General features: G+C 40.1%; 7 protein-coding genes across 12 annotated transcripts in view; 3 read left to right on the forward strand and 4 right to left on the reverse strand.

The window, feature by feature from the left end:
- Positions 1–1487: 1487 nt before the first annotated feature.
- LOC121654731 (glycerophosphodiester phosphodiesterase domain-containing protein 5-like) lies at positions 1488–28512 on the reverse strand. 5 transcript variants are annotated; one of them, XR_006012994.1, is made up of 18 exons: positions 28441–28512; positions 28192–28262; positions 22585–22791; positions 20090–20193; positions 19271–19364; positions 17448–17507; positions 17241–17339; positions 17075–17168; positions 14715–14860; positions 13963–14045; positions 12214–12364; positions 11229–11453; positions 6306–6463; positions 6056–6203; positions 3966–4048; positions 3793–3872; positions 3534–3697; positions 1488–2514 (listed from the first exon to the last, which is right to left on the reverse strand). XR_006012994.1 is itself a non-coding variant. In XM_042008987.1 (17 exons), exons 3-17 carry the CDS (start codon positions 22744–22746, stop codon positions 3615–3617), a joined length of 1770 nt encoding a protein of 589 aa, XP_041864921.1. In that variant the 5' UTR covers positions 22747–22791; positions 28192–28262; positions 28441–28512; the 3' UTR covers positions 2909–3614. The 5 variants fall into 5 exon arrangements, 1 of the variants encoding a protein (XP_041864921.1); XR_006012996.1 differs by lacking the exons at positions 28192–28262; positions 28441–28512 and adding an exon at positions 24301–24713 and having other exon boundaries at positions 22585–22814; XR_006012995.1 differs by lacking the exons at positions 28192–28262; positions 28441–28512 and adding an exon at positions 24299–24713.
- Positions 28513–31223: 2711 nt separating this feature from the next.
- On the forward strand, positions 31224–35164 carry LOC121654355 (aquaporin-11-like). The gene is made up of 3 exons (XM_042008450.1): positions 31224–32044; positions 32404–32520; positions 34088–35164. Exons 1-3 carry the CDS (start codon positions 31453–31455, stop codon positions 34192–34194), a joined length of 816 nt encoding a protein of 271 aa, XP_041864384.1. The 5' UTR covers positions 31224–31452; the 3' UTR covers positions 34195–35164.
- A 4053-nt stretch (positions 35165–39217) lies between these two features.
- On the reverse strand, positions 39218–70268 carry rsf1b.1 (remodeling and spacing factor 1b, tandem duplicate 1). Of its 2 annotated transcripts, none has more exons than XM_042007994.1 (16): positions 70112–70268; positions 62318–62409; positions 60490–60582; positions 60126–60331; positions 58823–58938; positions 55503–57793; positions 55144–55425; positions 53064–53168; positions 52892–52971; positions 49588–49642; positions 49391–49503; positions 47224–47291; positions 46847–47060; positions 46562–46767; positions 45935–46114; positions 39218–43206 (listed from the first exon to the last, which is right to left on the reverse strand). In XM_042007994.1, the coding sequence occupies exons 1-16, from the start codon at positions 70263–70265 to the stop codon at positions 42659–42661; spliced, it is 4803 nt and encodes a 1600-aa protein (XP_041863928.1). In that variant the 5' UTR covers positions 70266–70268; the 3' UTR covers positions 39218–42658. The 2 variants fall into 2 exon arrangements, with proteins under 2 accessions (XP_041863928.1, XP_041863927.1); XM_042007993.1 differs by having other exon boundaries at positions 49391–49507; positions 49586–49642.
- Positions 70269–74470: 4202 nt separating this feature from the next.
- LOC121654646 lies at positions 74471–76862 on the reverse strand. The gene has a single exon (XM_042008863.1). It carries the CDS (start codon positions 76860–76862, stop codon positions 74553–74555), a length of 2310 nt encoding a protein of 769 aa, XP_041864797.1. The 3' UTR covers positions 74471–74552.
- Positions 76863–77387: 525 nt separating this feature from the next.
- On the forward strand, positions 77388–78876 carry LOC121653797. Its single transcript, XM_042007456.1, has 2 exons — positions 77388–77586; positions 77829–78876. The coding sequence occupies exon 2, from the start codon at positions 77900–77902 to the stop codon at positions 78575–78577; it is 678 nt and encodes a 225-aa protein (XP_041863390.1). The 5' UTR covers positions 77388–77586; positions 77829–77899; the 3' UTR covers positions 78578–78876.
- A 7203-nt stretch (positions 78877–86079) lies between these two features.
- Positions 86080–135279, reverse strand: LOC121654010 (F-BAR and double SH3 domains protein 2-like). The gene is made up of 20 exons (XM_042007836.1): positions 135072–135279; positions 128865–128962; positions 119494–119539; positions 115657–115730; positions 112949–113093; positions 111154–111287; positions 108989–109043; positions 108783–108911; positions 108574–108696; positions 104010–104105; positions 98668–98784; positions 96721–96816; positions 94570–94722; positions 94264–94398; positions 92554–92637; positions 91686–91869; positions 91379–91602; positions 90239–90449; positions 90090–90154; positions 86080–89128 (listed from the first exon to the last, which is right to left on the reverse strand). The coding sequence occupies exons 1-20, from the start codon at positions 135090–135092 to the stop codon at positions 89045–89047; spliced, it is 2274 nt and encodes a 757-aa protein (XP_041863770.1). The 5' UTR covers positions 135093–135279; the 3' UTR covers positions 86080–89044.
- A 4892-nt stretch (positions 135280–140171) lies between these two features.
- The window catches only part of foxred1 (FAD-dependent oxidoreductase domain containing 1), an 18314-nt gene continuing 14306 nt past the window's right edge, over positions 140172–144179 (forward strand). The window contains exons 1-3 of the mRNA XM_042007837.1: positions 140172–140504; positions 141814–142034; positions 143540–143650. Of these exons, the coding sequence (XP_041863771.1) occupies positions 140348–140504; positions 141814–142034; positions 143540–143650 (489 nt within the window). The 5' untranslated portion in view covers positions 140172–140347. The remainder of the gene's footprint in view (positions 140505–141813; positions 142035–143539; positions 143651–144179) is intronic.

Raw genomic sequence — 144179 nt, forward strand, 5'->3', positions numbered from 1 at the left:
AATCAGAGATTTGATCCAATCTGTTGGTTTCGTGTTCTGTGTCATCATTTTTATAAACTGGTTTTATATGAACGCAGTTATTCTAAATTGGACTAATGTGGATCGTATAATAGATTTGTGTTCATTGGATTATAACTGAATGAATGAACAAACGAACGAACGAATAAATGAATGAACTTTATTGTTATTGCAACAGGTGCAATGAAATTTTTTTCTAGTAAAACCCATCCACGAGTAGACAACAACAACATATAAATTGGACAACAATGAACTGGACTGACTTGAAAGTGACTTTGGACTTTGTTGTGAATTGGCCAGCTATAAATAAAGCTGAACTGAATTGTAAAGCGGAGCAGACGTTCTATCTGCTGACCTCCTAAAACTAAACCCAGCAAACATCTTGAAAGATGTTTTAAATCCAAAAATGCACCCAGAGGAGGTCAGAAAAGGTTAGAGGAGGAATCTTATCAGTCAGAAACCATGAAATACAACAGTAGACTGAAGACAAACAAGTATGTGATCCATCTGTGTCCTTCATCTTATTTAATCCGTGTAGCTCTCCTTTTCATGTCGTCCACTTGCATCGTTAATGGCAGGAAGACAAGTTAGGAAATTAAATTCAGGGTCCCATTATTCCTGCAGGAAAAAATCCTTCTAATATCAAAATTGTGTTTGTTTTGCTTGGAAAATCAAGGTGGGTAAATCTGAATGACATCCTAGAGTAAGAAGCTTATCTGTAAGATCAATTTAAGATTTTAACTTTAACTTTTATATCTGTGCTTTCCACCTCTTAGTTTTGTTGAATTTAAGCTCCTATAAACGATACTCGATAAATGTAAGTCCTGATCTCAAACCGCTGCATCAGATGAAAACCAACTGGATCCGAAACAGAGTCCCAGAAACCTGAAGTCTTCAACACGCTTTTCATTTCAGATCTTATAGTTGTCTCATTTTTTTTAGAAATTCAAACTCAGACACATTTTTAAACACAATCAGACAACCTGGATTTAATGTAGATTCAGTTGGAGAAAATATGTGTAATAATTTGTTTGTTGGTGAAAGTTGCTCCATGTGTGCCACAAAGGTCAAACACCACCTTTGTTCCAGCTGATCTACCGTAGATGATCCACATGTAGCCTGCACATGCTGTAATCAGGTCTTTTTTATTTTCTTTCTAAGTTTCTGTATAATTAGCTTTTATTTTTAATCATGAAGTCCTAATCATGATGTTTTTTGGGCCCTGCATATTTATCTGTGATGTGACCACATGTCTTTATATAGTAATGAATAAATGGCATTTTGCAAAGAAAACACCAAGATTTGCATCTCTTTATAAACCAAGAACCATCCTGCACCGTCAGACACAGACAAATAACTTTTTTTCAACTGTTTTCATCATGACAGTCCTGGGGCCTGTTCCAGAGACTGGGTTATGTTGAAACTGAGTAAGTTGTTGTAGAAAAATAAACATCCAGAGTCTGGAAGAGTGAAGCTTAACAAAGTTTATTATAAAATGACAAAATAAAGCTTGTACAAGGAGAGTCTCAGGAGGCTCTGAGGAGCAAAGACAAAGGAAAGATCTTAAGTACCCCATGTTGTCCATGATGACCTTGAATGTCCAGATAAGACAGTCTGCTTCTCTCACTTCTTTCTCACAACAGCCTGTCAATTTAACAAATGTCCTGTCTTTATGCAACCCAGTGTCTCCCACAAGAACCACACTGTTCCCAGTCCAGGGTCAGATTCCCTCAGGTCACCACTCAGAAAATACATCAATTTTCTGAGTACAAGGCAGAAAAGGCAGGTCAGTATGCTGCCCTTTAGTGCAGGATCACCACCTGTCCTGCTGGTTTTCAACATTTTAATGCAGCAACACACCTGTTTCCAACAGCTTGTTGTCAAGTTCTGCACAAGCCTTTTAATGACCCATTAATAAATGGACTCACTTGTATTGCAGCAGGTAAACATGTAAAATCTGCAAGTCAGTGGTTGTTGGTTTTGCACTTAGCTGCTGAAAGTTGAGTGCTGATTCTTAATCTTTCTTCCTTCGAGTGGCAGCATGTAGATGTTGAACAGCAGTGGCCCCAGGATGGCGCCTTGGGGAACTCTACAGATTATTTTAGTCTGTTCAGATTTGGTTACCTATAGACACAAATAACTGTCTTTTAAATAGGACTCAAACCAGTTAATTGCAGTGCTAGAAAGTTCTACCAGTTTTTCAGCAGGTCTAGTAACATGTTTTGGTCGCATGTGGACACATTTGTGTTTGTGTGATATTACGTTTGAAGGAAATGACAGGAGACAGGAAATTAGACAGAGAGAAGATCATGAAGAAAAAAAAATGTTAGAAATAAATGATTGCTCACAAGTCTCAAATCACGAGGCTGAATCGCATCTCACGTCACTGGAAATGCGACTTAAGTGCGGCTTGAGTCCGAGTCTCAGACTCGAGTCCCCATCTCTGGTTGATTGTCTACAAATAATTGTGTTTCTTTCAGTTCAGCGTCTCCAAAGCTGGAGAAGAAATGGGAGAGAAGAAGAGCAGACTGAAGCCAAACATCATCAAAAAGATATGTTTTTTGTTTTTAAATAAATATCCATAAGACACTAGTATTTTTCTCAAATTTTAATACAACTTTATAAAAACAGTAACATAATCACTGTCCTAGTAGCATAAACACAGTTTTTCTCCTACTTTTCCCATTTAAAAACACTAAGTTTGACCCTTTACCGCTGACAGATGAAAACAACAACACAGAGGTGAGAACGCATCATTTATTAAACACTGAATCAAAGATCAGCCACATGACAGAAATTAGGTCATAAAGGCTTGTCAAAGCTTCCCCTCAAGCCAGCAGATGGAGATTTTATTGAATGAATCAATGCAGTGAGTGAATCTCACAGCAGACGTGTCAAAATGACTCAGTGTTTCACCATCCCCAGTGTTTTGTTCTTACTTTTTCCTCTGCTGATTAAAGTATTTATTTGTGGTATGCAGACATCAAGTTGTACAAGTTGATCATTGACCAAAACACAAAATATGCATTTTGCTAAATTAATAGAAACTCACAAGTTTTAGTAAAACTGGAATTTTTTTCCAAGTGAATTTTTTGCACTTCTGCACAAGAACTAGAAATTTGGCTCACTTATGGAAGAAAAGTTCATTGAACAGAAAATGTGAAAAATATGTTTTAGTATTTATGAATTAGCAGGTTTATTTATTTTTTATTTTTTTTAAATAACAGAAATATATCCTGTTTCTACAGTAAGTCCTAATGAACATACATGTAAAGGCTCAGCTGAAGCCATGAACTCTGGTTTCTGTTTACATAAGAACTTGTGGAGCATTAAACAGAGGAAGAGAAATCAGGTGCAAGCAGATCCAGCTGCAGCAGGAAACACTGAACTTTTAGTCAGGTTAGCCGTTTCCTGCTGTTTCCAGCTTTACCTCTGAACTTATGAGATAAAAGAGCTTGAACGTGTTGAATCTGAGAAGCATCTGGTTTCTGTACAGAAACGTTGCCGTCACATACTCTCATTTAGATAAAATGGTCCGGTTCAGATGGCAGTGTCAATGGCTCAGCGTTGCCAGGTCAGCTCCTCACAGGCTGCAGTTAGTGCTCAGTCACGGTTGCCAGGTTGGCCATCTTCTCCGTTTGCGACTTAGAGCTGGAGACTGACCAGATGTCACTCATCTCTGAGACCAGAACCAGGAAGGTGGATTAATGAAGTATGAATAACACGGTCCTAAAAGTCCAAAACTCCAGTAGCCTTAAAGCTGTGTTAATTTACCTGTTCTGAATTTGCTGTAGGTACCATTGTCCAGAGTCGTTTTACCGTCTGAGCAGAAAGAAAGTCTCCGCTCTCGCCACCTGAAAAGCAAACAGCCGTTTATCTCCAGGCTCCAAAATGAAACTGAGACATCAGGATGCAGCTGTGACTTGTTCTTCAAGTGTTTGATTTACCAGTGAAAGTAGAAGATGATGAGAATGAGCATGAAGGACAGCACATCTGTGAGGATCCACATCAGCTTGTAGGCATCTGGACTCTAAGAGACAAACACATTTAAAGTAGGGATGTAAGCAATCAGTTAGACTTTATTTATACAGCACTTTTCATGCAGTTTTCTTAATCAAAGTTCTGTCACACAGAAATCATCTGACAGTATAAAACTGAACCGAGGACACGCTATCAGTGAAGAAAAACTAGAGATAAGTAAAAATTTTTAAAAAATTGATTCGTTAAAACCAACTAAATTAGGATGAAAATAACTTTTAAAATGAATAAAATATGACAGATAAATTCAAATAAAAATTATGATGAAAGTTAAAATGTGGATTATTTTGGTTTAAAAAACATTTATATTTCCACAAATAAAAGGAAATGAAAGTTGTTGCCTCATGGAAGTCAGTTTCAGCTTTGGAAATAATTAAAAGACACTGTCTTGAAGACAGCATAGAAACCGTGAAAAGCAGTGCACAGTGAAACTGTGAAAGCAGTTCAGATAAATACTCTGAACCAACACCATTAAGAGCTTTAAAAACCAGTGAAACAATCTTTTCTGTGGGAATCCATTCTGAAACTGGCAGGCAGCCAATGTAGAGGCTTTAAAACTGGTGTTATGTGCCCTGTTTCTGGTCTGGTTGAGAACCTGGTAACCTGAGTTCTGGAGAAGCTGCAGGGGGGCAACAGAAAGTAGAGCATAGCAATAATTCTGGATTCTGGAAGTAATAAAAGCTTGTAAAAGAGTCTCTGTATCAGCTTGAGAAAGTATTGTATTCTGGTGATTTTCTCAGTAGAATAAAAACCTGAGCTGTCTTGGTAAAAAATAACAGTAAGAGTCTTTTCTGCTTTAGATTGGTTCAATGTGAAACACTGTCAACTCTAAACTCCTCTCTCTGAGCTTCATGACCTGTAATAAAGCCCCAGTTTTGTTCTAGTTGAGCTGTAAAAGTTTGGTGGAATCCACATTTCAACCCTTAAAACTCTGACCCTTTATTTGCTATTTAAGGTCCACCTGCTACGTTTTTATGTAAAACTGCCTGCAGAAGCTGAAGCTTTTAATCCCAGTCAGCATGTTTTCAGGACAGCCTCAGTTGTCTGATTGTGAGGCTAAAATGATGTAAAATGAATGTATTAATAGATATAGCAGCATAAAGGCTGACCAGAAGAAAAAATTTATTACTCACAGAACTTTGTAGTAATAACACAGATCAACAGTGACCAAATCTTTTCTCATCTGCATCATTCTCTCAAGTCTTCGCTTTCAGGAGAAAAAATATTGGCATTGAAACAAACACACAACAGAAACTACTTACATATTTACACTTTTTCCTTATTTCAGTTATTTCCGCTACTATTTACCTTCTATCCTCACTAAACCAACTCCAACTCGGCTGCTTTTTGGCGCCACTGTGCATAAAAACAATCTTCTTGGCTTTATTCCAGCCATAGAGGAGCATTATTTTTCTTCTTTTCAGACACACATAGAAATTTCTGCCCACTTTGATCTTTGGCTGCTCCTGATTGGACATTACTGTCAATCTAAGCTCTCTGATTGGTGGAAAGTTTGACAGGAAGTGGCTTCATCATCATTTCCAGGTCTAAATAGAGGTCTCTTAGCAACATAGTAGTGACAGTTTTTATGAAGAAAATGCAATAAATAATGGTGTTACCATGGATCATTGTGCATTTACCAGACAGAGCCTCTGAATAAAAACTACATTTAGTGGCTGGATTGTAAACATCCTGGGTGGAATATAAATGCCTGGAAAACTTCCGTAGATCACCTAAAGGGTAAGCCATCCATCACAACAAACCTGAAATCAAACCTTGAGGGACACCAGAATTCATTTTATAACTTGAAGTTTAAATCAAATGATATTAGCATTTAAATCAAAGTTTGGTGTTAGAACAAAGTTAATGGAAACAACCCACATGTTCTATCTAAAGCATGTCTCTTAAACGATTACAGTATCTGGATCGATGTGCTGTCACACCCTGAATTTAAAAAAGAGAGCTGCAGGAAAGCAGCCCAGTTTGCAATCAGACCCACAATGAGGAGCAGAGGGGAGGTCAGGATGCTGAGGAGCTGGGGGGCGTTGGTGGTGACTGAATGGACTCCCGTGCACCAGGCCAGAGAGTAGAGCCACGGCTGGCTGATCACGTACAGGTTGGTGGTCACATTTACTGCAGCATGCTCTCTGAAGTAAAAAAAAAAAAAAAAACAGGGTGGACCTAAGAACTCATCGTGTCTTTATATGAAGATTACAGAGTTTGACATGATGGTTAGTTTAAGAACACACCTGATAAGCTCGATGGACATGGAGGTGTAGTGCAGGTTGAGTTTGACAATGTGGTTACTCTGCAGCTCATCCAGAGGGAGGCGGCTGCCTGACGTCTGCTGGAGCTCAGGATCCGTTTCCTGAACCAGAACGCGCAGATCCGACGGCAGCCACAGCACCTGAAACACAAGCGGTGATGGTCCGTCACATTATCGCTTGCAGTAATGCCCACTTTCATCCATTAGGTTTATCCAACAACCCAACGGTAAACAAAATTTCTTAATAACTCAGCTCAATAAACAAGCTCCTAAATACTCAACTCATGTTTTTTCTCCTATGAAAATAAATTATTTTAATCTCTTTGCTCTTTTATTAAAGAAATAAATATATGAAATGGTCATGTGTACTTAACAATATTTCTTTATTTAACATTTTTTAGATAAAACCTCAAAGGAAATGTAGGAAAGAACTCTTTTAAACATACAAACTGCTGAAACATATTCTACTAGTTGCACAGTGAGATCTAGTCTTCATCTGGTTTCTGAGTCTGTTCCTAAAGAAAAGTTTGAACACTCTTTGCTTTGAGAAAAAATGCATCATACTAGGAAAATGACCTCAGCATCACCAAACATCCAAACTACAGATGGGAAAAAAGTCTCCACTGTGCATTTACTATAGAGGTAAAGACTTCATCTCCTCTGGTGCTTTACCCACCATCAGCTCTGTTTCATCTGAAGAGAAGTTTATTGAAACGTATCTTCAGGCATCATCTTTTGACAGCAGGATGTTTTTTTGAGAAGACAGATGTGATAAATGCTTTATATAATGCTGAATTATTACTCAATTACTTGTTAACACAGATAACTGCCAATCACATGGCAGCATGTAGTCATGTAGACATGGTGAAGATGACTTGCTGAAGTTCAAACTGAAATCAGAATCAGGAAGAAAGGGGATTTAAGTGACTTTGAACATGACATGGTTGTTGGTCTGAGTATTTACTGGGATTCTCACACACAACCATCTCTAGGGTTTATAGAGAATGGTCTGAAGAAGAGAAAATATCCACTGAGCAGCAGTTGTCTGGACCAGACTGCAGCAGAAGACCACACCGGGTGCCTCCTGTCAGGTAAAAACAGGAAACTGAGGCTACAATTCACACAGACTCACCAAAACTTGACAGTAGAAGATGGAGAAACGTTCCTGGTCTGATGAGTCTCCATTTCAGCTCCACATTCAGATGCTAGGCTCAGAATTTGATGGAAACATCATGAAAACATGGATCCATCCTGCCTTGGATCAACGCTTCAGGCTGCTGGTGTAATGGTGTGGGGGATATTTTTTTGGCCCACTTTGGACCCCTTAGTACCAGGTTTCTGACACTATCATGTCAATAAAGAGCAAAATCTCTGAGGAATGTTTTTTCAACATCTTGTTGAATCTATCACACCAAGAAATAAGGCAGTTCTGGAGAAAAAATGAGGTCCAACCTGGTACTTTTAAGGTGAACCTGATAAAGTGATAACGATGCGTGTTAGTTTGGCCAAGATTCAGAAAGTCTTAAACAACCTGAAGAAAGTCATATTTTATGAGAGCCCAGCTAGACAGGCATGACACCTTTCAAAGTCAATGTCACCTTCATTGTTATTCTCAGCTATATGTTTTAAAACATACAGTTGAAACAGAAATTTTTTTCCTCTCCAGCTTGCACTACAAAAAAGAAGAAACAAAACAATATAATCTTAAAATGATATATAAAATAAAAATACTACAAAAAACATACATCCATCTGGGGTTTTAGTCTCTTTCATATCTTCAAAACAAACTTCTTCTTCCCCAAGGCGATATGATATTTTCAAATTAGGCATTGTCTTACAAACCATGATGTTATGTCCCGTTTCAGGGGTATGAGTGGGGCGCAACATAAAAGACAGTCATGGACAGGTGTATAAATAAAACACAACATTTTATTGTGGTGAGTATAAATAAGGGATAAAACAGGAAGTCAAACCTAACCAATTGTTGGGGTTAGAGGAACTGCTGAAAGAAAAGCCAAAATGTTATTAAAACCTTACACAAAATCCGCCGGATTAACCATACAAAGATAAAAAAAAAAAAGAGTGCACATAAACCAGCGAACTTAACTAAATAACAAAAGTGCAGTAGTTCCAATAAACTAAATGAACACAATCACCAAGAAATAGCCTAACCTAGCCCAACACAAACAAAAGTTAAACACCAAGGTTAACGAAAAGACAGAACTCATAGTAAACCGAAGCGCAACTCAAACCTAAACTGCGTGTATAACGAAGGTAAGCCCAAACTAACCAGACTATTTTTATATCCCCAAGGGAAACACGAACAGCCAGGTTTAACCCTGCTGTGAATACGAAATAGTCTAACCTAAAAGGCTACCATTTAGCACAGCAAACACACTGAAGAGCAACGCCACCATAACTCTGCCAGGGTGAGCGGAAGCAGCCTGTGCTGTCTAGCTTCTCCCTCTTGAATGAACTCTGCAGCAGCCCTTTATGTCCGGGACTCCACCAAGCTGCCGTATGATTGGCTGGGCATTGAGCCAATCAGCGGGGTAACACATGAGAATTGGAATAACTATTTTCTTATTATAATCAAACATCATATACCTAGCAAAAAACACATCTCCCATATATACAGGAACCTGTCACTGGACACACCAGATAACACTTTTTATATAAAAAGCAAATGGGAGATGGAGTCCAATATTATAATTGAGGATGATGAATGGGAAACAATATGCACAGGATGCCACAAAGGCATCAGTAGCACTATATGGAGGGAATTCGACTGGAAGATGAAGACAAGATTCTTTAGGACACCCCTAGCGATCTTTAAATTTGTAGACAATACAGCCACAAAATACTGCTGGAGAGGTTGTGGAGAGGTCGGTGACCACTCACGTCTTTTGGGATTGCCCATTAATGCTCCCTTTTTGGAAGGAGGTAAAGATGGCAATAGATGAAGTTTTGGGAATAGATGTTTTATTTACACCAAGACAGTTTCTGCTTGATCTAACCCCCGAAGACATATATACTAGGGATCAGAAGTATTTGTTACACATATTATTAATGACTGCAAGGAAAATGGTGACAATAAAATTGAGGAATCCACGGCCACCTACAGTGGAGCAGTGGAAACAGAAACTGAAGGAAGTGTATGGAATGGAGGCCTTAACTGCTAAATTACAAATGAAATCTGATGTCTTTGTAAAGAAACGGCTGCCTATAACAAGATACTTTTCTAACTGATGGGAGGCCCTCCTTATATCGTACTGTCTATGTATATGTTATCCCATGCCCTGATGTACTTATGTTAAGTTGTTGTCAAAGAATGTCATTGTGTTCTTTTTGTGTTTAATAAAAATATAGTAAAAAAAAAAAAAAAAAAAAGTTATGAACAGAATCGGTGACAAAGGAAAGCTTTGATGGAGTCCAACCCTCATTAGAAATGTTTTTGATTCACTGCCGGCAATGCGGACCAAGCTCTGGCACTGGTCGTACAGGAACCGGACAGCTCTTACAAGGGGGTCCAGCACCTCAGAGAATCCCCCAGAGGAGCCCCCGAGGGACATGGTCAAATGCTTTCTCCAAGTCCACAAAGCACATGTAAACTGGTTGAGCAAACTCCAATGCCCCCTCCAAGACCCTATAGAAGGTGTAGAGCTGGTCCATTGTTCTACAACCAGGATGAAAACCATACTGCTTCTCCTCAATTCGAGGTTCGACTACTCGACGGACCCTCCACTCCAGGACCCCTGAATAGACCTTACCACAGAGGCTGAGGAGTGTGATCCTCCTGTATTTGGGGCATACCCTCCAATCCTCCTTTTTGAAGAGGGGAACCACCATCCCAGTCTGCCAATCCAGGGGAACTGTCCCCGATGTCCACTTGATGCTGCAGTGGCGTGTCAGCCAAGACAGCCCTACATAATCCAGAGCCTTAAGAAACTGGGCGGATCTCATCCACCCCCGGGGCCTTGCCAACAAGGAGCTTTGTAACCACCTCAGCGACCTCTACCCCAGGGATAGGAGAGCCCACGCCAGGGTCCCCCCGACTCTGCTTCCTCATCTGAAGACATGTCGGTGGGATTGAGAAGCATTCCTTCCACCGACCCACAACGTCCCGAGTCCAGATTTCACTGTCATTGCTCAGGTGAGCATTGAAGTCCCCCAGCAGAACGAGGGAGTCCCCAGAAGGAGTGCTCTCCAAAACCCCTTCCAAGGACTCCAAAAAGGGTGGGTACTTTGAACTGCTGTTCGGTGCATAAGCAAAAACAGCAGTCAGAACTATATCTAGCCAGAACCGCTCAACCTTGCACACCAGCTCAGGCTCCTTCCCTGCCAGCCCAGCAGCTCCTAGATGAGAGGCAGGCTACACCCTGGACAGGTCACCACTCCATCGGAGGGCCAACACAGAGACATAAATAACAGCTTCCTCCTAGAGAGGATTTGAAGATGCTAATTAACTTAGCATGCATGTTTCTGGACTGTGGGAGTACCGGGATCAAACCCACGCATGCATGGGGAGAACATGCAAACTCCACACAGAAAGACCCCAGCCAAGGAAGAACCTGTAACCTTCTTGCTGTGAGGCACCCCCTTCTATTCTTTTTCAATTTATTTTATTTTTCCCATTCTATTTTATTCTATTTAACTTTTTTAATTTTTACATTAACTTTAATTTTCACTTTTCTTCACTTTACTTCATTTTATTGTTTTACTTGTTATTTTATTTCATTCTATCTTTATTTTTATTTTATTTTACTTTTTTTACTTTATTTTATTTTTGACAGGTCTTTCATTTTTACAGAAGGTAAATGTCCATGTTTTAGTAAATAAGAACGAATCTGAAGATAACTCTACTTTCATCCTCATCTTCCGTCTGATTGGCTGAGCCGGGCCTCACCTGTGACGAGTTAATGGACGACTCGTTGTGGATGACCTCCAGCGTGCGTTGGATCCAGCTGTCTCTGTACGGGTGGCCTCTGGGTGGACGGTACAGATCGAAGATCACCAGTTTGTGTGTCTGAGCTGCAAGCTGGAGGAAGACCAGCAGGCTGCAGACCGACTGGTTTCCAGCCCGCTGACGTTCCTCTGCTCCCAGAGAGCCAGCTGTACCAAACGGATCGTGCTGGAGGGGAGGACCATCGATACCCAGTTAATGATATGACATAACACAATGCTGACACACTGCTGGACCACTTTCTGTTGTGATGAAGAAGCATTTTGACTGAACAGCTGCCAGTTAGATGATCCGAGTGCAGGTTAACAACCGATACTTTGAGTTAATAATTTAGCTTTGCCTCCATCCTGTGGTTACTCCAACAGTCCTTCTTCTATTGTCTCTCTCAGAAACTCTGATGGACACTTTGGTTGAAGTATGGACTCTTTTTAATCTAATGTACTTTAAACATCAGCTGAACCCTTCAGCTAAAATTAGAAACTATTTTCTCAGGGCTGCATCTTGTGGAAATGTACACCGGCATCCACCCTGCCTGGGTCTTTACACATGATTAATAAATCATTTAAAGGAGCTACGGAGACTTTCTCCGGCAGGAAAGAAATAGAAAGCTTCACAGGACAGAAAACTTGTTAATCATCAATTCACATCTAAAACACAACAACACAAATAAGTTATTAAACCATCTTTTAATAGAAGCTAAATTCTCAGCTTAAGCCAAATCTGTCCTGGCAAACCAGTCAGACCAGTACCATAAAGGGTAACAGGGTCAATCACCTTCTCACTAAGCTAGAAGACCATCATCGTCACGGGAAGCTTCCGAACTCTCTCCTGAGCTACAAAGACTCGTTGATAGAAATGTGTGGGCTGAATTAAAATCTCTTAGTGTGAGTGTTGTGAAATTTGCCCTCTAAAAGTCTCCATCACCCACCGACAGGAACCAGGACCCTGCATTCAGGCTCTCCAGCTCGGTCCAGCTGAACATGGCAGCCGGGGTGTCGGTCCGGTTCGGGAAAACATCGTGGACGTTGGTGGTGCGACGTAGGGTGTGGTCATGCATCAGGAAGGGAACGCCATCCAGACTGTAACCGGGACAGGATAGCAGTGTAACCTCAGCTGAAAGATGCTGCTATAAATGAATTAAGAGTATAAATACATGAAGCTGCTGCTGCTGAAGCCTTAACTTCTGTTATTCCTCACGATTTGTTGGTTAAATTTAGTTACAAACTGAGTCCATGATCATGATGTTAAACATGATCCGAAGTTAAACATGTAGCTTCTATTAAATAAAATCATGATTTGTGGGTGGGACAGTTCAGATCAGGGACAGTAAATCTTGTTTTAGCATCACATGTTTCACAGAAATAAATAAATAAATAAAAATAAAATAAAACTTGCTAGGTGAATCCAATAAATTGATGAAAATAATTTCCACCTAAATCAAATTGTTTAATTTAATAAGAAAGACTTGTGTTAACTGAACTAAATCTTAAATGAACTAAACTAAATTAAACTAATATTCTGGGTCAATGATGTATTTTGGTTGTCGAGTTTATTACTGCGGTTCAGTACAAGTAGATCTGTGAGGGTAAATGAAGATATTAACCAGGATCTGGCTTGATTGTCTTCTTCCATTTAAACTTCTATGATAGGTACCTCATTTAATAGGGTAGTTACAACTACTTTTAAAAATAATAGTTACATGATTCAACAAAATAAAGTGTATTTATTAGGAATGCAGTTTAATCATATTTTTACTGACAGCTGGTGTCAAGTTTGGAAAAATAATTAAAAAAAAATGAGTAAAAACATTAATATTAGGGCAGCTGGAGCGCCAGACAAATATTGTAAAAATAACAGAAAAAAACTAATTGTAAAATTACAGTAAGAATCCATAATAAAATTACAGTCTGTACTATTACGTGGGATCTTTCAGCTGTTTGACGGAAGACGTTTGACGTTCTTGTACTTCATTCGGCTGTGCTGGTCTACCTGTCCTCATCCTGACATCATCAGACTGAGACAGCACCCACTAACATGTCCTACATTCATATAATATCAGTGCAGCATGAACTTTTATCTCAGCTGGCAAAGACCTGAGCTGGAATCTGACGTAGGTCTGACCCATACTGCCCGCCTGTCCTAGACGGTGATGCTGGTCTGTATCGCCTGCTGAGGGACCAGGGCAGGGACATGAGCTACATTTCTGATGAATATACTTAACTATGTTTTGTTGGATCAGAACAATTTATTCATGTAATTGTACCATTTTTAAAAGTAGCTGTAAGTACCCTTTTAAACTGAATACATCATGCTACAAGTTTAAATGGAACAAAAAAATTAAAGTCAGATTCTGGTTAATATGTTTTATTAATACGTGATTTTCATCAACTTATCCTGTTTAACACATAATATTGTTTGATGTAAAAACAACACTTGCTTCTCACCTATGAAGGAGTAGAAGACCAATAAAATAGAAATATCTGGTATTTATCTGAAAGATCTATGAGTGTATTTCATGCTTAACTTGGAACGTGCAGCATGTTTTCTCTGACTGTTTGGATCTTATAAGATTCCTGGCTGTGTTTATTTAGTTTTGTCTGCTTTCATGTGCATTCGGTCTGTATTGTTTTGAGCTCTCTGGGTCATTACACAATGACAGTTCTACACACAGACTGACCTGATGGTGACATCCGTCTCCAGACCATCACTTCCAGCTTCCACCGCCTTCTCAAAAGACATCAGGGTGTTTTCTGGAGCGAGCTACAGAGATGTAGTTACCAGACAATCAGAGCATCCACATGTGGCCCGTGCAGTAGTCGGTACATGTGCAGAAGCCACATGACGTAAATAAGATTTTTAAGGACTCTGAGCTGGAGCAGAGGCATTGTTTTCTGGGTCTAAACAGTACAGACAGGAAGGAAGTGAGCAGAGTTCCTGCACATAGAAAGCCAAGTAGGTCCTGAGAAAAACTCAGCTCTGGGTTTAAATACGATAAAAATAAAGAGAATAAATTTAGAAGCATTAACCTTCAAACAAAATAAATAAAATCCTTAATTTAAATGAATAAATCAATCTTTTTCCAGGGATAGATGTGTTCTGGTTTTAGCTTCTTGGATGTATGAAGATGTTTTTCTGTCTAATGGGACGAATCAAAGATAAATTACTTTTAAATTCATTCAATCTGATCTGACTCATAAGGGAATAAACAAATAAAATAGAAAAATTAAAGACAAAGTTAATTATTTTTACAATGCAGTGGCTCAGTAAGCGTATACTGTACATATTATTATTTATTATTTGTGTTTGTGCGTGTGTTCTTGTTTGATATAACCTGTGTGCTTCTGCTTACTGCACCTGTACTGTTTTAACAAAGCAATTTTCCCAGTGAAGGACTAATAAAGGCGTCTTATTCTTTTTCTTATTCCTCACCATCGGTGCTCCTCTGTGGCCAATGAGCGCCGGTGCAGGGCCCAAGGTCCCTTCCTCTTTGATGCATGGAGAGTACAATCCGAGGGGCACCATGTAGAGGGCAAACAGGGCGGTCAGGAAGACCCCCGTGATCAGGCCCCTCTTTACTGTAATACACAGATTAAGTCAAAAAGAAATTCAGTTGTGCAGTTTTACTCATTTTATGACTTTATAAAGCTTGTAAGTGTTGATGTGATCAGATGAGTCATTTGTTTTAAAAAGAAACTTCTTTTTATTTAAACTAGTTAAAAAGATTTAATCATTTGGACAATCTTGCAACGTATCATCCTTAGCAGCCTATCACATCTCCATTACCGCTCAGCCCCTCTGGCTTCACGGACAAACCTGTAGCAAGATGAACACTTCAGGTTTGGGTCCAGATCAGACTCCACTATAAATTTATTTCAGCTTCTTCTCAGACTCCTCTACTGAGGAACCATTTACCTCCTCTGATGGTTCAGATGCTGTATTCATATAACAAAGGACTGCAGTGCTTTCAGGATCTATGATACTGAGGGCTTCTGCAGCCACGCAGAACCAATCACTAAATTCAGTTAGCTCCAGTTGAGTGTAATTTAAGCCATATATTTTTATTTTGCCACTGAAATCCAGCTTTTGGCAGACTCCTCTGTGGCCAATGATCATCCACGGATGGCACATGGTAAACTTTCTTCCATGTCGCTGCCTTGGTGTGTAGCTGCAGTGAGCATGCCTGTTTCCCTGGCAACCAAGATCGTCACCTGCTCCTCATCAGTAACCAGCAGCAGTATTTAGACCAGCTTGGCTTTCCAGCCATCGCAGGTTGTTGGTTTACGCAGAGGCAACAACACTTTCTGCATTCTGCATGTTGCTCATTTCCTTCAGGCTGTTTAAGATCGTTTGTTTGCTCCTCTCAGAGACACTGACCTGTCTCTCCGCTAGTCTGCCTGCCTTCCTGCCTGCCTTCCTGACTGTCTGACTGCCTGCCTACCTTCCTGCCTATGTATTTGTATCAAGGGGACAAACGTGGCTTAGTGTTGACTATTTAAATGAAAAAAGGAGTTGAAGACTGAATCAAAATATGAGGAAATTGTTGTAAAACCTGTAATATTTCCTCAATAACTTCATTTTTAAACTAAATGCTTGAATATAGTTTGACTTTTTAGAGAAACACCCTTATTTGAAGCCAGTTTTTTAAATAATTATTTTTTATTGAATTAAATGCTTATACAATACGTTTATGGGAAAACAGTTTTTATGCTGTGATGGCCCCTACCGCCCATCCTCACCCCCCATGCATCCTGTATAACCCAAACTGCATAAGATTACAATAATTTACAGGCATCTATATAGTTTGTAAAAAACAAGGAACAACAAAAAACAAAGACAACAAAAGGGGCTACAGGAGGAGGAGCAGTTGTCTTCCAACTGGAAGGTCAGTGGATCGATTCCAGGCTTCCACTGACTACATGTCGAAGTGTCCCTGGGCAAGACACTTAACCCCACGTTGCCTCGCAAGGTGCCTATCGGGATATAAGTGTGTGTGTGAATGGGTGAAATGTAGTGTAAAGCGCTTTGAGGGGTCAAACTGACTGGAAACGTGCTGTATAAGTACAAGTCCCCAAAAGGCTTAAGATTAGCGAAAGCAGCTTTCATGGTGAGCTGGGTATCATGAATATCAGTTATGTGGCAAGGATTTCAGTTGTTCAAGGAAAGACACAACTAGGGCCAAGGACGCAAAATAAAGAAATTGGTCGCTCAGCCATTGATTAGATTTCCAGTGGAATAAAATCCTTCTGCTTGCTAACCGAGTTGAAAATGCTAAAATTTCCCTCCATGTTTACTGTTGAGCTGTTGGCAGTGTACCACTAGTTGGAGCCGTACCGAAAATGGCAGAATTTTTGGCATTTAGTTGTAGATTTGTGGTGAAGGCCTGTGAGAGGGTTTTAAAAACTGTAGATCAGTAATTGGACAAGGAGGAACAAGTGTGTGTGTACATGTGTGTAAGGGTTGCTGGGGCACTATAACACCTGCCACACCTTTTATCCATATTAGGGTAGATTTTAGTGAGTCTACTCCTACATCAGTGGGTACGATCCAATAGCCCACCTGGACTTCTAATTATAAGTGATTTTAAACTTCTTAATCCAAACAAAATACAGAGCATTATAATTTTGCGTTCTAGTCTGTCCAGTACACAGAAGCAAACTCAGATTTAACAAATTTAGTCACCAACCTGCTGCAACTTCAGATTTCACTAACAAAACTGGAATTGTGTAAAAAATGTTTAACTTAACACAACCACAACTTTTAACTGCACAACATCAATCTCTGCTTCTCACCTCGGCTGTTCATGCGAAAGACGTGCAGAGCAACGGGCCAAGCCAGTGACGTCATCAGTAAGACTCCGCCCACGTGTAGGTGAGGGGCTGTCACCTGGTCGGGACATTAAGAAATCAGAGATGGAAATCACAGAGAAGATGAGGGATGAAGAGAGGAGGAGCTCACCTGGAAGGAAAGCAGCAACGTCGTCCATTCTTTACTCCACAGGTCAGACAGGACGGCAGTGGCCACGACGGAGAAGGTCAAACTCACCAAGATCCCGATCTGAGAACATGAAACACGTCCTGCAGTCAGCAGCTCGTCTTACTTATAAGCTGATTTCACAGCAATGGCACATGTGGTGATTTCTTATTGACACTAGGAGGCAGGTACCTTGTGACTCCAGTGTAACTGAAGCTTCTGGCCCTCTGACAGCAAACACACAGCCAGCAGCTGCATGGACACACACACATAAACACAGAGACAAGTCCAACTGGATAAGACATGTTTGATTGTACAAAGTCTCAGATCACTTCTGTGTTCAGAAAATCCACTGAACAGTTTGAGAAATAAACTCACACTTTGTTTGGTACATGTTCACCTGGTAGTTATTAAATTATCTAACCAGCCAATCACATGGCAGCATCTAGTCATGTAGACATGATGAAGACGACTTGCTGAAGTTCAGACTGAGCATCAGAATGAGGAAGAAAGGGGATGTAAGTGACTTTGAGTGTAGCATGGTTGTTAGACTGAGTATTTATTGGGATCTTCACACACAACCATCTCTAGGGTTTACAGAGAATAGTCTGAAGAAGAGAAAATATCCAGTGAGCAGCAGTTGTCTGGACCAGAATGTCTTGTTGATGTCAGAGGTCAGAGGAGAATGGACAGACTGGTTGGAGATGATAGAAAGGCTACAGGAAGTCAGATCAGCACTGGTTCCAACCAAGGTCTGCAGAACAGCATCTCTGAACACACAACACGTCCAACCTTGAAGCAGATGGGCTACAGCAGCAGAAGACCACACCGGGTGCCTCCTGTCGGCTAAGAACAGGAAACTGAGGCTAAAATTCACACAGACTCACCAACACTGGACAACAGAAGATGGAGAAACGTTGCTGGTCTGATGAGTCTCCCTTTCAGCTCCACATTCAGATGCTAGACTCAGAATTTGGTAGAAACATCATGAAAACATGGATCCATCCTGCCTTGGATCAACATCTCTGAAAAATGTTTCCAACAACTTGTTGAATCTATGCCAAGAATTAAGGCAGTTCTGGAGGTGAAATCCGGCACTATTATGGCGTACCTAATAAAGTGGCCAGTGATCATCCATCTTAAGATAAAAAATTTCTCTTCAATGACTTCACATCTGTCAGAGCAGCGTGTTGTGTTTCATGTGTTCATGATGAGCTGTGTGAAACTTTCTGATAAATTAATTTTTTAAACCAAGTGTGCAGACGAGAAGAATGATGCAGAATGTGTTAATCTATCGTAAGAAAAAGATGTGATCTCTGTTGTGTATTGTGCTTTGTGCTGTCACCAAGTGACTCTACTTTGATAATATTGTGGAACATTTTCCTTCGTCAGATCTCAGATGACTCAGATATGTGTCTATTATCCACATGTATAAATTAGTGTCTGCAGAAAAATACCGGATCTTTCCCGGTGCAGTCGGGAAACTGCTCTCTGCAGACTGACCGACCCTCTTACACTGAAAACTTTTTTTGCTTACTTAAAACATACTTAGAACTTAGACTTGATTCTCCAAAAGCAAGCTGCAGCATTTATGACTCTCCACTGTGAAATTTACCGCCTGTTTTTCAAGCTTTGGATTGCTCCTGCTCACATCTGGAACCTCTGAACCTCCAATGAAACCTGGTTTGAAACTTGTAGAAAATACTAATTTTTTTTTTTTTTTTTGGACCCCTCAGCCACTTTAACTGTTTTTATTTAATTTGCTGGCATTTGTTTAAATAACTTTAATTATTTAGCCTTGTTTTACACAAAGAACTTCTTAGAATAAATTAATTTTACTGTTTTATATAATGATCATGTTTTAATTATTAAAAGTTGCTTTTAAAAAGTTGTGTTCTATTTTAATCATAGATTAGTTAGATCATTAAGTCTTTATATAAATTAAAGTATTTATAGTATTTCCACTCATAAAGTAATGAGTTGTGTGGTGACGATGTGTTGTGTTTGAGCCTCACCATGAGCACAGTGACGTAGCTGAAGAATCCTGCAGCGATGACCAGCAGCACCACAGACCAGGGAAACCAGAAGCCCAAGTTCCCAAAGTTAAACCTTCACGCCCAGAGTCCCGTCAGGCCACATGTGAAGACAGAGACAGTAAGTGGTCCACAGAAAACACCAGGACGCAGCTGGAAAATGTTCTGATGGACGTAAAAACACAACTCAAGATGATTCTGAGGTACAGAAAGTTTTTTTTATTTCTCTAAACTGCTTTGGAATCTGTGCTGCTGGAATAATCTGCTGGTCATTTTGGCTAAAATTTTTATTTTTCTCCCCATTTTTTATTGGGTCTGGGTTTGAAGGGTTAAATTGCACCAGTATAGATTTAATCTGACATCCAGAATGTGCAGACAGATGGTTGCAGAGAAAATATGCAGGAAAGCTGTAAGAGACCAGATTTTAAATCTTACGGTATAAGGCGTCCACTTCAAACTCTTTTAAAAAGCTGTTTTTCTATTTGAACAAGATTATTTTATAAAACAGAAAATCTGCTTGTTTTTTCTTAAATTCTTTTTTCTAATTCTAATAATTTTAAATTAACTCATAAATTGTGAAAAACTCTCTTTTGTCAGGTGAATTCTTCCATCTCATCTTAAGACAGAAGTAGCAGGAAAATCCTGGAGTAGAAAATATGCACAAGCACAGCAGAGAGGGAGGGAACTCAGCAGACCTCCACCAGGTTAATGTGTACACAAGTCACGAGTTAGTGTCAAGTTATTACACAAGCAAACAGCGATGTGTTCACTTCTAACCAGAGTAAAGTACGAACGTCTCACCAGTCGAAGTCATTGTAGTCGTTCCCTGCTTGTCCCCAGAAGTATAGGAAGACCAGCGTCAGGCAGAAAGCCACCACCAGCAGAGCAAAGGAGAAGCCCTCCACCTGTCAACAGCAGAGACTAACTATAAAACACACATTTTCTTCACTTTACTGCCCTGTTTGTGTGGAGGGTGGAAGCTGATCATTGACCTCTGACAGATAAAGCTGTTTTATGGTTGAACTAAGTCTTCTCTAACAGTTTATCAGCTCTACGATCCTCTAACGTGAACTCAACGTCAGAAACTGGCAGTTACAGAAAAACTAATGATGAAAAAGCTGAGCACTAATAACTGGAAAATGTAGTCAGTCCAATAAACTGAGATGCATAATTACTCTTTCTTCCTATATTCTGCTGTTTTATTTATTTTCCTGTCATATTTTAAACCTGAATTATTAATTTATTCTTCACCGAGGATTCATTTGCTGTTTTATGCTCAGCATTTGGATGATAAATAACGCTGAGGATGAGAAATGTGTAATAACTGCTGTGTTGACAAATGTATTGATTTATATTAGTGACACAAAACAAAAATTATTTTCTTGTTTTAATACAATAAAATGTAATTGATGTTCCTTTATGGATCAGCTTCAGGTTCTCTGTTTTATTACCACTTCATTAAAGTCCATGGAATTTAGAAAATGTCTACAATTATTAACACACCCACAGCTGTAGGCTGAATGAAGGACTCAGATCTTTTACTAAAATAAAATCTACAATCTATCTATTTTATTTAGCATCTTCCTTCTGCTTTTATTTCATTATTTGTATTTCTTTCATTGATTTCTGCACCCTGCTGTAATGTTTTATGTAAAGCACTTTGAATTGTCTTGTACATGAAATGTGCTGTAAAAATAAACTTGCCTTGCCTTACAATATCTGATCGATAAATCAGGTGAGAAACAGCCAAGCCTGACTGTCAACACAGATTCCTGATAACATTTCTCAGTAGTTTTGGATTCAGAATTCAGCTCTGCTGCCTGTATTCTGGTGTGATTCCCAATATTTAATGGACAGTGCTTGTTTAACTGCTCCGTGTTGCTTTTACATGGTCAGTTTACACACACTGCTCGGAGCAGAAAAATACACTGTAGCAGAGGAAGTCTCTGTGAGACACGTCCTGTTTAGTGGTGAATGTTTCGCTACCAGCTTTAGCAACAAACACCACCCAGCTCTGCTAGTTACAGCAGTCTGTGTCTGCTTCACCACTGCTGGGTAAAGAGAAGGGAGCTAAGCCTAAACTAGCTGCAGCTTCACCCAGGAGGAAGCACCTCTCCTCCACCTCCCAACATCGGTTTGGAGGTGGAAGCAGGAAAGTTTGACAGCTTTTTGGAGTTTTCAACCAATAGTGGAGGAAACAGATCAGACCAGCACTGTTACTAAAACCCTCAGAAATGCTGCTTCAGGAGCAAAAAGACCAGACAGAGAGAGACGCGTTAATTGTGATTAATTAATTACAACAACAACAACAAAAAAAAAAAAGAATTTTTGCATTTAATCACAGTTTAAATTCCAGGACGAGGATCGTTTGCCAATGCACAGTTTCCTGGTACACTGAATACACTGAGTACACACGTCAGAGCTCAGTGAACAGCTTAGCGAATTTCGCGCTATATTTAGCATGTTTTCTGACCCCTTTACCACTCACAATTTCAAATAAGAGCCTAGCAACTTATCTACCGACCTTTTCTAGTGTTACTGGAGACTTTTGAAGACTGACGTGAAAGCACGTAAGGTTTGCTTTTCTCAATGAGATCTGATGCTGCCACAGGCCCCTCCCCCGTCACACAACAGGCTCTGTTCTTACACAGCAGTCCCAGCTGGAGGTTTCCTCTGCTCCACGACCAGCCTGGAAGCAGCAGCTGGCTGATCCCGTCCTGGTTTACTGTCAGATATTGATGCCTATTAATTAAAAATTTGGAGGAAAACATTCAGAAAGTTAAAACGACATGGTTTGGTTTGGTAAATCCTGATCTCTCTTGTGTTTCCACAGCCAACTCAACCCTTACAGGGTGTCACCTGGATATTGATAGATGCATCAGCTATGTAATAGCGTGACGTCATGTGACCGCTCTTGAATTATAACCATAAAAAAACAAAATACAACTAAATCAGTCATTTTTTGTAATCTTTCCGTCCATCTTTTTGCTCCTGAAGCGCAACATTTGGTGCAAACTCCGGCAGAAATAGCTGCTAACCTTTCCTGCTTCTGCCTCCAAACTGTGGTCAGGAGACACAGGAGAAATGATTCCTTTAAAACGGCTGATAGACACGTTGCAGGAGTTGTTGTTTCTACAGACTTAATTTTGATGCGCAGCATGTAGATCATCCTGTTGAACTGGAACAAGTTCATATGAAAACATTCCTTAAAAGAGCCCATATCTACCTCAATAAGTCATGTATGCATAAACGACTAACTGGACCAGATGTGTCCAGGTTGTTGGCAGCTGTCCGACCTTGTTGCAGCAGCAGTCTCCCGGCTGGGTGCCGCTCCTCTCATGGCGTCTCCACCGGCAGCCGTACAGACCGACCAGACACGACACGAAAGGTCGATGCTCGTGACGCCGCAGCAGTTTCACACGAAGACCATGCAGCTGCTGGGACAACGTGGACGGCATGGCTCATACACACTCCAACAAAAACCCCATCCTACTCACACACACCTAAACACAGAAACAGAGAATTCCTGCATTGATATTAGAGCAGCTTCATGCTGGAAACAAGCTCTGGGAATTCACCAGATTATGACACAATTCTGAGTTTTACTTTATTGCAAAAGTTTGGAAAGTTATAACTGAAAATTTCTCCAAATTTGGTATTTCTGTGACTTTTTCCAAAAGAAAAAGTTTTGAAGAATGTAGAGAGAAAAGAGAAGTGCTTCACGCAAAAGTATGAGCATCCGTAATATCTGAGCATCCAAATAATTTTTCAAGGCTTAATATCTTATTTTTCTGCGACTTACTCATGCCCATCCTTACAAAATTTATTATGGAAATGATTCAGAAATTATAAATAAATAAAAAAAATACACAATAATCAGAACCTGTGGGTTCTGAAATACACAATTAGAAGACAATAAAGTGCTTTCAGAAAGCTGCTTTCTCAGGTTGGAATGAAATTAAAAAATGCCAACAATGGAGGCGATTCAGTTAATGTCTCAAACACCAAGAAAGACAACTTAAAGCTTTTGCTTGACTGGAAAAAGTCCTCATTAAGAGGATCAGACTGCAGTGGAGGTGTTCTAAACATTAGAAGAAAGTCCTTAATGCAGCCTCAACATACAACTCAGAGGTTTGTGAACAAACATGGAATGAAATATTAAGCTTTTCGGATACAAGTCCTGAGGATTTGTGAAGTTAAAATGTTGTTTTTTGAAAAACTGAAAATCGATTTTCTTAGTGATTGTGATTTCACAAACTTCCCAAAATCCAATTATTTTGCAGCAGAAAGAAAATATGTGTTTTCATGAAGGAAAAGGGTGGCAAAATATTTCCAGCTGTTATGTAAAGGGGTTAACCGATCATGCTATGGGTTTGTTTTGTAGCCTCTGGCATTGGAACATTTCCCTGATAAAATAAAATCAATAATTCAAAATACCAGCAAATTCTGTAAGTAAATATTTTTATTTGACCATATTATGAGCAATAATTCTGCCACACATTCAGTCCCACCATGAATTACTAAAGAGTTGTAAGCAGAAGATTTTACTGTACCATGACCCTCTTTTCCTAATCAAAAACCTGGGAATAAACCTCTAAAGAACGATGCATGTGAATCTTTTAGCAGAATAAGTGAAAATCCCCTCAGAAATAAACAGAAAGACTGAGTTTATACAAAAGGCTTTAACAAACTGTAACACTTGTCAAATAGTGATTCACATGCCTTCACACAAAATATCATAATTACATAATAAACCTTCTTCTGAACTGCTGCCCACAGCTGGTAAATCCTCAGCTGGATGTTGATGCTTACTGGCTTATAATATAATAATAAAATATAACTTGTGGTAGCACCTGTTGTTGATCATGAAAAAAGTTTTTATGTTAAAAAAAGCAGCAATAAAAATGACTGGATGTGCAAAAGAAGTTGTTTCACACCTAACAATTATTGCTGCCGGGAGAAAAACAAACTCAGTTCAATAATCCATCATGATCATGTTACCCTATACTCACCGGTACGAACAGATCACCGCTCCAGCCTTAGTGACGATGAAGCCAGCTCTCACAGTATCCTCACACTTTTATTATTTAGCCGTAATGTGGCTTCATGGAATCTGTTGGAACCTTCATCAGTCTGCTGTGTCCGATCTTAAACTCCGGGGATTAATTTTTATGTAAAAACCGCGTGATGACATAAAACTGGCATATTTTCATAAGGCAGTCCGCTCCGCTAACACCAAGAACCGGAGCTACGGACACCTGGTCCTCACTGAAACGCCTCCATACCTAAACGGGTTTTAATTTAATCTATAGATTGGTGAGGCTGCTCCTCCTACCTCCACCCGATTAACGGAAAAGAAGTAGCCGCCGTGTGAAGCTCTTTCTCGGTTATCTGTCGGACTGCTGGGCCTGCCGTGTCCTGTCAAGTTAGCTGGAGTTAGGCTAAAATAAGTACCGGAAGTTGTTTTTTCCCCCCACTTTCTTTGTTTACATATTTATTACGAAGCTGTGTTGCATTCAATTTTTTTCTGTATAAAGGAGCTTATTTAAAAAAAACTGTTTAGTTTTTTTTATTTAATGACATAATTTTACAAAGATCTCTGCCATTCACTCACATACAACACATAAAAACTTATTGTATTTTAGTTTAACCTTACAGAAATACATTTTGGCTACACTGGAGTTTTTATTCTTTCACTGTGGAGCTACAATTCAGCTGCAAAATAGGAAATGGCCGCTAGCCAAGATAATTAGCATGTGATTAGTTTTGCCACCAAGCTCTCCAACATGGCGGCAATCAAGGAGTTTGAGGACAGGTCTGACCAAAGTTGCTTGCCTATCTCCACGAAGTAAACAAACTACCATGTACACAACTTTTAGACAAGAGAGTCTCCCAAAATGTCAAAGTCAAATTGAATTAAACTCAACAGGAGGGACATGGTGGAGCTTTCCTGAAGAAAACTAATAGAAACAGCCTGAAGCAGATATAGAGTATGTTATCTAAAACACAGCAACATTTTTCTTCTTTTTTTAAAGTCATTAATTCGGAAAAACCTAATAGATTTGTATTTAATTACTTTTTTATCTTTTTAGTAAAATCATATCTTCAGAAAAACGTCCCTTTTCATGTAAATGCGATACACTTCTGTCATTTATACTGATATTACTGATTGACGACACAACAGCAACCTTTGAGCTGCTTTTGACAGTGAATGAATGGAAGGAATGAATGAATGGTTTATTGTGAGCACACAAAAAAATGAATAACAAAATGTGTATTAGTAATAAAAAAGATCTCAGTTCAGTAGGCTATGTTCAAAAATGAGTAGGAAGAAGTCTAACTTAATCCTGACCATTCAATTTCCTGAGTTTGTGCCAATTAAGCCTCATTGCACATTACAAAAAGGAAACTTTGGCGGAAACTAAAATATTTGTCAATAATATCGCATCATTTGACACTTCGTACAAACTTTTATTTTTAAAAACAAGGCGGAAGTGAAGTGTTATAGATTCTCTTACGCTTTTTAAAATCCTAATGATGCACAGCTCTTTCCTGCATCCCCCACTGCCACCTGTTGCTATGGTGATGCAATCACACCATCAGGTGAGGCCAGGAGGATTTCTACGCTTCCCTTCATCATTATCATCATCCCAAAAGAAAAGAAAGGGAAAAACAAACAAGCAATGACTAAAATTACAAAACAAATTTTTAAGTGTTTCTTTAACACTTTCATATTCACACAAACAAAAGCTACAGAAAATGTTTCTCTGATTCTTTTAATTTCCTTGCAAAAATAATAATTGTTTTCTGGCACATTGTTGGGAAAGTAGTTAATAATATAGTAGCAACAGTTAAACTATCAAAACCTCAAATAGTAATAGGATAACTAACACTTCTGGTATTACAATACAAACCAAGAGGTTGAGATGGCTCAGGCAACTTTTTTACACTAATTTTAAATAACATTTATTATAATCAGTGAACAATTTGCTCTACCAAACAGTACAAAAGGACATGAATGGGTTAAAAGGGTCAAACTGGACATGGACAGGATACACCTACAATTTTCTTTTGTTTAACTTGTCCTGTCCAGTGTCTGGCATGGTGGTGTTATGGATGGATCCCTCAGAGACAAAGGAAAATTAACATAACTTTATTAACAATAGAGCATATGTGTCATCTTATGGACGCAGGCAGCGGGAGGGCTTGCTGGAGATCCAAGGGGTGATAACAGGAGATGAGTAGGGTCCATACAGGGATGAGGGTCAAGGTCTGGCGGGGAATGACTGTGGTGCAGGGATAGATAAAGGCTGGTGAGATAATGGGTGGCAGGTGTGACTGGTTGTCTTAATTGAAATGACTGGATCAGACACAGGTGTGGAGGATCAGGGAACTGCAAGTGGAAGAGTGGCAGGACAGGTTGTGACAGGTGGCAGCAGAATGATGGTCTGGCTGCTGTGTTGTGCCGAACAAATTTGTTTTGCCAGGAGGAACTTTATGGGTATAAGGCTCCTCTTGATAATGTTGTTGTTGTTGAAAAAATGAGAATAGTGAAGAGAAATAAAAAGGAAAGTAGGAAAAAGGTAGAGGAGACAAAAATATACCAGATAGAGGCAACAACCCTTCAATCCAACCTAACACCAGACAACCAACTGCTACACCTGTACAGAAACACAACAGAGAATTTCTTACAGCTTTTACAGGTAAACTAAGCAGACAATCATCAGGAGTTCATAAAAAAATAACCGAGAGCAAGAAAAACCTAAACAAAGTATCTCTTAGTGTATAAACCAACTGTACAACTCCGTGACTGTGTCAGTATGCAGAGGATGAGGAATGAGGAGTAATCAGAGGTGAGTATGACCGTGCAAATGTGACCACGTCTCTGCAGAGGCTAGAGGCAGACTAGGGCAGCCCAGAGACCCAGGTGATCAGCAGCAATCCCAGAGCACGAACCCAAGCCACCCCACTGCGACAACCATCCCGGACCCACCGAGAGTGCAGTAGAGGAAGGCCCCAGCCAGAGCCCAATGCGGCCACGGGACTTTTTCTATCACTGGAAGTAGAAAACGCTTCAATAAATAAATGAATAAATAAATAAATAAAATAAAAAATTAAATTGGCCTCTGTGAACACCACCTTTATCATTTTAATGCTGCATCGGCAGGGTGCCAGAATGACTCCCTCTGGTGATTCTAGGAGGTATTGGAATGTTGGCAGTTTTAGGGTTAAAAATAATTCCTGCATCCAGGCACTGATCCGGATCAGCCCCAAATCTTATCAGTTACTCTTTATTCCATTTCTGAGCTCTCCTGAAAATGTAATCAAAATCGGTCCATTACTTTTGATGTTGCTAACAGACAGACATACAAACCAATGTACGCTGCCGAATATATAACCTCCGCCTTAGTGGTGGTCAGGGGCGGACTGGGGCAAAAAAGTGGCCCAGAATTTAGTATCTGACTGGCCCATTAAGGGGCTGGGGTGGCAGATGGTGGATGGTGGAGGATGGAGGATGGAGACGGATGAGGGAGGCAGATGATGGCGGTGGAAGAAATACATTCACATACAGTATACACGGAAGACAGAAAAATATTAATGTAAACATTATTGAAGAGATAATAACACATCATTTCACCTGAGGCCTTGATTAGAATTAATATATATTTTTAGAAAGTGAAAACAGCGGCCGACACATCCGTCAGGTGGCCAACAATGAGCTACTTAAAGAGAACAAAGAAACAGAGCTGGAGGTTGAGGTGTAGCAGTACCAGTAGTAGTAGCAGAACTCATAGACAGTAATAGACTTATTACAACTAGACAGCAGCTACAGGAAATTGAGAAACAGCCAATTTTTTTCATCTGGCAAAAATACAGCTAGTCAAAAAAACATTATCAACGTTACCATCATGCCACTGGTGCTGAGCGCTGGCTGTGCAGTATTGTCCTCCTCATTGATCTGATTATCTTCACTCTAGATAAGAGAGAAGCACCTTGTTAGTAAAGCACTTAAACAACACTATCAGTGACAAATTAAAACAGTAGAATTTAACAGTTGTACACCATTATGGTGTTAAGTATCATATACATTAGAATTTTTGTTTTATTTATAACTTTAGAAGATTTTTTCTTATGTGTATTTATGTCTTTACCTGGTCAAGTGTGTATAGGCTGCTCTCCTCGCTGACACTTTCCCTCTGTTGAGATGGCGACTCAGCCTGGCAGCCTGGCAGGAGATATGAGCAGAAACATTTGGTTGAAGTTTGAGGAAATTCACATGTAAAAAGCTGTATTAAAATATGTAATATAGCTACAGAAAACTGTGGTTTAACAGAAGTAAACACAGGTAAAAAATGTAATGTACTATGTGATGTTGATTCTCAAGTACACAGTGGTCTCCAAACCAGGTTTACAAAAAGTTAGCCCTACTAACAAAAAGTAAATGCATTTGCATGCAATGTTAAAATCTACTTAAATGTATTGAACATTCTCCTACATCATCGTTTGCTCTCTGTTTCAAACAGGTATATTAAATATAAAATTTTTCAACAATAGAAAAATGTTGAAAGTTTTAACATATTGTCACTCAGAAAAGCACAATTACATGTTCTTAATACTGAATGAGTATAGCTTTAGTTTTATAAAACTAGAACTAATAGGACTATTGTGAAAGAAATTTTGCTGCATATGGTAATCATTCATCTATACTCATATAATAATCACATGTATATTCAGTTTTCTTTATTCATTTATTATTGTTAATCCATTCACTATTACGTTTTCATATTGTGTTCTCATTTTACAGAATACTGAAGTTACAGTTTTCATTGTGTATGTGTGTGTGAGGTCAGACTGACCACTTTCTTCCCAGAGCTCTGATATGGCAGAGTTGAGACCGGTTTTCGCACCTGCTAGATAGCAATAGTTGTTTGGGATATCAGCTTGTTGTGGTATGTGGGCTTTGTCTGAAAATTGGAAGAAAGTGGTGTCACTCAGACTTCTATTCCTCATTTATTATTTTGCTGTTTGACCTTCAGCTGGGGACCAGCTGAATAAAATTGTTTTCTCTGATAAATCCCCAGAGTTTCTCCTGACTGCACGCGAGTCGGGACGACCACTCTCATTACTTGCAAGTAATTCTTTATTCAATACTTCTCCTGTAAATAAACCTTATATACTTTTACTCATTCCAGATTCTTGGTAATTTTTCTACAACACTAAAGACTAATAAAACTAGAGAATAATGGACAAAGAAACATTACACACATTACACTACACATTTCCTCTACACATAGACTGTCTTAATTTATATATTTTCCAACAAAACCTACACAAAAGAATAAAACTGGCATTCAGTATAATGTTGATGAGTTAGCAAAGTTATTAGGATAGCAAAGTAGCATTTAGCTCACTAGATTTAAAGTGTAAAAAAAAGGCTAATGACCACCGACTGGACCTGGTCCACATAATGACGTTTTCACAGCCAAACTATCCTAAATGCCTTGTGTTAAAAGTTAGTAAACTAGACAAATGTCATCATTTTTCTTATCTTTCACGCATATTGATCCCAAGGTTACTGGAGTCATGTCCTGACCAGGCATCAGTAATGTCAGTGGTAATCTGAGAACTTGGGAGCTACAGCCCCTCCAAACTGGGAGAATGGCTCCAACAGTTGCCAGAAATACCATTGAACCTGCATCCAGAAGAGTTCAGTTCCAGGAACAGCCAAACTAATACACAGTACCCTAAAGCCCCAGGTCTCTGATAGCCCCCCCATGTTTCTCTCAGAGGATTCTTTGTCTTTCCTGGCAAGGCTGTTTCTAGTCTATAGGATCAGCAGTTTGTTTTCAGTTTGTCTGGTAAATGCTTATTTAAGCCATGAAAATGTTTATTTCCTCATAGCTTGGTCTATTTTTTGACACACTGCTGATTGTTCTGTTGGATAAGTCGTCAAAATGCATGAGCAAGAACTTTCTTGTCCTGAACTGAGCCTCTGGCCAGTCTGTGCCAGACTTTGTAAGTTTTTTCAAAACAAGTTCAAATATTAAGACACTTAAAATATTCAAATCTATTTCCTGTTTGAACCTTCAAAATAGAATCTGCTTTCTAACAAGCTGTACACAAAATTTAAAGTAAATGAAAAGCTGACTTGTACATTTAGAGACTATCCTGCGGTTTTAAAGCTACAGCCAGAAAAAAATTAGGAAACAGATTCAATATACTCTTGTCCAATAGAGGGAAAAAAACATGCATACCGATTAACTTATTAAAATAGGGTTTGTTGGTATAATATTTAGCTCACACAAAAGACAAATTATGGAAGATTGAAAATTGAATATTTAGTTTTTACTGGATTTATTATTTATTTTTTTTAATGTTTTTTAATTCCACTTTATTGTCACATTTGTACCATTATAAAACATAACTGAAAGAAACCTGATCAAAATCCAAGTGTTGGATTTTCCAGACAACAAGAACTCGGTTGCTTAGTAGATCATGGCTTCCCCCCCTTCTAGATTTTAGTGTTTTCAAAACAACAAACAAATTATATTAACTGTATTTGATAGATGCTGCAAATGTGGGAGATATGGAAAGGAATTTGGTACGGTTGTATTTACTCTAGCTGGATATACTTATGTGCGTGTGAAGTCTTTTCAATGTGTAAAAATAGAAGTTTTTATTCTGTAAAGCACTTCGTACTGCTTTTATGTATAAAAATGTAATATAAATACAAGCTGAATGATTTTTTTTTTTTAAAAAGGCACATCATATAGCAATGACAAATGTGACAAAATGCTTAAATCGTGAAAAAAGAAAGTTAAGAGTTGGCTAAATAGCTAAATAAAATAGTTGTTGCTAGTTATTTAGCTAGCTAACACTAGGTAGAGGCTAAAAACTAGCTGTTGTTGACCGTTAGGTTGTTAGAGTTATGTATGAAGTGTGTAGACACTGAATTGGGACACAGCTTGCGCCTTTACTTCGAAGGCTGAGCAGAACTACTTCCGGTCTCGCAGTGAGCGGTTTGACGCTGTCGCGCGTTGAACAACTGGACTTTGACGCTGACAGGCAGGGAGCAGCAGAACTTAAAGTTGCCTTCATATCAAGAACGATTTGTTCCTTACGGTCAAAGTGCCGCTGTGGGTCCAGAAAGCTGAACCGGGAACATGACTGAGCTGTGGGTTTCCTTGGCTGTTCTGGCCGCCGCGGTGATTCTCTGCGAGGCGACTCGACGAACAGCAGCTCGTCTTTTCCCGGGAGTTTATTGGATTTACCTGCTGGAAGCGGTGTCCACCTTTCAGCTCTGCTGCTGCACGCATGAACTCAAATTGCTGGGAGAAACGACCCGGCTGGATCCGTCGGTCAGCTTAACCCTTACTTTCACCATTACGGTTGTTCACTTATTAACTTTCCGGGAAGCGACGTGTAACCCCGGCTCGGTTCTGGAGAGTGTTTGCCGCGGGACCACCAGCATCAAGGCGGCCGTCGTTCTCATTGCTTGTCACTTCGGAGCAGCGGTCGCAGCGCAGTTTTTCGCAGCCGCAGTGTGGTCGCTTGGTCTGTCCGACGTCCACATCCGACACCAGAGGTTTGGGTTCAGATGCTTCGACCCGTTAGGTGGGACTCTGATGGAGGCTGCAGCCGTGGAGTTGGCCTGCGCGTTCACAGTCCAGGCTGCGGCCATGCACGTCCACAAATTGGAGGAAAAACTCAGAGCTCCCTTTATAGCTGCAGTCGTCACATTACTGGTCTACACAGGTGTGTTCAGGGGGGGTTACAGGTGACCCGGATCACCTTTACGCGCATGAAAAGTTATGCCAGAAAATCTGATGATGCTTCAGGTCTCATTTACGGAAATGGGCAATAATGAGGAATTAAAAGTACTTGTGTTTATTCATGTGATACATGGTTTTAAAAAAAGAAAACTTGCATTTTATTGAATTATTTCAAAAACCAAATCTATTAAAAGTGTTGTAGCAAATTGTTCCATCATAATATTTTAGCAGCTGATGGTGACCTCTACCTAATATTTACCACCTTATTTCATGTTGTCAGTTTGGATTAGATTTAGAAAAAAACCTTTTGCACGTTTGTTTTGCTTCTGCCTTTTTGTGCAGGTGGAAGTATTTCAGGAGCTGTTTTTAACCCAGCCTTGGCCTTCTCCATCCAGTTCCCCTGCAGTGGCCACACTTACCTGGAGTACAGCTTTGTTTACTGGCTGGGACCTGTCTTAGGTAAGAGCCAGCTTTGAGACAGTCGGGCTGCTTTTTTCCCCCTGATTATGCAAAATAAATAAAAAGTGTGTGTTTTAAAAATATTTCAGAATTGAAGCCATAGCAAGTGATAGCAAGATTTCAAAATGGGAGTAAAATTATCTCTCATGCATGCTCCTGTCAGGAACCTCCAGGAGTTACAATAGTCCAGCCTGGAAGTAACAAAAGCTTGCACCAGTTTTTCTACATCAGCTTTGCACGAGTTTAAAGATGCAGTTCATGAGACTTGTTTTATTCTAGTCTTGATCTAGGATAACTCAGAGGCGCCTGTCAACAAGGTGATGCCATCAAGCTTAACTATGAGTCTGGATGAATTGTTACTGAGGTTAAATACATTTTGATAATAGATATTATCAAAATGTTTAAAAAAGTGTATAAAGAGGTGCATATATAAACGATTTGCACAGGGTATATCTGAATTTATTTTAAAATGATGGCCTATTGTACATAAATAGTTGTCACTGTGAAAACCTGTAAAAAATTAAGGAAAAATTTTAAAATGACACATTTTGATATTTTTACATTTCCTCTTGACATCACATCCTTTACTATTTAAAATTTCAAAAGGCAGAAGAACCAGAAGCCGTTAGTGATGTTGAAAAAGTGAAAATGTTAACAAAAAAACTTTAAACTGAAGCAAAAGCTCCTTCGGGTTTTTTTCTGCAGATTTTCCTCTTAGCGAGGAGTTCAGCTTGAAGTGGTCCATTCTGAGGTTGATTCAGGATGGTTATCCTGTTGTAGAAGCCATCGTCTTCATCTTCATCAATTAGCTTGTTGATAACTGAAGAATGCCCTCTGAATAAGATCCGCAGGCTGCATCAGTCCCACAGCATGCCACCTCCACTTTCTTGCTTAATACTTGGAGACATGTTCTCTCTTCATGAAATTCTGCATCGGTTTTGCAAAAAAAGTTGAAAAACTTTCTTCCACAAAGGTCATATTAAGGCCTCGGGATCCCCCCGGCCAAGCTGGCGAATGTGGCCAGAAGAGGGAAGTCTGAGCTTCTCTGCTTAGACAGCTGCCCCCGCGACCCGAACCCGGATAAGTGGTAGAAGATGGATGGATGGATGGATGGTCATATTATGTGCATATGCTGCTGCACAGTGCATCTTAATAATAAATATAAATCTTTCTGAAGGTGTTTTGCTCCGAGCTGAGGATTTTGGTGTGTTTTTCTGGCCTGGTGAAAGTGTCCTTGGTCCTCAACCTGACCTGACATGTCTTGCAGCTTATTTCTGCTGTAGTATTAATAAGTTTATCTTTTTTCTCTTTTGTTGGAGGCAGCTGAGTGTTAGAAAAAATTCAGGGGGGTATTACCTGCTGTTTTCCAAGTCTTGAGTTAGTTTAATTCTGGAATGACAGATTTTTTCCTTTTTATCTATGTTGCAAACAAAATAATTGACACCAAAAGACTGAGAGCAAGCAGTGTGATGACGTGATATCAGGATGGCTGTCTTTCATACTTATGAGCTCATTTTGCCAGGCCATCGGCTACTTGACCTCTCATGTCGTCCATATCTTTCTGCAGGCATGGCGAGCTGCATCCTGCTGTTCGAGAAGATCATCCCTTTCCTTTCTGGGAAGAGCACCATCGTTCTGGATGGTCCCGCTGTCCAGAAACAAAAGACACAGTAGCAGCAGGAGGGAGGCTGTGTTGGTCTTTAAGGTTTACTGTATAAATCAGTTTTATGTAGGACTGTGGGAAAATCAAAATACATAAACCTGCTGCAGAACTTCTGTACTCCAGATGGTGGATCTTTAGGCTGCAGGGCGGTCCAGCATGAACTGACAGGACGAGCTTTATACCGTCTGTTCACCTCCGTGGCTTCAGCTCACTCTGGGTGAGCCAATAATTGAACAATGGGTTGTATACAGAGACTTTTCTTTGATCTGAAAGGTCTGCTGTAGACTGGATCTCAGTCCAGGACGACTCTCTTTAAGATGGATTGAAGAGATATAAATATAGACACAATTTAATAAAGTAAAGCTCAACTAAACTTTTAATTTTCTCACTTTTTGCATGGGGAAATATTAATTATAACAACTGTAATTATCAAAACAGGAAAAAATGTATAACTATTAGGACATTGTACTCATAGGATGAAATCTGTGCGAGTGTTACCATAGCAACGGTTTTACAAAACGTGATGGAAAGCGCTGCCAGTAGACGAGCATCCCGCGGTGTGCCATAAGCAGTGGACAAACTATACAGAGCGATATGTTTATGGACTCTATCATTCTGTCTAGTCCACAAGTATCAATAAAACGTGTTTTTATTTTAATTTATCTACAGTTTGTAGGACATAGTTTACCGTTTCATCAGAGCTCCTGGTGGAAATTAGCTAGCTAACGAGACCAAGGTTTAAAGGCTGCCAGCTTTCCAGGACGATATTCTGTTGCTGGACTTTGTCCAGTTTATTTAACCTTGTCAACATCCAGTGGTTCCAACGAACTGATGCACACAACATATGAATGTGGGGTTTAATGTTTGCCAAGCTTGCCTTTAACAGCCTAGATTTACAGTAAAACTGCTTATACAGTCGTTTTCTCCGTCATTATGCTAGGCTAGTGACCAGAATACTGAAGACATGATTTCTCCATAAATATGCTCAAAGGAAATCTGACCGGTGTTAAACGTAGTCTGAATGTTTATGGTAGTAACAAACAGCAATTTTCTTAATGTATCTGATGAAATAGCTTTAAAAAGAACTGATTACAAGTTGAAGCCTACCGTCTCCATAGCAACTCTGTCCTTCATGTTTACATTATGGTAACTTACTTTTTAACAATTATAGAATGAGTGACCCCTGATTGTTGTGTTTAAATATCAGTGAAACTTTAAAACGTCGTGTTTAAAGTCGTATAAATGTTTAAGCTTTTCGTTCTTTGTCTGCCAGATATTTCGTGATATGAAGACAATCAGAAAGACAACATGGTGTGTCGAGTGTAGCCGAAACATTTCTTCCACAGAATCAGATGTCCGGATGCTGTCAGGAAAACAGTTCAACCAACATTCCTTTAATAAGGAAAATCCAAAAACACAACAGCTTCATCCAAAGAAATACGTGATATTTTTATAAACTTTAAAGCTATTTTTACTTTTTAAAGACCATTTAATCTGCTGTTCAGTTACGGATGAGGTGTTTTCGAAACAGAAAATTATAAATGTTCGGTATGTTTTTAATTCTGTTAACCTGGGCACGTGCGCTACTATGTGCTCGTCTTTTCAGCACACTTCTATTTCTTCTTCTTTTGTTTATCAATGCTGTTTAGATGTATTTTAGATTAATGAACCCATTTCCATTTGTGGAGGTTTAAACTGTCATAAATAATTTACCTGTGACAGTTCTGCTGATAATTCAGTGTTGCTAGTTAAAGATGACTGGTGAAAAATGAGCTTTTTTATGTCCCGCTAGGAAGAACATAACTGACTTTAGATCAAACCTGATGAGTCATGATGACAATGATTCATGTTTCTGAGTGATGACTAAGCACAAATGTGATCAAACTCTTCTGTACTTCTGTCAGCAGACTGTTAATTGTTTTATTACAACAGATTTCTACATTATAATTTTTAAAACATTTGTAATATCTTAATACTGTGATTAAAATAGTATTTTTTAAAAAACACATTTGTATTTGTCATTATAGAGTTCAAGTTCAATTAGTTATGCATATTTTTTTTCTTCTATTTGTTCTCCTGACATATACGTAGTTGGACCCTGAATTAAAAAATCTGAATCTGGAGGTTTTGGAGATTTTGATGTAATTTTTATTTAAAAAAAAAAAAAGTTTAAAATGTTTTCATTAGTCTTTTATTTAAATCTATTTGGATTTTTTATTGTAAATTTTAGATCATAATTTAGATTAAATCTGAAATTTCCATTTAAAATTTTTTATATGTATATGTGTGTGTATATGTATGTATGTATATATATATATATATATATATATATATGTATATATGTATGTGTGTGTATATATAGATGTGTGTGTGTATATATATATATATATATATATATATAATTTAAATAGATTTTTAATTTTTATTTAATTCATTTAGAGATTTTTTTGTTAAATTGGAGCATTTTTCATGAGGTGATAAAAGATGTGGACATAAAAAATGGTTTCATGCACCAACCATTTTTTTAAAAAATAATCAAAATGTTAAAATGAAATCAGATGTGAAAATCCATCGGAATTTCCTCAGTTTTTCGTGTTTATTTTCACAGTAATGAAACAAAAAAAAGGTTCATGATGTGGTGAAGAAACTCAGTGTGAATATAGAAAAAGTTTATGGAAAAATATAGATAAAAAAAATAGATTTTAAGAATAGAAAAAGTAGATTAATAAATTCTTATTATTGATATTTAATAAAGAGTCACAGAAGGCAGGAAATAAACTTTTTTTGGGTGAAGAACTGAAGACTACAAGGTGAGTTGTACCAAGGTCACCCAGCGAAAAACTATTAGATTTGAGTTGAAAGTTTACAAAGGAAAAAAAAATGCAGCACACAAGGTCTGCAGAACAGCATCTCTGAACACACAACACGTCCAACCTTGAAGCAGATGGGCTACAGCAGCAGAAGACCACACCGGGTGCCTCCTGCCAGCTAAGAACAGGAAACTGAGGCTACAATTCACACACACTCACCAACACTGGACAATAGAAGATGGAGAAACGTTGCTGGTCTGATGAGTCTCCATTTCAGCTCCACATTCAGATGCTAGGCTCAGAATTTGGTGGAAACATCATGAAAACATTAATCCATCCTGCCTTGGATCAATGCTTCAGGCTGCTGCTGGTGTAATGGCGTGGGGGATATTTTCTTGGCCCACCCAGCCTGAGTGTTGTTGCTGACCATGTCCATCTCTTTATGACCACAGTGTAGCATCTTCTGATGGCTACTTCCAGCAGGATAATGCACCATGTCACAAAGCTCAGATTATCTTCACCTGGTTTCTAGAACATGACAATGAGTTCACTGGACTTCTTTGGCTACACACACACAAAAAAAAGGTACAAATTTTAGATGTTATTCACATATTTAAGTATGCAAATGCTCATCTTAAACCCATATGAACTCACGTAATAATCCAAATGACATTTAATCTCCATGCTGATGCTTGGATTAGCCCAAAAATAAAAAGCCTGTTAAATCCTGTCTGCCTCTAGAGCCACATGTTACCTGTTACATAACCTGACCTTTGTGCCATCTCTTTCCACTTCTTACACACCAACTTGGTCAAATACTAAACAAGAGCTCCTCTGTTCACCCTTTGTTTCAGATAACATTTAACATATAAACTACATGCAACTATCCACACAGCTAATTAACAGGAAAGTAAGGAGTGTGTTGATCTCATAATGAGCTTGGAAACGTGCAGCATGAATCCCTCACCGGGGTGTTGATGCACACTGACGACCTCCATCGGCAGCAGAGCTGTGCTTTGTTTTTATCTGTTAGAGCATCAGCTTCTTGATACGATTACAGCTAAATAATCTGCAAAGTGTGTCCATTTTTGATAAGCATTAAATGTCATACACCATCCAGTGGAACATGAGCAAAGTTCACAGTCACTATTTATGGCTTTTGTCCCACAATGACCTCCTCATATAACTCCTCCCAACCTTAAAACTCAGTCAACACCTCACAATAAACTTCTTGTAGTGTCTCTAATGAATAGTCAGTTATCTTAACTGTGTTTATTAATAACAAACAGCTTAGGCGCTGGCAGAAAATAGAAAAAAATAAATGGCAATGGGAATTTTCAGAACTACTACTAGTCTAAAATATCACATTGTTTTATGTCTGAGTTGTTTGAAATAATGTAGGAATTCAGATGATCTGTTATTAGATCTTTTCTATTTTACCCACGTATGCTATTTACACTCATCAACTTAGCATGCAGCTAACTGAACATTGCTAACAATTAGCTACAGTGCCTAAAAGCTTTTGAACCACAAACAAAATATTACAATATTTTTAAACATAACTTTGTTAAAGGTGTTAACTTCTTCTTTAAAGCTTTATAATAGTTTAATAAATAATATACAGAGAAACTGCTCATAGAAACAGATTCTAATGTTGTTAGCATGGCTTTGTTGGCATGGCTGTGTTAGCAGGGCTGTGCTAGCATAGCGGTGTTACGAATGACTGAATTAATGTAACATCTGTAAAAACTGTGTTTCTATTAGTATTTAATCACTTTACTATTATAACTGTTATGTTTTTATTTACATAAGATTTTTTTTACTAGTGTCTGGATGGACAAACTAGTGTTAAGTGAAAAACCTCTGAGCTTTGCACCTACAGTCATTCCTGCACTTAAAGCCACTGGATCCACTCATGGATGACATGATTATGTCTGGAAACATTTTGGCCATTGATGGCCACCGATGGCCACCGTCCATTCACAACTGTATTTAAAGTAATTTCTATGCCCACTTTTATCACTAGCTAATTTTTACACACTGTACATTTAAAGTTTTTCTTGAGGGAAGAAATAAACTCATTGAGCTGAGTGAAGTTGCCTCATCAATTTCTCAAATCTAACAAAATTGGTGTCAATGGTTTGTGCTGTTAAAAATAAAAATGCATATGCCATAATTATTATAAATAATGTTTTCAATTCCAAGAAAAGCAACAGAGACCAACTTGTGGCTTAAAACCAGGTTTATTATGACAAATGTACAAGATCCGATCCATAAGAAATAACAGAAAAATTAACAAAAATGTAAGAAGCAGACAAAAAGAAAAGAAAAAAAAAAAAAAAAAAGAATAGCAACAACCAGTCTACTTGGATCTTTACACAGCGGACAGGGTGTCTTTCCTTCCAGATTCATTATGAGGTAAAAAGGAAACTATGTTAACACTTGAGTCATTGGCACAGACTTCCCGTCTTAACCCGTCACTTCTCTCCACTACGCAGGTCTTAACCATGAAAATACAGAATTTGTCCTCCTCATCGCTGAGGAAATATAAACAGGGTCAGACAGGCATTTTCACTCCTTTACTCTGACTCCATTCACAACACTCATCTCTATGACACTTGTATATTTCAGCTTGCTATATTCTGTCCATCTAAAGGCTATACACTGTATACGTTGTGTACACTGAAAGCAGTACATATAAGTTTTTGTCTTGGAAGTCGTGTTTGGCCACAGCCAGTATCAAAACTGTATGATAAATAGAGTGGTTTATCCTCTGAAGACCATGCTGGGAGTAATTTACAAACTATTTTACAAGCAGGCTTCATTTCTTCTCTTACATCAGGTTTCTCACCAAGCTCCTGTAACACACCTCAACACGCTTACTGATGCAGTTTGACTGCAGATCATGAGATATATCCTGTCATGTTTACTTCATAAGTGTCTCAGCACTAATGCAACAGGCCAGGAGATAAACATGCCGTGGATTTCTGAGTTTGTTATAAAAACTGTTGTGCCGAAATCGCTTCCTACAAAAAGAAAACAGTTAAAAACTCATGCAATCCCAAAGAATTGCCCAATATACTTTTTTCCAATGATTACAAAAATGCTTCTAAATATATTACAGCAAAAACTACAGATATACACAAACTGGTTCCAGCAGAGGTCAGTAAAGTCTTTATCCCCCCGTCTACTCGCTCATAAAATACATCCCAGCATTTCACTTCTACAACTTTTTTTGTTTTGTTACACTTTGATTTTCAAGATGTTGATCTGGGTTGAGGTCGAGCCGTTTACTGCAGCTTCCCATGAGCTCAAGGTTATGAAACAAAGGATGTCCAAGAAAGATAAAAAAAATATATATATAAAAGGAAGATATAGGGAAGAAGAAAGACAGGCCTTGTTTGGAGCCGAGTGTTATTTTTGTAAATAAAAGCCAGGGGGGGGGGGGGGGGGGGGGGGCAAAGACACTTTACATGTTTGTTCAAACAAACAACAAATAAAAGGTTTAGATATACAAAAAGTACATAATTATTAAAAACAAAAATCACAAATGTAATATGATGCTGCTAAACTAGAGCTGAAGATTAGGAGGGATGAGAATTTAACTTTGGACTTTCTCCAAATAAACTTTAAAACTGAGACCAGTGCTGATGGCAGCGCACATAAAATCAAATAATTGTACATGTATACAATATACAAAAGCTACTCTATCAAATACAAAAGTTCAATGGGGGGGCACTGACAAACATAGGTTGGTCACATATATACATTCATACCTTCAAACGATGCAACAGGCTGTGTGTATACGGGTGGTGGTTTACAGTGGAAACACTGGGAATAACTTTCCATAACACAGGTGTGTGAAGGATTAGCTTATTATAGAGATTTATCAACCAAAACTTTGACAAATTAAAAAAAACAAACAAAAAAAAACTCTTACATCAAGCCTATTAGCGTCGTACAGACTGAAAACAGCTCAGACATGATTGTGAACTTTTCAAGAGTAAAGACATGGCTTTGTTTTGGCTGAAATACAACATTTAATCCCAATATTATATCATTTTAGTGCTTAAAAAGCCAAATTACAGTCAGTTTTCTTTATTAAATAAGTGAGGACTGAAGGTCCAAAATTAGAAATCAGAGCAAAGTTTCAGGCTGAAAACTCAAATTGAGAAATAACTTTATGTTCTCCATCCTCTCCTTTTACAGTGCAGGAAAACCTGGAAGAACTACAACAACATCTGTGCACCAACATGCACATGAGGTCGGATCAACTGCTACTAAACAGAAATGTAGGATGGATAATAGCGCATTAAAAGGAGGAAATGTGCTGCTCTATTAAGGCTTAAAATATTATATAATGAACCTTTCATGGTAACATTTAAAAGCTTATATAGAAAAACTCCATGAAGCAGCTTCTGCAAGTGGACAAGCTCTAAAAGTGGAGCGAAAAGAGCAACCCGGTTCTGCTTCGTTGGACCGGTTGAGAAGTTTAATCTTGTTAAAATCATTTCAGTCTTTGTGCTAAATGAAGCAGCTGCAGCTTCATGAGACCAGACACGACAGCAGCATCTATCCTCACGCAGCTCGAGAATTTCTTTTTCTAAAACATTCAATTCGTTATTAACCCTTGTAGTTCATTACTTTTTTTTGTCCATTTAGATCATTTTCCCCTCATCTATTGGCTACCATTTTGGATGTTACCCCATATGAGATACTTTTTTTGTGTGTGTAGGAATGAGTTTTTCTTAAGGAATTTTGGAATTCTAGTTTTATTTTTTTTTTAAGGTGAAGACACCAGAAACAAATTTATGCTGCTTTCAGGAAGTGGACAAAAAGGTCCTCTCCTATAAACTGCTGTAAAAACATTACAGATGAATATTTTCCCACCTTTATTGCTCAAATCTCTCTGTCACCTTCAGTCCTCATGAAAACAACCAAATATGTAATTATTCAAATTCTTTTAACCCTTTAAATGCCATTTTGATTACATGTCACTGTTTTTATGAGGACTTATTTTCCATATGAAACCTGTTTGAGAGTTGGGGATTTATTTATTTTTTGCAGATCAGTCTTAAATATACTTAAGACTTAACCTGTAATGTTTTTATATTTGTTTTTAGGAGAGGACTTTTCTGTTCTCCAAGGACCTGAGAGGGTGGTAAATTTTAAATCTGATACTGCAAAAAGACTAAAAATGCTTAAAAATCAATGTTGATACAAATTCTCAGTAGATTTATGTATAGGATGATGATGTTTGAAGACTAAAAACCAATTTACCTCAAAATATGAAGATTTAGTGTCAGGTTTCCAGAAACGTACAAACAGCGGTGGAGCTGGAACAAAACAGACGAAAAAAACAAACGTACTGAAATGACAAGAAGTTCAGAGGAAGGTTTGGCAGTGGAGTCAGACGATGTGAGCGGTTTGAAGGCAAACTGATATGGTGGTGCTCATACTGGTTCAACAGTCCCACAGGGACAGCATTGGACTGGTGACTAGGATCCAGTTCGTACTGTTGAGAATCAAGCTCCAGATGATGTGTAACAAAGAGTGACAAGGAAGTGTTGGCAGGGGAGGGAATAATAAAGTTAAGCAATATAAAAATACAATACCACAAAAAAGAAACAGTACACCATTGTTTTTGTTTTTTTTTGTTTGCTTTTTACAATTGTTCGTTATTGCAGACGTAGTCCACCAGGTCTGTGACTCCCAACAGGTCGTCTTCCTCATCGTCTTGCGCCGCCATGTCCTGGCCAACCAGACCGTTTGGTGCGATGGCAGCGGCTGGTGTGGAGCTGATGTTTTTTGAGGGCTCCAGATGTGGGATGAGGCCTGGAGCGGTGGGGGCAGGCCTGATGAGGCCCTCAAAGCTCTTCACCGTGCTCTGTCCATTAGTGGACTGCAGCTCCGGCAGACTGCAGTCCAACGGGTTTGTTCCCTTTGACTCCTCCTCCCCTGATTTTTTCTCCTTGGGTTTTTCGTCCGGCTCCTCGTCATCATCGTCCGAGTCGATGCGGTTCACCCGTTTACGGATAGGACGATCCTCCTCTGAGGAGTCGTCTGAGGAGTCGGAGTCGTCCTCTTCTGAAGCTCGCCTGCGTTTCAGTGCTAGACGCCGGCGCCGCTGCCGGGAATCTTCTTCAGATGAGTCAGCTCGTCTCTTCAGCCTACGATCTCTCACCTCCTCTTCAGAGTCTCTGGAGAAACTCGCTGGAAAGAGAAAGCAGATTCTTTAGTTGTCTGTAGCTCTACTGTGTCAATACAGCTGCAACAGTGACAGAAAGATTACCTCCACCCTCCTGTTCTCACTCTACAAGTGATGTGGTCTCATGTTTTAATGTTTATTTTTAAGCAGCTGACTCTGGGATATCTGAATCAAACTGGTCCTACTGAATCTAACACACCTAAACACAAGGGCAAAAAACATAAATGTCTTCTGAGAAACCTATTTTATCCCCAAAACAACAATATTTATTGTCACTGCCGTTCATTCACTTTAACAGGAAGGCATCGCTGTCCATGGTGCTGAAAAGCTTCACACCTAAACTAACGCGCTTTTAGTCGGAGATTTTCTGGAAAAAGTCCGACAGTTTGGTCTGAAGTTGCTGTTCACACAAGCACATCCCAGCAGGGAATTTCTGCTGGAGGTGAGCTCTCCTGGCAGAAAATATGTTGGAAGGTGCAGAAGAATGGCTGTTCAGAGCATGCAGGAGGCAGCATGTGATGCAGTTTTTTTCTTTACTACACTCACATGTGCTCACGGACACATCAACAAGTGTTAAAGAACATGTGAGGACACATTCATACGCTGCATCACCCACTGATGATCTGGAGATTTTACTACAGGCTAAGATGGACAATCCTCTGAAAAGACTCAGGACTACAGTGCGACTACGGGGCGATGGTCAAAATAGTTGATAGGGGCAATCTTGTCTTTCTTAAAAACAAAACTACAAAATGACATCATCCCTTCTGGGACTTTACCTCAATCTAAAGTCAACTCTCAATTACCTCAAATACCTCAATTCTTGCTTGTGTTGTTCTTACTCTCAGTAAGTCGCTTTGGATAAAAGCGTCTGCCAAATGACTGAGGAATTGTAGAACAGAAAAGAATAAAGTTCACTAAATAAGCTTTGATACGTGCCTGTAAGACAAGATGCCAGTTCCTGCCGCTGTAAACAGTAAAAGTATACAGTACCTTTGCAACAAAATATCTAAAACTACGAACCACAATTTCTCAACTAGCGGGGAGCTGTGTCTTAATACTGAGATCAAATCCTAGGACATGCCTAACATCCTGGGAAAAAAAGTTTCCCTTTTTGAGTATTTTTTTTCAAAACACTTTTGAAAACATAAATTTAACCATTAGGAGTGGAATAACACAAACAGAAAACGTCATCATTAATGTTTCTGCATATAAATGTGCCTCCTGTATAAAGCAATGACTTGTGAATACTATAAATACATCTGGGCTTTTCCACTGTATCTTTAGCGATGTGCGGAGTTTGTGGGCATCTGCTGTCTTGTGTTCCTAATAGAGAGCAGAATGTATCCCACCAGGAAGCATATCTTTGAGGGGCTGAAATAAATCAGCTGTTCTACCATCTTTGGTCTTTACTGAGTCTGAAGTTTCAAAACCGAACAAAGTGTGAAAGCAAGAAGTAAAACTTTTCTGCTCTATGAGTCGTGTTGTAATTGTTTGTCAAAAAGTTAATGTTCTGCAAGAGTTTGACGCTTTAAGCTGGATTTATACTTCAGCAACGTCCATGCAAGGTCGGTTGCAGCTCTGTGTAGGTCCGCGGATCATCTCATGCAGACCCAACGTGCACCCCTGCTATGCAGCATGGTTATGTGGAAGTACTCTCTTCTGATTGGTCAGTTTGTGATTACATGTTTCCAGATTTCTGGATATTCTTGCTGAATTTTTTTTGCGCGGTGATAAAAAAAAATAATAATAAAAAAAAAAGAATTTCTTTTGTTTGCTTTCATGAGCTCGTAAAAACACTGCACCATGTCGGCCGCCATTGTTGTTCTGAAACAGGAAATGGCTGCCAGAACTGAAGTGAACTATAGAAAGAACTCCGCCCTCTGGCGTTTACCAGCCCCACCTTCAGATTCTGAAGCGAACCTGCAATTCAACGCCATAACCCTGCGCTTTAGTGTGAGAGCACATTTCACCAGCATCAGCTACACCTGCCCTACCAAACACAGACGCTGAAAGAGTATAAATCCAGCTTTACAGTGTTCTCATTTCACTTTTTCCACATTACACCTCCTGACAGCTCATGCAAACTAAGACTAACGAAAAACATGACAAGTTTATAACTTGGACGCCAGTATTTATGAATCTGTCATGTTAGGGTGAAGCCAGAAAGTTTACTCAAAAGTTCCTCTTTAAAAAAAAAGTCTGTTTGCATTCAGATTTGTGTCTGCTTGTATAAGTATCCCCCTCCCAGTTCAACTTACACACCTTCATCAGGCTTTTTCTGTAGATTGCCAGCCAATAGCGTCCCAGATGTGATGCTGACATCACCACCTGCAGGTGTTTTTTTTTCTGTGTGTATGTGTGAAATTACATTACAGAATTAATGGGCTTAAACTGTAAAAATATATTAAAAAAAATATATTTTTAATGGAAGTCAATGAGGCATTTTTGACACGAAGGTCTTCAGAAGAAATATCTAATACTACGTAAACAATACGAATATATCATCCAAATAATTAAGTTCATAAATCTTGGTATGCAGATTAAAAGGCAGTGACAGCATCAAATAAATAGACTGAAATGGAATCTCACGAATTAAATTCCCTTTAATGGGGAGCACTCAGAACCTGGAATTAACTGGGACATAGGAACTGCATAGGAACTGTACTGTACATCGTCACTGAGGTGTTAGGAAATGTAATAATAAGCTGTAACTGTGTGCTTTTAACTGACCGTCGCTTTCTGAGCTTTCCTGGTGGCGTCTGGGTTTCATTTTGGCTCGGTTGGTTTCCGCCTGAGAGCCTTCAGACTCTGACGTCTCACAGTAGTTCACCTGCTTCTTCTGGCTTCGCCGAGACCGCCGTCGACTCATGTCCAGATCGCTGTCGCTGAACTCGCTGGAGCCCTCAGTCACTGAAAACAGAACAGCTGGTTGTAAACGTAAACCCTGTCCGGAGTGCAGCAAAGGTTGACTGATTATAACTATTTGGATAGTGTTTTAGGCCACGTTTAGTAAGATTTATGTTTTTAAATCTGTGTTTTTCATTTATTGTAGCTTTATGGTATGCTCATTAGAACAATCAATAAACAATTAGGCTGATACCTTCTCTTTGAATAACTGTTTTCCTAAAGGCCGAACTGAGGGCTGAATATGGACTGAATGAAAAGGAAGAAAGGGTCTTTGGTTGAGAGCAGCAGATCTCGTGTTATGAGGTGTGAAACTGTTGGAGTGGACATACTGTTTTCTCCACTGTTTAATTAGTGTCACTTGCATTTGTTCATCCTCAGCAGCCTCTGTGGCCAGAAATGTGACAGAAAAAAGGCAAAAACTCAACAAGACACCTTCCACAATCTATGTACCTATTTCATCCTCATCCTCATCAGTCTCATCCTCTTCATCATCTGAGTATCCCCTTGGTCTCCGGCGTTTTCTGGAGCTTTGCCTGCATTTCAGCTTCTTCCTGCTTAGAGAGGAAGAATGACGCCTAACGCTGCCGCTGTCATTTGAGTCCGCCTCAGACTCTGCTTCTGTCTCGTTGTCCGTTGCGACAAACTCTTCCTCCGAGCTGTATCCAAACAGGTTCATGAAGAGTTCAGTAACAGAAGAAATGTCAACATGCCACAGAAAGATGATTCAACCTGTACCTTTCACTGAGGCGAAACTCTTCCTCGCTCTCCTCCTCATCCACCGTGCTGTCGCTGTCCAGATCATTGAGTCGCCGGCGTTTCTTCTTGCGCTGACCGGCATTGCTTCGAGGCACCCGGCCGTTCTCTTTGCCCTCCTCTGCTTGAAGGATAGTAGAGATATCCTTTCCTCTGTGACCTGTGATATTAGCCATGTCTTTACCTCGACCAGCACCTGCATTATTTTAAAAAAACAAACAAACAAACTCATTGTTTCATGAATTATTTCAGATCTTTTCTTTACATCTACAAAACAATTAGAATCCAAACTGCTATCACTGTTTAGTTTTATAGGATTGTTGTGATCTGGACCAGTTCTCCTTCAACTAGTGTCCTACCTCCACCCTCCGCTTCCTTGATGTCTTCCTCAATGGCTTCCTCGATCGCCTCATCAAATTCATCAAATCTGCAAAATTAACCACCAAGACGACAATCCTTAAGAAAAAGACTTTACTGTAATTAAAGCTACAGTTAGTTCAAATGTATGAACAGGAGTGTTTAACTAGTTCCTGATTTTATAAAGTATCTGATGAATGCTCGCTGTAAACCACCGTCTCACATCTGCGTCTAAATGAGCTGCTCTAAGTCATGTCAGAGAGGAAGAAGTGGTTCCAAACAGTGTCATTTTATGAAGAAAGCGCAGTGCTAGCTCTAATTATTTCACCAGCAACACAATGAAACACAACTTTCATGTCTTCTACCAGAAACGCCAGTTTAAACAGTCTAAACCACTGCCGCACCACTAAACCTGCAGCAGAGCAGCTGTGGAGATGTTGAGCGATGAATGGACAGAGAAAGTTCAGAAAGTGAAGCTGACGGACGTTGAAGTTTGAACATGATGACGCAGTAGAACAGAGCCAGATCTGCCGTCTGGAGATACTTTGGCTTTAAAAGTTCGAATGTGGATCAAACAAATACTGTCGTCGCTGCAGGTGGCATCATGATCAATCTGCTGCACCCCCTTAGCCATAAAAGAGCTTTGGAGCACCAAAAATTTACTTATTTTTAAATTATTTATCAACATAAAAGAAATAATAACTGGTGGGAAAAACCTACATATACCAGTTGACTGGTTGTCTAAACAAGCAGCTGCGTCTTAACCTCCTAAACCCTAGAGTTTTTGGAGGAGTAATTCGCCTGAACAGACCTTCCAAAATTAAATCAACAATAACTCTGTAAATTTCAAGTCAATACACATAACCTTGGTCTCAATGGATAGGTAAGACCCTATGGAATATAAATCCAGTGTCACAAACATTGTGAATGTTAATATGCCTGTGCAAATTGTGATAAACCATAGGTAAAAATAAAAAAAATTATCCTCGCCTAATTGTTTTTTTTTTGTACACAGATGAAAACATCATGATAGAAACAATTCTGTGCATAAAGATACCACTGCATGCATTCAGCAACTCCTTGACTACAACTGTACAAAGTTTCATGAGAATAGAACAAAGCTCATAGCTTTTATGCAGGTTTTAGTGTGGGTAGCACCAGGCGGACTCTCCATTTGGCCACTTGGATACCCAAACTGTGCCAAATTGTGCTGTGTCTGTATTTCCTCCAGAGCTTCTAACACGGTGTATTTGTTTTTTTGTAATTTCTTGGACATGTTTATGGCTTTTATCTTTCGTTCTAAATGGATAAAAAGTCAAAATAAAGCAAAGAAATGAACGCTGTCCGATATTCGTTCTTTCCGGTTCACCTACGTACATAACTGCAGCAAAATGGCAATGATGCTCCTTTGTTTACGTGCAAGCATTTATACCTGACAGATAAAGCCCCGTTCAAGTGTAAGATATTGTTGGAAAGCTCATAAGATGTAGAATTTGACCAAACTTTATTTACACTGCCAAGACCCACAACAAGACAACAAAATGGCTGTGAATGGGAGCATATGACATGTTAGCGCATGATGCAGTTTCACGATTACAATGCTGTGAGTTTTGGTCGAAGAACAATGTGGATAGACTGAAAATGACCACAAAAAGCTAAAGAAATAAAAAATATTGCTGTTTGTGAGAATAGCTTTGGGATTGGTGCTGTATTTGGTGATAAACATGCTATCTGATAAGGCTGCTGTGATATACGAAGGTTAGCTTTGTGTTTGTTTTGAGACTGACGTGAGGTGCTTGGCGAATATCTTTTTATGCTTGGTATCATATGAAAGTGCAGCTTTTCTAGTTTTATTTGATACCCAATATGTTTGGGTGGAGTGAACGGATCACGCGTTGTGTTGCATTTTGTTTTGGGTGTTACTCGTTATTGTGGCGCTGTTGTTTGTGGCATACGTATTTTAAAGTTGTTATTAAACAAATACTTTGTTGACTAAATACACTTGAAGAGTTGATTTAGTGGCATTAGGTATTCTTCTTTGAGACACATTATAAATAAAATATCCTTACATCACTAAAGTAACTTTTTTACACACATGAACTTGTGTTTACAGCTGTAGGACCAACAGGTGGGTCCGTCGGGCTTAAGAGGTTAACGTGCATGTCAAACCTGTAGCTGATGGTTTTCTTGGCTCTCGTTGACCTCCGGCCCCAGCTCTTTGTGCGTCTTGGTTCTTTCTTTTCTTTGATGATGACCTCTGGCTTTTCTTCCTCCACCTCCACCTGCGAGGGGTCAGAGTTGGATGTTAGAAGCACTGGCAGGTTGAAGAGTTTAATGTCAGACTGAGCAACCTGGATGTGACTTACAGAGGGTGTGATGATGTTCTCCACACTGATTCCTACATAAATGAGACGTTCTTTCCTGCAGGAGATAAAACACATAGAAGAAATTACAGCTTCATTTTACACTGAAACAATGCACCTTTCACTTTTTGTGGTATATAAAAGATCTGGATTAAAGTGTTAGAGCAGAAAAGGAAGTTTTACATTTAATCATGATTAAACTTCAGCAACACATGCAGAAATAAAACAAGAACAATAAAATATGAGAAAATGTTTTCAAAATTAAAGCAGTCACAAGGCATGTTTACATGTTTTCTCCATTTTTGGGACTGGAAGAGGTTAAACATTGTGTGTGAGTAAAAAATAACCTGGTTACCATCTTTGAACTGCTCAGAGTTACACACATGAACAAAAATGTTGGTTTACAGAAAGAAAAACCCACAAAGATCATTCAAATAAGCTGAACCTGGCTGAAGTAATAATACATAAAAATTTACTGGAAATTAATTCATAGAAAACAGGTGTTGCTTTTGAATTGTGGTTCAACTCGATCATTTAAATAAAAAAACAAACTAATGAAATTGGCCTGGAGAAAATGATGCTTTTAACGTCATATTATGGCCCGACCTTTTAAACCAATCCTTAGACTTCTTTCTTTCTTTCTCGGGTGTTTTCAGAAGTGTGTTTCGGGTCTTTAACCTGTTGGTTGACCCAGCATTCTGAAACTGGCCACACACTCATTGCGTGAAGTGTTTTTACAGCTTATTTTCTTTGGATGCTTCACTTGGTCTCATGTGTCCAAAGGATGTTCTGCCACAAGCTTTGTGGCTCATCATTTATTTACGTTAAAGGGATAGTGCACCCAAAAATGTGTTGTTTTTTTTAGCAGTAAACAACGCAGAATTACTTAATTGTGATGAAAACCGCCTACACAGTTGATAAAATAATTTTTTTATTAAAAAAAAAAAAAAAAAAAAGGCTCATAACGCCCTCAACTGGGTAAAACCAGCTTATGTTTTCCCCCTCACAGCCCCCTAAAATTTTAAAACCCTCACAGCTGTAAAAGTAACAGTGGACTTTACAACCTGCCGCAAGTCTCCACAGCTTTCCAAAGCAGCTGACAGGCCAGCGTAACAGCGCTAACGGCTCAGACTGATACGGTTCAGGACCACCTTGTTCATGTGTAGAGGAGGAAATGTCTTCCACCTCTAAGACCATTCTGTGATGTAGGTGCTTTGTGAATCTCGCTGTGCAGCTTGCCAGTGAGCTGAGCTGCTGTCTGTCAATCATTTCTGCCTGTGTGTCCCGAACCGCCCACTTTCCGCCCCCTGATCACCCCACACTTCCCACCCCAACCCTTGCAGTTCCAGGCATTTTTCAAATTTGCCAGTGGGTGAAGTTATGCAAAAAGTAGGGGGTGTAGTTACACTTTAAGGTAAACTCTGATTTTTATATTATTTTTATATTTACTTTCAAATCCTTGGTCATCATCCATTAAGTTCACTTTGGCTCAAACAGCGACAGGTGATGCACCTCACATTGATGTATGACCTGTCATCTCTTTGGAAGTAGTTCTGGCCTGTTTGGCTGCCATTCACATCATCCGTTTCTTTAATAAAAACTAATTTTATGTAAATAAAACTAACTTTACGTTGTCTGGGAACCATAAAGGAAACATAGACGTAAAATTAATTACTGATAATGTTCATAATCTGTAATCTTGGACCACATATCTGCAGAAAACCGCGTTAATTATATTTGGAGGAAGTTTGGATTTATAGTGCCATACTGGGGAAAACACTGCTCATACTAAACCTGAGGGCACTTTGTACTTTGTATTGACATATCGGAATCTCCATCGGCCTCAAAAAAATCCACACCGGTCGGGCTCTAGTCCTTTTCAAAAATGTGTAAATGTAAAGGTGTAAATATTGGACAAGTCAGAACATGTTTGAAATAAAATCAATTTCCCTCGAGCCCATGTCCAGGGAGGTTGGCTACAGGTCCGAGGACCTTAAATGTCTAATTAATCTGCACAGCTTTGGTCACAGCAACATCCAACTGCTTGGCGATGCCCTTACAGCCTTTTCCTTTAACATGCTTGTCTATGATTTTGTTTCTAATCTCATGAGACAAATTTGTTCTAAGCTCTGTGGTCGACACTCATCATGGTACGTCTACTTTTTGGCGAGCTGCTTATAAGATGACCAAGTCACAATGATCTACTTAAAATAAAAATGCAAACATACAAGTGTATTTTATATTAGTATTATTATTAAGTTTTTTTTATTTCATCTACAATACATATTAGTGTATTTTGCATTACAGCATGAACCCATGTTGCTCATTACAACTCTACATTTTTTGTCCTTACCTTACTCTGAGGACTTGCACTGAGTGACACCAGCCGAGGCTGCACAGTCTGGACAGTAGCGGCTGATAGCCAGCCTCAAGACCGCTTCCAGATGATCATCAGCTTTTGTGGTCAGATGTAAAAAAAAGATGCTGTCTGGGTAACTGGGATTTTACTTCCTTCATCTTTCTCAAGTTGCTTTTTAGAGGGATGTCGATGGCGTAGTTTTTATAAGAAGCCCGAAAATGCCACTCACCATTTCTTCAGAATTGCAGTGGCAGACACACACAAAAGATGACATGGTGAAAAAAGGCCTCCTCCCATTCGGGATGGAAGTGGTAGGTTTTAGGCTTCTGACTTGGTCCAGCTACAGCACTCATTTTATACCTTTTTCTAAAATTTAGATTAAATATACTGGAGGCTAGCTTTGCAACACAGTGGCTTGCTCGAGTTGTGTAGAAGTTTATGCGGTTAAATGCGCATACGTAGGTGGCGACCCGCGTGTAAAAAAGTAATCAGCTGTCAGATGGGCTGCCCTGTATGTCAATCAATGACAAACGTCATAGTTCTCTATGTTTTTCTTTTAATGCCATGTGATTGACTAGTAGATAACGATCGACATATTTGGCACCCCTGGTCTACACCATGATATCAATCAGCACAGCGACGGCTCTTCACTCTTTAAACGGGCGGACTGATTACAAGTTTTAAAACATCTCTAATGCTGACTACCTTACTTTAAAACATCCCTACAGTCAAATTATTCCACATCTTTATGGAGGGATATCATCATTTTGTCCAGGCTAGTTTCATTAGTTTGTTAAGAGTGTCATCAATTTTATCCATGTGTTTACCTTTAGGCTCAGGACAGTGAACCCCCAAACTGGAAAACTACTAACCCAAAAGTAAGACCACTAGAACAACAACTTAATGTCCCATCATCAGCTCAGTTTTAACCAACACATCATTTCTCACCTCCTCTCAGCCCGTTCCTTCTTTTTCAAGGATGCATCGAGGTTTTGGAGCTGCTCCTCTAGTTTGTCGCAGAGCTGCTTCTACAGATGGGATCACGAAAACATTGTCAGCTTCATTCAGAGCTCATTTACTCTCATATTGTTTTACTACTGGTGCTCTCACAGGCACGTACATGCTGGCAGGGTGGGCAGAACCATTCTCCATCAGGGATGATCATGAGGGGAGGCCTGAGACAGGCTGTGTGGTAGCCGTTATCACACGAGTCACACAGTAAGATCTGGAAAACAAAAGCAGATGGCAAACCAATTTAATCACGTCACATATTTCTGTGATTTTTCCCTGTCAGACAAGAAAAAATCTTTAAGAGAGCATTTTGTGTGCTCAAACACAGTTTCTACATTATTTTATAGATACCACATGTCAAATGTTTGGACACACTTTCCCATTGGATTTAATGGGAAACTGTCCAGACTTTTGATTGGTGCTGTAGTTTATAATTGCTTTCAAAACACTTCTATATAAAAAAAATTTAAAAAAAAAAACATGGAAAGAAGCTTCCCAGCAGAGGTCAGTTCATTTGTACCGACTGCTTGATTAATGCAAAGACATCCATTAAAACAAACATTTCTAACATCTCTATGTCCTTCAGAACATTTATAGCTCTGCAATGTCGTGTTTTTTGCTCAAATTCCTCTTTAGAGCCAAAGATCCAGACTTTTCTAATATAAATATTTATTTTTTCTTATACAGAAATATACCCATCTAAGCTGACAATCAGCGTGGCTCAAAATAACTTCTTGTCACCAAACATGCCAGCAACAACTCTGATTTTACCTGGAGTATAGCAAACACAAGCACAATAAACAATGGTTTATTTGATATTTATGTTTTCGTTTTTACAGAAAGCTGGGGAAAAAAAAGTTAAGTCTTTTTCAAATTTTTGTAAAACCCAGCTCGACTGCTTTGTTTATTCAACTATGCAAATAGGCCTGTAATAAGCTCAAAGGTCTTCAAATTTTAATGTGCTGGGTGCCACTGCAGGGCTGTGGACTCAAAAACAGCTAAAAGTAGCTCAACTTAGAGCCCAGACAGCAGCTCATTCATTCCTACATCTTTATAAAAACCAACCTGTACAGACAAAAGACAGCTGGCCTCTTCGTTGTTGAAGCTGTTTCGACCTGAGAAGGCGTATTATGGAAATGAACTTTGCACAGGTACAAACACGCATGCTCGGCTGACCCGGAAGGTAATAAAAGATTTTAAGAGCAGGAAACATATCACAGAGGGAAAGAAAATTAAAAACTTTGATTAATAAAAAACAAAAACAAAAAAAACACACACAACAGTCTACTTTTAATTTTTCCATGTTGCTATTTTGTCACTTTAGGACTTTTTTTTTTTTTCTCATGTTCTCCTCATGCTGCTTCACATCAATTCTGCTGCTCAGTTCTTTTATTGTTTTCTCTTAAATTAAACAAATTAAATCCTACAGTCTCTGGATTTTACACATGAAGTTCAGCTACTCTGGCAGTCTTCTTAGCCCCACCTCCGTCCTCTGACGTAAGCCGTTTTTGCTCTGACCCAGCAGTGGAGGATCCAATGTAGCAACAGATTTCTGGTGCTGGATACCGAGTTTTCTGGGTAGAATCGGAAAGAACTGGTCTTAAGTTTGATTCTGGCTTCAAATCATTTGATGTCAAAACCCCTAAACCCCTGGATGAGGTTCATGAATTTTGACCTCTGCAGCCACCTATCTATGTGGTGCCACCTGAACTGATAGAACTCAGGTCTTCTCCAGAAGCTCAGAAGTAGATAAGAGGCCGACAAAAATTCTTTGCGATACAGCTCCAGAAAAACATGAAAAAGCTGCATCTGCCTCTGGTGAAGCATCAGACTGAGAATATACTGACAAACATCGGCAGAAAACAAGAGCAGCCTCCATCAAACTCACCCCGAGTGTTCGAGCTGCAGCTAGAGGCTGTCCTGGAGAAGATCCGTGGAAAGAAATATATTAATCGCTGTTGCTGAAGCTATTGACACGAGAGACTGATGCGTATTTAAAAATAAAGTTTTAAAAATAGTAAAAAAAAAAAAAAAAAAATGGAATTGGGATAAAACAAAATAAATATTATCTTATATGTTTCCCAGTGAATAAAGCAGTTCTTGTTCTCTTTTGTTTCTTTTTCTCTTTTTTGTAAAACCTTTAGCTTGCTCTTTGTGAACTCAGGTTAGCCGGCGTGTGCGTTACCCACCAGCTCAGGGTGATTTGGAAGACCGCAGTGTTTGCAGGGGTCATCGTTTGGAGGTAGATCGTCATCAGAGGACGTCGATGAGTCTGAACTCCGTCTTTCTCGATTCCGGTTCCGCCTTTTTCTGCTTCGCTCAACCTTGTAGTCCTCATCACTGTCATCCTCTTCCTCGCTCTCCTCCTCCTCAGTGGACACCTCGTCGCTATTGTCGTCTTCATCCTCTGAGTTTTTCTTTTTCCGGCGTGTTCGCGTGTTGGACCACCGAACCCTCCGTCTTTTTCTTCCCTAAAAACAAACAACACTTTGCTGAACATGTTTTGGTTGTAAAATGTTTTAATGAATGAATCAAACATTATCTTTACCTTTGGTTTGGGTTGCCCCTCCTGATCTGCCTTCTTCTCTTTGGGCTTCCTTTGGACCGACTTCATGTCCACCTCTTCCTCCTCCTCCTCTTCCTCCTCCTCCTTCCCTTTCTTGTTGTCCTCCTGTTTCTGAGGCAGTGGAGCCTGCAACTTTTCCGTCTTCTTGTCCTGGATCTCCACGGCCTTCGGGGTTGGTCTAGAGATCCTCGGTGATCTCCGCAGAGATCTCCCGGTGTTGGTGTCGGACTCAGAGTCTCCCCGTCGCTCCTCTCTCTGAAGCTCAACTTTCCTCCGATGCACCTGGGGCTTGTTTTTCCGACGAGGGCTCTCCTCTGGGGGAGCTTCGCCGCCATTTGCTACCTGTGTTTTTGAAGAGTCCTCCTCTTCACTTTTGTCTTCACTGACCTTGTCAGGCGGATCAGCGACTGGCCCCGCGCTCGCCTGTTTTTCAGCTCCTTTTGAAGATTCGGCATCAGATTCTTCCACGTCTGCAGAGGTTTTGCTCCACGTCTGCGCCGGCTTCTCCTCGTTTGCTTCATTGCTTTTCAACGGTGTATCTGTTGTGGAATTTCCTCCATTACTTTTGTCATTTGAAAGATTATTTTTGTCTTTCTCCTTTTCACTTTCCTCAGCAGCATCCGTTATACTTCCTACTGCTGGCTGCTCTGTTGTCGTTTTCTTAGGCTGCTCATCAGACACTTTCTCCCCCTCTTCTTCTGTCCTTTCAGGTTTCTGATCGGATTCTTTAGAGACGTTTGTCTTCTCAACTACACTGAATGGTTTATCTCTCCCAGCACTTGCTTCCTCTGTCCTCTTGTGTTCAGGGTTCATCTCAGCTTTGTCATCCTCTTGTGGTTTTGTCAGATTGTGTTTAACGCCTGTTTCCTCTTCCATCACCGGTCTGCACACAGACAAATTTTTCTTGGCTGCATCATTTATCGTTCCGTCTTCACAGTTGACTTTTTTCTCCACGTTTGTGGGTTTTTCTGTGCTTTCCATGATCTCCTGAATGTTACTGTTTTTTTCAGTGGGTTTACATGATTCTGATTTGTCTTCTTTAACATCAGGATGGTCCAAACGCTCCTCGGTGCTGACGGTTTCTTCCGTTTTGCTGCTGATTGAGGATTCGTCTTTTCTTTTAATGCCACATGGTAACGCAGCAGCATTAGAGTCAACAGATTTCTCAGCAGGGTCTTCGTCTGTGGACTTCGTCGTTTCAACGTCGTCTAGCTTCTCTTTCAGAGCAGAGTGGTCCGATTCCTTAATGTCAGCGTCTGATGTCTCTGATTCTTTATGAGCTTTTGTTTCCTTTTGCTCATCTTTTAGGCTTCCTGTCATCTCTGATTTCTTATTCTGGACTAACTCAGATGTTTCTATCTGTACATGATCTGAAGGTTTTGACTCAGTTTCTTTGGATTTAACTTCATGATTTAAACTTGGGTTGTCAGATCCCTTTACTACAGTCATGCTCGCCGTACGAGACTCTTCCCTATCTGCTGGTTTGGATTCTTCCATTTTCTCATGTTCCTCATGATTTAAGGATTTCTCATCAGCGATATTTACATCTTTACTCAAAGGTCCTTGTGGTGGTGGGGGAGACTCGTGGGTTTCCTTTTCTTCCTGCACATCTCTCGTCTTCACTGAGTCTTCTTGACGTGATGCAGCATCTTTCAGGACCTCCTTCGAGGCTTCCTCATCAGCAACTGGAATGTTTTCTCTGGTGTCCACAGATTTACCTGCAGCGGTTTTATTCGTCGGCTCTTCGTCAGCTTCTTTTGGAGGCTGAAGGTCACCGTTAACGTGATCATTTACTCTCTGACCTTTCTGGGTCTGCTCAGGAGTCCCATCAGCTTTAGAAGCAGATGGATTTTGCACTGTAATGGCCCCGTTTTTTTCAAAGTCTTCACTAAACTTCATCCCTCGTTTTTTCAGGGGGATTTTAGCCTGCTGGTCATTCTTCTGCTGCTGGACCTCCTCAGAACTGTTCTTCTTCACCTCCTCTCCTTTTTCAACCTTTATTGGGACACATGACGTCTCAGAGGATGTTTTCACCTCCATCGGCTCTTCCTTGATGTTTGGGGCTTTGGGGCTGGTGTTTTCTGAGTGGAGCTCTGCCTCGGATTTACCTTCAACGATGCCGTTCAGTGATGATGTGGCCTCAAGGGTTCCTGACTTCAGTTCGTCTTTCTGTGTTGCTTCATTGTTTTCTGACTTTGGTGAGACCGGACAAGCTGCCTTGTTTGAGTCTTTTCTGTCCTCATCTGACGTATCTTCAGTCTTTTTAGCTTCACCTGTAACACATACATGAACAAAACATGCAATAAAAGAAGCACAGAGAGAACCAAATTATAGCCAACACATGAGAGCTCCTGCCATTTTTTAAAATAATAATGAAAAAATAAAACAAATAACACAAACACAAATTTTTGTTCAACTTTACACATCTTGACGAATAAAGGTCGACCATCATGGCTGGTCAGAAATTTTATAAATATGCATCCCATGTCTTACTTTTATGGTTTTATGGTGAAAAACTTGATTCCAGCTCTAAAATCTCTGCTAATGTCTTCTCCTATGACTCTACCTTTGCTTGAAATTAGCCATGAAGGTCCTGTTGGTTTCCATGGAGATGAAGGAGGTTTTATAGTGAAGGATTCACTCCTCCTATTATAGACTATCTTGGACTTCACTTCTGAATCCTCATGGTGTTTCTAAGGTGAATGTGGGGTCTATCCCTGGATTCTTCTAACTCTGATCAGTGATAGAAGTGTCCATCATCATCATCATCAGCCGATGGCTTCCTGAGATATTTACCTGTGTGACACCTCTATTTACCACCTGGAAAACTGCTCAGGTTCACTTTTTTACTTCTACTGTAGCACAGTTCCTCATCAGATTACTTTACTCATTCCTAGATTAATTGAGCTATCATCTGATTTTCGCTGAAAGTAATGTGGTTTTCTTTTAGATAACATTTACATTTTCCACCTTGTTCCAAGTGAATTTACTCTGACACAGTAACATCTATCTTGATTCTGACACTTCTGTAGTAATATCATACATCTCAACTTTCTGTAGAAACCAAGATTAAAAGTACAGCCCTTGTAGTTGTGAAGATATACTTTATTTATTCTGGGTTTGTCATTTCAGACAGGAGGCAGAAAATATCTCTCTTGTAAAGAAAAGTTTAACCTAAAACCCCCTTAATATGTCAACAGTCTCCTGCTCTGCATGATAACTGAGAATCTGTCTTAAAACAAATAAACTAAAAAGAAAAGGTTTAAACAGAACAAAACTGAAGTCGGCATTTTATTTTTTACCTTCTTTTTCTTTGTCCTCTTCACCGTCAGCTTTGCTTTCCTGTTCTTTTTTCAGAAGCTCAGGGTCAATTTGTGTCTTCAACAGAGCAACAACTTCAGCCAAGTCGTTCCTGTCTCTAAAATGAGAAAAGAAATTGATTTTTAAAATGTTCTTTAAAAAACAGGGAATAGGCAGTACCTATGCATATTCAGCACTTCATTGTGCTCCTCCATGTCACCTGATATAATACATAAACCTCATCAGCTTTATTTCTGATTATGAACATGCAGATGTGTAAGAAGGAAGTGTGACCGAAACAAATGCGTCTAACATATGTGTGTTTTGTGTGTAAGATTAGAATCACACACACACACCTCCCCAGATACAGTAATATATAGTGATTCAGAGCAACAGGATGCTTTTTAATGAACTATTTAGTTTTTATTGGTTTATAATGGATGTCAGTGATTTAGTGTTTTTATACAAACACACACCTCTTCTCTCATTCCCTCTCACACACACACACATCATAATGTAGGTGTGTCCACATGTCAGGGCCCATTTATGCTCGACGCAGACTGACGGACAGTTTCGTTCGTCTTCTGCGTCAGTTACACCCGCAATTTGGTTTGTTTTCAGGAAACTTAGCTATCTGTAACTCACCGAAGACGACGGAGCAATACCACCGGAAATCGCAGGGGCAGTGTTTAGCGAACATGCATCCAGCGAAAGGAACAACCCAGAGAAGAAGAGGACCAGGAAGAAAATGACACATAACCGCCACATAAAAAGCACCAGAAGAACAAGACACAGATGAAGAAGTGGAGAGAAACTGCTTCTTCTTTGTGGTTTTCTTCTCCTTTTGGTGTTTTTGGGCGGTGGTAAAAAACATTACGGTGCATCACCGCCACCAACCGGAAACAAAACGCAGAAGTGAACTCTGAACTCGGTACTGCCCACTTGTAGATGAACTGACTTATTACCCATGGAAACGTAAAAGACGCATGTCCATCTTCTGCATATCCATCTTCTGTGTTGAGCATAAATGGACCTTCAGTGTCTGTCTGCAGCCCCTCCCTCACACTCATTTAGGACCTTTGCTGTCGCCAGAGGAGATTCATCTTGGTAAAAATGGCTGCCACACTGGGGTGGGGGCAGAAGCTGCATTGGCACCCATCAAAATTTCTTCGGAAGTTTTCAAGTTATTTTTGTAGTGTTACGACACTCACACACAAATGAGCACATCAGAGGCAACGTGGGGTTTCCCACCCCATAAAATGCACCTGCTTTCACATCACTGTCTGAAAACACCTGTCTGCTTACCTGACAATGCACTTCCACGATGACCCGTCCAAGTCATCCTGCTCCTCCACATAAACACGCACATTATCATCTTGGTCCAGCTGAAACCAGTACATCTGTCCGTCTTTGTCCCGGCCAATCGGCTGCAGGCGCATTTTATCCGGGTCCTCATCGTTGATGGCAGTTTTGAACTTCACGTTTTCATCAAACTGACACTCGCACAAATACTGGAGCAAGAAGAGGCACAAACTGGTTTTTAGAAGCTCCTGGTAAAGCTAACAGTGCAACTAAATTCACACAGCTAAAAAGCCACAATGACAACCTAGATTTGAAACTTTTTTTCCCCCCAAAACTGGATATAACTGCTTTTCTCCAGGCAGCTTACTTTAAGTATCCCCGTCTTGCACTCCATCGACATCTCCTTGTAACCTTTTTCTTCCAGTTCCCATGCCCAGGTTGTGTTGAACTCTTGGCAAACCTGCAAATGAAATAAGAAATGTAGCTCTTATGTAAAACGATCATTTAAATTGATTTTGGACATTAAACAGATTTTTTTAACAGCTTCAAATGAAAGTGGATAAAAAGACCTTCTCCCACTAACATCTTGTTAGCAGGAGAAGGCATCTAGCAGCCGATGCCTAACTCCAGTGACTATAGGGCTGGGTTTAAAAAATAAAAAAAAAAGATTTATTAATTTGAATTGATTCAAATTAAATAGATACAATATCGATAGATCAATTTTTTTATGTGTCCTCTTTTCTGGTAACGTGACTCACCGACACTCGGTGAGATCTTAGCAAATATACACAACTGGTTTCCTGTCGCCTTTGTCCAAAATCAGCTTCTCTTGCCGAGATGATGTCACATTCAGATGTTTGTTTCCACAGTGTGCATTACATTCTACTATAAAGTATTTAGCAAAGTATTACCGCTCACATTAGAAGCCAACGTTAAGACCGCAGGCTCTCATATTAGCAGCTATCGCTACGACTGCGGGCGCCACCACAATGCATAACAGGAAGTGATGTCACGACGCACGTATGTACTTCAAAATAAATCCAACACGGACATCTAAAGTAATATTTCCTCTTACAGCAGGGGTGTCAAACTCCGGTCCTTAAGAGCCGGTATCCTGCAGGTTTTCATTGTTTCCCTGATCTAACACACCTGACTGAAATTGATGGGTTATTGTGAAGAAGCTGAAAAGAAGCTGTTGGATCCATTTGATTTTATTCAGATGAGTTAGATCAGGAAAACAATGACAACCTGCAGGATACCAGCCCCGGAGTTTGACACCCCTGCAAGTTTCCACTTCGTCCTTTTATCAACAGTAAACAATCTGATGCTGATCTGATTTATCTCATTTACATGACAGCATGTCATAAATGCTCTCTGTGTCCATAGTAGGGAGCACACACAAACACACGCGCACATACACAGTGCACGTGTCGGAAAACTCATCAACCAGCTGAAAATCAGACAAAAATATGAGAGTTTTCTAGATTCTCCCACGCAGTGAAGATGGAAGCATCTTGCTCCAGTGAGGAGCACATGGAGTATTTTTCCTGCTCCGGTTTTATGCAGATAGCGTCGCCGTTGCCATGGCAACGCGCACAGCTAAACAAGCTAACTCTACGTCACTGAAGGAATTTCTGAATCGTATTACGTGTTTAAATGGATCCAATATTCTTTGTATGTTTTATTAACATCAACACGTTATCTGAGATCTGAACTTTCATCAGGACATTTAAAAAATTTCACTTCACTTCTGTTGTGTTTTGTTTTGCTCCATCACAGTGTTTGTGGTTGTAAATCTGGGGAAACATCTGTTGTTGGTATTTCAAAAATTAATGTAGATGTGTCAGATCAGATTAATACAGTAATCTGATTACTCCCAGATAACTGATTTTGATTGTCAAGAAATACACTCAGTGTTTTATAAACAGCTATGAGAATGTCTGTAATATTCAAGAAAAATAGGTGGTGTTACACAACTAGCTGTAAATGAGTTGATATCAAATCAAATTTAATGGAAATCCAATCGAAATAGGCGGTTGTGATTCGAATCAGGAGACTGGTGTCGATACCCAGCCCTACCAGTGACTATGCATCGTTTAAAGAAATCTTCATAAAATGTCACATGTTGTGTTTGAAACTTGCTGCACTGTCATGAAGAGGACAAATAAACAACATTATCAATACTGATCATTTACCTTGACTAGATACTTCTCCCATCTGTCTGCTGACACCGACTTGCCGATCTTCCTCAGCAGCTTGACGTGAAGATCAACAAGCAGCTTTGGAACTGAGGAGACATCAAAAAGAACATTTTTACCTTTTTTTTGCAAAAAAAAAAAAAAAAAAATACTGCAGATATGAAGCTTTTTAACTTCAACTAAACCTTAGCACGGACTCCTTTCCTACTGCTAGGAGTGTGGTTACTGTGCTCCTGAAGACACCCTGCAGACCACCACCATAAAGAAATATATCTGGCTTTCCTTCATGCTGTAATGGATCAATTTCTAATGGACTTAACTTTCTAAGAAAAAGACAAAAAAAGTAACTGAAGTTTTTAAATTACCCTAGAAGTAATTTCAACAAAGCAGCACTGACGACATGCTGCTAGCAGCCTTTCAGACTAGAAAAATTGATCAATTCAGTCAATTTCATCAGCAGGTTGGCATCTTCATGTGAGATTTAAAACCTATCACAGGGCTGTATTTGCTCCTGCAGCCTAGAGCAAGAATATATATAATAATATAATAATAATATTATAATTATTAATATAATAATATACTCCAGCTTAATGTTTCCATCACTTATAACCGTAGCTTGAGTTAATAAATACTTGGCCCCTCGTTTATCAACTAAAGTATCATATGAATTAAATTTATCATGTATGTAAGAACAAAAAATATTTTTTTTTCCAAGCATGAGAATAAAATGAAATCATGTAAAATGACAATCAATTTTAAGACTCTTTAGAAATGATACACTGAACAAATGCAGGATGGGAACATAATGTAGATTCCAATTAGTCCTGTCTTTGTTTTGTTGTTGGAATACCATGAATTAATTGTTATGTTACTGTATTATTTGCTTAGTTTTATATTGATGTACTTTGGATTGATACACTCAATATGCATTTATACAATCATAAACAAGAGCAAGAGATGATTATTAGTCAACAATCATCTGAAATGATAAACTGAAATTTAAAAAAAGTTAAATCGCTTGATATCAATCTAATGAAAAGAGAGGAAAAAAAGAAATATTAGATACAGATTATATGTATCTGCAATTAGATGAGGACAGAGCTTCCACCTCTGATCTGTTTGGTAGCAAAGAGAAGAGGGTCAGCATTGGTAAACACCTGGAGACTCGGGCTCTTAAAATCACCGACCAAGTTTGTAACCTTGGAGTGTTGATAGACTCAGACCTGACTTTCAGCAGCCATATCAAAGCTTCACTAAGAAGCTTTTTACCAGCTCAGAAACATCAACAGAATTAAAAGTTTAGTCTCCCAGAAAGACCAAGAGAAACTCATCCATGCATTCATCTCCAGTAGACTGGATTACTGTAATGGTCTTTTAACAGGACTTCCTAAAAAGAGCATTAAACATCTGCAGCTCATCCAAAACGCTGCTGCTAGAGTTTTAACCAGGACTAAGAGATCTGAACACATCACACCAGTTTTGAAATCTTTACACTGGCTTCCAGTCAGTCACAGAATAGATTTTAAAACCCTTCTGATGGTTTACAAATCCCAAAATGCATCTGTGATATGTTCAGAGAATATAAACCTAGCAGAGCTCTTAGATCCAAAGACTCTGGTCAACTAGTCCAGACCAGAGTCTAAACATGGAGAAGCAGCATTTAGCTGTTTTGCTGCAAACAAGTGGAACAAACTTCCAGTGGAGATTAAATTTTCCCCAAATGTAGACATTTTTAAATCCAGGTTAAAAACATTTCTTTTCTCATGCGCCTATGCATTAAATCTGCATGTTAACTTTTTTTTTAACTTATCTTGCTTTTAATCATTTTAATGTAATTTATTATTTTATTGTGATTATGTGTTGATGCCTTTTACTATTTCTAAATATATGTAATGCCTTTGTTGTATGTAAAGCACTTTGAATTGTCCTGTACATGAAATGTGCTATACAAATAAACTGCCTTGCCTTTGTATGTTGTACTTTTATTCTTTGGTTAACCTGGTTGGTTTTAAATCTTTGTAGAAATAAAGGCAACATAACTTCACACTCGCAGCATCACTGCAGACCTTTCCCATTTTTTTTAGCTTCATGTTGGTTTGTTCATGAGAGTATATCTATTTAGCCCAGAGAAAAAGAAAGACAGTCTCCAACGTGGAAGGTATAATCCAGCTCAGTGATGGTCAGGAAACATCTGACCGTCTCCTACCTCACGTCAGTGACCAAAAACTCACTGTGATCTTTACCAGGATGGTTTCTACCCAACTCACAGCAGAGTATGAATCATCTTTAAAAATCTCCAGATCAGTGATAAGTTTTCACCTGTCTGTCACAGGTGTATCTTGTAAGTTTTAAAACTATTTAAGGCACACAGGTATTTACAAAAAGGAACACGATAACAGAGTAATTATTAATTCTACGAGATAAATAATTTGTGTGAGACTTCCTGCTGTGACACCAGCAGAGATTTCACAGTTTCCCTGTTCTACCACTAGATCCTGTGTGTGACTGGTCAGAGCCGGGTCTATTAAAAACATTTTTAAGTAGAAGTACAGGATGGTAAATTCCACAGTTTGCGTGGAAATGTTCACACACACTAAATACACACAAGCATGGTTGATAAACGAGGACCCTGGAATTCATGTAGAATGATTCAACACCTATCTGAACTCCGGACCGGACCAGACCAGACTGATGGATCACAGAAGCTGTTGTAGATTAAATTCTTAAATTCCCATTAATTAATGTGTCATTAATTATTTTGTCTAGAAATTTGAAGAGATCAGTGGGAAATTGATGCTATTTGGGTTGTTATCACATTTCAGAAATTAAAAAATTGCGTACATTTTATTCTTTAGAGCTCTATTACAACTTGCTACTAATTACTGCGGCTCTGCAAACAACAGTCAATAATAATAATAATCTTATATAGTAAATCATAAATAATAAATTTATGTGGCCCTTGCTTAACACTTTTTTTATTAAAGGAAACAGAAATAATTAAAATATCTCCACAGATGTGTCACAACACAGTTATTACCCTTACTGTAAGTTTTTACATTGTTCGACAATGCAGTAACACACACACACACACACATCTCTCATTGCAGACTCCTGCCATGATTTAGACACTTATTTATTTTAAGAATGTGATTAATATTCACTAGTGATGGAGGATAAAGGCTGTTACATACTCCTCAACTCTTTTCTGATTAATTCCCACGACATCCTGCAGATGGCAGATAAGAAATATGTTCTTGTTTAGCATAACAAGCTATAAGGACACACACAGACATGCTTAGGTGTTGGCGTTGATGATGAGATGGTAAATAAACTATTTTAAAACTAAATACAAACACATTCATTTTAGATCCCATCCCTGCTTCCCTTTTTTAAATCAGTTTGTGGCTCCTTATTGGGGAACTTCGGGCTCTCTTAAGAGAGCTGCAGTTAGACCCCTCCGAAAGAAGAGCAATAAGGATGCATCAATCTTTAGCAACTATGGACCCGTGTTCAATCTCCCATTTCTAAGCAAAATTTTAGAGAAAATTGTTTTTAAACAGCTGAATGATTTTATGTCAACTCATCGTATATTTGAAAAATTCCAGTCTGGTTTTAGAGAGCGACCCAGTACAGAGACAGCACTGGTCAAGATTTTAAACAACGTCAGAACCAACATGGACCAAAAGAACTGTGTTGGTTATTTTTTACCTCAGTATGGCCTTTGACACCGTGGAGCACTCCATTCTTTTAAACAGACTCATGGAGATTAGACAGTCAGGCACAGTTTTTAACTGGTTTAAATCCTATCTCCGTGGTTAAGAGTTTTTTTGTATAATTATTGATGATAGGGCTGGGTTAAAAAAAAAAAAAACAACAAAAAAAAAACATTTTATCGATTTGAATCGATTCAAATAAAATAAATCCAATATTGATTCATACAACTTGGTAGATCAATTTTTTTATATGTCCTCTTTTCTGCTAAAGTGACCCTACTGTCACGTGACTTACAGAGGCTCAGCGTGATCTTAACATATATACACACACAACTGGTTTCCTCCTGCGTCGCCTCCATCCAAAATCAGCTTCTCTTGCCGAGATTTCCTATTTCGACGTTTTCATTCACCAAAGTGGACTACGTTCACCTGGAAAGTATTTTGCAGCTTATTACGCTAAGACCGCAGGCTCTCATATTAGCAGCTAATGCTAGGACCGTAGACTCTCATATTAGCAGCTAATGCTAAGACTGCAGGCTCTCATATTAGCAGCTAATGCTAAGACTGCAGGCTCTCATATTAGCAGCTAATGCTAAGACTGCAGGCTCTCATATTAGCAGCTAATGCTAAGACCGCAGGCTCTCATATTAGCAGCTAATGCTAAGACCGCAGGCTCTCATATTAGCAGCTAATGCTAAGACCGCAGGCTCTCATATTAGCAGCTAATGCTAAGACCGCAGGCTCTCATATTAGCAGCTAATGCTAAAACCGCATTTCACCACACACATATCGTAATCCATGTGCATGTGAAATGTTGGACTTGTTAATGTATACATGCACACAGGGGCTTACGACGTGACACAAGAAAATAGAAAAATATTCCATTTTTGTCATTGTCGCATGGAACTACAACCAATGAGCGAGGGCCTTTATTTACTGACCAATGACAGCAGGCTAGACGGTGCAGTGTGCAAACACCTTCAACATGGAAGAATAGATCATTTTAGCTGTGTCTGACTTTCCCACGCTTTACAATACTTCACACAAAGCTTATAGAGATGTAAATAAAAAGGCAGCCGTGGGGAGCCAGGGTGAATTTGTCCGAACGTAGGTTCTGGATTTATCTGGATCAGCCTTGAGGTCCATCAAATGATGAAATTCACAATGCTGTTACCTATTTTGTAGACTCGGATGAACCCAATGTTTTTTTTCTCTTTTGTACAATAAACAGCAAGATTTCTGTCAGTTTGTGCAAAATCTTCTAAATCTTCATCCGTCATACTTTGTCACGGACTGGTTTGAAAATGTTGAAAATTCCCTCCAATATCATAACCAATCAAAATTCTTGAATAAAAGCGATCTCAGGGTGTGATGCACAACAATGCTGGGGTCGCGACTGTTTATCCCGTCCCATGTGTCGTTGGTCGCAGTCGTTACGGAAATGCGCACAGCTGAACAAGCTGAATCTAAGTCACTTTAGGAATTTCTAAGTCGTATTATGGCTTTAAATGGATCCAGTATTCTTTGTATGTTTTATTAACATCAACACAATATCTGAGATCTGAAATTTCATCAGATATTTAAAAAGTTTAACTTGTTTTATGTTGTGTTTTGCTTCATCACAGCATTTGTGGCCGTGAATCTGGGGAAACAATGTATTATTATTTCAGAGATGAATGTAAATGTGTCAGATCAGATTAATACTGTAATCCGATTACTCCGAGATAACTGATTTTGATTGTCAAGAAATGCACTCAGTGTTTTATAAAAACAGTTTTCTGGGAATGTCTGTAATATTCAAGAAAAATAGGTGGTGCTACACAACTAGCTGTAAATAAATTGATATCAAATCAAATTAAATCAAATCGAAATAGGCTGTTGTGGATCGAATCAAATTGATTCAGAAAATTAGTTTAGTCAGAGCGTCAAACCTATGGTGTCCCACAGGGCTCAATTCTGGGCCTGGTGCTTTTAAACATATGCTGCCTCTGGGTGATGTCATCAGAAGACAGCATAAACTTCCACAGCTAAGCTGATGACACACAGCTTTATGTTGCCGTGTCTCCTGATGACACCAAACCAACAGATGCCCTTATTTTTTTTTTTTTTTTACTTATTTTACTTGTCCTGTCCAGGATTGTGGCTTACAGAATGATGGTCTGGCTGCGATGCTGTGCCGAACAAATTTGCTTTGCCAAAGGGAGCTTTATAGGTATAAGGCTCCTCTTGATAATCAGATTTTTTTTTTATTTATTTAACTATATTGTTTGTATGTTAACTGTATGCATGTAAATGTATGTTAACTTGTATGTATGAAGGTATGATCTTACCTAAACCTCACTTTCCCCGTTTGTTACTCAATGAATCAACAGGAATATGCATGCAAGAACTCCTCCTCTCATGCACCCACTAAGTTTGGATGGTTTGTGCCTGTTTATAAGCACTGATAACCCTGCCCTGAATTAAAATTGGTGCATATGGTCGGCGATAGGCGACACGTGGTGTGACGTCATGAAGTTTAATTTGGAAAGTCACGTGACCTGACGCACAGCGAAGCGAGGCACCAAGACGTCTATGACACTTCTGCTTTGAAAGATCGATGCAAAGTCAAGCCATTCGCGTAACATCAAAGCGTAACATCACTAATTATTTTTATTTTTTCCTAATTATTTTTTCTCCACTGGGTTCATTTGATCCTTTTATCTTTAACACCAGTTTTATACAACCATTATAACCACTATATTTTCCTAAAGTTTTTTTCCTACTGCATTATAACATGCCAAAACAAATATAAATGAAATTATTATTATTATAAATTATTATTATTATTATTATTAATTATGATAATAATAATAATAATAATAATAATAATAATAATAATAATAATAATATGAACATTATTGTTGCTGTTATTATTAGGTTTGGCTTTAATATTATACTGTATAACACTACTAACAATATATACTGTTACTACCTGTCAATGTTGATTTTAATGCTCACTGTACATAAACATACACTGGAATGATTCATTGCCTTTTTGACACATTGCACACAATACATGAGTTTTATGAATGAATTATGAATTAACATTACATAAATCGAAAAGATAAAAGAAACGTTTTAGGGTTGTTGCCACCACTTTTGTATTTTTCCCTTTAAAAATATACTAGATTAATCAACAAATCCTATTACCACTGGGTTGTTTAAATACACGAGGTGACAGCACATGGTAATGAGAGGCAAAATTAAAACACAATCAGGAACACTTCAGAAGGGCGCGTGCGCAAATTCACGCAGTCGAAGAAGAAAAGACACCAAGCTAACTACAAAAAGCATGACCACCGGAAGTACAACAATTTTACACACAAAAAAACGCTCTAGGGGATTTATTTGAGAGGGTTTATGTGAGAGATATCTTAAAATAACACACAAATGTATCAATTAACTATTATTTGTGTCATCATTAAGAATAAATACAATATCTATGACAAGGTTTCATTAATAGCAACGTTTAATTTTGAAAGCTCTAGCCGGATTTTCTACACTATTGTGGGTAACTTGGTAGAAGCTGAGCTAACCACCATCGGGCGAAATATTTAACAGTAAATAAAGTGTACAAATTCCAGCCCGTTTCACACACTGACATGTTTGCCCGCAATTAATATAAATGCACAATGAATACACGTTGTGTTATATGAACCATCATGACGTTAACGGACTCACAAACAGTGTTGCCTGTTATGTATGTGTTGTTTTACGAGGAGCAGCAGTAGATAAAGACTGGAAAAATTAAGCTCAATTCAAAAGCTGAAAAGTGGCAGAAAACATCGAATAATTCGGCGTTTTCACACTTTAAATGTCATAATATTTTGCGCAGATGAATTTTCCCATTCGAACGGCAAATCTGAGACACGGTTAGCTTGAATTTAACTAAATGCGAAGGTTAAAAAAAAAAAACACAATAACACACAACCAGCTAACATTAGCACCTAGCACGTTAGCACGGTCCCATTATCATTAATGCAATGGTGAAGCCTCTCCTCCTCCCCTCGAGCAGCTGCATGTTTTTGTGGCATACCTGAGGATGTGTCCTGCAAGTATCTCTCCAGCTGAGGGAAACTGAGCTCCGGTAAGTCCAACAACACTCCGTACCGCTCCAAGAAAGAGCAAATCACGGCGTAATTTGGACACAAACCGGGGGAAGAACTCGCTGTTGCCGCCGAAGCAGCCATCTTTTCCACACCAGTGTCAAGTCAGCCGGAACTAAATGCACGACTTCCGGTGTTAATAAAATAAAGCAGCACCAGATAATCATCAAATATTCTGTCGGTTTTGTTGTTCTTCTTCTTGTTCTTCTTCTTCTTGTTTGTCTTTTTAGAATACACGTTTTTTGTTTTATTTTTTGTTTTGTGTTTTTTTATTATTATTATTTTTTAGATAAGATCAGAAAGCTCTTCACAATGCATGGGTTTTACCAAGTCAAGCAACCCATGAGATTGTACATTAAGTGGAAGGAAGAAGGCTGGGGGTTGGTTAACATCAGAGCCACTTTCTAAGATAAAACAATGAAGATCCAGGAGAACATCAGGATAAGGCATTCACTTAGCAGTTCAGCAGGCATTTGAAACCCAGCATGGAAAAGGATACATGCCATGTATTACCAACAGATTGAAGAAGTAGCTGACATTGATAAGTCCTGTAGAAATTACTTACAATGTCAAGCGCAGTTGTGAATGACGTTGGCTGACACACATTCAAAATTGTTTACATGTGTACTGTCTTCTTCAGTGTAACTTTTGAGGTGTTAATTATTCCAAACGGGCCTCTAGCACCTATCAAACAAAGCCAGCACTGCTGTTTTAAAGCTGAAGGTGTTCTCACTTTACACACACAGAGTTGTTTGTCTATTCAGTCATACCATAGTAGAATAGTGACTCAAATATGGCAGTTGTAATATAGTATGTAATATATATGTAATATATATGGCGTGAAGGCATAAATGGCTCATTCTAGCAAGATGACAGTTCCCTACTAGCCTTCCACTTCTTAGTAATGCGATGGGCAGTTTTAAACCCAGTTTTAGTAGTTTCTGCATCTCCTTAGATGTTTTTTTTTTGCTTGATGCCAATGAATTGACAGAATAAAATAAAACAGAATAAAATCTTTTCCACGACCACAGGATGTGTCTTGCCACATGGTTGTTTAAGAAAGGAGAAGCTGCTCATTGCATCAGTTGGGTTAAATAACTTGCTGCCAGCTTGTAATAATTACACACAGAAATTATCCAATAGGAGGCTCGAACCTATTTACCAAGTAAAATCCAGATGGAAACCTTTTTTTTCTTGGTCAGCAGTGTGTATCACTGAACAGCAGTTTTTACACTTGATGCGTGAAACACTAACCTGATGTGATGCATGATGGTTTAAATTTTAAAGCAATGCATACTGATTAGAAACTTTGACCGACTTGGGTTGGCAAGACAGAGTGTCACCATGTTACATGACCTCATAATCTTGCAGAGAGAGAGGCAGCTGCAGCACTTCTGTGACATCACAGCTCTTCTTTGATTGGTTGAATGCTTCAGTGATGCAGATGATGTGTGATATGTTTTACTGTCAGCTCGTCAGATAGTCCTGGTTATGACAACTTTAAAATTTTGAAAATAGTGGTGGGAAACAAAGTTACACATAAAAAAAACATAATATATTTAAAAAGGACATAAATTAATGGAAATGTGATAGATTTTCTACTTTGACGTTGATGTTTGGGTGTACAAAATTTTACTGTTTAATGTTTTGTGAAATCCACAGAAATAAATAATAATAAAACTCAGTAAAAATTAATCTTATACTAAGAAAAAGTTTAAAAATAAAAAGGTATATATTTAGATTTTACAAGTAAAAGAAACAAAAACTAGTAAGAAAAGATCAATTTTAAAGGTGTTCCTACTGCACCACAGCCATAAATGAATGAATGAAATGAATGAAATGAAATGAAAAATACTTTATTAATCCCAAAGGGAAATTCAATATTGTAGTAGTAGTAATTTTTTTTTTTTTTTTTTTTTTTTAAAGCTGCGGTGCAGGACCCCAGTCACCCAAACAATGGCGATCACCACGGCAACAACCCCCAGACCTAGCAGGCAAAACCCCCTGCATGGAGGATCCCCATGAGGAAAACACTGGAGTTAAAACAAAGATTAAATAACCTCAAGAAACAATAACAACAACTCAGAGCAGCAATAATAAAAATACACATAAAGGACTTCATAAAATAATGTTCTAAAAAAGTAATAAGGTTGAATAAAATTAAAATAAAATAAAGAAAATCAATGTTGCGACATCCCAAAGAGAAAACATGTACAGATTATAAAGTCCTAAAATTGATCCTTGGGGAATCCCACATTTTATTTAATGAATTCCTGAGGAGCAAGTATCCATATTTACAAAAAATTGTCCGCCCAGATAGCAATAAAACCCTTTCAGAGCAGTACCCGAGAGGCCCACTAGACTTATGAGTCTTACTTAATCTGGTGATCTACTGCACTAAGATCCAGTAGAACCAGAACAGAAAGGTTTCTGTGAGTCTGAGTTAAATCTAAGGTCCTTAACCATCTTTAAAAGGGCCGTCTCAGTACTGTGGTTTGTCCTAAAACCAGACTGATATTTTTCTCAAATATTGGGTTAATTCAAAAACTCGTGCAGTAGAATAAAACCAGCGTTTTCTGTCATTTTGCTTAAAAATCGTAAGTTGGATACAAGTCAGTAATTATCAAGAACGTTTGGATCTATATTACTCTTCTTCAGAAGGGGCCTCACCACCGCTGTTGTAAAGGTAGCAGGGAAGACTCCCGTCTCGGAGTAATTTACTATGTTTAAACGCTCAGGCTCAAGAAACCATAAAATGTTTTTAAAAGTGATGTGGGAATCGGATCTAAAAGGCAGGTTGGGGGCTTTAAGTGGGGGAAAACTCGACCAAGCATCTTTGCACCAACCAGGACAAAACTGTCCGGTGTTTTCTTGGGTAAAAGCAGAGGTTCAGGTCTGTTAAGATCAACATTTCGTTGAGATAAAAGACTGGATCTAATACCACTGATCTTTAGGTTAAGAAATTAACCCCGGTTCTCTGAAACATGAGTGAGGTATCTCACTATGGGACACGCCCCCAGACGCTGTCCCCAGAAGCCCTTTTTCATTACGCCAGTCCTGACTGGCACGCAGAGGTCACGTCTGCTCCGTAAGGGAGGGGCTTCCTCCCGCTATAAAAGCTTGACGTGACCATCTCTTTTTAGTCTAGGTAAGCGCACCTCTTCCTCGCTCCAGGCAAGGAGGGTGGTCTGGTGAGATACCTCACTCATGTTTCAGAGAACCGGGGTTAATTTCTTAACCTAAAGTTCTCTTTCAACATTCGTTTCGGTATCTCACTATGGGATATAGAGACTCCCGTATTGCCAGACAGGCTTACCTCGAAGACCCTTTAAGAGTTCACACAGACACGGTGCCCACGCTCAACACTGTGTGAGACAGTGAGGGAGCAGTGACATCCAAATTGTAAAATCTAGCGAAAGTATGCGGTGTCGCCCAGTTGGCGGCCGCACAGATGTCTTCCACAGAAGCGCCCCCAAACAGAGCCCAGGATGCAGCCATCCCACGAGTGGAATGAGCACGCAAGCCTGTAGGGGGTTGTAACCCACTGCTGCCATATGCCATTGCAATGGCGCCCGTAATCCAGTGGGACAATCTCTGCTTAGTGAGGGGCTTCCCCCTGTGGGGTGGGGCCCATGAGACAAACAGCTGCTCAGATTTCCTGAATCCAGCTGTTCTATCCACATAAATGCGTAACGCCCGAACCGGGCAGAGAGCGTGAAGCCGCTCGTGCTCCTGCGACGAGAAAGGCGGCGGGTAGAAGGCCGACAGTTCGATGGGGCGATAACCGGCCCGGGTTGTAGACCTTCGGCACAAACGCAGGGTTAGGCTTAAGCAGAACCCTAGAATTCCCCATCAGAAACTGCATACAGGCTGGGTTAACTGACAATGCCTGGATGTCACCCACACGCTTGGCTGAAACCAACGCAAGCAGCAAAGCCGTCTTAAATGACAACATTTTCAACTCAGCTTGCTGCAGTGGCTCAAAAGGTGGGCGCGACAGCGCATCAAGCACTACAGGTAAATCCCATGGAGCGGTTAGGCTCCTGGAGACTGGGCGGAGACGACGTGCGCCCCTCATAAACTGACAAACGAGCGGGTGCTGGCCCACCGTTTTGTCCCCAAAACCTATATGACACGCCGATATGGCAGCCAGATAGACCTTGACTGTGGAAAAAGCCAAACCTTTATCCAGCAGCTTCTGTAAAAAAGTCAAAACAGTGGGGATGGGGCTCTGAAAAGCCACCACACCTGCTGCCGCACACCAGTCCTCAAACGCACGCCATTTGCCATCATATGCGCTGCGGGTGGAGGAGGATCTGGCGCTTTGAATGGTGTTAATAACGTTCTGTGGGAGCCCGGAGGTGACCAAGTTCAACCTCTCACGGGCCAAGCCCACAAAGCCATGCGCTCCGGGTGAGGGTGGAAAATCTCCCCGCGCGCCTGTGACAGAAGATCTCTGCGTGGAGGTAGAGGCCACGGCTGGCTGCAAAGCAGCTGAAAGATTTCTGCCAGCCAGTGTTTCCCAGGCCACCGGGGTGCTATCAGGATGAGGGAGTGACCCCCCTCCCGCACCCTGGCCAGAGTGGGAATGATCAGCTCCAGCGGAGGAAACGCGTATAGAAGGAGGCGTGGCCATTCGTGCGCTAACGCATCCAAACCCAGTGGAGCGCTCTGATCGGTCAGAGAGTAGAACATTGGGCACTGAGCGTTTTCCCTCGACGCAAAGAGGTCGATCTCTGCTCGGCCATATTTGTCCCATATCAGGGTCACTACCTCGCTGTGGAGTTTCCAATCCTTGTAGCGAGGGTGGCCTCTGGACAGCAGGTCTGCCCCCCGGTTCAAAATGCCCGGCACATGAGTAGCTCTCAGCGATAACAGGCGAGAGCTGCTCCATATTACCAGCCTGTGTGCCAACGTGTGCAGATGACGTGAGCGCAGACCACCTTGTCTGTTGATATACGCCACCACTGTGGTGTTGTCGGTCCTGACCAGAACATGTTGTCCTCTCAGAAGAGGCAAAAAATGTCTCAACGCCAAAGAGACCGCCAGGAGTTCCAGGCAGTTTATGTGAACCGATTGCATCTGCGAACTCCATAAACCGTTCACTGTCCTGCCTTCGTGTGTGGCACCCCATCCTGACATGGAGGCATCCGTAGTGACAACCTTCCTGGTTAACACGGTCCCCATGGGAACGCCCGTGGTCAGGAATGCCGTGCGTTTCCAAGGACGCAGAGCCTGGACGCATGCCAGCGAGATCAGGACGCGGCAGTGACCGTGACGCGTCGGACTCAGTTTGAGTGACGCAACCCATCGCTGGAACGGGCGCATGTGCAGACGGCCGAATGGGATCACCACCAGCGCCGATGCCATCAGCCCAAGCAGTCTCAGACATAGTCTGAATTTCAGCCACGCCCCCCTGCGGAAAAGTGCCAGACAAGCCCGAAGAGCTTTCACCCTTTCCACAGAGAGACGTGCCCGGAACTCGACTGAGTTTAGGGACAAGCCTATGAATGTGATGTCCTGAGTTGGGGACAAAACGCTCTTTTCCCAATTTATTGTGAAGCCCAGAGCAGCCAGGTGTGAAGTTAGCACCCTGATGTGCGCCTGAACCTCCTCCTGAGATTGTGCTGCAAGAAGCCAATCGTCTATGTACGTCGCCAGGCGCAGCCCCCTCTCCCTCAGGGGAGCGATGGCAGCCTCGGCGCATTTTACAAAAACCCGTGGACTTAGAGAAAGACCGAACGGGAGCACCAGGTATTCGTAACATTTCCCTTGGAAGGAAAATCTGAGGTATTTTCTGTGAGGGGGGTAAATAGGGACGTGAAAATAAGCGTCCTTTAAGTCTATGGAGACGAACCAGTCTCCTGGACGTATACACCGTATTAGAGCTGCGTGTGTCAGCATCCTGAACGTGTACTGTCTTAAGTATCTGTTCAGAGCACGCAAATCTAGTATCGGCCGCAGACCCCCGTCCTTTTTCGGGACGAGAAAATATCTCGAATAAAAGCCGCTCTGGCTTTGCTCTGGTGGCACAAGCTGAATTGCGCCCTTGTTCTGCAGGGTGGAGATTTCCTCCTGCAAAACACGAGCCCTGTCTCCCCGGGCCTGCGACTGCAGTATCCCGTTGAAACGGGGTGGGGTGGAGGCAAACTGGAGTCTGTAACCTCTGATTACAGTCTTCATTACCCAGTCCGATGCCCGACACATCCTCCACTGCGGTGCTTTGTCCGCTAATGGGCCGAGTGGCGTTAGATTTGCAGACCCAGAGCGTACCAACACGCTGGGCTGCATTGCAGCAGGGCCTACTCCGCCTGTGACAGAGAGAGAGGCTGCCTGCTGTGGAGCACTGACGCCCTCTTGTGGCGACACGTGCATCAGCCCAGCCACATTCTGTCCCATTATTTTCACTTTTTTTATTGTCCATGTTTTTAATGGCTGCGCCCTCGGCTCGGAGCCTGGCTGCGCGCCGTAACAGAACTTTAATGAACTTATAGGGGAGGAGGGGAAGTGTGTGTTTGGGCACTGGTGTGTGCTCAGGCACTGGTGTGTGGCACCAGGACCCAGCTCTGGCTCCACTGAGCTCTCGGCAGGTCCGGTTCTCCTCCTTTTGGCGTGGCTGTGTGCGGGGCGCTCCGGCACACTCTCTGCACGTCTTATGAACAGTCCTGAACATGTCCGCATTTGCATTAGCGGGGACAGAACGTGTCCTGGAGGGGAGGGGGCAGGCGTCTGGCTGAGCCCGTTTATCCTCCCCAGCAGCTGCGCTCTAGGTAGCGCGCCTCTTCTTCTTGGCGCCCAGAGTGACCGGAGGGGCGGCTGGTTCCCTCGGAGTCACACTGGGGGCAAAGGGCTTCTTTGCCCAAGCGCCCTTGAGTTCCGGCGGTTTCCCATGAGCGCGGTCGCTCGCCTGCGGCTGACGTTTGCTGATGCGGTAAGCTGGCCGAGCTGTCGCTTGAGCGAACGTCTGCCGGGGTGCAGGGGTTGGAGTAGGTGGCACTTTTCTGGGGAGGCACAGCTGCAGTGCTTCACCTTCTCGCTTCTTCTCCTCACAGCGTTTTTGCATCGTGGCCACAGCCGGGCCGAAAAGCCCTTTCGGATCCACGGGCACGTCGAGGAGTTGAGCCTTTTCCTTTTGAGGCAGACTAGACAAATTCAGCCATCGGGCTCTCTCTTGAGCGACCATCAGGGCCATGGCTCGTCCAGAGGCCTGGACAGCGCACCTGTGGAGACGCAGACAGAGGTCTGTCACCACGCACAGTTCTTCCCACAGGTCTGAGGTCGGTGTGGTCGACATGTCCTCCTGTAATTCCGCCTGGTAGGCAAGGAGCAGCGACGACGCATTCAATGCTTTCACCGACAGTGCCACCGATTTATAGCCCTTCTCCGTCATGGATGACTGGAAACAGTCGGCTTTGGACGGCAGGGTGGGGCCCGCCGTAGTCATGGTGGACTTTTGGGTGGGATGGAGGTGGGACGCCAGGAGAGGTTCGACCGGAGGCAGGCGGGAAAAACCTCTTTCATCCATGTCAGCCCAGTCAAGCGCCGACCCTCCCTGGACGGGGTTCTTGGCGGAAAGAGGATTACTCCATGACCGGGTTGCCTCCTCCAGGCATTCCGGAAAGACCGGCAGCAGCTGTTTGGTTGAAGATTTTGCTCTCGGGAGCCTCTTTCCCTCGTAGCGGGACGTGGTGGTCTCCGTCAGGGTTTCAGGCCACTCGATGCCCAGCTTTGCAGCTGCTCTTCTACAAACGTCATGCAGGTCCACCGTTGCAACTGGGTTTGGAGAGCCGCTGCACGTGCCACCCGAGGCCACCGGCTTTGCAGCCGGTGGGACAGAGAAGGGTTCGATATCTCCCTCGTCCTCTTCGGAACCGAGGCTGATAGATTCGTCCCCAGAGTCAGAGTCGACTCCCGCGAAGTCACCGAGCCCCAGAGGGCTGGCTTCCTGCTCGTCAGGGTCGGTTAACGGGGCAACAGCATCTAGCTGGTCGCCCCAGCTGGTGCCCATAGGGATGGTGTTTCCCTGGCCACTCTCAGTCAGCTCCTGTGGTGGTGGGATGGTTACCCCCATCACTGGGTCTGTGGACGACAGGCTAGCTTGGCGTGCTAGCCTGCGCCTTCGAGTCTTGAGAGACAGGCGTGCACAATGCTCACAGCTAGTCGGGGATGCTAACGCGTCCTGGGCATGTTGCAGCCCAAGACACGAAGCACAAGCAGCATGGGTATCTGCCCCGGAAATCTTGCTACCGCATGCGCACGACTTGGGTGGTAGCTTGTCCGTCTCCATGGTGAGGAAAATTCCAAGCTCCGTGTTTGTCAGCTCCGATGGAAAAACGAAGCGATCTGCAGCTAGTATGGCGGCCAGCTGCAGCAGCTACTGTTTGGTGACAGCCTAGCTGGTTTCTCAGATAGCTGCGTAGTATCAGGAAGCGTCCGGCGACCGAGTGGTTAGCTCGCTCTGTGGACAGTAATGCTAGCCCTTTAGCTACACACGCCGTCTGAGAGGTTGCTTCTGGGAGCGAGAAGAGGTGTTAGACTAAAAAGAGATGGTCACGTCAAGCTTTTATAGCGGGAGGAAGCCCCTCCCTTACGGAGCAGACGTGACCTCTGCGTGCCAGTCAGGACTGGCGTAATGAAAAAGGGCTTCTGGGGACAGCGTCTGGGGGCGTGTCCCATAGTGAGATACCGAAACGAATGTTGAAAGAGAACTTATTTCTGAAGTGGTCTGCAAAATCTTCACACACAACGTCTGGTGCAGGCATTGCAGACTTGTTCAAATCAGTGTTTATTTAAATATATCAGTGGTTTCAAAAATAAATTTTGTGTTATTTTGTTAATTGTGATGAGGTTTGAGAAGTAGTTTTCTTGCCTGTTTTACTGAATTAGTGTAGATTTTAGGTGTTCCTTTAAAATTTCATTATGGACTGTTAGTTTTGTTTTCCTCCATTTCTTCTCTGCTCTCCTGCAGCTTCTTTTTAACTCTTTAATTTCCTGGCTTCTCCACAGTGTTCTGGATTTAGTTCTTGATCTTTTTGTTTTAAGTAGAGCTGCTGAGTCAATAGCTGACGTTAGTCTATTGTTAAAATGATTAACATAAAATCACATGATGCAGGTAAAATCTAAGCAGAAGTTTGGCCTAAAATGTTAATGAAATTTCCAGCTACTTCAGAAGTAATATAAATTTTCCTCGGTTCTCACCGGAGCCTCCTGTAGGCTAAAACTGGTGATGTTAAAAATACATAACAGTGGTCACAGTTATGGTCTGTCCCTGCGGCGTTGCCAGACCCCATTAGGCTGTGCAACATGCTGTTTAAAACCCATACTATTTAAAATGTTTAAAAACTCGCTGGCATAGGAATCACCAATGTGAATGTTAAAAGTTAAAAAGTACATGCTGCTTCACTTGCACTTGCATTTGCCAAGGCAACGGTGAGTTTAAACTAAATATTTTATTGGTATTTGAGTTGATATATGGTTTTGACTATGAGAAATCATGTCTGAAATCCGTAAAGATATGATTTATGCGCCACTCTTCTCTGACAGTTGTCAGGAGTCTTCTTGACAGTGAATAGAAAGTAATGTGGCTCCATCTTGTGGTAGTAACAGGTATTGCAATTAAATGCCGTTTATAGGTCAGAACTGGTACTGTATGACCTTTTAACGTCTCTCTTTTTAGCCTGTTAAGATGTAAGAGTGTCTAATACATAAATGTCAACGGGGGAGGGGGAGTTGAACTATTACAAAGTCTGAAAGGGCTGAAGCACAAATACAATATTTCATGAGAAGCCATTGTGTTTTCTTTAACCTGTTTGTTATTGATAATGTGATCATGGCAGCTTTCGCCCGTGGTTCTATTGCTGTCCATGGACGTCAACCACCTGGGTCAATTTGGTTCATCTGACGAGCGCGAGCATTACGATCGATGCAGGAGAAGTATGGGGGTATTTAACTATCTTTTATTAAGAGCGTAATTGTTTGCTTTGAGAGCAAGATTTCTGGTTTTCACGCTCAAATATCATCTTGCTCTCTCTCAAAACTCTCATCTCACACTCAGAAAGTCCCTCTTGCTTTCAAATATATTGTTCTTCCTTTCAAAACTCTGCGCTCAGACTTGGTCTCTTTCCCTCACACTCAGACACATTCTCTGCTGTCAAAACTTCTGCTCTTGGATATTTTTTCCTCTCTCTTGGGTTGCTGAAATAGCTGCCTGTCAAACCTCATCCAGCCAATAGAATACGAGATAAATCGAGAAAATAGTCCTCACCTTCTTCAGGGTGCACTTGTTTCACTTGACACTCTTAGCCCAGATTTTGTTTGAACATAAACTTTTTAGTAGTGACTAATTATCAGTTTATTTTTTGTATAAACAGTGTTTCATTAATAAAGCAAATAAGTTGTTTCTAATAGTTTTCTACATTGTGCAGTGTAAGAATAATCTAGAGTGTGGAGACTTTTTTTTTCTTAAAAATTACTGAGGCTGAATGGATAGCTTCAATATACAGCTGATCAAGGTGGTGAGAAAGTACATAAATATAAACAACACATCCTGGTTTTAATGGAGGTTCATCTTTCTGTTAAAAGGGATTTTTTCCTCTCCACTGTCTTTTCGTGCTGCTCATATTAGAGGAATGACTCCAAGAGATTTGATACACCCCAGGGCCTCTTCCCGGTGGGACGTGCCCGGAACGCCTCACCAGGGAGGTGTCCAGGAGGCATCCTGACCAGATGCCTGAGCCACCTCATCTGGCTTCTCTCAATGCAGAGGAGCAGCAACTCTACTCTGAGTCCCTCCCGGATCACCGAGCTTCTCACCCTATCTCTAAGGAAGATCCCGGCCACCCTGCGGAGAAAACTCATTTCAGCCGCTTGTTTTCTCAGTCTTATTATTTTGGTCACTACCCACAGCTTGTGACCATAGGTGAGTGTAGGAATGTAGATCGGTAAATCGAGAGCTTTTGCCTTTATGCAGAGTCCACATCACTGCAGACGCTACTCCGATCCGCCTGTCGATCTCCCGCTCCATCCTTCCCTCACTTGTGAACAAGACCCCGAGATACTTAAACTCCTCCACTTGGGGCATTCCCGACCCTGAGAAAGTACTCCAACCTTTTCTGGCTGAGGACCATGGTCTCTGATTTGGAGGTGCTGATTCTTATCCCAGTCGCTTCACACTCAGCTGCGAATCGGTCCAGCAAGAGCTGAAGATCACGGCCCGATGAAGCCAACAGAACCATTTCATCCGCAAAGAGCAGAGACCCAATCCTGATGCCACCAAACTGGATCCCCTCAACACCTCACCTGCGCCTAGAAATTCTGTCCATAAAAGTTATGAACAGAATCAGTGACAAAGGGCAGCCTTGGCGGAGTCCAACCTTCACTGGAAATGAATCTGATTTACTGCCGGCAATGCGGGCCAAGCTCTGGCACTGGTTGTACAGGGGCCGGACAGCTCGTACAAGGAGGTATGGCATTTCATACTCCTGGAGCACCCCCCACAGGAGCCACCAGAAAACCACACTGCTCCTCCTCAATCTGAGGTTCGACCCCTGTAGTTGGAGCACACCCTCTGGTCCCCTTTTTTGAACAGGGGCACCACCACCCCAGTGGACCTGGATGTCCATGCGATGCTGCAGAGGCGTGCTAACCAAGACAGCTCTACAGCATCCAGAGCCTTAAGAAAATCCAGATGGATCTCATCCATCCCAGGGCCCCTGCCACCGAGGAGCTTTTAAACCACCTCAGCAACCTTAGCCCCGGAGACAGGGTCCCTCGACTCTGTTTCCTCGTCGGGAGACGTGTCAGTGGAATTGAGGAGGTCTTCGAAGTATTCCCCCCACTAACCCACATCGTTCCGAGTCAAGGTCAGCAGCCCACCATCCTCACTGTACACAGTGTTGATAGAGCACTGCATCCCCCTTCTGAGCCACCGGATGGTCGACCAGAATGTTCTCGAAGCCATCCGGAAGTCATTCTCCATGGCCTCTCCAAACTCCTTCCATGCTCGAGTTTTTGCCTTAGTGACCTTCAAAGCCACATTCCACTTAGCCTGCAGATACCCATCAGCTGCTTCCGGAGTCCCACAGGCCAAAAAGGCTCGATAGGACTTCTTCTTCATCTTGACAGCATCCCCCACTGCTGGTGTCCACCAACGAGTTCGGGGATTACAGCCTTGACAGGCACTGACGACCTTATGGCCACAGCTTTGGTTTCCCACCTCAACAATAGAGGCACGGAACACAGCCCACTCGGACATAATGTCCCCTGCCTCACCCGAGACGTGGGGAAATCTCTGCTGGAGATGGGAGTTGAAACTCTTTCTGACAGGGAACGCTGCCAGACCTTCCCAGCAGACCCTCATACCTTGCTTGGGTCTGTCAGGCCTGACCAGCATACTCCCCCACTGAGCAAACGGACCACCAGGTGGTGATCAGTTGACAGCTCCACCCCTCTCTTCACCCGAGCATCCAAGACATGCGGGCGCAAGTCCGATGATACAACTAAAAAGCTGATCATTGAACTGTGGCCTAGAACAGTGGTTTCCAACCTGGGGGACAAGGGCACAGGGGATCCCTGAGGCTTTGAACGTTAGAGCCATTGTGATTAATGTCCACAAATTATCCCTATTTTAAGAATAATAAAGTAAGGCTGTATGTTATTCATTTAAATTTGGCTTTATCAAAGGACAGAACTCAAACAGAACACATTATTTTTGATGAGAATTTCACTTTTGAAAGCCTAGTGTCCTGGTGCCAAGTGAACATGTGGATACTCCTATGCCTGAACATGGTGCTCGTTATGGACAAATCATGATGAGCACAGAAGTCCAATTACAAAACACCACTCGAAAACAGATCAGGGGGGCCGGTCCTCCCAATCACGCCCCTCCAGGTCTCACTGTCATTGGCCACATGAGCATTTAAGTCCTAATGTACAACGTAAACCCAATGTACAGGCGCCAAGTCAGGGGGCAAAGAGTATGTCCACATCTACTAGGTGCCTCTCACCGGGAGCAATTCCAAGATGGAAGAGGATCCAGCTCTTATAGAGAACAGTGGTCCCAGAGCCCAAGCGTGCATCAAGGTGAGTCCAATTATATCTATCTATAATTATATCAATTATATATTATATTTACCACCTGCGGCCCCTCCTGCAGGTGGTAACGGGAGGGGGGACCCATGTCACCCTTTTGGGCTAAGCCCGACCAGGCCCCATGAGTAAAGGCCATAAAATACATAAAACGCGCATCTGCATGAGATCACCTGCACTGTTTTGAACTATTCAAAACATATGACCTTTTCTAGCACGTGAAAGTTATAGTCGCCGTGAAAACCAAAACAGACCCCATCTTTGTCTACGCAGCTGCATCTGCAGCACAGTGTAAAAAACTATGAGAAAAGTTTCTCATTTCCTACCTGACACCGTGAACAAACATTACACTGTAGCAGAGGCCCTGGACAACATCTTGGAGTCCAACCCAGAGGACGGCGAACACGGCGGTGACACCTCAGATAACTCCGGTGATGTTGAGGACTATTTCCTGGGATCTGACACAATGTCTGCCAGCTCCAGTGACTTCTCTGACAGCAGTGAAGAAGCCACAAATCTGGACCTTGCCTGGAGGTCTGAAGTGGAGAAATCCAGTGGTCACCCACAAATTCCATGGCACTTTAGTGGAATCCTCCCGGCACGAGAATAACCACTGAACCCACCCGCTATGCCGTGGCCCGAGTTGATGAGTCGGTTGACAGCTTCAACTTATTCTTCACTACGGAGCTGACCAGTCTGATAATCAAAGATGCAAACATAAAAATAAAAAAAATACAAAATGCAGACAACAAGCTTGGAAGGAGGATGGTCACCGACTGGAAGAACATTGATTCCACCACCGTGCGTGTCTATGTTGGGTGGTTTGCTCAGCTTGTATGATCTTCAACCCTGGTGAGGTCTACTTGGAATGTGCCAGATAAAGAGCGCTGCAGTTTTAGGCATTACATGCCAATAAAGCCAAAAGTGTGGGTTGCCTGTGGTGCCACAACATCATACTTCTGAAGGGTTGGTCTCTACACTGGCAGATCAGCTGGTGCATCGGCAGGAAAACAAGTATCAGATTGTGTTCAACACAATTTTGAGCAAAGTGATGCAAAATTACTCAGAAACTGTATTTATTTAATGTCACATTGGGCTCTTATGGGTTAAAATCCAGACTGAAACCGGGCATGAGGTCCCTTTGGATTTAAATGTGTAGAAATATCTAGAAATAACCCAATGTTTGTCAGGGTGCATACCTCTTATATATATAGAGACTGTCAAATGTAAGATTTCATTCATCCCAGCAGGTGTCCCTGGCATACTGTTTTCTGCTTGTTGACCCCCATCTCCTGTCCTCACTGCAAACCGGTCCAGGCAGATGACCAACCTTCCTGGTTCTGATGGAGGTTTTCCTTACAGGTGTGGTTCTACTGGAGGTTTTTCTTCCTGGTTGTGATGGAGGTTTTCCTCTCCACTGTCTCCTTGTGCAGCTCAGGATGGAGAATTGAATCAAAGAGAAGATTTGATGCAGTCTCTTGGTTTCCTTAGCTAGGTCATTATTGTTATAAACTGGTCAATATGAACAAAATAATTACAAAATGGACTAACGTGGATGATATAATGGATTTAATTTAATTGGATTATAATTGGACTTGATTGAATCAGACTGTAAAAGTGACTTGAGATTACTTTGTTGTTAATTGATGTTCTACAAATTAAGCTCTATTGAATTGAGATGAATTATTTAAAAAATGTCTTTATTCAGAAAAAAAACAACCTATATTTAAATAAAAGTTGTAGCTAATTTAGTTTGCAGATACAACTTTCTTCTGATTGTTGGCTTTATTTTACATGTCGGGTCATTTGTGTGAACTGGACACACCAGAGGAAAACCTGTTGAAACTGGAGCTATGGCAGCTGTAATTATCTTTTTTTTTTTTTCTTAAAAAGACCATTCTCTCCTTTAAACTTCTCAATAGTAAATATTTTCTCGTTTCATTTCCTGTGATACTGAGTCATGCTCAGAACAAACACCTATAAAAAAATTTCAACCTTTCCTGCCACCTGTATGATGGGATTATTTAACTGGTAAATTAATCTCCCAGCACAATTTGAAGTGGTGAGTTTATCAGGGTTACTCAATCAGTCCTACAAGGGCCACAATCCAGCAGGTTTTCAATATACTCGTGCTTCAACACACCTGAATTAAACAGATCTAACAGCCTTTCAAGTTCTGCACGATGACTCATTAATGTGAGCAATGTGGGTTGAAGCAGGGATGCATGGAAAACCTGCTGATTACAGCCCTTGTGGGACAGAATTGAGTAGCCTTGGTTTAGATTAAGCAACTCCAAGTCTTTGGAGAAAAAGAAACTGGAACGTTGTGATCCTTTTTGGCCACTAGAGGGCAGCAAAACATGTTTTTTTTCATTCACACGCTGAAATTCCCTACAAGTATTTATAGAGCAATACTGAAGCAGTGTTTCACCTAATGAGCTTATTTATTGGCTTTTACTCAGCTTAATGCGCCAGTTTGATCACCAGCTGCAGGTCCACAGATTTACAGTCAGTTATTAATTAAATAAATACACTGTTCTCAAAACTCGGCTGCGTTCACTGAGAAAACAGAACAAAAGTCAAAAGGAGTGAATCGTGGAGTTTGTTTCATTTAAACTATCTTTATTTCACATTTATTTGTACACAATAAATACAGATAAACATCCACCGGTGTGTAAATCTGAAGCTGTAAAACAGGAATTTTCTTACTGAATTTCAGGTTGATCTTATGTGGACTGAGGACCAGTAGCAAATTAACATCTTCTCTAATGGAAAAGAGACTTCAGTCTGACAACGGTCTTTTTCTGTTTTGTTTTTCTTCCATTTTAATACATCAGGGTAAATGCAAACTTCAAAAATAAGTTTGATGTCATTCAGATCTCAGAGAGATCAACGAGAACACAGCAACATGGCTGACATATCTCTTTTCCTCGGAACAAGCTCAACTATGGTTTAATAGGTCTTAATCCTAATTCTAATAACATCAACATAAAAATGAATGAAAAGCTGTGCTATTATTTGTACAGATATCCATCTCCAAGCTTTCTGTAAACTATTGATGTTTTGAAAATAATCCGATCAAAAAGTCAGATCTCAAATCTCGATCTCAAAGACACTACGATGGCTATGTAAGGCTAAATAACACAGGAGCTGATAAAAGAAAAATATTCATACCAATACAGCTGGTAAACAAACTTCAAATAACATCAACAATACTGGAAGGGAATAAAAAGAGATTAAAAAGTGCTTCACTATGACAGTATAGATTTTAAATCAGACAGCTAGCAGCTCAGGATGGTTTCCTCAGACATAAATGTGTTAAAACTGCACATGGCTTCAGTGTAAACTGTCACCAAACCAACACTCACCAGCAACCAATACTGGCTTCATAAAAACATCTCTAAATCTGGATGTTAAAACAAAAACAACAACAAAAAGTTAGACTGTGTGTACGCACTACGTTTCTCCCTTTAATACGGTTTCTCATCATCTGGAGTAAAGAAATCAAACATGAAAAGAAATGTTTAAAAACAAAGAGAAAAACATTATTTTGATCATTTTACTGACAAAAACAATCACAACTAGAAATTGCCACTTTTCCCTTGTTTGTGTAACTGCGTTCAGTTATGAGTGTCGGCGGAGAGGACCAGCCTCGCCCGTGCTGGCGCGTGGATGTAGCGGGGACAAGCACTTTTGGTTGGAGTTGCAGCGATGTGCAGACGGCGTGCGGACAGCGTGTGGACGACGTCCTCCCAGGTGGAAATCTGTTGCATAGAAGTGACCTGAAAAACGTGACCGCTCCAGACGAGATGACGGAGCTGCAGGATGTGGGCGACTTCGTTTCTACATCAGCACTATTATTAACAGCAATCCTGACAGTTTGCTGTTTCTATAAAAAGATCAATATTTGGAATTGATGAAGGAGCAGTTAAAGCAGGAGTTCAGCATTTTGGGAAAGAAGTTAATTTTGTCTTCTACAAGAAAAAAAAAGTATAAAGGCCGGGAGGTGATTAGCTTTAACAGCTGCAGATATAAGCCAGCTGAACACCGACATGGCAACCTAACGGTTACCGCTGGGATCAGACTGCGTGAGAAGCCGCAGTGGGTGATCATCACGACGAAGCCTTTCCAAGTGCTGCAGGGTTTGTTTCTTCTTCTGTTCTTAATGCTAAACACGTGTTTTACGTCTCCTCAGAGGAGCCTGAAGGATAAATTCACCAACGTTCATCTGACACTTTCGGACTCTGACCAGTCGTCGTGTGGACATCGACTCCAGCAGAAATAACAAGTCATCAACAGGAATGCGAGCGTCTACGTCTGGTAAGTCAAAAACGTGTTAATAGAGCATCTCTAAGTCTGTAAACATCATCCGTGCAGTCAGACACTGTCCATATTTTTCTCTACAGGTCCATGACTTCATTTTCCTGGTGTCTGCATGGTTCTGTTCATGTGAAAGCTTAAATGTTTCATGAAAGAATCATGAGTTCAAAAAACTGAACTGTGATCTGGATTTATCCAGACTTGTGTTTGTATGTGTCTCTTTTAACTTAATGAATAATAAATAATCTGCTGCTTAGTTCTGCACTGCAGAGTCGTTGTTTGTACATCATCTCTGCAGTGAATCTAAGTGCTATTTTTCCTGTTCGATGCAACATGAGGTCTTTCATCACAGCTGTTTCTTCAGGCTGGTTTGGTGAATAAAAGCCTTTTGAGTGTTGCTGTGGAGGGACGGTAACCCGGTAGCAGGTTTTACACTGGTAAGCAGGGTTTTGATATATTTTAAGTTTTAAATGCTCCAAAAGAGACATTTCCCTCCATTTACAGCCTCCACCAGTCACCTCCAGGCAGTCAAAAGTACAACAAAGAACAAATTTCCCAAATTGCTGAACTCAGTTAATTATTACTGGAGTATAATATCAGGTTACCTTTATTTTACTGGATTTTTCTGCAGACTGTCATTTAAATTAAAATAGTATTTATTGGGACTGAAAATTATTCTTATCCTAACAGAATATCTAGACGTTGGTCTGGACCAGGGGTCTGCAACCGTTACAATTCAAAGAGCCATTTTTCCCGCAGCCCCACTAAATAAAACTCGTTTAATGACGCAAACGTTACGAAACCTTTTTTAAAAAAGACAAACTTATCATTTTTGATAAATATTTACCAAAGGAAATTTGTTGTTTTTGACTCCCCTCCCCCATTTTTTCTTTCTTTCTTTCTTTTTTTTTTAAGGTTTTAAAATAAAGGAAAACATAAAACTTTTGCAAAAAGCGGTTAGACAGACTTTCTTCTACGGGATGTTTGTGGAAAATGATGGGGAAAAAAAGGCCTCTAGTTTCCAACCTCATGGCAAGAAAAATAGATAAAAGAAAAATATTACTGGTACTTTTAGTGCCATGTTGTGGAAATTCAATGCAATTATTCAATGAAAAAAAGATAAATTGCTAATAACCTGCATCCTGTTATTATATCTATATTTAAAAACATTAGCAGGTTCTTTAGCATTTTTAGCCATGTATTAAGAGCCATTGTGGAGCCGCAGGTTGAAGACCTCTGTTCTGGGCTCTGTAATGGGAGATAAACTTTTGGTAATGAAGTGTAGGAGGCGACAAAATCAGAAAACTGAGTGAAAAATGAAACTAGAAAGGCACGGTTTATCTCCACAACACGTTGACCCTACGAGGTCTGAGTGTAGGGCCTCTCCAGGCGTTTCCTCGGGTTTCCTTTGGGAGTGCGTCTGCAAGTCCCAGCGGGTTTGAACCACGCTGCCGCCTTCACACCAGCGTGATCTCCACCTCTTCTCTCCGCTTCACCTGTCCACGAGGATGCTGCTTTGGAGGTGGAGGAGCAGCTCGTACCTGCAAACATCCATCAGTCAATTTCAAAAGGGGACAAAAATGTCTAAATCAGGGGTGTCAAATAAACGGCCCGTGGGCCAAAACCAGCCTGCCAGAGGGTCCAATCTGGCCCGCAGGATGAATTTGGTAAATGTAAAAATGACATAAAAGATATTAACTATCATTTACTGCTAAAAGTAACTAAGTAAACAAATAAATATGTGTAAAACAATAAATGAAAATAGAGTAAAATAAATAATAAAATGAACAAATACAAATACTGTCAGAGCCTCACTCAGTCTGCCTCTGGATTTTGGATTTCCTGACGGATCGCTCTGAGGCTCTCCTCAGGGCTGCGTGATGAGCTCACTGCTATTCACCCTCTATACTCATGATTGTGCCCCCCTCCACCACGACAACAGCATCACAGCATCATAAAATTTGCAGGCTCATAAAGTGGGTGGGTGTGGGTGGGTGGGTGTGGGGGCGTATCAGGACGAGGTGGAATGTGATGTTTTACATAGAAGTTTTATTTTTGTTGTATTTTTTTTTTTGTTACTATGCACTTTAAGGACTGTACTTTTAATTTTGTTGTTCTCGTACAAAGAAAATACAGACATTCTGATTCCGATATATCTGTATATATGAAATATATATAAATTTAAATGAATAATTAATAAATAAAGATGAATTTAAAAAATATTAAATTTAATAAAACACATAAATGACAAACTAAGGCCAAATAGTGTTGATTTCAGGTTCATAAAATGTTCTTAAAGGATAGTTTATTAGATGTAAATATGAAGATATGAAGATAATGTACTGCTTATACTTATTTATCTAAAACAAAGTTGGAGTTGTCATTGATTATAGGTTACTATGTTATTATGTTATTAGTCAGGTCTAGTTGAGATCAAACTGTGCTGTATCTGAACTAAAAACAGCATGAGTCAGCTAAAATTTAAACTGTTTTGTGACTCACAGGTCGGATGGTTCCGGCGCTGCTCTCTGGGTATTTGGGAGGTTGAGGGGATCCTTGCACCGGGCCTGGAGGGGGGGCAGTGGTAAAGATTACAGTGACTTTACATACAACTTTATGCATCTTCTCTGCAGACGAAGCTGCAAACTTACTGTTGTAAGGGCTCTTTTGTGGAGCCGGAGGTAGCCTGTGGTGTCCGTTGTGATAGGAGGGCGGTCGGCCGATGGGAGAGGCTGTGGCGCTACAGGGACTTGACACAGGAGAGGACACGGTGGGCGTCTGAAGGGGGCTGCTGTGGAGAGGGCCTGGCTGAAAGGGGCTGCAGGGGGAGCGATCGGACTGGGCCGAAGTGGAGGGAGAAGCCTTGAACACAACCAGCAACAAACATGTCAGCCCACTGTGCCTCATCAGGTTTAAAACCCACTGAATCCCACACTGACAGATCTGTTATAAAACTGAAGGGAAAAAACTGGATTTATTAAAAATGTGTACCCACATTACACAACCTTGTAACAACTTTTGAAAATTTTGTTTATTTACAAGTTTGATCTAAAACACCCTCCTCTTCCCGACTGAGCCTGAAGATCCTGTCCTCGAACAACATAAACAGGAATGGTGACGAGGAGACGTTTTGTTAGAGTCCAACATGAGCGTGAACAATCGACGTAGTCCAGAGAATATGGACACAGACTTTGCTTTGGGCTTACAGGCACCTAAATACCAACAACAGCGACTCCGGCCCCCTCACAGAATCCCCAGTGGGACATGGTCCTATGTCTTCTCTAACTCCACCAAATACTTGGCTTGATAAATGGTCAAACTCCCATAAACCCCACAGCAGCTCCACCCTGCTTCTCCTGAATCTGAGTTTACCAATCACCTGGAGCCTCCTTTCCAACAACGTGACGTTAACTTTCACAGGGAGAGAGAAAAGTGTGATGTCCTCTGATGTCTGGAGTGCATGCTCCGGGTTCTCTTTTTACATTTTTTTTAATTTAAGCATTAAAACCAATTTCACAAGTTAGAAGATGGATAGACTGCAAGATGAAGGCAGGAATAAGACACCAAGTACTCCACCAATCAGACATGTTTTAGCTTCACCTAAAAATAAAGGTTTTTTTTAGTTTGGCATTCTCATATTTAGTTGTTCTTCTTGGACTCAAAATAACAGATTAATGGGCTTATAGTGGAATGTCACAACTTCGTCTTTATTTCGTGTAATTCTAAGATTGCAGTTTGTAAACAATATTTCTCAAGAATCAAATGTTGGGGCTTCTTGAGGATCAGAATACCTGTGCACTGCCGAGTTTTTGTCCGTCTCCATTCTCTCCAACTCCGGCGAGGTCCTCCACCAGAACCGCAGGAAAGACGCCGACAACGCCGTTAAACTCCCCCTCCCAGAAGCCGTCGTCCTCGTGGGTCTCTCTGCTCAGGATACGGATGATTGCGCCTTCTGGAAACGACAGCTCATCGTCCGTTTGTCCTGCGTAGTCGTACAAGGCCTTTGCAAATGACACTGTAATAAAAGAGAAAAAGGGTTAGGAACTAACACAAAGCTGGAAACAACAACAGGCTTCCTCCGTTGAAGGTTTTTCTCACCACTCGAGTCTCCATTGACGGAGCCAGTTGGGAGTTCAGACTCGGGTTCTGTGGAGTTGTTGGAGGAATGGGATCGAGCATCTAGCGCGGCCAGAGACTGGAGCATGCTCAGCAAGCTGTTGGTAGAAGGCAGCTGCAAGTATTTCTCTGGGACGTAACCGACCTGTCCACTGCGGTTTCTGGCCTGGAAAAGCAGGAAAAAAAGCTGGTGATGGTGATGACTGGTGAAATCGGCCTGATGGGAGGCAGTAGATGTAGAGGAAGCTATCAGAGCCATAGCTGCGTGAGCCTCCATGACCTCATCAACCCCTAATCTGTGACAAAAAGCTGAATAATCGCTGAATATGTACATCATATAGGCCAGAGGTCACTAACAAGCGGACCGCGGTCCGGATCCGGACCCAGAACCTGTCCCACATGGACCCCGAGTTAAAATATAAAATCTGATCGGGTGCTTTCATTTTAACTGGCGCAACTTTTACAGTCTTTAAGGTAGTGGTCAGGAAACACGTGGACCAATTGCACGTTAGGTAAGCCACCCCACGTGGTGCACTCAGCCAATCAGTGTGTGAGGCTCCCAGCGCAGCGGTAAACTGCAGCTAGATCAAACAAAGCAGGGATAAAGACGACTGCGCCGGAGAAATGCAGCAGAGTTGCTAAATCTGCCTGTTACTTAACTTATTTGTTTTGAAGATGATTTATTTAATATAGACCAGATAACTTATGCAGGGACCATTATGTTAATGCAGCTGATAAAACTTTTATTAAGCAAAAGCAAAAATGTTCATTACAGACTTTATAAACTTTAAGAACCTTTAATGGAATGAAATAATTTAATAAGCGAGTATAAATTACTGAAAGGAAATACCTTAACCCAGTCCTCCATGTCTCCATCATCAATGACTTCCAAGATGTCCTGCTCCTCGATGGTCAGTTCATCTGGCTGAGATGCCTGAAAACAACATCAACAACAAAAAACAGTTAATATGACACTTAAGTACTGGAAGTCATTTCGTTGTACCTGTGTCCTGCACTTGTATAATGACAAATAAAGACTCTTGAACTCTTGAAGTAGCGCCGGGCGATATATCGAGTATACGCGATGTATCCCGAGGCATTTTACATAGATTTATAAAATGTCTTAGGCAGTAATTCTCTGTAGAAATGACGACACTGACGAGGAGACATTCAGCTGTCAGTGTTTCCTGATAGACATGAAGTAGCAGGAAACTCCTCCAGCAGAAAGCAGATATTTCTGTCTGTTTTACAGGTGGTTGATGCGACAGTTTCTAACATGCTCTCTCTTTCTCTCTGTCAAAAAAAAGTCCCCACCTGGATTTAACTAAGCAAACAGGCGAGAGCTTCCCATTGAATAATTACTGCATGGACTATGTTTCAGCTGCAACAAGTTATTTAACTCCACCTGATGCAATGAGCAGCTTCTCATTTCTTAAACAACCATGTGGAAAGACACATCCGTGTTCGTGGATAAGATGTTAGTCTGTTTAAAAAAGGGTCAGATCAGTGGCATCATAGAGAAAACATCTGAGGAGATGCAGAAACTACTAAAACTGGGTTCAGAACTGTCCAACACATTATTAAAAACTGGAATGATAGTGGGTAACCATCGTTTTCCAGGAAGAAATGTGGTCAGAAAACATCCTGAATGATGGTGATCGGTGATCACTTAAACGTTTTGGTAGAATCAGATGGAAGAAAAACAGCAGCAGAACTCAGGACTATGTTTACTAGTGAAACTAAGAACATTTCCACATGAACAATGTGAAGGGAAGGGGTTCCCTTCCAATTTTTTTTAATTGGGAGGGATTAAGAAAAACACTAATCAGTGAGGACAGTCAGAAAAAAAAGGTTCACTTTTCTAGGGAGCATAAAGATTGGACTCTGGAGCAATGGAAGGTCATGTTGTCTGATGAGTCCAGGTTGACCCTGTTCCAGAGTGATGGAGCATCAGGGTAAGAAGTGAGGCAGATGAAGTGATGCAGCCATCATGCCCAGTGCCTACTGTACAAGCCTGTGGGGGCAGTCTATGATCTGAGGTTGCTGCAGCTGGTCAGGTCTAGGTTCAGGTCTAGGTTCAGCAACATTGTGCCCAAATGAGGTCAGCTGACTACCTGAATATACCAAATGAGCCGGTTAATCCATCCTTCCCGATGGCACGGCCATATTCCAAGATGATAGTGCAGGATTCATGGGGCTCAGATTGTGAAAGAGTGGTTCAGGGAACAGGAGATATCATTTTCACACATTAATTGGCCCCCACACAGTCCAGACCTTAACCCCAGTGAGAATCTTTGGGATGTACCGGAGAGGGCTTTGAACAGTGGTCGGACTCTCCCTTCATCAATACAAGATCTTGGTGGAAAATTAATTCAACACTGGATGGAAATAAATCTTGTGACTCTGCAGAAGCTTATTGAAACAATGACAAAGAGAAGCTGCTGGAATCAAAGCTAACAGAGTTTTTTTTTTTTTTTTTTTTGAGATGGACAGTGTAGTTCCACAATATACTTGTCCAGCTTGTTCACTCTCTTTGTGTAAATAAGCTGTCTGCTGTTACCTTGTAGGAGTAAAGCACTTTGCAGGTGAGCGGATAATTTTTCAAGGTGCTTGAGGGGCTGGAGCTGCTGTCGTCCAACACTTCACCGCTGTCCTCCATCTCCTCCTCATCCTCTCGCTCTAAATCTGCTGTTCCCTAAAGAAACAAGATGAGACAGTTTACTCCATCAGGACTGTAATTTAACTCGGGCTGCAGCAGATTTAGAGACTATGTTCACGCTGCTTCCAGCTGTGGCAACATGTAATACACGTTGTTTGTAAACTACAGGTACAGTAATAGTGATGAACAGAGTTTTGAGGATCTTACAGAGAGTGAGGAATCGTTGGTACCGAGGTTGTTCCAGCGTTCGTTCTCCAGCTCCTCCATCACCTGGTTCATGGCGCTCTTCAGCCATGTTTCTACAGCAACTCCTGCCTGCCTGAGCAGGTCCAGACGGGCCTCTGCTTTCACTTTGACCGTCTGCCATTAAAAAGAAGCACAAAAAACTGCATGTTAAAGGAAAATACTTGCATGTGGAGATACGATTGGTTGTCCTTAAAACACAACAAAGGCTGTTTTTATCAAAACAAACACGCTTTAATATTATTTTCCCTTCATGCATTTGTTTAAACAAACTACTGTGTTTACTGGGTTTAAAACTCTGAGGAGGAAAACAAAAAAAAGAGTCTTAGTTTATCTGCAGAAAATCCACCAACGGCTGTTTTCTTTAATAGATGATTTTCCTGGAGTCCAGTCAGATTATTTTTAAAATAAATTTACTTCATAGTATTTGTTTTAATAGTACCTTTCATTAATAAACTCCATATTTATTCTGATTATCAACTATGTCTTTGTGCTTAAAATAAATCTCTGATAGCACAAAAAAAAAGATAAAAAAAAAAACAAAAACAAATAAAAAAATCAGTGGGCACCAATGAGATGGTTGAAAGAAACTTTATCCTGCAGTGGCACCTGTAATGGCCAAACTGCACTTCCTGATGGAGCTGTGACACTGTCTGATCTGGTTCTAATCTGGCTCTGATATGGCTCTCATCCAGTTTGGATATGGGCTGCAAATGGACTTTTTTCTTCACCAGCCAATGTTGCTGGTAGTTTGTAAAATTACAGGCTAATCTGAATTTCCACTAACCAGCTGTTTATTTGAGGAAAATAATCCAGATTATCAATGTGATTAAATGCATTTAATCATACCAATTTCTTTAAATTATTTTTATTGATGGTTTTTGAAAATGCTGAACAAAAACAACTACAACATTCTCTGGATATTCTCTTTTCCAGGAAGGGACAAAGTAACTTACTAACCAGCCACATTATTTACATCGTCCAGCCACCAAATTTTTTTTTTTTTCCCTTTGAACCTCATTTAAGTCTCTCTCCTCATTCAGCTGCACTTTATTCAGACAGGACCTCATGAATGACACTTCAAAGGATAAAGTCAGCACGCAGCCAATGGATGGATGATCCATCATGGAATAGTGTCTAGGTCTGTGCCACTAGACTGTCTGGAGCATCTGTACACCTTCTTTCTTTTACATCATGGTATGATCCCAGTCTTCCTAGCATGTGATTGGCCGTATGGTGTTCCCATCAAAGTAAAATCCTGCCCCTTGCCTGCTGAGCAGCAGCTGTTGAAGATCTGGCTCTCCCTAACGGGAGTCGGCTCATCTCATTTGCTTGAAAGATGCAAACTGACTAATTCATTACCTGCTGAAGTGGCTATTTTTATTTGCACCCACCAAATTGAAATTTGGCGGGTTGGTGGGTGTTAGTTTAGAGCCTTGGAGTTGGTTCAACAAAACTAAAAGCTCCAGTCAGAGTGTCTTTGTCAAGTTTGAGTTTAGGATTTCTTCTTCAGGCTCAGTTTACGTCTCCTATGCTATCCAGTTTTATTTATAAAACACTTTAAAAACTATCACAAAAACACACACAAAAAAGATAAAAGTAATAAAAACAAAACTTAGTCCTTTACTGTTAAAGAAGGTATTTTAGGTTAAAATGTCAACTTCATTTAACAGGAACATTTATTTATTTAAATAACAGACAAAAATCAACACTGAAGGTCAAAGAGGAACACAAGCAGTTAATAATGTTATTTTCTAAATTAACATATTATTTTACCATTTACTAAAGAGGGACATGCAGAATTCCCTGTAATATTTGACTAAATGAAGTGACTGAATATTGTGATAAAGATGATCATGTGAACATGTTATTCTTACGTATAAAGACTACCTTCAATTTTTCAGATGTAATCTAAAAAGGCAAAATAAGCAAAAACCCACGAGCAAGGGACTGAACTTGTGGAAAAGGATTTTCTCTTTACTTCAAACATTTGAAGTCCTAGACCTGTGTAAGAGTCACTGAAGCTTTCTGACCAGCAGGTGGAGTACTGCAGCTGTCTTCAGTGAGCCCAAACTGGCTGACTGTGGAGTCAGAGGAAGGTTTTGAGACGTTTACCTCTGCCCTCCGGAGACTCTGCCTGGCCACCTCCAACTTGGTCTCCATCTCGCTGTTCTGGTCTGAAGGCTCCTGCGTCCCGTACTCCTCCATGGCCTGAAACCAAATCACAAACAACGGTGGTCAAACACGTGGAGTTGATGGACGCTGTCCAACAACATGATGTGAAGGCAGTTTACTGAACATCACTGGAAACGAGTGACTCATTACTCAACACACAGTGTTTGATGACATACTGGAAACACACTGCTGGAGGTGCTGGTAATCACTTATCTCACCTTCATGTGAGGTGGCGGTGATAAACTTTTGACCTTTACGGTGTTGCTTCATCACTTCTGGCTCATCAGAGGTGACTTTATGATATCCAGGTTTATTATTACCAAACTGACGTACACTATTGTTTGACAAGTAAAAGGTCAGGTTTCTGCTTTATAGAAAGATATTCAGATAGATAGATTTAATTTGAGCAAATAAATAAATAATCTGTAAAACAGAACAATACAAAAACAAGACACATAAGAAGTTACTACTAGACAAACAGCAATCTCCAGATGATTTGAGTACTTTTGTGTCTGAAAAGGGAGTAGGGAGAAGTTTTTCACCGGTCACAACCTAACCCCCTTATACCACCATTAGACAGCGAGAAAAAACTAAAACAAACACACTCATATGCATATACACTTCATACAGTTAAACCATAGACCAGTGGTTCCCAATTTGGGGTCAAAAGAAAACACAGGGGGTCACTGAGGCTTTGAATGTTCAGAGCCATCATGAATAATGTCCACACATGGTTAAGAAAAAAAAATAAGGTTATGGGTTAATTTAACTTTAGCTTTATGGAAGGAAAGGGCTCGGCCAGAATACATTATTTGTGGTGAGAATCTCACTTTTGAAAGGATAAAAACCAAGCATGGTTCACAGGTCCTGTTCAGTGCTCCACTGGTCCATGCCACTTGCATCCCAGCCCTGGTCCTAGCCACCAGTACCACACAGCCCTTGCTGACACTGCTCCCGCCTGTCTCTGAGGTCGTCACGTCTACTTTGGTTCCTGTCTCCAAGGGGGTCCCAAGTGGGACACTAGCTCCTGTTAAAGAGGGGTTGCTCCTTCTCCTTAAGTTCCTGCTCCTGAGGGTGGTCCCAGAAAGAGACGCTCCTCCTTTTTCTATGGCTCCGGCTTCTGCCTTCAAGCAGGCCCTGCTGGGCTCACCTCCACCAATTCCGGTTCAAGTACCTGAAATCGCCATTCTTCAGACTTCCTTTGTCATGCCAGAGCTGTCTCAGCTCCTTCGTAACATCCGGTGGATGGCAGGAGGCACATGTAGGTTGTCTGCTTTACTTCCTGTTCCCCTGCTTCTTTTCCTGTAATCAGCCTCTCTGTATGCTCCAGGTTTTCCTTTAGTCATTGCCAGTTCGTTGTGGATGTTTGTGAGTTAGTTGCCAGTTAGTCCTGTTATGTCCTTGGTCTTCTTTGTCTGTCAGAGTAGTCACCTTCTGGAAGTCTTTAGTTGTGTTTCATTTTTTGCCTGGAAATAGATCAATTCCCCATGTGAAGCATGAAGGGGAAGATGGACGAAAGGTGTCTTATGTATTTCGCATGTTGTTGAACTGAATAATTAATAGCCTGAAAACTTTCCCACACAATCCAAGGAAAATGTGACGGTATTTTTTATTTTTCACTTCTTTGTAGACTCCCAACTGACCTCTAAACTCTACTTGAGGCAGCTCTGCAGATTCACATTAAATGTAGTGCGACAGCACTACAGGCTTGTCAGAGGACTTGTTATCTTAAACTTGTTTGGGACATTTTTCATAAACAAATACAGAAGAATGCAAATGAGAAATACTCTGCAGGCCAACTCTGGTACACTTAAAATAAGACTGAGGTTGCATGGGTCAGACTTTCGTGCTGATGAGAGCATCCGTGCAGTTTGATCTGGTCCTCACCCTCTGTGTGTGTATGATGCTCTTGTACTCTCTGGCCACGCGACTTGCCCACTTCCTCGCCTCCTTCTCTAGACTGTGCTCCTCCGCTGTTCCACTCTCTCTTTGTAGCTGCATCACCTTCCACAGACAAAGATAGAAAAAAACATACAATAGGAAAGTTAATATAAGGACGGATGAGGAAAGAATTATTGGTGGTTTTGTTGAAACAAGCCTGAGTTTAGAAGAGCGACTCACTAGAAGGGGCTGTTAAGGTTATATAAGGTTGTTATTCCATCACATGGTACATTATAGCAGCTTTGTTTTTTTTTCTTTTCTGTTTTCTTGTTTGTTTTCTTTTGCAGGCATCACCAGGTAACTGATACAGACATTTTTTTGGGGTTCTACTTCAGCCAACATGCTGATGTTGGAAACAAAGCGCCATCTGCTGCTGTGAGAATCAGGTTGACCCTGATCCAAAAGTTCTGGGCCAGCCGCTAGAACAATGAGCTCAAAGTACTACAACAACAGCAGTTTAAAGTGTTTGGTGGAACTATTTGCAGATACAAACCAGAATACTTAAAAAGTCATTATCATTGTTGGAATGATGTACTGGCCAAAAGACACCCGCTTAGTCCGGTGCCAAATTTCTGAGTCCAAGCTGGGGCTCACTGACAGCTGGGTGAAAAACAAACTGAGCCAATCTTTGTGGGTGATATCAACAATGGAGACGTCATCATCTTCTGCTGATGGTAGAAAAATTACAACTCTTAAGTAAGAATATTTCCTTCAGGGTTGTAAAAAGTCTTAAAACCAGCCGCTGTAGAGTGTAAGCGAGGATGAGGAGACGAACATGCCATGTTTTAAAACACGATTTTCTTCTTTAAGTTTAGAATAAATCCCTAAAATTTGACCTAAGTGGTTTCCATGTGACACCAGCAGTGTGTATGTCAGAACAATGCAGGTTACTTTGTGCTCATCGTTTCACTCTTCTGTCTCTTAAAAGGAGAGGGGGTCACATTATATATATATATATATATATATATATATATATATGTGTGTGTGTGTGTGTGTGTGTGTGTGTGTGTGTGTGTGTGTGTGTGTGTGGAGGGAAAAGGCTGAGGTGGTGGGAGGCCTGGGGTCAGTGCACTCTGATGAGGCCCACTTACAATGCCTCCTTTTCACAGATGGGCTGTTCACAGGCCCCGCCTCCCTTCACGCCCCCCCTCCCAGTTCTGCTCTATTCCTTACCGGGTCCCGCTGTCTGGTGCAAGTGGTATGGGAGGGTGGGAAGTAGGGGCGGGTGGCAGGGAGGGGGAAAGGCTCTCCACCATTAATGTTTTCTTTAGGAACAGGCTGCTGCTTGTTTGACTTCCAATCAAAACAATGGCTGCATTTGCAGTTTGAACAAATTGTCCAGTGTTGTCCAGCGGTGCAGACGGCCAGCAGAGAGGACGAAGGGACCGGCAGCGATGGCAGACTGACTACTTAGGCTACGACCCCCAAACGTTTCATCTATGCACAAGAACCTTCATAAATCACTGGCAGCTGTGCACACTATGGTCATCTCAAAGGCTAATCGTAAAAACTTTTTCGGACTGAAGTTGACATTTATGTTGGTTTTAAAAAGGGCAAAATAATCTGATAAAAGTCCAGTGGTGGAGGGAAAAGAAAACATTAAAGAGACTGCAGACCACAAGGATACACAGGGATTCAAAAACAGGTGTATAAAGGTACAGCGTGGACCTACATTTGTGCTCATTTCTCAAGCTGTAACCTTGTCGGATACATATTTACAGATAAATCTCCCCATTTAGGGGCTGCAGGGAGAGGAAATTTTCATGGGGGAGTTTTAGCCCCAAACAAGCACCAAAATAAATACCAGTTTAACTGATTTAACATAAAATTTAACGTATATCAGATGGAAAACTCCCCACGGACTGACTACATCAAGGGAGGGATGATTTAGTAATTTAGGAAATGAACATGGTTGCATCATCTCATGAGCTGTTTAGCAACATTCATGAAGCAAACAGCACAGTTGGTTCTTTGACTCATCTCAGTGCCTCTTATTCACCTCATTTACACCAGGTCCAACAACGTCAAACTGAACTGAATAACATTACTGCTGAATGACAACACAATACTAGATAAATGCTAATATGTATATGACCCACCCGTAATAAAAGCAGATCAATCAACAGATTATGATGGAAACAAGAAATACGCTGACTAATCAGTGTCACTGTTGCTCTGAGGGAAGACTTCATTTAGATTTCTCTTATGTTACTTAAAAAGTAAATAAAATGTTTAAACATGGCAGGCTAAACTATTCACATACATGTCTCAGTAAAAATATATTAAAACATGAAGTGTTTGCAGGTATAATTTTCCTGTACATCACATCAAAAACTAAGAGTAGCATCATTTCTAGCCTCTAAGACTGATTTACATGTAAGTCATCACACAAAGGGATTCACTTGGCCTCTGTCTGATGCCAAAATAGAATCAAGGTTCAGCAGCAGAATCGCTTAAATCTGGATTTTATTCTCCATCCATCCATATACATTGTCCGTTTATTCCAATGCAGGGTTGAGGAGGATGGAGCTCATCCCAGCCACTCCTGGGTGAGAGGCAGGGTACTCCCTGGACAGCTTACATGGTCGGATTTTATTCTATACAAGTGAACTTATTTTTAAATGAGCAAACCTTTGACACGCCTGGTTTTAAAAGCTTACACACTTCTCTGCATCTCCACAGGCATTCAAGCATGAGAGCAGGAGTGGTTGTAGGTTTGGCTGGCTGCACCCATTCAGGAGGAGATGAGGTGCATGTGGTGCAGCTTACAGGTTATTCACTTGCACTAAATTCTAACTTTCAGCTGTGTTTCAAACCCATGTGTTTATTTCAGTCACGCTGCAGGTCAATGAGCTCAGTCTTCTAACCTTAGTGGAGTTTTCCTTTTCAGTTACTGAAGTTTGTCGACAGCTAAACTAGTAACACTTATAGGTGCTGAGACCAGTATTTTTTGACCTGAGTTGTACTGTAGTTTTTTGTGACTTATTGAGTTTTTGTGCATGAGCTTGGAGGTCTTTGGAGACAGTTTGTTTCTGACAGCCTTGTGTTCAATACAGTTTAAAAGGGAATATCAAAAAGTTCTGAGCCTCACACATTTTTTCTAGTTGCATAATACAATGCACCACACCTGACATCGGACATTCACAAACACTTCAAGGAAGAGACATTTCCCCACCTGAGCTGGCAAAATGGACAAAGCTGAGTATAGAGCGGTGACAAAGTTTCTAGTCCTGGAGGGTGCCAAATTTCTGAGTCCAAGCTGGTGCTCACTGACAGCTGGGTGAAAAACAAACTGAGCCAATCTTTGTGGGTGATATCAACAATGGGGACGTCATCATCTTCTGCTGATGGCAGAAAAATTACAACTCTTAAGTAAGAATATTTCCTCCAGGCTTGTAAAAAGTCTTGAACCAGACGCTGTAGACTATAAACAAGGATGAGGAGACGAACACGCCATGTTTTAAAACACGATTTTCTTCTTTAAGAGATGGGGAGTCTCCCCCTTCTACTGCAGCTATCAAACCCTGGGTAAAGGAATTCCAATGTGGCAGAGAGAGTTTAGCAGATGACCAGGTGGTCAGGAGGGCCAACAATCAGTACGACCACTACCGGCCAGGAAAACATTGACACTCTGCACAAACTAGTGATGGAAAAAAGCCATGAGTTGGAAGAAAAAAAAAAACAGGCTTTTCATATGGATCCAAACACGACATACTTCCCAACAAACTCCACATGTCCAAGACATGTGCAAAATGGGTCCAGAGAATGCTTTTGGATTACATGAAGCTGTTGAGAGTCACCATTAGTGTAGCTTTGTAAGCTCAGTGCAATGCCAACTTGGATGATTTTCATTTTAGGGTTGTAACCTGTGATGAAACCTAAGTTTACCATTATTATCCAGTGAGCAAGCAGGAATCTATGGAATGGAAATATGCCACATATCCAAAAACAATGACATTCAAAGCCACCAGGTCCACCAAGGAGGTTATGGTGAGCATTTTCTTCTATGATTAGATTATGAACGCTCCATTAACAAAGCAAGGTAAGCTGCAGCAAAAGCAGAGATCTCTCTGCAAGCCACATAAGAATTGTCATATCCACACCTTTACAGGTACAGCCAATGCAGCTAATTAGGGAAACGATACAAAGGTTTTGGCTGTATAATATTTTTGCTTCAGAAGGTTTCTAACTGAGCGAAATGACCCAGAACTACGTATCCAAGTGGCCACCATAATAAGAGGAATTTTATAATAATCATCATCTCCTTTAGTACTAAAAATACTGGATCATCTTTTATGAAAGGACATTATTCTGTCCTGCAGTTGCTTTTGAAACTTCATAATATTCATTCATTCATAGTATTAACAATGATTCATGTAACTAATATGAGGACATGTGGGAGCACCCTGTAACATCATCTTTTCCTTTCTCTTTTTTCTTTACTTTTTTTAATTACCACCCTAATAAACCAAATGAAGGACCATTTCATATCTTGTTATATTTACATAATGATTGCATGAAACAGTGATCAGATAGTAGTAGAAGAGGCTTTCTGTGGAATAGTTACACTACTGCAGACCCAGCTCAGTTTAACTCTGGTCAGATAACTATGATTTTCTCAAGGCACCTTTACCAGCCTGACATTTTTTGATTGACAGGTCTATTTACATACTCAATGACTGTTGAACTGTTCCAGCAAGGTCAGAGGAGATGCAGAGTGCAGTAACTCAGGTCAACTGAACTATTGTGAATCTGATCTGACAGCAGCTGCTCGTCCTGCTCTAAACGATGCCCCAGATTTCTAGCAACAGTCCAACAGTCAGTTTTTATTCTCACGCTCCAGAGAACATGAGCAGCCAGAGTTGGCAGGTTAGACGTCCGATAGCTGCAATGTCGGACGTGTACATTAATAACAAAATAGATAAAACCAGAGCAACGCCGAGCAGACCTGCTTTGATAATCACTCGTCATACATGGATTATTTGAGAAGCAATTATAACAAAACTATTTGTTGTGGCCAGAATCAAAACCACATTAACAAGTACCATTGTACAGGTACTTACAGGTATTGTTACAGGTACCAGTCTTTTTCTACAATCAACATCTATATTTTCAAATTCAATTACTGACTGAAATTATTAACAAAACAGTAAGAACGATAACTGTATGATGAAGTTATCAACCACTCACACAGTCATCAGAAGTACTGAAAGCCTTTGATTCTACATTCATTCTAAAACTCAACACTTGATGCATTTAGCAAACAGCCAATAAAAAGCCTGATTTACCGTATCTGAGTCCGTGGGTTGGTACAAGAACTCTGAGGTTTGCTGAAACATGGAGTTCTGTTGTACAAACATCTGCTGGTGAAACTCCTGCAGAACCTGCAGATGTTTGAAAGGGAAAAATAAATACCTGCTTAGGTTTGTGCACAAATGTTGAACAGACCCCACGTGTTCGTTACACATGTATTATAACTGCATCTTTCAGCATGAACGGTGGATGGAGCCTGTGTTGTTACCATAAAACTAAATGATTGACTGATGAATGTCTGCGGTTGTGATGTGAGCTGTTCACACTTTTGACATATTAGTTTTCTACATTTACAGGAACAGCAATGGATATTTAGTGGAGTGGGCCAATTTACTATTTAATCTATTTTAATTGATGCGACAAAATTCAATTGCAATTCGTAAAAGTTCAAAATCAATTATTTTTTATATTAATTAAATGACACGAACACAGCTGTAAAGTGTGGGAAGTACATAAAAGTCGCGCTCACATACTGTAGGGCAGTGGTTCTCAAACTTTTTCTACCGTGCCCCCCTTTGGAGGAATAAAAAAATCACTAAAGTCATCAAAGTCTTCATCTTCATCAAAGTCATCAAGTCATCAAAACATTAGTTTTTCTGATACATTTTCCCAATCCCATGCACCCCCCTGTCATGTTGCTGCGCCCCCCCAATTTGAGAACCACTGCTGTATGGAATATGGAATATATAAGGACATATTAAGGGGACAGACTGGTCTCCTTAATATGTCCTTAACATTTCAGACTGCAATAAGTTAAAATAAAGAGTTTTAAAAATAAAAAAAATAAATAATAATAGTGCCTGCATAATAAAAGCCAAGATACTCGGCTCATAATTTTATGTCAAATAGTACAAATAAGTTTGGTTTGTTTCTTGGTGCTTCTTCATGATATTTTTGTACTATTACTGTGACATTTAATTAATCTAATTAAGCAGAGAATTTAAAACACAGCAGGATTAACATTAGAACACTAAAAACCTACAACTAAATAAAACAAACAAAAAAAACTGAATTAATCTATATAGAAAGAAAGATCAGATAACAGTTTTAACTCATCTATTTATAAAATCTATTTACAGTGCCTTGCACAAGTATTCACCCCCTTGGCCTTTTACCGAATTTGTTACATTGCAACCTCTAATTTGAATATTTTTCACAAATCAGAATTTTATTTGATGGATCTGCACAAAATAGTCCAAGTTTTGAAGTGAAATGAGAAATACAAATACAAAAAAGACATTTCAAAAATAAAAAACTGAAAATTGCCATGTGCATATGTATTCACCCCCTTTGTTATGAAGGCCCTAAAATGCTCTGGTCCAACCAATTACCTTCAGAAGTCACACTATGAGTGAAACAAAGTTCACCTGTGTCCAATCTAAGTGTCACATGATCTATCAGTATATATACACCTCTTCTGAAAGGTCTCAGAGGCTGCAACATCTAATGAAGGGGCGCCGCTAACCAAACACCACTATGAAGACCAAAGAACTCTCCAAACAAGTCAGAGACAGTTGTTGAGAAGTACAAGTCTGGGTTAGGTTATAAAAAAATATCTAAATCTTTGATGATCCCCAGGAGCACCATAAAATCCATCATCATCAAATGGAAAGAACATGGCACCACAACAAACCTGCCAAGAGAGGGCCGCCCACCAAAACTGACAGACCGGGCAAGGAGGGCATTAACCAGAGAGGCAGCCCAGAGACCGAAGGTAACCCTGGAGGAGCTGCAGAGTTCCACAGCAGAGGCTGGAGTATCTGTCCATAGGACCACAATCAGCCGTACACTCCACAGAGCTGGGTTTTATGGAAGGGTGGCCAGAAGAAAGCCATTACTTTCTGCTAAAAATAAGAAGGCACGTTTTGACTTTGCACAAAGGCACGTGGGAGATTGTCAAAATGTATGGAGAAAGGTGCTCTGGTCAGATGAGACTATAATTGAGCTTTTTGGCCATCAAGGAAAACGGTATGTCTGGCGCACACCCAACACATCCCATCACCCCAAGAACACCATCCCCACAGTGAAACATGGTGGTGGCAGCATCATGCTGTGGGGATGTTTTTCAGCAGCAGGCACTGGGAAACTGGTCCGAGTCGAGGCAAAGATGGATGGTGCTAAATACAGAAGTATTCTTGAGCAAAACCTCTACCAATCTGTCAGTGATCTGAGACTAGGACGGAGGTTCACCTTCCAGCAGGACAATGACCCCAAGCATACTGCAAAAGCAACACTTGAGTGGCTTAAGGAGAAAAATGTAAATGTGTTGGAATGGCCTAGTCAAAGTCCAGACCTCAATCCAATTTAGAATCTGTGGTCAGACTTAAAGATTGCTGTTCATAAGCGCAAACCATCAAACCTGAAGGAGCTGGAGCAGTTTTCCCTTGAAGAATGGGCAAAAATCCCAGTGGCAAGATGTGGTAAACTCGTAGAGACTTATCAAAAACAACTTGCAGCTGTGATCGCCGCAAAAGGTGGCTCTACAAAGTACCGACATTGGGGGGGTGAATACATATGCACATGGCAATTTTCAGTTTTTTATTTTTGAAATGTCTTTTTTGTATTTGTATTTCTCATTTCACTTCAAAACTTGGACTATTTTGTGCAGATCCATCAAATAAAATTCTGATTTGTGAAAAATATTCAAATTAGAGGTTGCAATGTAACAAATTCGGTAAAAGGCCAAGGGGGTGAATACTTGTGCAAGGCGCTGTACCAGTTCTGAGAATGTCACTTTTGTAGACCAAAAGATGGGAGGTAAAAATATATATTTGCAATCTATTCTTAAACCACAGATTACAGGACACAAAGAATAAAGCTTCTTTAAAACTTAATTTAGACAAACTAAACGTGGCCTTATGCAGAGAACACATAAGATCTGTGTCTGTGTTGACACAGGAAGCACATGGGCTGAAATGTGAGCTTAGCCAGAAAAACCACTGCACCACCTCTTCCCTCTCTAATGATTTGTTCATATTCTGGCCTGAGCAGAAACTAAATGCCTCTCTGAGTCCATCAAGGCAAGATGACCTGAACAGCCCAGACTGCAAGAACTCAGGAGCATGTAACCGAGCAGCCCAGAGTAACTCAAACCATTTCAATTAATTAGTAGTTGCTGAGGTGGTGAGGTCAGCTGACACACAGAGATTCAGACTAAAATTATAAATTCCTGATTTATTCTGAGCCAAAAACTTTTACAGTACTTTACTGATATGCTGAACTTTCAACTGCACTCAGTTGTACTTACTTTATTTTTTAGATTTTTTCAAACATTTGTAGTCGTTTTAGCTATAATGTAAGCATTCAGTGTGCGAATACACAAACACACGTGCATATATATATATATATATATATATATATATATAACGATTAAACTTTTAATCACAATTAATCGCATGAAATGTTGTAATTAATCGTGATTAATCGCATTGTTACGTGCAAAATGAACTTTTCCTTTAACAGAAGGCCTATTGCTATATGGAAAAAAATGCAGTAAATTTTGGTTTACAAACACTAAATCAGGGGTCTGATTTAGTGTTTGTGGCTCCGGAGCTGCAAGTGGCCCTCTGGACCTTCCATAATGACTCTCAACAGATGGCTAAAAATGCTAAAGAACTAACTAATGTCTTTAAATACATATATAATAACAAATGCAAGTTTTTAGCAATTTTTCAGTTTTTTTCATGGAATAATTGCATTGAATTTCCACAACATAATGACAATAAAAGTACCACTAACATTTTTGTTTTATCTGTTTTCTTGTCATTAGGTTGGAAGCTATGGACTTTTTTTTATTTTTCATCATTTTCTACAAATATCTACATCCCATAGAAGACAGTCTGTCTATCCTCTTTTTGCAAAAGTTTTGTTTTTCTTTATCTTAAAATCTAAAAATAGAAAATATGTGGTTCTTCAACAATGACAAAAAATTTCCTATAGTAGATATAATTTCCCGAGTACAATGTCACATACTTATTATGGTCCGTAACTGTATGCAAATATTGACTTTACGTTCATATGGATCCATTCATACAATATAATTTACAATTGTAACATCTGAAAAATAAACATAATTCTGAAGGCATGGCAGCTTTTATTTTGTTGTGGCGGTGCACCACAATCACTTACATGTAGCGGAAACCCCCATACATAACATCCTTGATTACAAGCCTCAAGTTTTTATCTAACACTCCTACTGCTACTTCCTTTTTATATTTTTAGAAGACACTGGAAGAGAGGTGTCGAGCTCAGGGAGAAGGTTTCCTTTAAACAAACTTTAGATAAAGTTAAGCTGTTTATGGCTCAGTTCAATACCAGTCACAGTCAATCAGACAGGGTTCTCTGCTCATGAGCCTTTGACTCATTTATTTCAAGTTAAATTAACCAATCTGATTTCAATAATCTGCTTTATTTCAAGCATATACTGTAAGCCGGACTGAACTCAGTCTCAGCAGATGCCTGTTAAAGACTCAGGGCTGGCCAGCTGTGTATACACTCATGGATTTGAGGTACTAGATGTTGTGTGGGTTTTAAACTCACCCCATTTGAGCTGTTCAGAAGCTGGTTGAAGGTGTTGTTTACAGTCTGGTACATTTCCAGCTCAGACTGACAAAGTGACGCCAGGTAATCTTTTACCTGCTCGTAGATTCTGCCATCTAAGATCTGCAGACATGAGCAGAAAAGAGGTTTTAGCTTTTGAGTATGTTTATCTTCCTCAGTCCGCCCCACACTGAGACATATGGCATCACCTTGATGCAGTCCATGAGGTCTGTGCTGTAGTAGCGCTGCTGGTGGGCGTTGGCAGCTGCTAGTGTGAGAAGGTAGTCGTTTCTGGCGTGGGTGGCTTTGGAGGTACACTCGCTTCTCTTGGCTTTCAGCTGAAACGAAAAGTTCACGCAGTTCAGTGACTGCAGCGTTTAAATGTGGAGCAGGTGGTCACATGTGGAGAGCCTACCTTAACACTGGCCCTCTGGAGACTGGACCTTGACTGGAAGAGGCTTAACTTGGACCTGACAAGCAAACAACAATAATGAACAACACATTTCAACAAAAAATTTCACTTGCTGAACACTACCATGTGTACACTTCACCAAGTCTCTAATCTGCTGTTTACCAGGATGTGAATAAGGGACAGATCCTGGACCAAAGTCAAACTTCCACTAGCAGACGTTCTCAGCTGAATGTTTGGGTCACATGTTAAATAAGAGAGTCGCAGCACCACAGACTGGATACTGATCAACTGCTAGAGCCTAATCAAAAATACTGACCTTGTGCATGTAAACGCACTGATTCACAAACAAAGAGATCTGAAAGTCTGAATGATGCGTATGTGGGTGTATGGAACCAGCAGACAGAAAAAGCCAGTATCAAAGTTCAAACAAGTGCTGGTCCAGCTGTTAATTCTTACTGGCAAAGTTTTCTTTGCTCTTCTGAGACTTTCCTGATGGGCAGAGAATTATCAGAATTGTGGTGAGTCAAAGTGCCAGCTGTTCATTTCATGCCAGGACAAAGTGTTGATGAGCAGCGTCCTCAAGTCTGCCAACAAGTCTGAGCGCAGGCTATTTTCCCTGAGTATTCATTATTTTCCCCTTTAAGAACACCACTTTAATCCTAATATACCTAACATTTACATTAAAGGTAGGGTAGGAGATGATTCTCAGGAGCATTTTTCACTATATTGCTTAAAATCCCCTTGACACACCAAATGAAGCCAATTAATTAAATGCTCTAACACAAAAATAAAAATATTTAGTCACCTGTAGAACGTACAGGACTGAAAAAAAAAACCAGTATCCAATCATTTTAACCAGCCCGTTCTAAAAGATTGGTTGGCGATATGTCCATCAAACTTAAAATTTTTAATTAGATTAATCACAGCTTAAAAATGACTTAATCATGATTAATTACATTCGCAACTATGTCTGAAATATGTCTTCACTAACAACAGAACGAGCCATTGTTTACAAATAGTTTGTGTTGACTGACCTTCCCTTGGGTAAACGTCAGATGTCCAAGGGTCAGTAAATGCAGCATGTAATGTACTTCTTTATGTTGTTTTGCATATTCTCTACCATGTTCTAGTACATGATGCAGAATTCATCTATCATCATCGCACCACCAGTCTCCATGGTGATGTCTGCCTATGTTAAACAGTCAATATGAATGAAAAACCAAAAGTCCTACAGCAGCATCACCCAAAGTAAACCCTGTTGATAAAATAGATCATTGGCTGTTTGTTTTACACGTTTTTCTTCACTTATTTTAAATTAGACGATCGCTTTAGTTGTAATAATCAGTTCACTATTTAATAAAATCTAGACCTAAAAAAGGTCTCATTTGTGACCCCCTTTTCTTGGTCAGTGCTTCTGCCTGGCCCCCTATCAGAACTTTTTTAGACTCGCCCCTGCATAGCTGAAGTAAAAACCCGGTCTACCACCAGCCAACTACTGTGATAGAGAACTACTGTGCCAAAAACAATACTTTGAGGTGAATATGTGACGGTGTGAACCAAGAACCGCTAGTTTCTTTCTTCTCAGCTCAACGATGAACAAAAGCAACTAAAGAGAAAAGCTGATCAGCTGACCACCAGCAGCCGTTATGATTCACGGAACAACATGAAAGGAGATGGAAGAGGCAGCTGCTGCACAAACAGAGATGACCCGAGATCCTCCAGAGCAGACGCGTTGGTGCAAAATGCAGGAATTACTCCTATTGGCCTTATGTTGCTGGCTTTGTGCTCCTTCAAACTTTTGCTGAGTTTGACTTGCAAGTTCAACTTCAAAGTTGACCTAATATCAAGTCAGACACCAGGAGAATAAGGAAGTCATCTAAAGCAGTACAGCTGATAACTTGGAAAATACAAACATTGTTGTGATGTGCAGTAAAACCCAGTTTATTACTACAGTTATCACCTATTTGTTGTACTGGACAGCCAGTTTAGAGCTGATTAAGTTCCTCTAGCTTTACAAGTCCGGAGATGTACTTCTCATTGCCCAGGACTTTGACAGGAAGCAGTAGAGGCCGAACTGACAGAACACGTCTCTTGATGTCTCTGGTTGTAAACTTTTGGATGACGTGATTTTAATCATATAAAGATAAGAAAAGTAATTTGGGTCATACTTGGCATCAAGCTCAGCCTTCTCTCGGACAGCCTGTGCCATGGTCTCAGCTTCCTGGTACTTCTTCCTAGTCTTAGTCAGCTCCTTCACCGACTCCTGCAGCTCAGCCTGGACAACCGTCAGTTGCTCGATACACTGAGGACCAAGTTGGAGAGAAACAACACTGAACTTTACATTTATGCAAATGATTATTTCTGCAGCACATCATCAGAGAAAAATGCAAATATCTCTGAAAAATAAGCTGAAAAGTGACGTCATGTTTTGTGTTAGGTACAGGAATGATGATGGCAAGTCCTAAAGGCCGAGGGTAAACAAGAGCAGCATTGCAAGCTGAAGGCAGTCCATCAGTGTCCATCAGAAACGAGAGAGTAGAGGTTAAGTTTCTGAGCAGTGACGGGTGGAGTGTCCAGCTCCTGTCCTCGAGGGCCACAATCCTGCAGGTTTTCCATGTTTCACTGCTCTAACACACCTGACTCAAACTAATGAGTCATTATGCAGAACTTCATAGGTTGTTGGATCCATTTAATATGAGTCAGGTGTGTTTACAGAAGGGAAACATTGAAAACCTGCAGGACAGCTGCTCCCGAGGACGGACTTTGGACATTCCTGTTAGACCTTCCTAGCAAGAAACAAGTGGAGCCTGCATGTACGGTCCTCCAAATTGCAAATACTAAGCTGATAGCAGCTGCTAATAATAAAAGCAATTACTGTGGCTTTTGTCCCTAAATATCAGATTATTTCTTACTTAGTTTATCAGCATTATGTTTGTTTACATGAAGTTCTACTAAGGACAAAGAATATATAAATATATTCCATCTGCTTCTGCTTCAGAATCATTAGAAATTTGCCTTAAGAACACTCAGACTCTTTACTCTCTTAGTTTTTAACCCAACTGATAACCAGTGACCAAACCACCATGAAAACATCCATGTTGCAGCTTTTAACATAATTAACATCTTTTAATCTTCTCTTTCCACAATTTAACATTTGGAGGTTGTGCTTGCAGCCAAAGGACTGCATTCACTTCTGTAAAAGAACAGTACCGCTATCTTTGTAATCTTTTTTTAAATGTCAGTGGATCTCAGGTGTCAGGATAAAACTCTGTGTATTTTGTCAGCCATATTATAAAATAAATAAGTGGTAAATCTTGAGAACATCTAGTAAACAAGTAGATCATGATTATGTCCCTCACAGTGTGTCCCTCACACTTGTTTAGTTCTGACAGCAGAAACAGATGACTGTATAAATAAGAAGTACATAATGAATTAGTGGGTGTTAAACTTCCTGTTGGTGTGGAAGAAACAGGAAGTTGTCTGAGTTTTGTCATCTCTGTCTCACTTCATCATTCTATATTTACAGGTGAAAAGCGCCTGTCCAAACCTCTGCATTATTAAATAAAATAAATGTAAATAAGCAGAAAGACCTTTATTAGAAGCAGACGTATTTACATATTTGCATCTATAGATTACATATCTCTCATCTGGATTTTACTGTGATTCTGAATTGCTTGGGCATTTGGTTTAGACTTATCTGCTGTAGCTGCAAGTGCAGTTAAAGACCTCAAGATAAAAAAATTAAACTGCACATCAAGATCATTTTTTCCAAAAATCAGAAATGATGTGGCTAAAGTCCAGAACTAGACACGTCATGCATCATGTTCGGAAGCCTAACTTTTGCCCGTAAACTCTTTTACCCGTAAAGAACAAACACACCCTGATTGCATCAGCGGAGATGTGAATGTTTCTAAAAACAGACGTGACTGAAACCTGATCAGATCTGGTGTCGTCCTGTTTTACCTTCCTGAGCTGCTGCTCCTTCTGCAGTCGTGCTGTCTTGACCGGATCGGCAACCTGGACTTTGTAGTTCTCACAGGCGCTAATTCTGAACTGGGCGGCCTGGACAGTGCCCTCCAAATATGCCCTCCATACACAGTACATGTTCCTTCAACAAGCAAAAACACACACAGGCTTTAACACTGAAACAGTCTTATGAAGAGCAAGTGATTAGTTGTTTAGGTATGGCTGTACAATTAAACAAAAACATTATTATGAATGACTTCATCTTTTTATTCTCTGTGGGGTCATTTTGTGGAAGAAAAGAAGATGAAGTAAATTTCGGGCTTGTCAGGTTGTTATTAGCAGCAGCAACTTTGTCTTTGTGTGTTGGGAAATAAACTGGTTCGTACTAAAAATAGTTTTTATTTGTGTTATGATTTGTCTTCCACCACAAACACTGGTTTAAACAGCCTAGACAATGCAGGGAACGTGGCTCAGCAGGAAACTGTGTGAGGGGGACCTTTTTCACTGCTGCACCAGTAAACATGCAGAAGAACAGCTGTGTTATTGGAGATGCTGAGCAGTAAAAATGGATGGAGAAAAGTGAGCAGACATTGATGTTGAATATGATGACACAGAAAAGGGGAGCCAGATCTGTTGTCAAGAAGATACTTTGATTTTAAAAGGCTGAACTTGGACCTGAAAATGCTGTTGAGCTAAAGCTGTCACAGGAGGCGGCAACATGAGCAATCCGCTGCAAACATGAACCAAGAATGTCTGAAACTAAGATCAGCATCCTCCACATCCACAAGGTACAACAAAAAGATGAAGCACACTTGAGTCAGATGTCACATGTGGAAGTGTTTACTAGTGGTACTGACTACACTAAACACAGCAAGCGGTGGATGCAGATAACCAACGGCATAACAATCCATTGATCTACTGATGACCTGGTTCTGATAAGTTCTGCAGAAAAGACGGATTAAAGGACATGATCAAGACAATGTGGACATTAAAATGTTTGTGCTTCGATAAAATGTACACTCTAATAGTCTAACCCGTGATTTCCACCGGACGCGTGCACAGCACGTTACGGCTCCACTGCTATTCGCGGCCGTTTTAGTCAGAGGTTTGGTTTCCACCGGGCGCACCGCAGCCCGTCCCAGATGCGCATTGTCGCGGCTCTCCGCTAAATTTACGCGCTGGGTCTATTGTTGACGGAGCACACACCCAGAATGGGTCAATTTCTGGAGTTCAGATAGGGGCAGACAGGAAATCAGACATGGGAGCAGTGTAAAAGCTTCTGGTATTTTTCAAAATAAAAGCCGCCGTGCGCTGCTGAACCATGTAAACATTACCGGTCAGGGTTTTTTTTTTTTTTTTTTATCATGGAAGACGAATGTTTATCCTGATGTTTATCCTGGAAGTGGAGAATCACAAAATTCTCCAATTCTCCTGTGATTTCGTGATCTGCTAGGTGGACTGCACTCGCGGGCGTTCCACACCTGACACGCTCCTGCTGTAGGACGGAGGTCGGAACAAAACCGTGGTGCAGCTGTAACGTGGTGCACACGCACCCGGAGGAAATCAGGGGTAATAGTCTATTATAACCAACCTCCTGTAGTAATTCTTCTCTCAGTCACTGGAAAATATGGTTAACACCCAGTCATGCATGAAAAAAAAAGTCAAATCAAGTGAAACTGATATCATAAAATACAACAACTTATAATTTTGGTCATACTGCCCAGCATTACTCCTAACAGACAGGGTCTAATAAAGTTGGTTACCCCTTACTGGTGTCTTCCTAGAGATTCACTAAACTTAAAAGTTTTAGCCATTTATGTTAGGCTGGTACACACAAAGATTGTTTTAACCTGATGAAATTTTTTTGGGTTGTTCAAACCTTTTGAGTTGGATTCGGATAACTTTGATCCAACAAAATGGCATTACTCTGATCCCAACAGAGGGTAGGATTACAAGGTGGATTTCAGGAGGAAACTCTTGAAATCTGACAGGAAAATCTTATAAGACTCCAGTTAATTGGGCGTTTGCATGTACCTAGCCTGACTCGGACAGATTTTCTTAAATGCTGCTAAGATTATCCTATAAAATAATCATGTGGTCTGAGGTATGTTAAAAGCAAATTCGTCACGACAATCGGCTCCGAAACGGGTCGTGGCCAACCATCTCAAGTCTTAAACATGCTCAATATTTACGACCAAAAATCTTCACGTGTGAGGAAAGCCGACGACTCCTGAGTCGTGACTCTGTGGACTGTGATGTGGAACAGAATCTAGCCAATCACATAACGAACTGAGTGGGGAGCAAGGAATGATATAAAGTCCGTGTTCATGCTGTCTCCTGATGGTTATATTTTTCAGTTTGGGATTCTCCTGCTAACAACAGATGTGTGTCCTCTGCCATGCTGTGTGTTATGCTTTCCAGTTGTTGCCATGGTTCTTCATTGTTGTTAGATCACGTTTGATCATGCAAGATTTCTGGCTCAGAGGACTCGATTGGCTTTGGGACAGAATCGTTGTGTGTGTGTTGTGCTGAGATTATTGGAGCAAACCACACACAGTACGATCCAAACTGTTACATGCCTGATTTTTTTATCTTCATGTGTGGGGTCTCTAACAGATAAAAAATCTCTTCAGATTTAGAAAATCCTTATGTGTGTACCAGCCTTTAGTTGAGTCTAGAAACAGCCACCTGAGAAGAGGCTTTACCTGTGATCTTGCTCCTCTGTCACACTCTCTGGCCATTCCCTCTTCAGATACTGATTTGCCAACTTCTGGAGAGCCTGAAAGAGACCAAGCGAGAAACAACTGTGATCATCTCTCACCTGTTACACCAGTCTGCATGTGTATGTGACACAACTGTTGCCCTAAACAACCTTTTCTCGCAGTCAACAGGGAGCTGGAGTATCGAGACATACGAATAAACAGAATAGTGAGAAGTAAAAAAAAAAAACAGACCAATTAAAAGGTATTTTGTGGTTAGTTTATCATTTTGGTTGGTTCAACACTGAATGCACTTATTCACCTGTTAACCACAGCTCAGTCGCCAACCTGACATGAGCTCATTTTGAGAGGAAAAATGTAATTTATCTTCACCACATTCAGCCGTGGAGGCATATCAGGTTCTTCCACCTCAGCCAACAGTGTTTCATCTTTGAAGAAGTAGAACAGCAGGGCAGAAAGAAGAATGTGTTGCGGTGTGTAAGCAAAATACTCCTCTGCTGTGAGCAGACAATGTTATGGAAAGAATGTGAATATTTCTATCACTATGAAACAACTACCAGATAGATTAGGGTTTAAAAAACCCACTACAAATCAAATAAAAACTACAAACATGAAAGAATGTCATCCCTGTGCAGAGTGGAGGATTTAGGCACTAATGAGTTGTATAATAGTGGTTGATTTATGGGGCTTATGAGACAAACTCTTCGCTGGTCAAAAATCACTACGAATGATTGCAATGAAGGTGAGAAGCAACTGTACAGGATACATAATAGTAACATTAATAAAAAAAAGATTAATATTCCATTAATTTAACTTTCATAAATATGGGATGTTCATCTTCTGAACAGACAAATTTTGAAGAACGATGGATGCATTTTATTTTTGGCTTCAGGTAGAATCTACCTTTACAGTTCACATAAAAATTTCTGTTAGTAAAGAAAATATAAAACTCTTTGTTATTTGTGGCAGTGACTTCTGCTTTAGACCCTAGCAAGAGTCGATCAAGGAAATGAGCCCATCTGTCCTTCCCCTGTCCAGAGTAAAAAGATCAGCCCTGTTATGCGGTCCTGAGGCCAGCATAGCCGGGTCTCTGAACCTGCTGGTCTTGGCAATCTTTGTGCTGAAGCTTCAAAGTTACCACAGACTCTGTCATTGTGGGATGAGATAGAGAGAGAATCACTAACTGAGCTGGCCTAGTGGACATGCCAGAATAGTGTGATGGGAACGAGGGCAGGGGAGGAGGAGGAGGGTTGTGAGGACTGCAGAGGAAGAGCAGCACAGAGGAGGACTTTTTCAACCACACCATGTGATTTGAATAGCAATCAGCTAATGGCTAAAGCAGCCTGCAGGTGTAAGAGACCCGGAAAAAAAGGCACATTACAAAAAGAGATCTGCGAAGGGGGGTGTAACTAAAGCAAGCACACTCTGACCCACTTTGACTCAAGCGTTGGCAGAAGGGGTCTAAATGATCCCATAACTGATGGGCAGCACAACCCTGACAACATCTTCCAACCTAATAAGAACAGCAATGCAAACTCGGTGCTCGCTTTCAGAACAACTAATCATAACTGCCATTATTCATCAACTCAGAATTTATTTCCTACAATAAATTAAATATCGTTATTTTCTGAAAAACATGCATGTCAGGATAATTGATCACTCTAAATTCTCCCTAGGAATGAGTGTGAATGGTTGTTTGTCTCTCTCTGTGTTGGTCCTGCGATGGACTGGTGACCTGTGAATGTGTACCCAGCCTCTCACCTGTTAAAAATGCTGGGTTAGGCTCCAGCTTCCCCCTGGCCCTTCATTGGACGGAGCGGTATAGATAATGGATGGAAGGGAACACTGTATATTGTGAGGAAGATGCAGACACCCGCTCACTGAGCAGGCGCTCGTGTATATTGTTACACGCACTCAAACTTCTACACATACCTTGATGCCATTTATTTGTTTTTCATTGTTTTTGTTCATGTATTGATCCACTAAAGATGGATCTTTTTAGTTGGTTAATACACTGATTTAGTTTATTTTCAGTATATGCTTTGGTTTTCCTCTAACCTCTCTCTCTGATGTGATTTTGTAAATCAGCACAATCAAGGAGGCACACCCATGAGTCTTGCTGAAAAGTCTTGCTGGTGTGCTTAATTAGTTTGGCTGGCACTAACCGAGTGGCCGGAGGAGAGGGGGAAGATTGGGAAAGAAGTAGTTTGTTGATAATGTCCTTGTAATTCTTAGCACTAAAAGTAAAAAAATGAAAGTTTTCATTAATTACAGTTTACTGTGGTGCTATTTTATTGGTCCTGTCCACTTGGGATGATAATGTGATGTTTGTGGCCTCTGGACTAAAATGAGTGACACCCCCAGGCTGAAAATTGCAGATTTAAGTATTTCTATTTGTGTGGGTGTGACAGGACTTTGGGTGGAGAAGAAAATCTAGTCCATTTATCATTCAAACACAAACTAAACCACAAGTGCTTCATAATTGACCCATTTGGACTCCAATTATTAGTGCAAGAAGTCTTTGTACCAACTAGCATGAAACTGGACCCAGTCCAGGTCTCTGCCCCCCCTCGACTAACTACGATTTGCTGACTGTGAACAGGTGTGACAGCAAAGTTTATGGTGTTTGCTGCACAAACATCATAAACTTTGCTCCATTCTCACCTTCACACTTCACTGATCTTCATCTTGGTGGACATTTTTAATAACGTCTTTAGAGTAAAACACCTAAAAGAAGTCCCGACTGGAACCATTTTAGCTTCAGACATTTTAGGCCACTACCACATATTCTGACTTAAACAACAATAGTGAACTATGAGTGAAATCTTTTTCTTTAACAGTATAAAAACAAACCACTCTAGTCTATTAAATATTGTATCTTTATATCCAAAATACTGATTTAATAAGCCAAGCAAGTATTATTAAATTAAGTTCAACTAGAAATCAGCAAAGTCACTTTGGACATGCTCCACAGTTTCAAGCTTCGACCCAGAAATCATAGAAGAGACGCATACACATCAGAAAACAAAGCCAGTAACAACAAAAATAACCAGAAGATGATGCATCTTTGTGTAAAAACATTAGGAGAGATCTTGCTCACAAGAATAAGTCATGTATCTCCAGCTAGTGTTGCTCAGGTGATTAACTCATTGTGATGCTCCTAATCTGGCAGAAATCTGTGACTTCAAACAGGCTTAATCCCTAGAACTGTTTCAAACTAGCCCAGTAAATCGTATTTTTTAACCCAAATGTAAACCTGCTATGAAGTTAATGTAAAACCTTATTTAGCAATACCACAGCAGATGTTGGTTTGCTTTCCATTCACTCTCAATCACGATAAACCTCCTGAGCACCAGATGCACATGAGCAAACAGACATGTAAGGTTGCTCTTTAGATAACTACAAACATTGGCCCGGCTCTTTACGGCGCTAGTGGACATTCCTCACAGGGCTGCAAAACAGAACAGAGCCAACGGGGATAGAGGGGGTTTTCAGACTTTCAGCTAGCGTCTCCAGGAAGCTGCGGGCCAAAACAACACAGAGGAGGAAACGAGCCGCTGGATCTCTGGTGGATGCTGTTCCTCTCTCTGTTGTGGTGTTTTTCTGCGGCTGGTTACCACTCAAGAACTATATGACCACATGAGAACGCAAAGATTTCTTGGGTCACATTCTCAACCCCACTCGCACATGGTGTCTTTAGAGAGCTGCATTGTAAAATACAGGCTTATTTTCAGCAACACAAATGACAAGGCAGCGCAGAATGATGTTAGAGAGCAACAGCAGTGGTGTGAAACAGACGATAAAGGGGTCAGATTCACTTACCTGGGCGTAGTCCCTCTCTACAGCCGCCCTCTTTTGGCTAAAAGTCCTGAGGAAAAGAAAGAGACAATGGGATCATGAGGATGAGAAAGTGAGGATGAGACAATATTCCACAAGTGGAAAACTTTCTATGATTCGGATCCATCAGATTGGGGATTGATCAATTAATTAATTAATTAATTAATTCTTATCTATTAAATCATTTTGTTTGTGGTAACCTATATGTGTGTGTTTACTTGCTCCTCCTTCATGATAGGAACAAATACCTAATTAAAGACTTCCTTGAGGGACACCATTCTGCAACTTCAGATGTTTTCCTGCTCCAACACACCTGATTCAAATGAAATGATCTCCTCAAGAGCTTGTTGTCACGTGTCAGGTGTGTTGAAGCAGGAACCACCTTAAAACCTGCAGGACCAGGACTGGACGTCTATGACTAATGGGGTCTTAAAACAAAACATTTTGTTTCCTGTTTCCTGAAGGTAAAATTAAATTAAAACAGTCTATGTCAGGGGTGAGTGGGTTCTTTAAGGATTCTGGTGGGCCTAGTTCTACAGCCTCGGTTGTAGATGTCCTATAAGTGGGGGAGGGGTTCTGATGATCCACACAGCTGAGCAGACCACCCTCCGGATGGCCAGAATATCCTGCTTGGAGCTCGTCCCCATCCACAGGATGATGCTCCCTGTAAGGATACTCTCCACAGAGCAGGGTAAAAGTTCTTGAGTGTCCTGATTGGGAATATGAAGTCCTGCAAATGTGTCAGATGGCAGAGACGCTGACGGGCCTTCTCCACCACGGTGTTGATGTGGGTAGTCCAAGTCAGATCCTCCAAGATGTTAACCCCGAGATATCTGAAGCTGTCCATCCTCTCCACCTGCATCCAGCAGACGGTGAGCGGGGTGTAGCTCCTCTGCTGCTTCCGACTAAAGTCCCCGATCAGGTTTTTGGTTTTGCTGACGTTCAGCTGAAGGTTGTTGAGCTCGCACCAATCCTCTAACTGGCGAATCTCTCTCGTCATCGTAGTAGTAGTAGTTGTAGTAGTAGTTATAGTCGTCTAATATTATTCATATTTTTTCTTATTGTTTATTTTATATAGGGCTCAATAACTGGCTCTTCTCTGTCTGTTGTAGTAGTTAACTCCTCTATTGTAGTTTCTTTTTTTTAAATACGTTTAGGCTGCTGATGGTGATTCAGCCCCAACAGAACCGACCCCAAAGCCCAGACAACAGACTTCTGAGTTTAAATTGTCTCCTTTTCCTCCAGTCCTGGTCCAGAGGAGTTTCCCTATTTCAAAAACAGCTTTTATAAAATGTCCTTTTCGTTTGCATTGAATCAAAAAAGAAGTTTAAATGATGCTGTTTGACATCTTTACTTATAACAGCTACGAATCTTCTCATTCAACTTAAGAAAAAAATCATATTTTCCTTAATGTTAACTTATTTATTTAAAGCACATATCAGATCTTTGATCCAACTGTTCTTGTTTTGAAGAAGGTTTCCTTTAGTCGGTTCCACACATTGGAGCAATTCTTCGAATCAAATCTTCATGTCTTCCTCTATGACTTCTCTTTTGTTTTCACAATCTCTAAACTTATTCTTCTTATGATTTAATTTCCTTTTCCATCCCCACATCTTCTCCTCGGCTGGCTTCTTTTTCCTCTGTTGCTTAATGTGACTGTTTTCTGATGATACAGTCTGACAAAAAGCCGTCACTGAACTGTCTGTCTCAGATTTACCCCGACCACTTCATTTTTATTCCCTTCCCTGTGATCATTTTCCGTGAGATGCTCATGGAAAACTTTGAATTCGACTCACGCTAAAGTTTCACTCCAAACGTTTTCAACAGATGAACATGCTCATCTGGTTTCATAAATACATAAACAGATCTGAAAAAATGTGCTGAGAAATGTGAGATATGACAGCAATTTCAGTCCTGGCCTTTAAACATTTTGGGTTCATTTGTAACAACAGGATAATGACAAGTCAGCTGAGGTTTATGCCCAAGTCTAAGAAAAGTAGAGAGGTCAGTGCCCTGGGAAAAATGTTCTGCAGCAGAATCCTCATTAAGTCATTAAACATGTCAGAACTTGGCTGCCATGCTCCACCCTGACTCTAAACAATCTGGCGTACTTCCGGGGAGCTTCCCCCTCTTCCTCTTCTCTTTATTTCCAAAGCTCTCTCTCTTCCACTAATCTCCGCTCTCACTTCCTGTCATTTTCCCAAGCAGACCTGTTGCTGACAACCTAAAGAAATTTCCAGTTAGCTGAATCATTTCTTGTTCCTGACAAGTGATTTGTGTCCCGGTCGAGTTGAACATTGTTTCTGGTGGAGTGAAGTTACCAAGCTTCCCACGTCAAACAATTTAGAGCAGTCAGAACATCTCTCTGTGACCTTAACTTCCAGCTGTTTGAAGGTCCAGAGCTCTGCCACCAACCACAAACAGGAAGTAGGGAGCCAGGAGGCTGTCAACTCATTCCAACGCCAACACTTAAAACACAACCACGGTCTTTGGCTCATAAACCTTAAAAATGCCTACACATATGAACGCAGAGCTAAAGCAGCCTGAATGTTTCTATAGACAGTGTTTACTGGGACTAATGCTCAAATTTTAACAGTGCGATCTGCTTTGGAGGCTCACAGCTGTGGGAAAGTCTCAGGTCAACAGAAGCAGATTAGGAGGAAGTATTCACCTACAATGTGGAATAAATAACCTGTACAACTATGAGAAATAACATGCTGAATCATGTTGTAGGTGGAAAACACTGGGCGGATTTTAGTGACATGTAATAAACAGGTTTAGCCTTGTAATTAACCACTGCAGGATGCTTTACTGAGCTTACATCAATGTACACATGCCAGATATAACTTTCAGAAGACTATTTTATTAAACATGAACACAGTACAAATCAGCTGAAACACTGTACTGTTTGTTGGCTGCAACTTGAAAGGAAAAATGTTATGTTTTTTTTCTTATAGCCATATTTTGACCTAAAGTTGCCATAACTTGGATTATTGAAAAGCATGACATATTTGCTCCAGATCGGGTCTTTTGTGTCTCCACTGAGATCTCAAGTAGAGAGTACACAAGGAATGTCTTGATTACAGATTTATTTTGTACGAATAATGACATTTAATACACAATTGTGCCAAAACTGATATTAACATTGGAAATACTCACAGATCCTGCCCAAAGTAAGAGTTCGGGATCAGCGAATATTTCTGTCTAAACACCATCCGATACCACAGAAACAGAATTATAATTCTTTTTGCCTGCCCAACCCCACCACACCACACCACACCACACACAGACACACACACAGACACAGGAAGTCACACAATCTTGCGTGATAATTGTTTGGAGTCGGTAGGAGAAACAGCTACACGTGAGTCACTGTTGTGCTAACATTTTGCATTAGCATTATGTTAGCAATTTGGCAGTATTACTCATTAAAAAATCCCACTTGCAAAACAGTAGCATGCCTCATTTGCAAGACTTTAATACCAGTAACCTCACAAAACATCTGGGTTGCCATGACGGGGCCAATGAAAGGAGGGAAAAAACATGAACTCCAGTACTGGTAAAGCTCTGGTCTTTACTTACTTTTTTGTTACATTTACATCAGGTATAGATTAGTTTCGCTCTTACCATCAACATTTCTTACCAAGTATATAATGACTATGGCCACAACCATTCAGTACCAAAGACAAGAGTTTATTTACAATTGTGACTCCTAAAAAAACACACACACACACACATATATATATATATATATATATATATATAATATTATATAATTCAGCAGAAATAAAGAAACAAGACCACACTATATATAAAACAAGAATTATATATATATAAAATTCTTGGTTTAAAGTTTAACTTATGCTAGGCCATTGAATGAATCAAAGTCTATATTAAATATAAGTTATTTAAATGATAAATGTAATAGACCTGTTAATATTATAACACAGGTATAGGATCGGTACTCGGAACATCCCTACATCCCCTTAGGTTGAAAACTGATTCTGGTGAAGTATCAGTCCTGGTTCTGTTGGATCTCAGTGCTGCGTTTGATACTGTAGATCACAGAATCCTGTTGCACAGGCTGGAAAACTGGGTTGGACTTTCTGGAGCGGTTTCTGTCACCAGACGACTGCAGCCCAATAGACTTATTGTGTCAGTGTCTGGAGCAAATAAACACCTGGATGAGGGAGAATTTCCTACAATTAAATGAAGAGAAAACTGAGATTATTCTGTTTGGTAGCAAAGAGAAGAGGGTCAGCATTGGTAAACACCTGGAGACTCGGGCTCTTAAAATTACCAACCAAGTTCGTAACCTTGGAGTGTTGATAGACTCAGATCTGACTTTCAGCAGCCACATCAAAGCTTCACTAAGAAGCTTTTTACCAGCTCAGAAACATCAACAGAATTAAAAGTTTAGTCTCCCAGAAAGACCAAGAGAAACTCATCGATGGATTCATCTCCAGTAGGCTGGATTACTGTAATGGTCTTTTAACAGGACTTCCTAAAAAGAGCATTAAACACCTGCAGCTCATCCAGAACGCTGCTGCTAGAGTTTTAACCAGGACTAAGAGATCTGAACACATCACACCAGTTATAAAATCTTTACACTGGCTTCCAGTCAGTCACAGAATAGATTTTAAAACCCTTCTGATTGTTTACAAATCCCAGAATGGTTTAGGCCCAGAATACATCTGTGATATGTTCAGAGAATTTAAACCTAGCAGAGCTCTTAGATCCAAAGACTCTGGTCAACTAGTCAAGACCAGAGTCCAGACCAGAGTCCAGACTAGAGTCCAGACCAGAGTCCAGACTAGAGTCCAGACCAGAGTCCAGACTAAACATGGAGAAGCAGCATTTAGCTGTTATGCTGCAAACAAGTAGAACAAACTGCCAGTGGAGATTAAACTTTCACCAAATGTAGACATTTTTAAATCCAGGTTAAAAACATTTCTTTTCTCATGCGCCTATGCATGAAATCTGCATGTTAACTCTTTTTTTAACTTATCTTGCTTTTAATCATTTTAAAGTAATTATTTTATTGTGATTACGTGTTGCTGCCTTTTACTATTCTAAATATCTGTAATGTCTTTGTTTTATGTAAAGCACTTGAATTGAATTGTCCTGTACATGAAATGTGCTATACAAATAAACTGCCTTTCCTTACAGAGATATAATTATGCCTATTACCAGGTAATTAATAGAACACTATGAATGTGTAATATTACATAAATGCTCCTTGTCGCTTTTTTTTATGCCAACATAACAAAATAATATAAAAATAAAGTAAATGGTCTGTACTTATATAGCGCTTTTATCCAAAGCGCTTTACATGTACGTCACATTCACCCATTCACACACCCATTCACACACTGATGGCGGAAGCTGCCATGCAAGGCGCTCAACCACGACCCAGCAGGAGCAATTAAGGGTTTGGTGTCTTGCTCAGGGACACTTCGACATGAGCTCTCCGGGCGGGGATCGAACCGACAACCCTTGGGCTACAGGGCGACCACTCTACCCACTGAGCCATGCCGCCTCCAAAGAAGTCTTGCTTCTGGAAACTACACTATGAAAATTCTGTACAAAATAGAAATCAGGAAAAACATCTAGCTAGATATGATGTTCAGCTGTCCTTTAGCAAGAAAAAGCTGCTGTTGGGTACATAAGTAAAGAAATAAAACCACATATCTGGAATTAAATATGGTTTCTTGTGCAGACCACAACACTGAAGAATTTAAAAAAATATAAAAGCATCAACTTCGCGCCGAGTTGATCATCTTTAAAAAGCTAAACTTTCCATCCAAAAAGTTTAAGTTTTTCAGTTTTTCTCATCCTTTTAAGCAACATTAAGTAAACGCTGCTTAACCCGTCATTTTGCACTGTAGGCCCAACCTGAAAACACTTAATGCCAATGTTACACAAGGAAACACTAACATACTTTAACCGAATTTCAAGATTAAATAACATTCAAATGGATGAGTTAGAAAAAAATTCACCCCCCTCACAGTTGTCATGAAGGTAAACTTGACCTATTAATCATTAAACATGTTTATTTCTGCTGTGAAGTTGGTCTTTTAACATGGGAGTCTATGGGGATTTGTTCTGTTTTGGAGCCAGCCCCTAGTGGATGAGGGGTGAACTGCAATTTTTTGCACTTCAACATAGGTTTCTGATGGTGATTCAGACCTTTGTCACCAAGAGAAAAAAAAAAAGTTATAAAATCATCATACGTTAATCCTGTGTCATTAATCCTTATTTCATAAACCCTTTTTTGTCATATATATGTAAAATAATTAACTTTTAATTGTTTTTTTTCTTGCAATATATAATGCAATCATTAAAAAAGGAAACAGTCATTTAAATGGTTAAAATCTTAAAAATAACTTAATATTTGTTAATCTTGAGCATATTTGAAGTTTTTGAGTGATTTATGTTAAAAAAAAAGGAGAAAAAAAATTGATATATTAGGACTTTATTTTGGCCATGAAGGTCACCGTAAGATACTTAATGCATCAACAGATTATAAAAGACACTTTGTACATTAACAAAGCTGGTGGTCATCCTGCAGGTGGTGAAACATATTTAATGCATTCCCTACTTCCTCTGCAACTTTTGTAAGCTGTTTTACAAGCTGGAGAGCCGTCCTCCACAATGACACTTTTTTTTTGTTTGCTTTTTATTTTTATATATAATGAAAACAGATCCATTAAGAATGAATATATCTGTCTGGAAGAAACAACTCTTCCTCTCTCATACTCTCCCACTCCAACACGCCTCTTTTCAGAACAAAAACAAAGCTACACAAGCTGCAACATGCAGATGCTGCCTAACTTTGTTGTTGTTGCACAAGAGCTGCACTGTTCTGCAGACATAATCTTTTATGTAAAGTGACAATATTGAGGATCTATATGATTAATTAATCATGACATTTAACACTGAGATTCATTTTGAAATCAAGTAATCAAAAGGGGTCTGCAGGATAACAGACCGCGTGCACAATAAATACCGGGTGCATGTACAGGATACACATGAGTAAATTAATACCTGCAAGTGAAAACACACATTGTGAGGAGGCACTTCTGCACCGCGAGTAGGGCTGGGTTTAAAAAAATAGATTTATTGATTTTAATCAATTCAAAGAAGAAAATCAAATAAGGATTCATAAAACTTGGAGATCGAATTTTATGTCATTTCCTGTAAAGTGACGCTACTGTTGCGTGACTTAGAGAGGATCGGCGAGATCTTAGCATAGTTACACACAATTGGTTTCCTGTGTCGCCTCCGTCCAAAATCCGCTTCTCTTGCAGCGATGATGTCACATTCAGACGTTTTCATTCACCAGTGTGCATTACATTCACCTGGAAAGTATTTAGCAGCGTATTACTGCTCACATTTGCAGCTAATGCAAAGACTGTGGGCACTCATATCAGCAGCTAATGCTAACAGTGCCGCTGCGTTTCACAACAGGAAGTGATGTCACGACGCTCATATGTACTTGGAAATAAATGCGATATGATCATTTAAATTCACATTTCCTCTAGAACAGGTTTACATTTTATCACTTTATCAAACATTGAACAATCTGATGCTATTTATCTGGTTTACATGACGGCATAGCGTCATGGTCGTCATGGTAACGCGCACAGCAGGAAAAAGAAAATCTGTCATTGAAGGAATAATCTTATTACAGGTTTAAAAGGATCCAGTATTCTTTGTAGTTTTTATTAACATCACACGTTATCTGAGATCTGAACTTTAAGACTATTTAGAGCAACTTCACTGAATGAAACAGTTTCATCAGGACATTTAAAAAGTTTCACTTTTTTCTGTCCTGGGTGGGTTTTTCTTTTTTTTTTTCTGCTTCACTGCATTTCTAGCTGTGGATCTGGGGAAACACTGTATCATTCTGGTATTTCAAAAATGCATGTAGATGTTATTACAGTAATCTAATTACTCCCAGATAAGAGATTTTTACAAAAACAAAAATATATCTGACAACGTCTTTAAAATGCAAGAAAAACAGGTTATGTTACATAACTAGCTGTAAATGAATTGATACTGAATCTAATCAGATTTAATCAAAATCTGTTGAATCGAATTGATTCAGGAAATGAGTGACGATACCCAGCCCTAACTGCGAGGGAATAACACCATATTTGCAAGCAGAGAATCACCCATCAATCCACTGCAGACACAAATGTGGACCAGTATCCTCACGGCGATGACCAACGCACTCTCATTTCTGTCCCTGCAGGCTCGGCTGAATGGTCCTCGCTCGCTCAGCTGCTGGAATTTAGACACTCCGGAGGCGGAGACTGTGGCTCATGTGTCTTATCCTCCGATTGGTCGGTTTCCAGCCAACAACAGAGCTAATGTCAGATAGAACTTTACTAAAGTGTTGTCAACACATTAAAATAAACAATGCTGATATTTGCTAGATGTTTAAAGGGTGATTGCACTGAATTCTTGGGAACCTAGACCACGTTAGACCAGCTCCTGATAAAAAACTACATCTTCAAATCTGGACTGAATGTTTTACAGGACCTACTCAAATCGCCGTCTGTAGGTCCTAGAGACTCACTACATTGAAAACCCATCAACATCACTGATGCTCAGAAAGCAGCAACGTAGAACTTTGCTACACAGAGCTTATTTGTACTTTAGAAAGTAGCCACTGTTACATTTCATTTCCATGATGTCTCTCTTTGTTATTGCTGTCACCACTCGACGGCTTAGCCTGTTTACCTATCGCATCTCTCGCAGTGGTCTGTCCCTCATTTATTGAAACAGGTTGATTTATTGTTGAGTTTGCAAAGGCCTGAGCAACAAAGATAGAAGCAGAAATGTTTGCAGGATCATTCATCTGCTCCTGATGTTTGTACCTCATGATGAAACTTCAGTCTGATATCTGCCGAGCTGGAAAACAGTTGACAGCCGCTCACCAGGGCAGACTTCCTCATCGGCCAACAAACACAGCTCGGATCCGTCTATTTAATGTCAGTCCCTTTCACTCAATATGAGACTTGATATTGAGACAGTCGCATAAACTGCAGCAGGTGTTCATTTTTACGCAACGATTCGTGTCATGAGTTCACACAGCTGTTGTGACTCAAAACCACTAATCCAGCAAATATTTTAGTTTTGGTGGATATACATGATTTTTCTGGATTTCCTGGTGCCTTCAAAGAAGAGAACCTGATGGGAAAGACAGCATTTTATGTCCGGTCTTCTTTCTTCTTTTGGTGTATATTTATTTATTTCAAATATAAAATAAATGTAGCATAATTCTATAAAATGTCAAAGTGGCTGCCCTGCGATGCACCTGGAAGGCAGCACGCCCTCAGTTTGCTCACCTGAGGTCTTCCAGCAGGTCACACTCTGTCTGGTGTTTGATCTGTAACTGGCTCATCTGCTCGGCATGAGTGTGTTTCAGTTCCTGGGTGACCCGGACCTGAGGGGGAACAACATACAGTCGGTAAGATTCAGCCAGGACATCAGGACCAGTCATAACAGGGTAAAGGAAAAATATTGTAGTTCAATTTCTTTACTATTTTTTTTTTATTATTTAAATCCTGTAGTAATAATGAATAAACAAACAAAAAATTAAATAAGTAAATGAATAAATACTTGTCCAAATATATCTACATTTTATAGACAATAACAGAGTAAATAAAATGATAATAACAGGATGACATTTAATAAGTCTTCCTTCTAAGTTTGTGGGGAATGTTTGAATAAACAGGCCTAAAACTTGGGATGCACTAATCCGATACTAGTATCGGTATCTGTGCCAATACTAAAGAAATTTCTAGATCAAGTACCGTGACAATGAGCCTGATCCATAAGCGCAGATCTATTTAGTGTAATTCTATGCATGTGTTCTTTCTGAGGGGCCGTCCCAGTACAACCGCAAAAGTATTTCAGCAAACCACCCTTTCATCCCCACGAAGCCAGGAATTAGCCTCCATGAAACCGACCATGTCTGAAGCCAGGTACCAAAGTGGAAAGGTTTGAGTCCTCTACCGTCTGCGGTATTGTGCGTACAGCAAAGCCGCACAACTCGAGGATATGACGTCAAAGTGATGAACACACATCGATTCCGAATCCACCCTTCCTCAAGTTTTTTATGCTTTGTAGTCAAGTATTTTTTTAAGAAGAAGCTTAACTTCATTAGTTCAAAGAAATGTTTCTCTTTTGCTTCGCAGTGAATCCTCAGCTATCTTCTCTTCTCTGCTTCCAATGTGTATTTCCTGCAACACGCAGTGAGCCTTTATCTGCACATGCGTTGTTTTGCTCTAGCTTTGGAGTGTTACTCTTTAACACCCCCCACAGCCTGTAGTATGTACTACAGCGGTGTCGTGGGGATGTTGAAGTATTTCTCCTAGTTTTCGCCACCATTTTCACACCTGAACCGGCTTCAGTGCCATGTTGACATAGCCTGAGTGACGTCATGCGTAAACGACGCGCCACGCGGAGGCACATTTGTTTTCAAAGTGGAGCGAAAGGATCAGCCATCTGGAACATTTTCACCACTTCAGCCACCAGGGTCAACGGCTACGTGTAAAACCTGTGCAGCGAATGTTCAATGAAGCTGGAAAACTCTGCTGAGCAGGTCACCGACACTGAGCAGGTTGTGTGTGAAAAAGCTCCACAAGTGGGCCTGTCGCGATATGCAATAGGTCAATTAATTAGGAAAGAAATGTTTAAGTCAAAAAAGAAAGATCTCAGTCTTTTCCACACAGTGAGACATTATTTATTAGTTTTCCTCTCTCGTTATCAGAAATCTTATATATATGCAGGGGACAAGGTTTATTTCCTTAAACAGGGAACCCTACAACAAGGACAAACCAAAAGGATCAGACAAGGGCAAACTGAAAACCATGGGGTATGTATACACAGAGGAACAAATTGAGATCAGGTGAAGTGAATCAAAATCAAACCAGGTGAGCTAATGAGCCAGGGACAGAAAACACAGCACATGAGAGAAAAATGAACTAAACATGACAAAAACAAGAAATATAACCAAAATCATGACAGAACTAAAACACAATAAGACCGTGAAACATGACAAGAAGGAGAAACATAGCAACAACCGGAAAACACAACAACCCAGCATGGAAGAGATATACAGGACGAGGGAATGATGGTGGTCTTGGGACTATTAACACGTCACCATCCACGCAGTCACAATTCATGAGTTGTCGGCTTTCCTCAAACATACGAAGATAATGGGTCGTAAATAATGAAGGTTTAATATTTCCAATTCTCGGCTACGGCCCGTGTCGGAGCCAATTATCGGGACAAATCTGCTCGTAACACACCTCAGACCAGGGCTGCACAATTATTCGGATTTTCATTGTGATCATGATTTTGGTGGCCACAGTTAAATTAACCTGATCGTCAACGATATTTACATAAAAAATGCGAGCTCTGCTGCATGCATCTCTGATCACACACGTTCTCAACCAGTAGTCTACCAACCACCAGGGAGTGAACACAAGGCCAAGGCTTCATTAAGCTGATTAAAGGGCACACACCTTTTACAGTCGGCAGCTAGTTGTCATTGTTGCCAACTTAGCGACTTTGTCGCTATATTTAACGAGTTTTCACTCGCCTTTTTTTCTAAAAAGCAACTAGCGACAAATCTAGTGACTTTTTCTGGTGATATTGGAGACTTTTGGAGACTGACAGGAAGAAACGTAATTTACTCTTCAACGAGGACTGGGTGCTGCGTCGACCCCTCACCCGTCCAAAAGCACTCAGAAGAGGCTTGGTCCTCACGCAGCAGGGCTGTGTTCAGAGAGGATCGCCTCTGGTTCATGACCAGGCTGAAAATGAAACGTACAAAGCTGCTGCTGGACGATCCAGTGCTGGCTAACTGTCAGATATTAATGTTTATTAATGAAGAGTGTGGACATAAATATTTAAAAAGTTGTGACATGTTGCAGACTCCTAATTAAAAAAACTGATTACACTTTATAAAATTAAACAAATTGAAAAACAATGAAAATATTGACTAAAGAATTTAATTTTATAATTTTTTTGTTGTTCTAAACATTTTTATGTTGTCTTTTCATCAATTTTTGCCTTTCTCGAGTCATGCCTCTCCACGGTAGCATCCATTACAACTATATGTACTAGTAATGGGATGTTCGGCTCTTGTGGCTCCCGAACGGCTCTTAATTTAGCATCTTTGTTAGCCCCATAACTTACATTAACAGTATTTTTTTTTTTTCATCATTTATCATCTATTCTAATTTAAAGTTTAATTTTTCAATAGAAATTGTTGCCACATAGTTTGTTTATAATTGGTGCAATAAAAATACATGTTTTTCCAAACACAGTGAATAATCATGATTACAATATTGATCAAAATAATCGTGATTATTATTTTGGTCATAATTGTGCAGCCCTACCTCTGACCAAATGATAACTGTACAGGAAAGTCTTATCAGACTCATGATAATTGGGCGTTTGCTATCCTTGGTCGGTAAGAGGCAAAATCGGGACAAAAACAGCCTGATAATCCTTATGTGTGTACCAGGCCTTACTTCTAGTAACCACAAAAAGTAGGAGAGCACTATGTCTGGTGGTCTGAAGCATCCTGTGTAGGTTAATTTAACCCTTAAAACTCCAAGCCATTTAAAGCTTTTAAAGGTCTGCCTTTTTTTCTCTCTCTCTACAAAAAACTACCTGTACCAGCTGAAGCTTCTAATCCCAGTCAGCATGTAGACATTATGTTTCCAGGACAGCCTCTGTTATCAGATTATGAGGCTAAAATGATGTAAAATGAATGTATCAATAGATATAGCAGCATAAAGGCCGACCAGAAGAAGAAAACAGAATTTATTACTAACAGAACTTTATATAAATAACACACAGATCAACAGTGACCAAGCTTTTTCTCATCTGCACATCATTCTCTCAAGTCTTGGCTTTCAGGAGAAAAAATATTGGCATTGAAACAAACACACAACAGAAACTATTTACATATTTATACTTTTTCTTAATTTCCAGTTATTTCTGCTACTATTTACCTTCTATCCTCACTAAACCAACTCCAGCTCAGCTGCTTTTTTGTGCCATCGTGCATCAGAAACGTCTTCTTGGCTTTATTCCAGCCATAGAGGAGCATTATTTTTCTACTTTTCAGACACACATAGAACTTTCTGCTCACTTGTTGATCTTTGGATGCTCCTGATTGGACATTACCATCAATTTAAGCTCTCTGATTGGTGGAAAGTTTGACAGGAAGTGTCTTCATCATCATCTCTAGGTCTAAATAGAGGTCTCTTAGCAACATAGTAGTGATAGTGATCTTTTTATGATGGAAATGTGATAAATATTGGTGTTATCATGGATCATTGTGGATTTACCAGATAGTCTCTGAATAAACACTACATTTAGTGGCTGGATTGTAAACCTCCTGGACAGAATATAAATGCCTGGAAAACTTCTGTAGATCACCTAAATGGTAAGCTATCCATCACAGTTTACCCCACTGAGTTACACACTACCGTTCCTGATAAATGATTGACAACATAAGCGACACCACTCAGGGGCGCCGGAGATCTAGAGGAGTTTTAAGTGTTAACGCATCATATTTATTATCTGACTGCAATAATTTGATTGTACAGAGTTTATATTCACACACACAGATCCTGTCTAGATTTCTGCCAGATGACAAGAAGTCATCAATTCCACATTTATTACTAATGCTGCTATCTTGTCTTATGCAGAATATTTTTAGATTCCAGCTGTTGTTCAGATAACAGATAATAAAAGTAACTTTTTCAGGAAATAAAAAAAATTTATTGTTAGTTAAATTACTGTTTTCTAATCCTTCAAAAACCAGCAACTAAAAACATCCTGCAGACAGAAATTCCACTACAAATAATCATTGTTTTAAACAACTATTTCAAACTAAATAAAGCATTTACTGGACCAAAAAATGCAGCTTTTTACTGAGTACTGAGAACACAAAGCAACCCAAGCAGCAACACGTGGATGCATATAAAACATCTAATTAATGTCTGATTTAAATTGAGCTCAAACCAAAAACAGCAGGTTTCTTTGGACCTGCACCACCAAGTCTAATACTGGATTAATTTAAACAGCACAATTAAGACACAGGGCGAACTTTAAACATCCACTGGTGTTTCATTGATCTTTTTTTTATTAGTTATAAACAAGCTAATAATAACTTTTGAGTGATTCAGAAATGAAAATGAACCATGAATCAGTAGCGTTAACCAGGAAAGAGTTGACGTCTCTGACTGGACTGATATAAATGATATGAGGAGCAGTAACCAGCTGTCATTACCGGTAACTGATGGGACAGACTGGAATTAAATGTTAATAAATAATACAGTTAATAAGAGACACAGTCTAGAAAAACAACCCCAGAAAAACTTGCCTGGTGAAATAAATAAATTACATTAAATTAAACCTGTCACTTATGTGCTTTAAATCTAAATAACTGCAAATTAATCCTTGTTGGTTGCTTCAATTTACCAAACTGTCGGTCATTGGAGGACAAAAAAACTGAGGGAAAAATATTACCTAAAACGACAAAACGGTCCTACAAGGGTTAAAACATATCTATAGTGTAAATCTCTTGTGCACAGGCATGCAAACTAAACAGATTTTTACTTCACTTTCCAATTCAAACGCGTTCATAAAAGACTAATAAACACATGTGCAGCCACCGTTGCTTCTGAATAAAGAGGAATAGTTTCATTAATGTGACTGGATCAACGATGAGATATTTCCCAAACTTACTGGGACACTAATGGTCTGTGCTGCTGGCCCATGTTATTGAAATATGATCCCACATGAACATATTTTCGCACAAGTCTGAGTTTCCTGAGATTTCTGTTTTTATCAGTTATTTATTTGACTAAACACTAAAACTAACAAAAGCTGTAATTCTCTCAGTTATTTTTGGATTTTAAGTACCCCTTTTTGACAACTTCTCCCCCGCATGCTTTCATGAGAGAGAAGAAAAAAATGCTCCAAATTACAACAATCTGCAAACACTAAACAAGAAACATGTCGCAGTTTTGCCTGATTTGACTTTTTCCTAATAAATCAGTTGTGTTTGTCGCGGATATTTTACTATAATTGTTGCTTAGTGGATTATTTGTTAGATTATGTGTAAAAACATCTTAGTAAAGTTATAAGTTGTGTCTTGATTGCATGCGCCGAACCGATGTAGAATTGGGTTGTTATTGCGACATTTCTGTCTTTAACTGGACGGTTTCTCCACTGGAAAGGAAACGGGGGACGTTAACGGGCTATTCTCCCCCAAAAGAGAAGAAAAACTGCGGCTCGTGGGGTGTTTTTTAAACAACTTTTCCCCCCTTTGAAGAGATTTTAAAAATGGCTAAAAACCAATTCGACCTGAGAGACAACAAGCAATGATATATTTGTAGATTCACAGTGGAAGTTCAACGTTTAAAGCAGACGAGAAGCAACAAAGCGTACATTTCCAACCATTAAATATGCACCACTTCGTCGAAGTAACGTTAGCTTCGGTGGCTACAACGGCAAAAACTCACCTTTCTCGGTGGGGGTTGCATCTTTGTTTATTAACATAAAATCGAGACGAACGCCAAAAAAACTGTCTGGAAAAGTTTTGCAAAAGCGAACAAATGATAACGGAAGGATGTAATTTCAGCTTGGGTCAAGCGGCCATGGCGAGTCTAGTGAGTAGTAAGTTGAGTCCCGTTGAAAACAGTGTAGCCCCAGGGAACAGAAAACACAGTCGTCAAGTGTCCGGCAGGAAAACGATCCATTTCCGGTAAATCTATTAATAAAACCGACTCAACTTGTGGCAAAACGCTACTTCCGTTATAAATTTTCGAAATAAAAAGGATGAGCTGTACAAGTGTGTAAAAAAGACAGAAAAGAAAATAACTTTAAAATTGCTTTGTGTAATAAAAACTAAAGGTCAATGACAGAAAAATGTTATATATCATTAGAAACCGTGTTTTTATTGGTATCTAATCAGTTTAGTAAAATAACTTAAAGTTTTATTCTCTAGGAATGAGATCTTTATATGTACTTGATGTTGGTCCAAATAAAAGGCAGCTACCATATTTGTGCCATCATTTTATTATGGTGTCTCTGAATGGACAAACAACTCTCTGTGCTACAGGAGCATTTTTAGGATAAGTCATACCTTAAAAGGCACATGGTAGAAGACAGTACACATGTTCCCAAGTCACTAAAGATCGCTGCTATTAAGCCTCTCCTTAAGAAAAGGACTCTAGACTCCTCTATAATGAACAACTATAGACCTGTCTCTAACCTCTCTTTTATTTCCAAGATTATTGCAAAAGTTGTATTTCACCAGCTTCATGACGTTTTAAATGAAAGTGGAAATCTTGATAAATTTCAGTCCGGCTTCCGACCTCATCACAGCACTGAAACAGCTCTGGTCAAAGTGCTAAATGACATTAGGTTGAATACTGATTCTGGTCAAGTATCAGTCCTGGTTCTGTTGGATCTCAGTGCTGCGTTTGATACTGTAGATCACAGAATCCTGTTGCACAGGCTGGAAAACTGGGTTGGACTTTCTGGAGCGGTCCTTAACTGGTTGAGGTCCTATTTAGAAGGCCGGAGTTATTTTGTTACGATCGGCAGCTATGAATCCGAGCGAGTGGCCATGACTTGTGGAGTCCCCCAGGGGTCAGTCCCTGGACCTCTTCTGTTCAACTTGTATATTCTCCCTTTGGGTAAAAATATTACAGAACTATAGCATTAATTATGAAAGTTATGCTGATGATACACAACTTTATGTGTCTCTGTCACCAGATGACTGCAGTCCAATAGACTTATTGTGTCAGTGTCTGGAGCAAATAAACACCTGGATGAAGGCGAATTTCCTACAATTAAATGAAGACAAAACTGAGATTATTCTGTTTGGTAGCAAAGAGAAGAGGGTCAGCATTGGTAAACACCTGGAGACTCGGGCTCTTAAAATCACCGACCAAGTTCGTAACCTGGGAGTGCTGATAGACTCAGACCTGACTTTCAGCAGCCACATCAAAGCTTCACTAACAAGCTTTTTACCAGCTCAGAAACATCAACAGAATTAAAAGTTTAGTCTCCCAGAAAGACCAAGAGAAACTCATCCATGCATTCATCTCCAGTAGGCTGGATTACTGTAATGGTCTTTTAACAGGACTTCCTAAAAAGAGCATTAAACATCTGCAGCTCATCCAAAACGCTGCTGCTAGAGTTTTAACCAGGACTAAGAGATCTGAACACATCACACCAGTTTTGAAATCTTTACACTGGCTTCCAGTCAGTCACAGAATAGATTTTAAAACCCTTCTGATTGTTTACAAATCCCAGAATGGTTTAGGCCCAGAATACATCTGTGATATGTTCAGAGAATATAAACCTAGCAGAGCTCTTAGATCCAAAGACTCTGGTGAACTAGTCCAGACCAGAGTCCAGACTAAACATGGAGAAGCAGCATTTAGCTGTTATGCTGCAAACAAGTGGAACAAACTGCCAGTGGAGATTAAACTTTCACCAAATGTAGACATATTTAAATCCAGGTTAAAAACATTTCTTTTCTCATGCGCCTATGTATGAAATCTGCACGGTAACTTTTTTAACTTATCTTGCTTTTAATCATTTTAATGTAATTTATTATTTTATTGTGATTATGTGTTGATGCCTTTTACTATTCTAAATATCTGTAATGTCTTTGTTTTATGTAAAGCACTTTGAATTGTCCTGTACATGAAATGTGCTATACAAATAAACTGCCTTGCCTTGCCTTACACAATGTTGAACTACCTGTAATGCAGTCATTACTGCATCTGAGGCCACTGGATCCACTCACAGATGAAAATACATTTGTGTCTGGAAGAATTTTGGCCACTGACGGTCGCTGTTTATTTACAAGTATTTGAGGTAATTGCTATGCCTGTCTACCACTAGCTATCAGTAATTCCTTGAATATTGTACCTTTAAAACATGCAAAAGTAACATTCTCTTTTTGAGTTTGAAATTCTATACAAATGCATATCAAACAAGAAGTTGTGTCATTGTACTTTGATGCTCTATTAGTCTATTGTTATATTTTAGTAGCAATAGTATCATAGTTATAATCATAGAGTTATCATCATTCTCGTCATCAATAAGTCTTCAATACTGATTTAATCTGCATTAACCACATTTATAGACTCAACAAGATGGAAAGCTGGCTCCATCATCAGATGCAGGATGGTGTTAAAACTGGTGGAGAGGAGGACACCGAAAAAATTGTTATCCAACATGGATACCACACCCACTAGTCAGTCAGTCAGCCAGACAGCCAGACAGCCTATCTATCTATCTATCTATCTATCTATCTATCTATCTATCTATCTATCTATCTATCTATCTATCTATCTATCTATCTATCTATCTATCTATCTATCTATCTATCTATCTATCTTTTTACAGATGACTTAAATGAAACATTTTCCATTAATAAAAGAGATTAATAATATTGTAATTATCAATATGGGTTCAAGATTGTCTGGAATATTGATAAATTAGACTGATCTGTTAATATATAATGTTGCTTTAAACAGTTTGTTTATTTATATGGAAACGTCTATTGTGGTTGCTATAGAAAACTAAAAAGATTATAAACATTTATTTTGTTCCCAAACAAAAACATTTACAAGCTGATAAATGGTTCTGTGACTTGTTTACATAAATTCAACGTTTGCTTATTAAAAATAAGCAAAACGTAAAAGTATGTTGGGGTAGACAGAAATTCATTTCGTGGGGTTGTAATATTCCTCATTGGGCCACTTTTGTCACGTGATAAGTCAAATGCCGCGCAGTATCCATTTTAGTCAAGTTATGAGTGAGATGCATACAACTTCCTGTTAATTTTTCAAAACAAATAATTACTTATTTTTAAAATGCTTTGGATGTTGCCGTGACTGGCCCGTGAATATTGGAACAGTTTGGAACAGAAAATGTGCATGTACAAGACATGAAAAAAAACACACACACAGAAAATACTGGCTTAAAATGGAAAAAAAAGATATGAATCACATGGTATGCTTAACATTGTCATTAACTGCATTAAATCCAGGAACTCAGTGGATAGGCTGTATCTCGGCTGACTGAGGGAATTCTGTCCCTCTGGAAAAGCCAAGAGAGGTTAATGATAGTGGGAGGTCTGGGCATCTCTTCTTTAACTGTTGCCTCTGTAACCTTTCCAGATAAACCATTGATAATAAATGAAAGAATGAATCACTGGATGAATGAATGATTGGTAAAATGGTATATAATATTACACCTTATCTTTAACAATGCTACTCTGGCCTTTTAAGAAGTTAAAACAAGGGTTTTCATTAAATATTTAGATTTTAACTTGCTAACTAAATTTACAACATTATAACTATCACTAACTAATAATAACAAAAAAATGATAACTAACTGTATAACATTACAACTAACACTGAATGCTAAGAAAATGTGTATGATGTGAGTTGAAAGAGCATTTTAAAGGAAGGGAGATACACATGGATGTGAGATTCTCCCTCTGCTTGGATTCTTGGTGAGCAAATACACATTGTATGATTATTGTTTATTTTCATGTCTAATGGTAAACATTAAAACTGGTAAATTGTAGGAAACCATATTTTTTAACATTTGAAATCTATCAGTGGTCACTTACAGGGCTGCCTTTGGTAAACAGCCACTAACTTTACTAACATATTATTTAGTTGTCTATTTAAATCAAATCCACAGAAGTAAGACCACGAAAATATTGTGTCTGAAAAACAGAGTTGTGAAAGGATGAAAATGTCTCACTCACTGCACATTTCTGACAAGTATGTTTAAGGTTATTTATTTATTTTAATTTATTTATTTATGTTTGACTAATCACTACATAGAAAGTGAATCATCAAAACATAGGTATGTAGCATGTTGCAAAGGACATGTATTTAGACTATATATTTACATTATTAGTGTATTGCTAAATGTACCTTTTCACTATAATATGCATTAGCTAATATAATATAACACATTTTTAGCATACAGCTAATATGTGTTATATTGCTAGAAATAATATATTTGTTATCATGTGCTATATTACTATAATATTACTTAGTGCAACCCCTAGTGGGCACAAGTGCCTTCCTTGTACTGGTCCCAAGCCCAGATAAATGCACAGGGTTGTCAGTAAAGGCTAGATTAAGATGGAGACTAATTATTCACTATAGCGACCCCTGAAGGGATCAGCCAACAGGAATAAAAGATAACAGTAAATATTGACTTATAGCTAATATATGCTCAATTACTATAGCACATATTAGCATATGCTAAATTACTACCGCATAGTAATATAATGAATAGTAACAGTAATAGTAATAGTAATAGTAATAGTAATATAATGAAAAGAAAAAAAATGAATGGATAAAAATATATGCACATTTTTCTATTGTATTAGCTCAATACAATACGGTTAAAAGCTACTAAAAAACAAACAAACAAACAAAACAAACAAATAAAAACAACAACAACAACAAAACAGAAATCTTAATTCATTTACATTTACATTCATTTAGTCAAAACATGTGCTTTTATTTTAAAGGACAGTACTATAACATCCGGTCGCGCCGTGTCCTTTTTGTTTACTTTAGCTTAACTTTCTGTGGAACTCTGTCAGATTACAGACTGTACAACACGTTATATAAAACGAAATATGAGAGTTTTCTGTCATCGTTTTTTGGTTTGTACCGCGAGCTGATTAGCACACATAGCTTGTGTCGTAGCTAACAGATAGCTTGCTGTGTAGCTAACATTCGGGATGTCGGCGTGGTGGCGGCTGCAGGTCAAGGTGCTGACTGCGCGTGGATTACTCGCCTCTTCCCGGGTGACACAATGGCAAACAGGGCGGTGCGGACATTTAATGTTTTGTCAGAGCCTGAGCACAGGTGGACCTCTCCGAAATGATTTCTATAAAGGTGGGAACATTGCAATAAGTAACTGAGAAGTGCCTGGCATCCAAGAACTAGCTAATTTTACATTAAAAATTTTCAAAATTCTCAATGATTTGCATATATGTATACAGATGTGCAATTTTATATCCTAGCAAAAACCTTTGGCTTAACCTTTAAAGGCCTGGTTAACATTCGGCATGCATCTAATCCTCCTGATAATTATTGGTGCTATTTTTCTTAATAGTATGTTTTGTAGAAGGAGTCTGTGCTAGCCTCCTGGCATATTAAACCGGAATGAAAATTTCTAATCTGTGAAATACTTTATATGCCGAATTAGAGAGAGATCGCTTAGGTTTACGAAGTTCTGCACAATAACTCATTTTTTGAGTCAGATGTGTTGGAGCAGGGGAACATTGAGAACCTGCAGGATTATGACTGGAGCTGATTTAATTACTTGACACATGATGTATTTAATATTTAAAGATACTTATTTGGTTGTTGTTACAGATTAAATTATGGTTTTATGTTGAGGCAACAAGGTTTGTTTCCTTCACTTAACAGGTTAATATTATCACTGCAGACAAGGCCGCTGTTGGCTTCTGTACTCCAGACTTTCGGAAGGTTTTCTTCAGATGTTGCCTGCTTTTTCCACTCACTTTGCATTCTGTCCAGTCCTCTAATTGTTTTTTAAAGAATGAAATTTTCTGTTTGGTAAACTGTTTAACACTAAACCTTGAAAAGAAGCATAAAAAATGCTCCTAACTGAAGGGATGACCTGGTGTTATGTCTGCTGTTAACATAGTAAATCCAGCCAGTTTTATTTAGCATCACATTCCAGTTTCTTTAGTTGCATCTACAAAATGAATAAGATCACACATTTTTAAACATGTATTAAATAGTATTTTAGCAGAAACAAGTTGATTCCCAGAGCTGTTAGCTAAAAACTTGGCCTATCTCAGCATGGTGTGCAGAAACTGGACAAGTAAAGGACCAAAGAAGGGACAGGACTGAGGTATGCCAGATGACACAAGAACTGGACTGAAAATCAGGTCTGATGGAGGGATGAATCCTCCCCAGAACCCGGACTGAAACATTACTGAAGCTGCATGGGCTCATCTGAACCAAAAGGCAGAAACATCCAAAGAAGAGCTTCATTTGTTGACAGTTTTTTGCTTAAAATATTGGATTTCAATGAATGTTTTCATATTTTAATAAATAACTGCAGCTTTTTCCTATTTTTATGGCAAAATTTAATGAGTGGTAAATAAAGACTTTTCCCCAGTACTGTAAGGAATGATAGAAAGTTAGTGATTTATTTATTTATTTTGTTTAGACTTGGAGGCTCATCTGGCGGCTATGAGAAAAAAGGCACTGGATGCTCTACCAGGGAGCAGCTGGAGTCCTTTTGAGATCAACCCCAACCTTCCTCCAGAGAGGGCCGACATCGTGATCGTTGGAGGTGGTGTGGTGGGCTGGTCCATCGCCTACTGGCTGAAACAAAAGGAGACGGTGCGAAAGGGGGTGCGAGTCATCGTAGTGGAGAGGGACCCAACGGTGAGCGCCCCAATGTTAACAACTCTGAATAATTTGTCCATTTATATGATTTATTCAGTCCAAAATAAATGATAAGTGAAGCAGTATCATTGTATAAAATGTGAGCTGTGCTGTTTGTGGATTACTGATTTGAGTTTTCCATGGAAAATTTCCAAGATGAAAACAAAATGATGACAAAAATTGGCAAAATGGAAACAAGGATGTCAATTGTCCATGAAAAAAAACAAACAAAACTGTTCATTAAATTGATAAAACCTCAATGTAAAACCCTAACCCTAACCCTAACCCCTAATCCAAACTTAAAACAACAAAAAAAGTATACAGTGACAAAATGACTCCAGAGACTTAAAATTAATACAGAAAGATTAAAATTGTTTACCCTTTAACACCCTGTCTGTCATATTTGACACATTCAGTTTCTGAGACCTTTTGTATCAATTTATGGAAAAAAATAGCTCAAAACCCCGTTTTACACAAACTGATATTTCTCTTCTGCCCCTTGGTGGATAGCTATTGTATTACAGTAATTCAGAGACAATAATAAAACGCACATATTAATTTAATTTAAATTTATTTAGTTGAACTTTCTTTTGAGTCAGCTGAAAACCTGTTCTCATTTACTGTACTCATTTACGACCTGGCCAAAAAGAAGCAGAGAGGGATGACACAAATGAAGGTCTTAAAGAGGGTTTCTTCAGATGCTGGTGTGGTGGTTAGCACCGCAGCCTCACAGCAAGAAGGTTGCTGGGTTGAGCCTCAGCTGAGGAGGGTTTGAACAGTGGCCTTTCTGTGTGGAGTTTGCGTGTCCTCCCCTTGTATGCGTGCATTCTCTTCGGCTTCCTCCCACCGTCCAAAGACATGCATGTTAGGTTAACTGTCTCTCTAGATTCTACCTAGGAGTGAATGTGAGTGTGAGTGGATGTTTGTCTCTGTGTTGGTCCTGGGATGGACTGGCAACCTGTCCAGGTGCCTCTCAACTGCTAATCGCTGGGATAAACTCCAGCTTCCCCGCGACCCTGAACTGGGATAAACGGTATAGATAATGAATGGATTTTGTTAAAGGCCCATTATTTCTGCCCATTATTTTTGGGACAGCCAGACAGTTAAAAACAAACAGCCAGAAAGCTGAAAAGTGCCAATAAAAAGACACAAATTACAACATACGCTTACAAATCGACAACAGTCCTAAAAATAATGGAAAATTGCAACAAAACTAGTGGTTATTTAAAAAAACAACAAAAAAGACACATCATAAAACATCTTCATAAAAGTACTTCAGAAGAAAACAGACTTTTGGAACCAAAACACCTATTAAAAGAGACTAAACAAAGATGGAGACACAGAAAGGTGTCGGATAGACGACAAGTCTTCTCCCTCTCCATCAGCTTGCTTCCGTCCCTGTTGTCTCATGTAACTGGGTACAATACCTCCAGCTCAGGTCATCACATGACCAACCAGAGCGTCCTCTGCTGCTGCATGTTTACTAACTCCCCTCTCCTCTGCAGTACTCCCAGGCCTCCACGGTGCTGTCGGCAGGAGGAATCCGCCAGCAGTTCTCCCTGCCTGAGAACATCCACCTCTCCCTGGCCTCTGCAGACTTCATGAGGAACATCAATGTAGGTCACGATCAGATGCTGCTGCTGACAGTGAATGACGAGTATCTTATTCATTAAAGGAGTAGTACACCCTAAAATGTGTTTTTTGAGCTATAAACAACATAGTATTACTTAATTGTGATTAAAAAAAACACCTATACTGTTGTTAAATTTTTAAATTTCATTTAAAAAAAATGCCTCAAAACGCAGGGTAAAACAAGTAAAACCAACTTGATGAACTTGGTGCTTCTCTATGCCATAAGAAAATTTGCAGTGGGTCCTCGCCTTGCAGGCGCAGAAACCACACTCACCAATGAATGTGAACTTGTTATCTGATGTAGATTCACTAGTTTCAGACTTCTGGACTTTTACAGAGCTTTTGGGAAAATATTGCTGCAATGGGACGGATTTGTGCTTTTGAGGGGTGTAAAAGTAACACTGGACTTGATTCTTTACCTGCTGATCCTCATCTGGCGACAGACAGCAGCTCAAATTGTAGCAGTGGCAGCTTCCAGCAGCACTTCCTGCAGCTGCCACAACCTGCTGCTAG

This window comes from Melanotaenia boesemani, chromosome 15 (assembly GCF_017639745.1).
Source record: "Melanotaenia boesemani isolate fMelBoe1 chromosome 15, fMelBoe1.pri, whole genome shotgun sequence".
Taxonomy (NCBI): domain Eukaryota; kingdom Metazoa; phylum Chordata; class Actinopteri; order Atheriniformes; family Melanotaeniidae; genus Melanotaenia; species Melanotaenia boesemani.

What these genes read in the sequence shown, in the direction of transcription:
- LOC121654731 (XM_042008987.1), bottom strand. Translation starts at nt 22,746, where the DNA reads ATGCCGTCCACGTTGTCCCAGCAGCTGCATGGTCTTCGTGTGAAACTG. An exon ending in AGTTACACTGGAGTCACAAG is followed by an intron (nt 17,340 to 17,447) that starts GTACCTGCCTCC and finishes TCATGTTCTCAG; the next exon opens with ATCGGGATCTTGGTGAGTTT. An exon ending in ATCATCTTCTACTTTCACTG is followed by an intron (nt 3,873 to 3,965) that starts GTAAATCAAACA and finishes TTTGCTTTTCAG; the next exon opens with GTGGCGAGAGCGGAGACTTT.
- LOC121654355 (XM_042008450.1), top strand. Translation starts at nt 31,453, where the DNA reads ATGACTGAGCTGTGGGTTTCCTTGGCTGTTCTGGCCGCCGCGGTGATT. An exon ending in CACATTACTGGTCTACACAG is followed by an intron (nt 32,045 to 32,403) that starts GTGTGTTCAGGG and finishes CTTTTTGTGCAG; the next exon opens with GTGGAAGTATTTCAGGAGCT. An exon ending in CTGGCTGGGACCTGTCTTAG is followed by an intron (nt 32,521 to 34,087) that starts GTAAGAGCCAGC and finishes ATCTTTCTGCAG; the next exon opens with GCATGGCGAGCTGCATCCTG.
- rsf1b.1 (XM_042007993.1), bottom strand. Translation starts at nt 70,265, where the DNA reads ATGGCTGCTTCGGCGGCAACAGCGAGTTCTTCCCCCGGTTTGTGTCCA. An exon ending in TTCCAAATCACCCTGAGCTG is followed by an intron (nt 53,169 to 55,143) that starts GTGGGTAACGCA and finishes TTTGTTTTCCAG; the next exon opens with ATCTTACTGTGTGACTCGTG. An exon ending in TCTGCCCACCCTGCCAGCAT is followed by an intron (nt 52,972 to 53,063) that starts GTACGTGCCTGT and finishes TCCCATCTGTAG; the next exon opens with AAGCAGCTCTGCGACAAACT.
- LOC121654646 (XM_042008863.1), bottom strand. Translation starts at nt 76,862, where the DNA reads ATGCGGACATGTTCAGGACTGTTCATAAGACGTGCAGAGAGTGTGCCG.
- LOC121653797 (XM_042007456.1), top strand. Translation starts at nt 77,900, where the DNA reads ATGCCCAGCTTTGCAGCTGCTCTTCTACAAACGTCATGCAGGTCCACC.
- LOC121654010 (XM_042007836.1), bottom strand. Translation starts at nt 135,092, where the DNA reads ATGCAACCCCCACCGAGAAAG. An exon ending in AAGGCTGAGCTTGATGCCAA is followed by an intron (nt 109,044 to 111,153) that starts GTATGACCCAAA and finishes TTTGCTTGTCAG; the next exon opens with GTCCAAGTTAAGCCTCTTCC. An exon ending in GCATCATACACACACAGAGG is followed by an intron (nt 96,817 to 98,667) that starts GTGAGGACCAGA and finishes ATTTGGTTTCAG; the next exon opens with GCCATGGAGGAGTACGGGAC.